This window comes from Podarcis pityusensis (genome assembly GCF_964106645.2).
Source record: "Podarcis pityusensis genome assembly, chromosome: 7".
NCBI classification, from domain to species: domain Eukaryota; kingdom Metazoa; phylum Chordata; class Lepidosauria; order Squamata; family Lacertidae; genus Podarcis; species Podarcis pityusensis.
The window spans coordinates 68223977-68345872 of NC_138031.1; the positions used below are offsets into that span (position 1 = coordinate 68223977).

Consider the following 121896-nt stretch of genomic DNA (forward strand, 5'->3'; position numbering starts at 1 on the left):
TATTTCTGGGTTAACGGAGTCTGTAACCTGAAGCATCTGTAACCTGAGGTACCACTTCATGCTGAAGCAAAGTTCTTAACCTGAGGTATTATTTCTGGGTTACCTGAGGTATTATTTCTGGGTTAGCGTATATAACCTGAAGCGTATGTAAGCCGAGGTACCACTGTATCAGGAATGGGACACCCCCATTTTCACTGGAGAAATGTTGGAGGGTATGCACCGCAAAGAGGAGGCAAACCTTTCTGGGTATTGAATTCAGTGCCTCGTGTCGTTTTCCTTAATTCATGTGAGGGCAGTTTAATGCAACGACAGGAACAGGTAGGATCAATGAGACTAGAAGGCCTGCACAATATTTCAACACTTTGCCAACACTGTCAAAAGAGCTTCAAGCAACCACAGCCCCTTATCTAACAAAGCTGAGAAGAGGGTGAAGACTTCCCGAGGGAAAGCCGGGAGGGGAAGCTGAATCGAGTTGAATGAATTATTGTTCTTAGGTGAGTCAACGGCAGTTTCATCAGAGGCTTAATTCCTCCCAGATATTAGCAATCCGGAGTTAAACCGATCTGAGTAATAACAAAAGAATTTGGTTCAGATCCAAATGCCTTTCCCCTCTGAGTCGCTCAAGTTTCCTTTAATATTAATTCTGTAACTGCGGGAAGGGAAATTGTTGGAATTCAATATGGTCCCCTTCTTAGTTGACCACTGGCTCTCCTGCACAGAGGTGGGTGGCAACCTTGGAAAATAGTGAACAGGCTTGAACCAGAAGCATCCTTCCTCCTCCCCCAGCAGTGTCAGCACAGCAGCAAACTTATGAAGAGCCTGGGAAGATCTCAGAGCGGCAAAACTAGTGGACTCTCTAGGATATTCCAGCTGTTTCACGATCCTTTGCTGCAACAATTAACACCTTTTCCTAAGAGAGTGTGTGACTTCCAGAAGGAAGAGTGGTAATCCCACCTTGTTTTTCCTCCTTGCAGAACTTCCTGCAGCTGTTCTTTGCTCTTGCAGATTGCACCCATTATATTTTGTTTAATGCTGTGTGTTATGATTGGTAGGTTTCTTCGTGTAGTGGTATTATTTATTTATATTTATACCCCGCCCATCTGGCTGAGTTTCCCCAGCCACTCTGGGCGGCTTCCAATCGAGTGTTAAGAACAATACAGCATTAAATATTAAAAACTTCCCTAAACAGTGCTGCCTTCAGATGTCTTTTAAAGATACGATAGCTGCTTATTTCCTTGACATCCGATGGGAGGGCGTTCCACAGGGTGGACGCCACTACTCAGAAGGCCCTCTGCCTGGTTCCCTGTAACCTCACTTCTCACAATGAGGGAACCACCAGAAGGCCCTCGGCGCTGGATCTCAGTGTCCGGGCTGAACGATGGGGGTGGAGACGCTCCTTCAGGTATACAGAATGATACCAAATTGTATGGAAAACAGCCCTACCAGAAAAATTAGCCAATAAACTGAAACTGACACGGGGACAAATAGAAGAAGACACCTTCACCCCGTTGCGGCCCCCCTTTATCACATACACAGCCCAACAAGACAACGACAAAAATCCACCAACAGCATACAAATCAGTATGGCTAACCTGACCCAAAACGCACACACACCCCACTCACACATGAAAACAAAGACCACCACAGCCAACCACAAATGAATTACCACACCCTAGGCCAACCCCAACCTCTCTCACCACCAAAGGAACACAAGTGAACAGCAAAGAACCTGCACAAGTAACGCTGACAACAAACCCTACATGAAGTAAGTAAAATAGAAACATTGCCACCCAACTCCCCATCTCCCCCCCACCTCTTTCCCCCTTTTCTGCCTAATGTCTCAACAAAATAAACTGATTTGTAAAAATGTTACATGGGGGGGAAAATATGAAAGAGAGACATTGCACAAACTTTTGTAAATCAAGAAAATCTTTAATTAAAAAAATAATAATCATAGAGTTCGAAGGGACCCCCAAGGGTATTCTAGGCCAACCCCCTGCAATGCAGGAATCTTAGCAATAGCGTCCATGACAGATGGCTGTGTTAATAGTTGTGAAACAATTTGTTAGACCCCGCCCCATAGTTCCAGTGATGTTGTTCTTTTTGGTGTCCCCACCAAAGATCTCTCACCTGTGGTTCCTAGAAGCTGTCAGCATGCGACAGCAGCCACACCCAGGAAATGGCTGGCTAAATTAGGTGAGAGTAGCTGTGGCGTTTGCCTGTTTGTTTGAAAATGTCTGTACAGAGGGAGAGAAAGAGTTAATAGGTAGACCAATAGAAAAGCCAGAGGCGGAGCCTACCTGTTTATATATATATATATATTTTAATGATATTTATTAAAATTTCAAAAGAAAAAGATCACATTAATAAGAAATTTAACAATAAAAAGGAAAAATAGAAAATACAAAGTGCAAAAAAGAAAAAACAGTTAAAAACAATTCCATCTTTTCATCACTTCTTTTACATTTACTTGTTTCCCGGACCTCCTCATACCTCCCTCTTTTGTATTCTAATTCAATTTGTTAGTCCAGCGATTCCATTCCCTCCTTTTTAATCCTGATCTTTAATCTTAATATATTATAACATTAAATTTTTAGATATGAAAAACCAATTTTTCCGTATTCTTTTATACCATTACCACTAGAAACCGCTTAACTTCAATCCGTCATCATTCTAACATTCATTAATTTTGCAATATTTCTGTAAGTAGTCTTTAAATTTCTTCCAATCTTCTTCCACCGACTCTTCTCCCTGGTCTCGGATTCTGCCAGTCATTTCCGCCAATTCCATATAGTCCATCATTTTCATCTGCCATTCCTCCAGTGTGGGTAGATCTTGTGTCTTCCAATGTTTTGCAATAAGTATTCTTGCTGCTGTTGTAGCATACATAAAGAAAGTTCTGTCCTTCTTTAACACTGATTGGCCGACTATGCCAATAAACAGGTAGGCGTCGGCCAGTTAGTCGGAGCCTACCTGTTTATAAAAGGGCTTAGCCTGAGGTTTGGGTTGGTTGCTTGGTTGGGAAAGGCAGTTGGGAAAGCAGTTGGCAGACAGATGGAAATAGAGAGACAGTTAGTGCAGTTGGTTCTTGTGTGAGGGGAGGTAGAAGAGTTAGAGACAGGATAAAACAAGACTAAGAAGGTAAAGAGTAACATCATTTTGAATGCAGTTAAAGTTTATTTGTGTCTGCAATAAACTACACTCTTCGTTGTTAACTTAAGAACCTGACTGAGACTAAGTGATTTACCAGGGAGGAGCTGGTTGGTGGCAGCGGATTAGTGGTGTACGGTCAATAGTCCGTAAGACGACCGGGGGCTCCGTACGAACGCCACAGTAGCTGACAGGTCTCAAACACTGAGTTTGGGACTTTGTCTACATGCAAAGACAGACCCCAGCAGACTGAGCAGACAAGACCAGCAGTGGATCCAATGATCAAGAAGGCTATTTCTGCACATGCTGTAGAGGAAAGTGTGGGGCAGATGGGACTCATCAGTCTGGGAGGGTAGCTTATCTAGGATAAGGAAAACTCTGATCCTCAACTTCTGCTGCCTTGTGGAATATCTTTGGGAGAAGAAAAGGCTAAGAAGTAAACCCTGTACAAATCTGGAGTGGAATCCCTAAGAAGGTTGGATGGCGCCTTATATGCCTCCTTCGGGCATCTCCTTCAGCAAAGCTGGTACCAAATGTACTGCTCTCATGAGCGTAGCCAAGGGGGGTAGGGGGGTAGCTGTCCCTCCTCCTAGATCAAGTAAAACAATAGAAATACTAAACTAATTGACCAATCACACCCGTGTTTTGTTAGCCCCAAAACGGAAAACGAGCGAGGTCCCAACTAAAGAAGAATGGCAACTTAAGTTGATGGAATATGCACAACTCGCAGACTTAACATATAGAATAAGAGAACAAGAAGAACATACGTTCAGAGAAGATTGGAAAACGTTTATTGAATATATGGGAAATAATTGTGTACAGTGGTACCTCGGGTTAAGTACTTAATTTGTTCTGGAGGTCCGTTCTTAACCTGAAACTGTTCTTAACCTGAAGCACCACTTTAGCTAATGGGGCCTCCCGCCACCGCTGCACGATTTCTGTTCTCATCCTGAAGCAAAGTTCTTAACCCGAGGTACTATTTCTGGGTTAGCGGAGTCTGTAACCTGAAGCGTATGTAACCTGAAGCGTATGTAACCCGAGGTACCACTGTACAGCTGAAAATGCTGGCAGCATTAAGATGAATTCAACAGTGTAAGCAAGTTTTGATGGATGCAATAATGGAATACTGAAGGGTATAGTTTTTGTAAAATATGCAGGGATTTATGATATGCAAAATGAACCATGGAAAGAGAAGAAGGAAAGGCATTGATATCTTAAGGATGTAAAATGAGTATTGTTCTGCTTTCTTTGGACCACATCAGCGAGTCTGGGCAGTCCAGGACCTCCATACGCATCAGTCTTAACGCCCCAGGGAGGTAACTTTGGTGCAGCTGTTTGGCTTCACCCCCCAGAAGCACACCCCATTGTCTCTTGAGACAGACGGATAGCAGCAACAATAACAGCAATTCTCATTGGGGGTCTTCTTTTACGTACAATAATTTGTTAGTAGGAAGATATTTGTTAGTAGGAAGTGAGAGCTGGACCATAAAGAAGGCTGATCGCGAAGAATTGATGCTTTTGAATTATGGTGCTGGAGGAGACTCTTGAGAGTCCCATGGACTGCAAGAAGATCAAACCTCTCCATTCTGAAGGAAATCAGCCCTGAGTGCTCACTGGAAGGACAGATCCTGAAGCTGAGGCTCCAATACTTTGGCCACCTCATGAGAAGAGAAGACTCCCTGGAAAAGACCCTGATGTTGGGAAAGATGGAGGGCACAAGGAGAAGGGGACGACAGAGAATGAGATGGTTGGATGGTGTTCTTGAAGCTACCAGCATGAGTTTGATCAAACTGCGGGAGGCAGTGGAGGACAGAAGTGCCTGGCGTGCTCTGGTCCATGGGGTCACGAAGAGTCGGACACGACTAAACGACTAAACAACAGGAAGATATTGATTTTAGGATCAAACTCCTAATTACATATGACTCCGAATTTTCATCCGGTAGCCCAAGGGTAGCCAATGTGGTACCCTAGAGATATTTTGGACTCCAACTCCCATCAACCCCAGACAGCATGGTCAATATGGCAGTGTGATGGGAGTCGTAGTCCCGGACACCAGGAGAGCACCGCTTTGACTATACCTGCAATAAACCACTCAGCTCCGCCCACCTTTATGGCGCAAACACAAAGGCACAGCACAATTTCGGTTGGATGTAAATGTGCACTCGATAAAGGCCATAGTGCTTATAGGCGTGAGTCCACAGGGACCGATGCAAAGGGTTGAGTTATTAATCATTCTTGTGAAAGTGAAATTAAACACAGGGACTATGTGGCAGAAAATTCGGCGCACGTTTCATTTTTTTGCTTTGCAAATATGTAACTAGGAAATAACAAGCCTGTCACAGTTATGTTGACAAAGAGCTTTCCATTACAGAATAACCCGAGGACTGGCTCATTTCTGTTTGAAATAGATTATATAATGCTTCTCATTAGATACTGAAAATGTTAGGGCTCTGAGTATAATTACAGTACATAGCTCAGGTCAGCAATAGAAGATATGGCATTGTACAACCTATATGCCATGGGAAATAGCGATGCAATGTCACACAGAGGTCTTTCATTTACCTGGTGACACTATCGTAGGTGAAAGTCAAAGCATGCCTTTATATAGTACCCATATTTCCATCTCAATTATGTGATTGAAAACACGGCTGCTAGGCAGATGAAGGTGATTGACTATATGGAACTGGCGGAAATGACTGGCAGAATCCGAGACCAGGGAGAAGAGTCGGTGGAAGAAGATTGGAAGAAATTTAAAGACTACAGAAATATTGTAAAATTAATGAATGTTAGAATGATGTTGGCTAGAAATTAAGTGGTTTTTAGCTGAAATACTATAAGGGAACATGAAAAATGGATTACTAACAGGTAAAAATTTAATGTTACAATACTTTAAGATTAAAGATTAGGATAAACAAAGAGGGGAAGGATTTGCTGAACCAACAAACTGAACTGGAATACAAAAAAGGGAGGCGTGAGGAGGTCCGGGAAACAAGCTAATGAAAAATAAGTAATGGAAAGATTGAGCTGTTTTTACCTATTTTTATTTTGTATTTTTCTTTTTTCTATTTTTATTTTGTAATATTTTGAAAACCTTAATAAATATCTTATAAAAAAAAGAAAACACGGCTGCTAAATTATATTTAATATATAATCTGCAATGTGTTAATTTGGTTACTAACAGCTTACTGCCTCCACTGTTAGAAGAAGTATATTTCTGGGAACCACAGGACTGAAAAATGGGACTCTGTTTTCCCATACGTATGAATAAAATAAAATAAACTGTAGCAGTCCCGAAGAGGTCTGGGCAGTTGCAGTACAGTGGTACCTCAGGTTAGATACGCTTCAGGTTACAGACTCTGCTAACCCAGAAATAGTACCTCAGGTTAAGAACTTTGCTTCAGGATGAGAACAGAAATCGTGCCCTGGCGGCGTGGCGGCAGCAGAAGGCCCCATTAGCTAAAGTGATGCTTCAGGTTAAGAACAGTTTCAGGTTAAGAACGGACCTCCGGAACGAATTAAGTACTTAACCCGAGGTACCACTGTACCTTCTAATGTTGAAGCGCGAACAACTGTAGCATGAAATCAGATTCCTAAACCCCAAATTATTTTATTTCTAATTTCAATATTGATATACCTCTGAACACTGAGAAGTGCTGCTTATAGGTAAGATTTAAAAACCACAAAACAGAAACCAGAATAAAACAAGCTCCAGGAGTCTAGGCCAAGGTCTTTATTACTTCTGCTGCAGCTAAAGCCATTACCAAGAATATAGCGGCTGTGGCAAAATCTGAAAATGCTCCTGGAAGATGAATTTCATGCAGTAAAATCTGTGCAACTACCACCAGTTGGCAGGGTTAGAAATCGTGTCGATCCCAAAGGCCTAATAATTTAAAAATATATTAAGTGGAGGGGGAGGGGAGGGAGGTTAGCGCGAAAAAGCAAGAGAGTTAAACACCCACACACCCAAAACTAAAAAAAGGAAAGAATCTCAGTGGGTGTTAAGATCACCCAGGGCGGAGGAAGGGGGGTTCAGTGGAGGTGGGTCGCCCCGGGCGTCACCACTGAGGAGGGTGACAAAATGCCAGGCGGCACTCATCGCGGGGCCTGCAGTGGGCCCGAGCCATGCATCTCTCCTGGGTGGCTTGGGCGGTCAAAGGCTCTGTGCTGCCCAGACGGTCTGCCCGCTGCCTCCCCTCCCAGCTGAAGGGCAGCTGAGTGGGAGGAGGCAGGCAGACTCCAGAGGCCCCGCGGCGCGCCCCGAGATCCTCTGCCGCTGAGATCACCTCTTGTATTTTTTTGATCAGTATAGGAGGGCAGTAAAAGAAGCAAATGAGGAAATTTGTCCCTGAAGGAGCCCATGAAACCAAAGCTGCAAAAATGTTGCATTGATTTAAATAAGCTTTACCCCAGAGCTTTGCAAACTGTGTGTCATGACATGTTAGCGTGTTGGCTGCAGTGTGTAGCTGCATCGTACAAATGCTCTCCATGCTCCTCCCAGGGCTGGGAAGGGGTTCTTTTAACCTCTGGTTTGCTACTAAAACTGAATTACTGTGTTGCAAAATGATGCATGTCCAAAAAGTTTGCCACCAACATGAAAGGTCTGGAAAATTCTGCTTTACCTTATTCTCTTTTCAGATTCCCTCTTCTTCCTCGCCCCAAATTATATTTGGACAGGTCTACCTTCCTTTCACTTTTTAACCCCGTTTGTTTCCTGTTGCTCCCAATGCTTTGCCTTAAATGCCACTCATTTCACCCCTAAAAAGGTGGAATTCCTTTTAAAAAAATGCGTCATTATGATACTTTGTTTTAAAATGTTACGCAATAGTTCTGATAATTCAGTGCTGGAGCAGTGTTCAAATCCGAAAATAAAGATAGTGCTTACATAGATCACGGGGCAAGAATCTGAAAAGCCCAAGGGTTGCAATGACCCAGTTCGTACATTTAGTGCAAAGTGAGCAAAAATGCCAGGTTCCTGGAGCAAAAATTGCAATCCAAAGTGTTATTTTGGCTCCATGTTGCATCCAAACCAGGCTCATGGTTTGTCTTGCTCCGTGCAAACCACAAGCTGTAACCCAGGTTTGTTGTTGGCAAGACAAACCATGAGCCCACGTTTGGACGCAATGCTAAGCAAACAACTTGGTTTGCTTGGTTAGTCTTGGTTAGTGCTGCAGCAACAGGACTAGGAGAAGACAGCTGTGATCTTCGCTACAGGAGCCATTCACACATGGCTTGGCTTAGCAGTACATGCAAACTGCGACATTGCTCCATGGACCACCTAGTGAAGGACACCTGTCAATGGTGGGCGGGGCCAGAGGCAAGAGTGGGTGGAGCAACAGGTATGACTCTTCCCTTTGTACTATAGGCTATATTCCAGCCACACAAGAGTTAGAGTTTTTTACATATACAAAACATACACCTCTATGTATCATGGTAGACACGTTCCAGTCAACCAAAAGCACTCCAGGGACCTAGCGGGTTGTATAATGGTACCTTGGTTTTCAAACTTAATCCGTTCCAGAAGTCTGTTGCAAAATCAAGGCACGTTTTCCCATAGAAAGTAATGCAAAATGGATTAATCTGTTCCAGACTTTTAAAAACAACCCCTAAAACAGCATTTTAACATGAATTTTGCTATCTAACGAGACCATTGATCCATAAAATGAAAGCAATAAACAATGTACTGCAGTCACACAATCAATCAATTAATCAGTAGCTGAACTAGGTTCCACCCAACTACAAAAACAAAAACACAAAATACGGTAAATAGCAAAAACAGACAGGCCTCATTGTAACACTCAAAACGGAAGTGTGGCACTCAAAACAGAGCATATTTGGCTTCCGAAAAAAGTTTGCAAACCGGAACACTTACTTCCAGGTTTGCAGTGTTAGGGTTCCAAGTTGTTTGAGTACCAAGGCATTTGAGAACCAAGGTACCACTGTATTTGGTCCCCTTCAGCCTGGGGTTCCCCAGCCCTGTTATAAAGCATCTTACTGATGCTTCCAGTAGTGCAGGTATTGGCCTAACTATGAACTGTGTGGCTTGCTATACAGCAGCAAAGAGCTGTGGCAAAAAACCAGGAACAGGTTAATGCAAGAGTAAGGAAGTAAGCTTTGGGGGTGGTGGCAAAATCATCCTGAGATGTTTTCAGCTGTTCAGTGTAAGGATATTGTCACAGTCGCAGCTCTAACAGCTGCAATGCTTGTCTATTCCATGGCTCCCAAGAGCTCCAAAATCCTGAGACTAAAGCCAAACTGGCTGCAGAGAAGCGAAGGGAGTATTATTGTTCCAAGTCCGTCCTGAAGGTGGTCTTCATGGCAGCAGGCTGCCGTTTAAAATGTGTAAGCACTGGCTCCAGTGGGGGAAATAAAGAAAAAAGCACAAAGGGGACTAAAACATCTGTTTGCGGCCTTCTCTTGGGAATTTCTGGTTGCCTAAATTGACTGGACCTGCATAGCATGATGGAGATGAACAAACACCTTCTGAAATTAATGTGCGTAAGAGTGTTGGGCTTGGACCTTATTTTATTTGTTTATTAAATTTATATACCGCCCTTCATCCAAATATCTCAGGGTGGTTCACAAGATTAAGAATACAGGATAAATGCACAAAATAGATAGTTAAGACAAAAACAACAAAACAAAACAATAGCCCCCACTCCCACAAAACATTTAAAAGGCTATAGAATATTAATCAGCCCAAGGCCTGTTTGAAGAGGAACACTTTTGCCTGGTGCCTAAAGGTGTATAATGAAGGCATCAGGCAAGCCTCCCCGGGGAGAGAATTCCACAAACAGGGAGCCACTGCAGAAAAGGCCCATTCTTGTGTTGTCACCCTCTGGACCTCCCATAGAAGAGGCACACGAAGAAGGGCCTCAGAAGATGATGTCAGGGTCGGGGTAGGTTCATAATGGAGATTTGGATATGGATGATCTGCTTCAAATCATCATGTAACCATGAAGAGTAATGCTACTTATTTTATTTGCTTACTATAATCATACCCCCACACCTTCACCTTCACCGAGACCACATAACACCGGTCTTGAAAGACCTACATTGGCTCCCAGTACGTTTCCGAGCACAATTCAAAGTGCTGGTGCTGACCTTTAAAGCCCTAAACGGCCTCGGCCCAGTATACCTGAAGGAGCGTCTCCACCTCCATCGTTCTGCCTGGACGCTGAGGTCCAGCGCCGAGGGCCTTCTGGCGGTTCCCTCATTGCGAGAAGCAAAGCTACAGGGAACCAGGCAGAGGGCCTACTCGGTAGTGGCGCCCACCCTGTGGAACGCCCTCCCATCAGATGTCAAAGCGATAAATAACTACCTGACATTTAGAAGACATCTTAAGGCAGCCCTGTTCAGGGAAGTTTTTAATCTGTGATATTTTACTGTATTTTTGGTTTCTATGGAAGCCGCCCAGAGTGGCTGGGGAAACCCAGCCAGATGGGCGGGGTACAAATAATAAATTATTATTATTATTATTATTCACTACAGTCTTCCCAAGGCACCTTACAATTAAAATGAGGCTCCCTCAGGCTCCCTCAGGCTCCTAAACCATGACCAATTACGGTAGCTGTCTTATCTCAAATGGCTATTTGTTCACCAGAGCTGTAAATGTAAAAACATAAAAAGTATTTTACAAAGGGAAAATAGGGACAAGCATGGGACTGATTACCTGCCATAGGTATTTACCAAATGCCATAACAAGCAGAAATTCTGATAAAGTGTTTGGTGCAGAAAAGGCCCATTTTGCCATTAATGATATGATTTGCCCTTGAAATGCTAGGGAAAGCATTCTAGTTAAAAATCCAATGTTCTTTTCCTTCATCAGTGGCGTGTAATGCTACCACCTGGGCGGGAAGCGTCTTCCAATTTCCCCACCAACGATTCCCTTTCGGCTCTAATCACAGGCTGCAATCAGTTTCCTCACACGCAGCTCCTGCCATTTTGATTGCTTCTTTAGCTATGGTGGACCACATTATCATCCTTTCCCAACTTTATTAGGGTCAAAACAGAGCTGGCGTTCTGTGAAGTTATCTTTCTGTGGCGAAGTGATGTTTTTAGCCTAAGGGCCACATTCCCTAACGGGCAACCTCATGGAGGCCACATGCTAGGGGTGGGGTGGCCAGAGGCAGAAATAGGCCAAGGAATGGATGTGAATCTTGCCTTGTTACAAGTAAGCTACATTGACAAGTGCCAACTGATAACCACAGAGCAAGATTATGAAGTTTAATCTTCATCATATGCAAGATGTACCACCATTTTACTTTTAATTTGTATACCTCCTTTCTAGTAATATGCAAGATGAAGAAACAAAATAGGCAGCAAAGATGGCTCACATGTAATGACAATCTGACTGACTACAAAAAGTCGCGAGAGCTTTAAAATAAACAGCTTATATCAAATGAAGCAATATTCGAGAATCCATCCGAATGTAATAGTAAATGGAAAAATTAAATATCACCAAATAATTAAACAGTTTACACTTATCAGTTACAATAAAGAATTACTAAACTATAATCAATAAAAATTTCGAATCCCCGCAATGGGGTGAGCTCTCGTTGCTCGGTCCCTGCTCCTGCCCACCTAGCAGTTCGAAAGCACGTCAAAGTGCAAGTAGATAAATAGGTACCACTCCGGCGGGAAGGTAAACGGCGTTTCCGTGCGCTGCTCTGGTTCGCCAGAAGCGGCTTAGTCAAGGGGTGAAGGGAGCTTTGGACAGCAATATTTGGCATGCTACGAGCTAACCCCATTTGCTGTAGATGACATAGCTATCACAACCACCATGAAAATATTAATATGTAAAAGGGGGCAGGAGGTAGGAGAGAAGCAAAATCACATTTCGCAGCAATAAAAATTATTGTATTGGAGCACTGGGAAACTACTGTTCTCTCACAAGAGAAGCATTTGTGAAAAACACTCTGGATTTCCCACAATAACCGTATTAAAAAGAGAAACATATGGGAAGGCCTCTCTCTCTCTCTCTCTCTCTCTCTCTCTCTCTCTCTTACCGAAAGAGAGGGTGAGAGTTTCCTTCTTTGGCTGTCAAGGAACACATTTTGTTAATAATTCAGAGAAGAAAAATGGCTGTTTACTCAGGGAACCTTAGCTCCTAACTTAAGCAGGCATTTGTTCAATTGTGCTAAAGCGTGACTTTTAAAACACACACACATACAGAGACGCCATTGGGTCCGTTGTTTCATCTTAATAGGAGCGGCAGGTTATTGTTGTTAGAGCAAACGCTTTGGCCCCAATTCTGATAAGACCAAAACAATAGCATGACGCCGGCCGATCTGCATCATTTTTCATCCGCGAGACGGGAGAAAGGAACACTTGGCTGACCTTATGGAAGACAAAGCAACTCAAAATTCTGACCACCTGCAACGCTTCCTGCCCTTTTACCCCCAAGAGAAGAATTATGAATTATGGATAATGAAGTAAGTTCTGGATTATTTATTGTTGGGGGAGGGAAGCTTAGTAGACAGCCAAGCTTTCTTTTCCTGTTTTTATTTCAGCTGTGCATTCAGTTGCTGTCCAACACACCACGTGGGGTTAAAAGAATAGGCAAACTACTCCATTAAATTCACCTTAAGAGGATTTGACCCATTAAACCCTCCCAAGCTCTCAGAATGGCGGGTCCGCAGCTGCTCATGGCTTTAGAGCATGGATGGGGAACCTGCTGCTATCCAGATGTACAGGATTCCCAGCTCCCATCATCCCTGGCCATTGGCCATTGGCCATGCTGGCTCAGGCCAACGGGAACCGGATCCCAACAACATCTGGTGGGTGATGAGTTGTCCCCAACCCCCCTTTGTGAGAGACACTGTTGACCAGAGGATGAGAGATTTCAGCTAGAATCTGAGCTGGGAAGACTGATGTGACATGTTAAGTGTTGGTAGAGATGGATTCAAAATATCTCTGCTCCATTAAAAAGCACAAAAGGTTCCATTCTCTCAATGTTATGCTTGAAAATCTAGGCAGGTTCCCAGCTTACGGATACTCCCATAACAATCCTGAAGGCCAGAGTTTCTTCCAAATAACATCTCTGACAACTGAAAGAGAGGCTGATGGCTAAAGAGCTTGTCCAATCTGCTCCCAGGAGGCAGAAGCTGGTTTCATACTCTAAGAGTTCATCCAGACTTCCTTTTGTGCTCCATTTTTAGGCAAAGTTCTGGATCTTTCAAGTTTGTGTCCAAGTGGGTTCCCCCCTCCTTAGGATTTGCCATATTTCAAAAAGTGAAAATCTGGACACAAAAATTGTTGAGCTTTTTTGGCAAAGTTGTTGGGCTGCCATATGTCTTGGTTTTCCTGGACATTTTAGCCACTTGTAGAAAATTCCACCCAGACGCCATTTTCACTGGGCGAATCGCAGCTATGTCTGGGTAATTCTGCACATTTGGCAGCCCTACCACTCCTAGCACTTTCTCAGGAGCAAATGGCCATCAGGTTTTTTGCAGATTACTATTTGCTCCATTTCAGCAGTAAAAAGCAGGTTTTTCCAGGAAAGGTGTCAGGACAAAAAAACAACAGCCTGTTGGAAATGGAGCTTTGAAGTGCCGACCTGTGCCTGGAAAGCACAGCACAAAATGAATTCTGGGTGAGCCATTATTTTTTTAAAATAATAATAATAATAATATGCTGCCCATCTGACTGGGTTGCTCCAGCCACTCTGGACGGCTTCCAACAAATTAAAACACAGTAAGACACCAAACATTAAAACAAAAGAGTTTACTACTATGCGCCACTGCTGCAGCTAGAACCTTATTGGCACAAAGGTGGAGAACAAGTATAGTACCCACTAAGGAAGAATGGCCTGGAAAATGTTCGAATATGCTGAACTGGCTGGTCTGACGAACAGGATAAGACAAAATGAAGATAAGGAATATGAGGAGGAAATGATAATATTCATTGACTATTTCAAGAACCAGTATAGGCAAATACATAGCTTAGAAGGTCTCGTGTAAATCCAGCAGAGTTGAAATAGAGTATTTAATAGATAACAAACTGGATGATTAAAAAGATGTGGATTATGCGGAGTAGTAGAAAAGCAAAAGGAACCAGTAAAAGTGTGGAAAGGAAGTCATATGGTATATGTATACATGCTGTATTTGGTATGAAGTTGTAAGGAGGACAGGGGGAGGGAATGGGAAAGAGAAGGGGTGGTTAAATATGCTCTCTGTTCTTGTTTTTGAAATTGCAACTCTCTCTCTCTCTCTCTCTCTCTCTCTCTCTCTATATATATATATATGGCACCGAACATTTTAAACTTCTCTATACAGGGCTGCCTTCAGATGTCTTCTAAAAACCAGATAGTTTATTTCCTTGACATCAGATGGGAGGGTGTTCCACTGAGAAGGACCTCTGCCAAGTCAGAAGGACCATTATGAGAGAGTTGCCCCCACCCCATGCTCAGGCAATAGAAGCAGGAGCCAACTTTGGTCCTGGCGTAAAACTAGGATATTCTAGTACAGTGCTTTGGAGACGCAGGTGTGTCTGACAGATGCAGCTGACAGAGCGAAAGGGAGAAAGTAGAGATAAAGCTTCGCTATTGTTCGACAAGCAGGAAACGGCAGCTACCCATGTCAGACAGGATCCTGGCTGCCTTGCTTAGTTAACCAGCAACATTGCACATAGTGAGCGTGTGAGGGGAGTTAGGACTCAGAAAGCCACTTTGCAGGTGAAGAAGCCAGCTAATGAATCAAAATGTTGATTGGATATAACATTTTATCAGGGGTCAGCAAACTTTTTCAGCAGGGGGCCGGTCCACTGTCCCTCAGACATTGCAGGGGGCCGGACTATATTTTGAAACAAAAAATGAACAAATTCCTATGCCCCACAAATAACCCAGAGATGCACTTCAAATAAAAGGACACATTCTACTCTTGTAAAAACATGCTAATTCCTGGACTGGCCACGGGCCGGATTTAGAAGGTGATTGGGCCGGATCCGGCCCCCGGGCCTTAGTTTGCCTACCCATGTTTTATATCAAAGAAGACGTTTTTCACCACACAGCTTAGAAGTCTGTTTGACTTCCAGATATATATATTTTTTTTAAAAAGGAAATTTTTTTTTTTACAGATGCATGAGAAAGTAACAGGAAATTAAGATTCTGTGGCCATAGGTGAGCATCAGCTATTCTGCACCCCTGCTTTCAGCGCAACTGTGCATGGTGTGAAGTGCAGGACCACCAAGACCCCTGCTACTGCCATCTTAATTAGCCCCGTTATTTTCCAGAAAATCTTTTACATCTAATAACTTCCCCAAGTTACCTGATCTGCACAGAGCATTCTCCTGCTTTCCACACTCGTAGCACAGGCTTCGTTGAGCTGTGGTTGGCGGACATCGTGTGTGGATGGTATTGACTTTGCTAGATGGGCCAATAGACTGATTCAGTATAAGGAAGTGCTCTTTGCATTGCACAGTTTAGTAAAGTCCCTTCCTTGCACTCTCCAGTTTCCTGCATGCTTGTAAAGGGTGCCTACAAAAGCAGCCCATCACATAACCCCCAGGAAGCATGAAAGAAAAACCCTGAGACAAACAACTTGGCAATTTACTAAATGGAATGTGTTTTCAACGAAGGCTTTGGAACTACCCACCCTCTCGATAAACTCCCAAAAGGAGATTCAGCAAAAGAATATTCAGAATTTTCTTCCCCCTTCCATTCATGAAACCCAACAAGCATTTACGTATTTATTATGGAGCTAGTGCCTCTAGCAAGGGACGTGGGTGGCACTGTGGGTTAAACCACAGAGCCTAGGACTTGCCGATCAGAATGTCAGTGGTTCGAATCCCCGCAACGGGATAAGCTCCCTTTGCTCGGTCCCAGTTCCTGCCTACCTAGCAGTTCGAAAGCACGTCAAAGTGCAAGTAGATAAATAGGTACCACTCCAGCGGGAAGGTATACGGCATTTCCGTGCGCTGCTCTGGTTAGCCAGAAGCAGCTTAGTCATGCTGGCTACATGACCCGGAAGCTGTACGCCGGCTCCCTCAGCCAATAAAGCGAGATGAGCGCCACAACCCCAGAGTCGGCCATGACTGGACCTCACGGTCAGGGGTCCCTGTACCCTTTACCTTTACTAGTGCCTCTAGCAGCAGCAACCTTTTGAGAAGAACGGTTGTGTGCAAAATAAGAAGAGTAAATTTCAGTGTTCTTGTTTGCTAAGTGATTTCTTGAGATCTTGAAGCATTTCATTTCGTCCATCATTTGCTTTTTCATTCGTCAGTTGCTTACAAAACTCATGATGACGTTGGTGCATCCAAGGCAGCAGACAAGTGTGTGTAGACGGCAAGTACACACACACTCCAGCCTGCCTTGTTCCTGTGCCTTGACTTGGCAGGATTCAGGAGATGAAACTCTTCAATGACATAGAGATCACCTTTATCCTTTGCTAAAGTCTGCGGATCAAGGTGCTGTTAGCAGGGACAAGATGAAGGGCCAATTTAAAAAAACAAAAAAGCAGAACCCTGACTGTATTAGTTACATGACTCACAGTTAAGTAAAAGTCATTTAATATGATAGCCAATATCCTGGTGACATTGTACACATTAACAAAGAACACTGCCCAAATTACAAGATGGCGGAGCTGGCCATTGTTGTTGTTGTTTAGTCATTTAGTCGTGTCCGACTCTTCGTGACCCCATGGACCAGAGCATGCCAGGCACTCCTGTCTTCCACTGCCTCCCACAGTTTGGTCAAACTCATGCTGGTAGCTTCGAGAACACTATCCAACCATCTCGTCCTCTGTCGTCCCCTTCTCCTTATGCCCTCCATCTTTCCCAACATCAGGGTCTTTTCCAGGGAGTCTTCTCTTCTCATGAGGTGGCCGAAGTATTGGAGCCTTTACCTGCTGCTTTTGATGGGGGGGGGCAGGACATAATCTGGCTAAAATTGGTGGGTTTTCTTAAGGGCTTCCTACCTTCCCCTGACCTCAAGGCCTGAAACAAAGAAACATGATAATGAAGCAGGAAGTCATCTCCCCCCTGCTGTCATGCTATGCCTAAGAGAAGGAATTTGCAGTGATCTGCACCATCATGCAAAAAAGGGATATTTGCACTCAAACCGCATTATTGATTGCTCCTAAAGAGTTGTCTACTCCGCACAATATGGGGCGGGGGGGGGGGGGAATTGGCAAAAAGCTGCCACAGTTTCCTCCTGATCAGAGCTGCCAGCTTTGGAAGAAGCAGCCTCTGGCTGTCCCTGTAAAGGCAGCTTGATTTGCAGCAATTAACAGGTGATAAACATCTCCGTTGGGTAAAAAAAGACCTTTCATTCCTGCATGTCTAGCTACTGCTCAATAGGCACAGCCATAAAGGTCAGTTACACTCTTTGCAATCTTGCGTCACTGGGTCTACGGATAAGTTTTGACCATAACATCATCTCTTCACTTAATGCCTCTTTTCAGAACACATTTTCTGCACCAAGATCAATTAACATAGACCACATTTTTGCATGATCTTCATAGCACACCTTTCCCATTTCACCTTCAGGCCAAGTCCTGGAAACATTTTGTGATATTTTGGTTGACCTAATAATTGCGTTCCTTAATATGGATTTGGGGAGTTTTCTTCCAGGCTAGTACTTTCCTTTCAGCTTCATCCTATAACTAAAACATATTTAAGATCAACAAGCAAATGGAGTGAGCTCCCGTTGCTGGGTCCCTGCTCCTGCCAACCTAGCAGTTTGAAAGCACGTCAAGTGCAAGTAGATAAATAGGTACCGCTCCAGCGGGAAGGTAAACTGCATTTCTCTGCACTGCTCTGGTTCGCCAGAAGCGGCTTAGTCACGCTGGCCACATGACTGTACGCCGGCTCCCTTGGCCAATAAAGCGAGATGAGCACCGCAACCCCAGAGTCAGCCACCACTGGACCTAATGGTCAGGGGTCCCTTTACCTTTATCTAATGCTAGTCCTATTCAGAGTAGACCCATTGAAGTTATTGGACATGAGTAACTTGGGCTCGTTGATTTCTATGGGTCTGCTGTGCGTAGGACTAGTGTGAGACACAACCCAGTGCCTTTTTTCCCGAATGGTGAAAAAGTTATCCTGAAAGAAGTTCACAACTAAGGCATAGTGCAAATAGCCATTTACTGTTGGCTTTCCACTGACTCTGATGCACAGCCTCAGAATGTTGAGGCTCTGTTTTTCTAAAAAATAAAATTTATTTTTCATTTTCATGTTTTACAAATCTGTTTGAAACAAAAACCAAAGACGAAATCTTTACAATTCCAATTTACATTTCCTTCGACTCCCCTCCCCTCCTTTCTACGGTTACTTAATTTATATCTTTTTATTACTGCATATACAATTCAAATCTATTTATTATTTTCCCCTTAGCTTCCTACTTAAATTATTTCTTCCTGCGCATGTTTATATCAATCCTGCTAATGTGTGGAGGCTCTATTTTAAATTATTTCTACTTTTAATTCAGTTAGAATTGTTTGCTCTGATGGCTTACATTATGTTTCCTTCATACATATGTGTGTGTGTATTCAGTCCCAAGTGTGGTTTGTGGATACATAATCAAGTGTAACAGTTCAGGGATTCACCCTGCAATGGCAATGTGGGTTTGATTTTGAGGTATGTTGCATGCATAGAGGTTTGCTACATGCCCCCATTTGATGCCACTAGCATCCTCACTGTACTCTAAATACCTGTCCCCTTTTTCTCCTGGCAAATGACCCTCTGCACCTCTAATTGCAATGCGGCCAAATTCCTCATCCCTGTTATCTCTGTTGCATGAAAATGTTTACCTGCTGGGGAGAAAGTGATTGCCCTAGAATATTTTGCGATACACGTGTGTCTTGTCAGGTGCCCATTCCTGGTAATTCTCCCTGTTCCTCTAACCCACTGCTTCAATTTTAAAGTGAAGCACTCCAAAAATCTGCCCCTCTTGCAGAGTTCCAAATTCTTGAAACTGAAACTCTCCAAGGGCTACAAGAGAGCAAAGCTGTTCCCAATTAGGACAGAAGTGCCTGCCAACTCACTAATCTTCTAATGGAATTACAGAAAGAAAGAAAGAAATCTTATAAAAGAAAATATTTGCCCTTGGCTTAGCAGGTATTGAACCCTCAGCTTAAGAAATGTGTTTATGGTGTTGTTCTTACACATTCATTGGCCTTAACATGAAGCAGCCAGTCTTGCAGATTCCAGCAAAGGTGCCATTTTCCTGCTTTCCGACTTTTTCTTATGTGTGCCATTAAAATAAGAATGAGCTCCAGTCCAAACTGAAGCACTCTTCCCCTGGCAGAAGCCCCGTGCCTTTAAAAACCGAACAGCAGGCAGAAATTTAACAAGCATTGTTGCTTTCTTCCATTACTGTATCTTCATACTGGGATGAATTTCTGCCTGTGTTGACTCTGTTAAAGGCACAGAATCTCTCCGGCAAAGAGAAATAGTCATGTTTATTTCACCAGCTCTGAAAATATCTCAAGCAAGTACCTTTTGTGCCATAAATTGCAATAAATCAGACAGGTTGGAGGGGGATGGAATTCAGCAGCAATTGAAAACAACTGAGGCCTATGTGTGGTAGTATACAAGGCTGCATAAAAAGGTAAAGGACCCCTGACAGTTAAGTCCAGTCGCAGATGACTCTGGGGTTGTGGTGCTCATCTCGCTTTACAGGCCGAGGGAGCCAGCGTTTGTCTGCAGACAGTTTTTCTGGGTCATGTGGCCAGCATGACTAAGCCACTTCTAGTGAAACCAGAGCAGCGCACAGAAACGCCGTATACCTTCCCACCGGAGCGGTACCTATTTATCTACTTGCACTTTTTGGCATGCTTTTGAACTGCTAGGTTGGCAGGAGCAGGGACAGAGCATCGGGAGCTCACCCTGTTGCAGGGATTTGAATCGCCAACCTTCTGATTGGCAAGCCCAAGAGGCTCAGTGGTTTAGACCACAGTGCCACCCGCATCCCTTACAAGGCTGCATACACATGTTTACAGTGGTACCTCAGCTTACATACACTTCAGGTTACATACGCTTCAGGTTACACACTTCGCTAACCCAGAATTAGTGCTTCAGGTTAAGAACTTTGCTTCAGGATAAGAACAGAAATCGGACTTCGGCGGCGCAGCGGCAGCAGGTGGCCCCATTAGCTAAAGTGGTGCTTCAGGTTAAGAACGGACCTCCGGAACGAATTAAGTACTTAACCTGAGGTACCACTGTATTTGCATCAGACTAACATGGCGATCCCTTCCTCATTTCAATATGAACGCCTTAGCTTTAGTGCTAGCTTCTGACGTGGCAGTGATTACACTCATGTTTAATTGATTATTAGATTTTAAAAATCTAAGCATGTATGTTCCAGACCCTCCAGGTGTTCAGGGGAGCTTTTAATGTGTGGTGTTTCATGGTGTTTTTAATAGTCTGTTGGGAGCCGCCCAGGGTGGCTGGGGCTACCCAGTCAGATGGGTGGCATAAAAATAATAAAATAACAATTTATTATCATCATCATCAATGTCCCTGTTTTCCAGGGAAAGTCCTGGATTTACAGAAGTTGTCCCAGTTTCTGATTTGATCCCAGAATGTCCCGCTTTTCCTTAGGATGTCCCTATTTTCATCAGAGGAATATTGGAGTTATGCGACCCCTGAGCCTTCTGAGGGCAGCCCTATATAGAGAAATTTTAAGTTGTTTTTCTATATGTGGGACAACCCAGTCATATGGGTGGGATATAAATAAAATTATTATTATTATTATTATTATTATTATTATTATTATTATTGAATAGGACGTCCCTATTTTCATTGAAGAAATGTTGGAGGGTATGATGTTCAGGGTTTGCTACTAAAAATGAAGAAATAATATTACATAACAGTAAGCAGCTTCCTGTACTTCAGGTTCTGACATATGGGGTTGTGCTTCATAATGCTGGTGGTCAACAAAAGAGGTTTAAAAACTGTCTCAGGGCAATTTTTAAAAAATGTAGTATAAACACCGACAACTGGGAAACACTGGCCTGCGAGCGCTCCAATTGGAGAACAGCCTTTACCAAAGGTGTCATGGGCTTTGAAGACACTCAAACTCAAGACGCAAGGGAGAAATGTGCTAAGAGAAAGGCACGCTTGGCAAATCCACACCGTGATCAACTCCCGTCCAGAAACCAATGTCCCCACTGTGGCAGGATGTGTGGATCCAGAATTGGCCTCCACAGTCACTTACGGACTCATTGTTAAAACTGTGCTTATGGAAGACAATCTTACTCGGCTACGAGTGATCGCCAAAGAAGAAGATGATGAACAACAAGCATCTCATTCTCCAAGCAGTGGCGAAGCTGCATGCTCCGCTACCGGGGGTGGAGAGCAGGTGGGGGCATGGCTGGCGCCCCCGGGGCCGTGACACACTGTCCGGGGGGATGTGGCGAGCATCTGGGGGGCGTGCTATGTCGCCTGCAAGGGCGTGGTGTGCTGCCTGTGGGGGTGTGGTGCCAGGGGTGCGTGGGGCATGTCTGGGGGGGCCGTTGCGATGGCACCCTACCAGAATAGTGGTGCCGGTGGCAGTCCGCTCCCTCCGCACACCCGTTCCTCTGCCAGTGTCTCCAAGACATCCTCCCTGTGCTGCAGTGTGCATACAAAAACATTCAGCAGCTCTCAAGGACGTCTGGGCGTCCTTTCAGGAGTGCAATTTTTATAGCCCCAATTCAGCAAAGGAAAGCAGACATCAACATGTACCCTGCGTGTGGCTGCTACTCCTTATCTTCATTGCAAAGAACTTGAACTCGCGAGATCAGTCCTCAGATATGGATGGAGAGGTGCGTGCCTGCGTGCGTGAGTGCGTGTGTGCGCGCACACACACCCCTTGACCAAGACCTATGCGACGATATCAGAAAAACCCAGGGAAAATAGATTGCAGCAACACAATTGACACTTGATGAGGAAAGTAGCCCTGGGATTTGCTGGAGAAAACTCTTGCAGCTAAGACCTTCGCCCTGAACTCAACAAAGGGAGAAGGAGGGAAAAGGCCTGCTCAAATCATCTTGTGGATTTTTTCCCCGGGTAGCGCCTCCTCTTTCCAAGAACACGAAGTGGAGTCCTGAGGTAGTGGTCTAAAAAAAAAAAAAGGAAAGGAGTAAAGAGACCAAACTAGGCAACTTATGAGACTGCTTAATGTGTTAATTTGACACAGGCTTTCCTCTGAGGGTTAATAAACAACCCACCGAAATGGCAAACATGTATTTAGCATGACCTCACACAGTATTTAACACTAAGCCCTTTATCCCAACGACTTAGGTTATCAAGCTTGTTGCATCTTTATGGCTGGGCTGTTCCTGTGTAAACTTTGTTCTTTTCGCTTTTCAAATTAGTCGGATTGTTTTTTAACCAGATAAGGTCTCTATCCAATTGACTGACGTGAGTTCTAAAGGTCCCTTTCCCCATGATGTAGCAAAAAAAAAAAAGCGGGGGGGGGGAGGATGTATATGGCAAAAAAAGGCAAGGTACCCATCTGTTTCAACACCACATTACACAAAAAATGCTTGTAACAAAGTCCCAACTTCTTTTCTCAATGAACACCAAACTCCACACAGACACACACACACACTGTAGACCCTCCAAGTGTCCCTGTTTTCCAGGGACAGTCCTGGTTTCTGATTTGATCCCAGAATGTCCCTTTTTTCATCGGAGAAAAGTTGGAGGATAGGGAGTTATCCGACCCCTGAGCCAAGGAGAAAAGTAACTATACAATCTGTAGAAGACATATGAAGGCAGCCCTGTATAGGGAAGGTGGTTTTTTTAAAAATGTTTTCTGTTTTTATATATGTTGGAAGCTGCCCAGAGTGGCTGGGGCATCCCAGTCAGATGGGTGAGGTATAAATACAGTCATACCTCGGGCTACAGACACTTCGGGTTGCACGATTTCGGGGTGTGCACCGCGCCGAACCCGGAAGCACTGGAACGGGTTACTTTTGGGTTTTGGCGCATGCGCAGAAGCACTAAATCATGCTTTGCGCATGCACCGAATTGTGACCCGCATGTGCACAGGTTGCGGACGCTGCAGGTTGCGAACGTGCTTTCTGCATGGATCACGTTCACAACCCAAGCATCCACTGCAATAGCATTATTGTGTATCTGAAGAAGTGTGCATGCACACGAAAGCTTATACCCAGAACAAACTTAGTTGGTCTCTAAGGTGCTACTGGACAATTTTTTAATTTATTTCAACTGTGAAGGACCAACACGGCTATCTACCTGAACATTATTATGCTGATGGAAAAGGACATCCCTATTTTCACCCGAGAAATGTTGGAGGGTCTGACACTGAAAGTTTATAAATGGGAAGGAGAAAAGCCTAGGGAGGGACGATATTGAGCAGAAAAATTGGATTTGACAGGAGGCTGCCAAGGCAACCAAGAGGATTTTCTGAGTCAATGATGTACTCTCTTAAAGTATGGCGCAAATATGACCTCCGTGTCTTCTAAGTCTGCCTTTAGTATGTGAGTGTGTGTTCACACACACATCTGGATTTCCCTCCCCTCTAGCCAGAAGGTTGGGCAAAGGGGACTGATCTGATCTGATCCTCAGCCAGTCATTTTAACTCCCATGGAAACCAATCACCAGAACAGAGAAGGTGGCCAAGAGGAAATATTGCTAATTGTGCTTACCTCGGGACTTCTTATTTTTCATTAAAAGCTATCGCACATAGTGGTAGGAATTCAGGCTGGATCCATGCAGGCGATAGCTTCCATTAGGAAGTGGTGTGGTGTTGGGGGTGGGAAAATGGAATGTAGCACATCAAACTGCAGGTAGGGGGATATCCCACCACATTCCCAAATACTCTGCCACATCTTCTGTCTATATGTCTGTCTGTCTGTTCACTGTGGGTTTGGCCACCACTTGAGATAGGGTGGCCATTTTTCAAAAAGTGAAAATCCGGACACAAAACCTGAGCTTTTATTGGCCAAAGTTGTTCAGATTTTTTTTTTTTTTTTGCAAAATCTGAAAACAAAATGAAGTTTTTGAGCTATTTTTAAGGAGATTTGCCAAAATCTACACTTCCGACATGGGTTGTCATACGTCTGAATTTCCCCAGACATTTCAGTGATTTCTGCCTGGACACTGTTTCCGATGGCCGAATCCCACCTATGTCCAGGAAATTCCGGACATATGGCAGCCTTACTTGAGATAACTTCTCTAAACTCAGCACAAACGTTCCCAAGGTGGTGTGGTGGATATTGTCAATATTTGGACCCCGGGTGCCATTTTGAACCAAGAGGGCAGACCAAAACATCACTTTAGTGTGCCTTCACCTGTTTTTGGAATCAGTTGGTCCGCTGCTCAAGATATGATCACCAAACTCAGCACAGGGGTCCTGCATGCCAGGTACCATTTTGAATCAAGATGGTGCACCAAAATCTGACTTAGGCATGACTTTGTGGCCCCCTTCCCCGCCCAATTGATTCAGGACCAGGTCAGGTTGAAGCCCTTGTTTGTGTGTCCACAACCCTCAAAGCCACACAAATGACACCATCCATTTAAATATCATAAAATATTTTGTTTTCTCCAAATTGCTGGGCAGCGCTGGGTACTTCCTCCTAACTAAGAAAATACTTCCCTGGAAGTAAGAACACATGGAAGAATGTGCATGGGTATAGAAGAAGAAGAAGAGTTTGGACTTGATATCCCACCTTTCACTCCCCTTAAGGAGTCTCAAAGCAGCTAACAATCTCTTTCCCTTCCTCCCCCACAACAAACACTCTGTGAGGTGAGTGAGGCTGAGAGACTTCAAAGAAGTGTGACTAGCCCAAGTTCACCCAGCAGCTGCATGTGGAGGAGCGGAGACACGAACCCGGTTCACCAGATTACGAGTCCGCCACTGTTAACCATTACACCACGCTGGCTCTCTAGCTCAGTTGGTAGTGTGTGGTGCTGATAACGCCAAGGTTGCAGGTTTGATCCACGTATGGGACAGCTGCATATTCCTGCATTGCAGGGGGTTGGACTAAGATGATCCTCAGAGTCCCTTCCAACTCTACAATTCTATTATTCGAATGCCCCGGACACTGCTGTTCTCGGTTGCTGGAGTCCCCCCGCAAAGCTGTGGAATTATATTTAACACGAGGGAGCATTTTCTTTTTTAAAATGTGATTCTACATCTGAAGTGTCACTTCCAGCTTTTACCCACTTATTTTATTTTGCATGTGAACATTCGGCTTCAGGACTAAGCTGGACATTATTACCCTGAGAAGCAGGACATCTTATCAGCCCTTCTTTTAACAGGGAAAAATGCTGCCCAGGGGGCAATCGGAAAAATGGTGGGAAGAAGCATTTGCTGCCACCTGAAGGTCCAAACTAGACACTACACAGAGATGCGTGCAACACTGTCCTTACAGACTTTCCTTCTTCCTAACGTTTTCTGGAGTGGCAAATGGCGCTGGACCAGTGCCGGATTTACGTATAAGCTAAACAAGCTACAGCTTAGGGCCCCACTCTCTTGGGGGCCCCCCAAAAAACTGAAAGGAAAAAACCCACTCGATGTACATTTTCAAAATATAAGATAAAAAACAAATAAAACCAAACCTACATACAGCAACAGTGTTTTGTGTTGTGTAGGCTCCTATGATGTAAGTAATGGGCCCCGCCTGCTAGCCTGCTCCATAAAATATCACTGGTTTGCTCATTTCTATATCAATTACTTTGATAAAATACATACAGTGGTACCTCGGGTTACAGACGCTTCAGGTTACAGACTCTGCTAACCCAGAAAAAGTACCTCAGGTTAAGAACTTTGCTTCAGGATGAGAACAGAAATCGCACAGTGGCAGCACGGTGGCAGCGGGAGGCGCCATTAGCTAAAGTGGTGTCTCAGGTTAAGAACAGTTTCAGGTTAAGAACAGACCTCCGGAATGAATTAAGTTCTTAACCCGAGGTACCGCTGTGTTTTGTTATATGCAAATGGCTTTAGATACCTATTAGGTCCATAAATTACCATATAGCATATATTCAACACAAAAAACAGTGACAATTTGTTGTTGACAAAGGACAGCTGGACATATAAATGGCCCCGTTACCTTCAGTAGCTTACGGCCTCATCAAACCTAAATCTGGCCCTGGCGTTGGACAAGGGAAAACTAAAAGATGCTTCATTCTTTTGCCCAGCTACCATTTCCTAGCTCTAAATCATCCATCCCTAAGTATTTCCCTCTTTCAGAGTTTTCAAATTCAACACTCATTCGGGGAAAAATATCACCAGGGCATGGCAGGGAGCCACGGATGAGGTTTTAAGTGAGGAAATGGGAAATCAGGAAAAGATAGAGGGTTAGGGTTAGGAGGGTTAAGCTCCTCCAAACAACATGTTTAGTGAACATTCGTCCTGATTTGCTTACATGAAACTCTCGGCCGAGCATTTGTTCTGATTTATGGGGCGGTTGTATGACAAATGCTATTCATTCCGATTCGCTTGGTGTTTACATGTCTTCCCATTCAACACTCATCATCTCACACTTTTCAATGCATTTAATCTGACATTTTCCATACTGCAAAAAAATAAAAAACAAATCCCTTTTACGTGGATCTGTTGCACTACGGTGACAGTGTCCTTCAATCCACTTAATTGCACAAACCTAAAGTTATTGAGGGGATGCAGGTGGCGCTGTGGTGTAAACCACTGAGCCTTCGGCTTGCCAATCGGGAGGTCGGTAGTTTGAATCCCCACGACGGTGTGAGCTCCTGTTGCGCAGTCCCTGCTCCTGCCAACCTAGCAGTCTGAAAGCATGCAGTGCAAGTAGATAAATAGGTACCGCTCTGGCGGGAAGGTAAACGGCATTTCCGTGCGCTGCTCTGGTTTGCCAGAAGTGGCTTAGTCATGCTGGCCACATGATGCGGAAAAACTGTCCGCAGACAAACACCGGCTCTCTTGGCCTGTAAAGCGAGATGAACGCCGCAGCCCCAGGGTTGTTTGCGACTGGACTTAACTGTCAGGGGTCCTTTACCTTTAAAGTTATTGAATCCCTCTCCCAAAATACTGACAAATCCAGAGGCAGCCTAAGCACTGCCCCCATTGCCACTTCTAGGTACTCAGTAGCCCAGGGGTAGTCAAACTTTTTATACCTACTGCCCACTAATGCATCTTTCTTGATGGTAAAATTTCCTTACCGCCAACCAGTGCTCGATGGAAGGAGGATTCAGCTTGAGCCATAGAACCCCCTACCGCCCACTGAGAATCCTGAAATGCCCACCAGTGGGAGGTAGGGACCAGGTTGACAACTCCTGGAGTAGCCACTTCAGAATAACATCTCCCCATTTTACAAGGATGGCTGGGGAATACAGTGGTACCTCGGGTTACAGACGCTTCAGGTTACAGACTCAACTAACCCAGAAATAGTACCTCGGGTGAAGAACTTTGCTTCAGGATGAGAACAGAAATCGCGCGGCGGCCACGCGGCAGCAGCGGGAGGTCCCATTATCTAAAGTACCTCAGGTTAAGAACAGTTTCAGGTTAAGAACGGACCTCCAGAACGAATAAAGTTCTTAACCCGAGGTACCACTGTACTAAATGCATTTGTGCAGAACGTCCAGTTTGGCCCTCCGATCACAGAAAAGTCAAGGTACACATTTTTTAAAAAATAAACTCACAGAAAACCGTAACAGACCCCCTCATGTAGAAGATGGACACAAATAATGTTTATTATGTAGATAAGTCTCTCTGATCTGAGCACATCTCTGTTTTCAGACACAGAGGACTTGAGTCCTGTATGTGAAGGGCTGTGCAGTCCAAGTCTAGTAAGTTTAAAGGTAAGAAACCATATCCTGCTGTTTGAATTTGGTTAGAAAAATGGTGTCGATATCTGGATGAGCTTATTCATGAGGTTCGCTGGTTTCCATTCCACACAGCTAAATTTAGTGCCTTCCATTGTACTAATTTCCAGAGGGGTAGCCAGGGAGGTCTCTCAAAACTGCTTTCACACATTTTACAAGCCTCTTTAAATGTTCACGATTTATTATGATGATGTAGAACATTTTAGTACAAAAATGGGAGTTCCGGCATTAAAAAAAAGTCAAATCATTAGAATTCCCAAGCCTCATACTGACGGATGAGTCACTCTGATTGATACCTGGAAGAAAAAGTCAGGCTTTTAGCAAAACTGGGCTTCTTTCCTTTTTTGTACATAAGGCTGCTGACAGCTTTTAAACGGCGTTCTTATAATTGCACTACTTCTACACGTCAGAAGCCATGACATTTAGATCGACAAAGCTCTTCAAATGTGACATAGTATTACGCTTGCCGTGTTCGTATTAACACGGGGAACAGAACAAAGGCTAAGCCCAAACTGACGTCCTTGGAAAACAATTGTTTCTTTGATCCAGTAGAGCAGGTCGAGAGCCTGTGTATGTTGCCAGATTTAAAGAAGATGAAACCCTACCTATCAGCTGCTTGGCAAGGAAAGCAGAGTTGCGTCTCTCAGTCCTGCTCCCTGAACTATGGCTGGGCACATTCAAAACACATTATTTCCCTCAAAGAATTATGGGCACTGTAGTTGACCCATCACAGACTTACAATTCCCAGCAACGCTGAACAAACTCCAGTTCCCAGAATCCTTTGAGGGAAAGAATGAGCTTTGATATCCTTGAAGGTCTAGTGCATATGAAGCCTAAATTAGGGGGATTCCAGCTTTGCATACAAATAGGGTGGCCATATTTTGAAGAGCAAAAAAACAGGACACTATGACAACTCTCATTTTAAATATGCCTACTATATGTAGAAGGGACACGGGTGGCACTGTGGGTTAAACCACAGAGCCTAGGACTTGCTCATCAGAAGGTCGGCGGTTCGAATCCCTGTGACGGGGTGAGCTCCCGTTGCTCAGTCCCTGCTCCTGCCCACCTAGCAGTTCGAAAGAACGTCAAAGTGCAAGTAGATAAATAGGTACCACTCTGGCGGGAAGGTAAACGGTGTTTCCGTGTGCTGCTCTGGTTCGCCAGAAGCAGCTTAGTCATGCTGGCCACATGACCCGGAAGCTGTACGCTGGCTCCCTCGGCCAATAAAGCGAGATGAGCGCCGCAATCCCAGAGTCAGCCACGACTGGACCTAATGGTCAGGGGTCCCTTTACCTTTACTATATGTAAGCTACAGAAGCTGTGATATATTGCTGAGGGGGGCAGAAGAAGGGAAGAGGAAAGCAAGTCTTCAACCGCCAGTCATTCAGAAAGTATAACCAGAGACATTTCGGCAAATTTAAAAAAAAATCCAACCGGACATAAATTTTACCCCTGAAAAAGAGGACATGTCCTGGAAAAAGAGGACACATGGCAACCCTAATACAAATGTATGGATCCAGTGGGGGGGGGGCAGCAGGGGCACCCACCCGCATTTGGGATTCCCCAGCCATTCAGGGATATAACTGCTGGCTAGATCGAGGTAGTAAAGTCTAAATCACTGCTACCATGTGAAGAGTCTTCTGCACCACTAACACACATTCCTGATGAGAATCTTCTCCCCAGGCCAGAGGTGGAGAACCTGAGGCCCTGATGTTCTGATGTTGGTCGTGAACTCACAACAGCCTCAGTCAACGGTCAGGGATTATGGGAACTGAGTGTTAGGGGAGGGGTAGTACCCCTTGTGGGGGACACACTGGGCTCCTTCCAGGGCAGTTTGTCCACCTTTGGTCTCCACCCTCCACTCAGCTCTCACCTGTGGCTCCTAGAATCTGTCATCCTGCCACAATGGCCACACCCCAGAAAACAGCTTCAACTGGCCGGCTAAACCATGTAAGGAAAGCCAATGGGTATCAATGTGTTTTACAAGTTTAATCTGCCCATGTTACTTAAGTAAGCAGCACCAAGTGAGTGAGGAACAGAGCTTTGGAATATAAATTTTGTAACTGGGAACAGTTGGAAATTAGGCAGCGTTTTATCCTTCAAAAACAATAGAATCCTCCTACCCTTTTTTTCACTCAATTTATTTTTGGAATAAAACTTTACGTGATTATGGAACTGCGAAGAGACTCCAACAGTCCATGTAAATATGTTTTGTATTGTTTTGATTTTTTTGCACAAGGCATTTAGAAGAGCATTGTATGCGATTGCAAGTAGCCAGGGCTGTGGCCAGTGGGGTACAGATGTCCTGGGCCCTGAGACAGTTGGGAGCCCAGACTCTTAGATTTCTTTCCTTTTTTAAAGAAAACTGACCAGACATTTCTGAAGGAAAAGCATAGAACCCAAAGGCAACTCTAAGGCTTCAGCACTCGGCCAATGGCACCATTGCTCCCAGGTCCCGGTCCAACACTCTAACCACTCCACCTAGCTGACTATGTATAATACAAATTAAATGACTTCATCAGACAATATTTGTGTTGATAAATTCCTATAGCATTGTTGCTGTGTTGTAGTGGGACTGGACTTCACAGCTGGCTAGTAAAAACTAACTCTTGGCTTCCAAAGCCCACCCTATAATTCAGACCCCGTGTGTGTGTGTGTGTGTGTGTGTGTGTATAGTATTGATTTCAAAATATTTAAAAATAAGCATCAAAGGCAGAAGACAATGTCTCATACTTGTTGGTGAACAGCTAAAGCTGATATCTGAAGCAATTTTATACATACGTTTATTTTCAAGTGTAAGTGAAAAAGCTGGGATCAGATTGTGGGTGATGAGCACATTCTGTCCTCTAACATTTTATTATTTCGGTCTTCACTCCATGAGAAACACACTGGTGCCTCTTAGCAGGAAGAGAAATCGATTCATTTACATTCTAAGTGGTCTCATTAGGTTTTAAAGTGCTCAGAGGTGAACAAGAGAAATCTATACATCATCTTTTAGCAACATCTGTTTCAAGTGGCCCGCAGACAGCAGCCATAATTATATTATTGCGTTTATTGATTTCTTAGGCTATTTAAGATGAGAGCCGCTTGTTTTGCTGCGTAGCTGCGATCGTGTTACAAATTGCAGAATTTCGTTCCGCTGCAGCGTATGTTCATCAATCAGCTATCTAACTCCCCTTTGAAAAGACAGAGCATCCATTTGTCAAGCGATAGTGGACCATGATGTTCCTATAACCGTGTCATCAGCCAGTCATCTGTAGTGCCTTGCCAAATGGTGGAGAGAATCTTTGCTGGACTTCTGACTGACAATCTCACCACATTTCTGCAACTTGTTGACCCAACGAGCCCTTTAAGTGTTCCTGAGGCCCTGCTTTTCTGCAGTCAGTTTGAACCAGAATTAAAACTGTAATAATAATAATAATAATAATAATAATAATAATTGTACCCCGCCCATCTGGCTGGGTTTTCCCAGCCACTCTGGGAGGCTTCCAACAAAGATGAAAAATACATTAAAACGTCACACATTAAAAACTTCCCTGAACAGGGCTGCCTTCAGATGTCTTCTAAATGTTAGGTACTTGTTTATCTCTTTGACATCTGATGGGAGGGCGTTCCACAGGGTGGGCGCCACTACCGAGAAGGCCTGGTTCCCTGTAGCTTTGCTTCTCGCAATGAGGGAACCGCCAGAAGGCCGTCAGCCCTGGACCTCAGCGTCCGGGCAGAACAATGGGGGTGGAGATGCTCCTTCAGGTATACTGGACTGAGGCCATTTAGGGCTTTAAAGGTCAACACCAACACTTTGAATTGTGCTCGGAAACGTATTGGGAGCTAATGTAGGTCTTTCAAGACTGATGTTATGTGGTCTCAGCGGCCGCCCCCAGTCACCAGTCTAGCTGCCGCATTCTGGATTAGTTGTAGTTTCCGGGTCACCTTCATAGGTAGCCCCACGTAGAGCACATTGCAGTAGTCCAAGCGGGAGATAACTGTAGTTCTGAATGACGACGTGCTATCTAATATAGCACTCTATTCCCAACAAGAGTTGGTGCTACCTGGCTCAGAGGTAAGTCCTTCTTCCTGTCAGCCCCTTTAATTAGTAGCTTCCTGCCTGACCCTCTTTTCAAGCTGCTTTTGCACTTGCAATTCATTCCTTACTATTCATTTAGTATGATCACGGACTCCCCAAACTGACTTACCTAGTTCACTTGGGAAATTGGAGATGGGGGTTAATGACTGGTTTACTCCTTGCAGCCAGATAATTGCTCTTTATTTCCCTTTTGTCTTGCAGTTGCAAAATACAGGAGCATTAGTCCCTTGAAGAGAAAGGGGGCAAGGAGGGAGCTACTTGTTAAACTTCTGTGCGCCCTGAAAGGCTGCAGAGAACACCCAGGCAAGGCTAGGGCTACAGTTACACTTTAAGATTCAGTAACAACAACAAAAGCCCCACCACAAACCAGGTCTGTCTGAAAAATAATGGGAGAATAACAAAGAGAGCAGGGAAGGCAATTATTTGGCACCCATGTCATCGAGATTGTCATTGGAAAGGGTGAACGAATGATGTCCTCTTGCTTGAGGCTTAATATGTAAGACCTTTACTTTTAATAGCTCTCTGGTGAATAGACAAAGCAGCATTGCAGTATAATTGCCACTGCAATGCACAGCTGAAGAATTATTTGCCATAAAAGCGCACCTATAAAACTCCATGCCCTTTTCTGGAAACACACAAGGGGACAGAATTGGCACAGGAGGAACTGCAGAACAGTCCGGTAGTGCTTTTGCAAAACTACAGTATCCAAGGAGCAATCTGAAAGTAGTTTTCCTGGAATTAGTAGTTTTCACACCAGTTTTCCTGGTGTGAGCAGAGAACAGGCCCAGATTCTTGCACTGAACCAGTGGTCCAAACCAGAGACCCACCTCTGACTCCCAAGCTGCAGCACGGGAGCCAGTGTGGTGTAGTGGTTAAGAGCGGTAGACTCGTAATCTGGGGAACCAGGTTCGCTTCCCCGCTCCTCCACCTGCAGCTGCTGGGTGACCTTGGGCTAGTCACACTTCTCTGAAATCTCTCAGCCTCACTCACCTCACAGAGTGTTTGTTGTGGGGGAGGAAGGGAAAGGAAATTGTTAGCTGCTTTGAGACTCCTTCGGGTAGTGATAAAGTGGGATATCAAATCCAAACTCCTCTTCTTCTTCAATTTTTCTGTTTTGACTTATACTTAATAGCACTAATAAGGTACATTAATTCCCTCATTTTCCCCCCATTCGCAAGATGTCTATGACAAAAGTGTCTCTCACTACATGTAAACAAATTGTGGGAAAGACTCTATGTGGTTGGCCAGAAATATGTATTGTTATAGGTTTTGTGGGGAGATGCTCCTAAACCCTGCAAATTAATAAATGGTAGAATTTTGATTATTTGGCGTATTGAAGGGAAGATTGCAAGCCGGTGGAAAAATATGGGCTAAGCTCTCTTTCCAAGCCAGCACCTCACCTGGGATAGAGGCGTTAACATGACCAAAGGTGTTGATGGTCTGCCTAAGACAGGCATAGGCAAACTCCGCCCTTCAGATGTTTTGGGACTACAACTCCCATCACCCCTGACCACGGGTCCTGTTAGCTAGGGATGATGGGAGTTGTAGTCCCAAAACATCTGGAGGGCCGAGTTTGCCGATGCCTGATCTAAGAGGAATCTTGGGCCTGGGCAGACAGAGGTTGCCAAGGTGATGATGGGGATTGTGAGAAGAAGTGGCCTCCGCCACATCTTAAATTCTCCAGAGCAGCACAGACCCTGGTTAAGGGCCAAGATCCCTGGAACCCTGTGCATAATCTTGGCAGGGATTGGGGTGGCCGGGGAAGTTCATCCACAGGAAGCAGTTGTTTGTTGTCGTTGGCATCTGTCGAGTTGTGCCTTGCATTTTCTATAAATTCCTTATTTTTTCATTCTAAGTACCAAGCACCTTGTTGCATCCTTTTGCTGGGGGAGCTTTGCTAAGATCTCACACCTTCTCCTGCTCTCCTGCTCAAAAAGAGTTGCCAGCTATCACGCAGCTGCTGATCTCTCCCCCATCCCTTTGTCCCTCTGAACTCCCAACCAAATCCTGATATCAAAGGCGCAGCCCAGCTGTAAAAATAACATTTCGGCAGAGATGAAACAATTTCTGGGCAATATGCAAATGTTCAAACAAACACCACCAGGTTTGTGTGGAGCATAAAAGAAGCACATTTCTGAGCAGAATCAATTTTGCAGGAATCAAGGGGCTTTCCTCGCCTTCAGAGCAGCAACACACTCAGCGTGTTAAGAGATAACCAGCTATCAAAGAGAAGCAAGACAAGCAAAATAAAGGAAAATGCACAGCTAATATTGCAGTATGTTTTCTTTGAGACAATGGAATCAAAACAGTGTGAGTTCAAAGGGAAAGCTAGATTGAAGAATGGGCAATAAAGAGGACTTTCTTTTCTTTCCTTTCTTTCTTTTTTTAATGTTTAAATGCATTTATTAAATCACAGATAATTGTGCCCTCTACAGGCATAGTATTAGTATATTCCAATAAAAGCTCCAGCGAACCCATGGCTGCTCCCAACTTTTCAGCAGACGGTTTAACCCAGCATCTCTACTCCTCTCTCCATTCTTTTGGGGTAATTCGACCAACCGGAGACAAATTCCATTCTATCCCTGTTTGTGTCACAACATAGCTCCAAATGGAGACACAAAACAGAGCCCCACCAAGCAAAATCAAGTTGCCATATTTGCCATGAAAATCAGGCCCATGTTTGCTGTGAACTTGTCTTGCCGCAGTACGCTGCACGCCACGAGCCGCCAAGCCCAGAGCTCCCCTCGCCAAAGGAAAAAACATCTCTTCGCTTCAGGATCGGACTCAGCCCCTCCGACTTTGTTTTCTATTGAGAGAATAACAATTGGGCTTCAGTGTGGCTTCTAAACGAGGTAAAGTACAAGATTCAAGTTCTCGAGATATGAGAAAGGAGGTGCAAACAACACATTTGGAAAATCAGGTGCCACAAAAGCTGAGAGCTTCCTCTGAGGGCCAAAGCTGAACACCAGAGGAGCACCATCTGAATTCACAGATCTAGCAGTACCATTTCTCTAGGACTGCTGTAACTTTGTGTTTCCCTTACATCCACCTCTCCCCTCATCTGAACGCCTCTGTTCAAGTCATTTCCTCCACTTCTTCAGTCAATTAGTTCTCCATCTCTGCTAACTTTCTCCCACAGTTTCTGTGTCCTATCCGCCGCACCACTACCAAAGACTGATTCACCCCATGCATGCATTTCTTGGTACAGAATGATTCTCTTAAATGAAGGTAGCTTGCATGCTCAAGTCCACAACTGCATTTGTAGCAAAAGGCTGCTTTGCCTGCGGTTTGGTCTGGGATAGCAACTTACAGGAGTAAAATTGTGTGCCATGGAACAACTCCCACTCGCCAACCTTTTTTTTTTTGGGGGGGGAATGTTACAAGCTATCCTGGAAAGGGTGAAAATGTAGTACAGACCTTTCTAGTTTAAGTTGTATTTGGGTCCCTGCCCAAATAATAGTTATCTGCATGATGGTTGCTGCTAACACAGCACTTTGACTTCACCCCCAGAGGCTCATGCCATTGTCTCTCCAGACAGATGGATGCCAACCAAACACACAAACACACAGAATGAATCTACAAAGGGGTGGGGGCAGGAGAACCATAGGAAATTAAATTGTTATAACAAAAGAAAAAAAACGCTATGTAAAAATTGCATAGAAATTTCTTTTGCTCTCTGGCGCCATCTGGTGTTGCATGTTTATAATGCACTCAAAACGTTTTTGGGTTTTTTTACTGATGTAGCTGAGTCCACACACACATATATTTGCATATAAACACACACAAGATACTTAGTGAGTGGGATGAACTGGCTAGTGATTCTGGCTATCAAAACAAGAATGGAACTGTAAGGAACACTGGCACAGGATATTTCAAGCCTGCTAGCTTTTTAACTGCGCTTTTGCTTCCAAGTAAAATGCACTGTTAATTAACCCTGCATCCATTTAAACAACTGGACGTGTTTCAGTACCTACCTTGCTTTCCGAAGGTTGTGTCCGGCTAAGTTCTTCTTACAGCTGACCCCTAAAAATAGGAGCCAAGTTGGTAATTTCCATCCATTTCCATGGGTCTACTAACACTGAATACAACTCTGAGAAAGCTACAGTGATGCAGAGAGTACACTTTGGGGTAGAGGGGGGTAAAGGGACTTCATATAATGATTTTAAAGCAGATTTACTTTACAGAATTCATACATTGCTTATGAAGCATAAAAAACCTCTAAAACTGACATAAACCCCTCTTTCAGCTAATGAATGTGGCATTATTCTAAGAAAGGTAACTGGCCTTCAAGAGCGATTTGATTTCTGTGCCCTGCACTAGAGGAATGAAACCATGCTATCTATAGCACCATGGCAAAACGAAGACAGTAGAATGGCACAACTAGGAAAGGAGGAAGAGATCTTTCATAGCTTCTCCTTCTCTGCCATACTGAGATTAGAGCACCGCACTTCCATTCCCACCCTACCGCTCTGGAAGACCCTGCACTCAAACCCCCTGATTCTACAGTTCCCAGCACACTTGTGTACACATAGAAAACAGCAATAAAGAACTGCTATATATTTCAAAAAACAACCACCATGTGCACGCATTTACTTACCACAAACCACTACTGGCCTTCTGTTCCAAAGTTGTGCTCCCCCACCATTTTAAAACCAGGGTCAAGCCTTTGTACTTGCACCTGAAACCTCATTAGCTATCACTTCAGGTTTTTCCAATCACTAGATTAAACCTGTTTTGCAGGAGTGCAGCTGAGCGTTACTAACATTGAGTTTGCTTCCTTCCAGAGCAAGCATATTAGCTCTTGTGCAGCCCAGTCATATATACATTCAGTGTTTTTTTTCTGGGGGGATGCATACCCCTAAACATTTTGTGAATCTAACAGAAGAAACTTTTTTTTTTACTTTTTAATTTATTCTCTAGCACAGTGAATCGTCAGTTCTGTTGTAGAAGACTTTACAGTCGTTCATTCACCTAGATTTTAAGATCAGAAGTCATTCAGCTACACCACTCACGTTAAGCAGTCCTGACCCACATTTGGGATAATGTCATCAAGAGCGTGTAAAATCTTGGCTTGTAGACTTTGCTCTCTTCTCCAGGTGCCAAACTGTCTTGCAACAGACCACCTTAGAGCATATTTAGCTTAGCAAACCACTGCCATCATAAGGAAGTATATAACAAAAGCTGCAGTAAGGAGTCTTAGTACCTTCTTCTTATAGACCTCAAGCTTGCAGTAAAACATCAGGGTACTTCTGATATACCTACAAATGTCCAGTGTGAGAACGTGAGTGGGGAAACTCATAGCTTCATCCAGAGAGGATGGTCAGGTGAAAAGGAGTGAACTCCTGCAACCACGCATGCTTACCTGGAAACACCTGTCACAGGTGGAAATCACAAGCGAAGCCCAGATGAGTCTCCTAATTCTTTTCAGACTTACAGGTGCTTCAAGGTAGCTTCTCTTTTATAATCCTCTTGCCCAATCCTCCAGCGTCTAAATCGCTGACAACAAGGGACAAACCAAGTTGCATGGGGTCTCTTCTCCAATTGCAGAGTTAGACTGTACCTCCAATCCAGTCTGAATGGCAGTAGCTGTTTGATACGTCTGCAGGATCATTTTTCACCATAAACTGAGCAACCCTGGGCATGCACAAGGCTAAGCAGAGCATACTCCATTGATATTGCCCATCTACAGATGACTGAGTGTAGCCTTATTGGAGTTCACCGATTGGGTCTGCGTTGCTCCAGGACAGGAGGAAGGAAGTCAAAATGACACCGAGTTGGTTCAAAGAAAGAGTTTATTCTGCTCTCCGGATAGCAGAAGGCATTTGCATGATGAGTCCACAGCAAGTCCAAAGAAATGACAAGTTTCATGCAGTATATATATCCTCTAGGCATCCTCTCCCCCTTCCCTAGCTACGTCAGCTTGTATATGCAGGTTGACATCACATATGTTCCTGCTCTGGTACTCTCAACCATAAAAGGATCTTCCTTCCTGTACTTCTGACCATAAAAGGATCTTCCTCTTCCTACTCTTATCTGGGAAGGGGTCATGATCTCCGGGAACACGCTTTTGGCGTTTTCCCCGGACATTGGTGTTGCGCGTATTTTGTGGTCAGCACATAAGATAAAGTTCTGACGTGTCTTCTCTCTGTTCTGTTCTACTACTGGTACAGTGAAGGCCATAGTTGCCGTCACAACTGATAAAGGAGAGGGCTCTGAGCACTTGTCTATACAGCCGGGCTTTTGTTTATGCATTGAGCTCAGAGCTCAAGTTAATGGATTTTAGCTAAGGAAAAATAGGGATTTTGGTGCAGTTTCAAACTGCCTGCACAGTCAGTTTTGGGTTTTGGAAACCCATTCCTTCATGAGCAGGAATAAATAGGGTAGTGTGGTTAGCTGCCTTTGGGCTGATAGCGGAACACTTGAATTTATATAATGCTTTTCCTAAGGGTCTGGATGATTTCAGCATATACCGGTAACCCCCCAAAACTTACCACAAATGTGTTTGCTGGCTAGTATCCTCACCATAAAAAGGTAAAGGGACTCCTGACCGTTAGGTCCAGTCGCAGACTCCTCTGGGGCTGCGGCGCTCATCTTGCTTTATTGGCCGAGGGAGCCGGCGTACAGCTTTTGGGTCATGTGGCCAGCATGACTAAGCCGCTTTCTGGCGAACCAGAGCAGCACACGGAAACGCCATTTACCTTCCCGCCGGAGAGGTGCCTATTTATCTACTTGCACTTTGACATGCTTTCAAACTGCTGGGTTGGCAGGAGCAGGGACCGAGCAACGGGAGCTCACCCTGTTGCGGGGATTCGAACCGCCGACCTTCTGATCAGCAAACCCTAGGCTCTGTGGTTTAACCCACAGCGCCACCCATGTCCCATATTGACCTCACCATATTGACTATATTTCTGCACGTGCTGTAGAGGGAAGTGAGGGGCAGATGGGGCTCGTCAACCTGGGAAGGGAGCTTATCCAGAAGGAAAACACTCATTCTAAACTTCTGCTGCCTTGTGGGATATCTTCGGGAGAAGGAAAAGCTAAGGAATTAACCTCACACAAATCTGAAGTGGAGTCCTGACGATGGCTGGATGGTGCCTCCTTCTGGCAACTCCTGCAGCCAAGCTGGTGTCAAACATATTGCTCTGCTTTGGATTACATCAGCAAGGCTAAGAGGGGAGGGGGTCTAGTTGTCTGGCTAGCCCAGTGCCTCCATACACACTGCCCAGGATTGCACCCTGAGATCACTTCGGTGCAGCTAATGCAGTGGTTTGATTTCACCCCTGGAGGCACACTTGTCTCTCGAGACAGACAGATGTTAACAACAACAATTACATATGAGTGTTTCAAGTTGCAAGATCAGGGCTTGGCTTAAACCACCTAGTGATTTTACCACCAATGTAAACCATGGAATTCCAAGCCACAGCTCATGCTCTTAACCAGTTTGCTGCACCAGATCACTTATTCATGAAGCTGCAGGACAGTGAAGTCATCATTAACTACCTCACTTATTGATTCGCGTGGGAGCAATTTTTGCACTCAAACATGAAATGAGGCATTTATTCCCTGTCTAGGACATGCAACAACTATTCATTGATTTGGGCCCAATTCATACAGCCAGCCACATGGTAGGTTACTCAAGTTACTGTTTAGTGGTGGTCCCACAATGTTAATCATCTGAGTAGATTGGTTAGACCAAAAGGTTTTCACTATGCAAAATTTTCAGTAGTTTAGCAATGTGATAAGTGCGAGCAGAATGACATGAAGAGCTATTGCACTCAGTAACTTTCCAGCAGGGCCAGCTTTGTAGCTGAAATCATGCCTTTGGGCCTTTTTGGCAGCTCAGATACTTTCCACTTACTCTAGATTGTAAGGTACAGTAGCTATTGCTGTTTGGATGCTCCTAAGCTGCTTTAATATCATCATCATCATTATTTATACCCCACCCATCTGGCTGGGGAAACCCAGCCACTCTGTGTGGCTTACACAGTATCTAAAAACATAACAATATCAAACATTTATTTAAAAAAATGCAACTCCCAGCCACCTGTGGTTAAGGTATACTGTATGATTGTAGTGATTAAATTATCAATTAATGAGTAACTGGAGTGGATAATAAGAAAATGTGAGAAAAACTGCATAACTATTACTAGGAATAGTGTGGAAGTAAGTCCTAAGTAACTAACGCATCAATAATTGTAACCTGTAAGTGTGACTTAGCCCTTTGAACAGTGAGCCACAATATATTTTTCCAGCATCTCAGTCTGATTTGAACCAGCTTTGAGTTGAGTTATGCAGTGATTTGTACCCAGCCTCTATCAGTTAAGTGTGTAACTTCTATTCAAGCTTAAGATCTTTGGAGCCTGCTAAAACAATCAACTCTCTAAACTTCAATGTAGGATATGGGTATGACAATTCATTGCCTTGAATAAAAGTACATTATTTTCAAACATGATTTTTTTCTCTTTTTATTGCTGTTAATTCAAGGAAAGATGCTGCATAAAATCCAATTTGTTCTAGAAATATAAGTGAGCTTTCCCATACATAACATTTCAAATATCAAAGTATATGGTAAACATACAAATAAAGAGAAGGCAACATACCTCCCATTTACAGTACAGTATCTGAAATCATAAAGTTCCATAAAGTAAACTGGCAGATAATTGAGAATGAAGTCCACTGGTGCTTTCAACACCCTCACTAAACTCGAAAGCAATTATTTCATTTTAATATGGTCCAACATACCCAGAACAAATAAAAGTACTTTTTATAACGGAGATAATTTCCTATGCTAATTTTCTTTTTTAAATTAAAGCTCTCATCTACCCCTTTACTCCCTCACTTTCAAAATATATTGGTGCTATAAATATAAATGCTATCTATGAAGAAATGTAGTAAATCAAGCTTCTTCAAGTTTCTTGTTTAGCAATTAGAAATGAAATGAAAACTGTTTTGACTGCTTCCCACCTGCTGCATATCATCTTCTTTTTTTAAAGCAAAATCTACATTTCTTCTATGAATTGTGATACCTATGGGTACACAAAGGATGGTAGTTCAGTGTTGATTTCAACAGTCAAAAGCTTTCTTCCAGATAAAACTCAGTGCACTTAAGAAATCAAATATTATCTGGAAGCAATTTAGTACATCTTGGCTTTTAGAAATAAAATACAGCAGTGTTAAACTTTGTGATATAACATGATCAATCTTTACACTCATCAGAGCCTTTCACATTATATCGTGATCACACAGTGGTAAAATTGTCATAAGAAAGTGACATTGCTATTTGGTAGACTGGTTCTAGTATACAAATACCCGACGGTTCTGTAGAATACATAGATTTTTGACCAGATTGAAATAAACCAGTTACATTCTAACACAACACTGTAACAGTCTAAAGGGGAAGATGTTAAAAATCAAGTCATTTTTGTATCAACAATGTAGTGTATATGTTTAATAAAGGTATTTGCTGCCAACTGTCATTACAAATGCAGACACACAAACTAAGGCATTCATACCAGTTACACAATTTGAACCAACAGGCTTAAAAAAAAAATACTACAACAGAAGTAAAATTGTTCAATGTATTTCTATTTCAGAAATCAGTTAAAGGTCCACACACAGCTTTAAGCCTTCCCCATCCTATGTTTTATTTGTGTCTTTTAGGCACATATAAGCTCTTTATTTTTGTCCGTTTTTGCACATGTACTATTGTGAATTTCCAAACTCTCAAAAAAAGCAAGCAATGCCCCCATCAGATCAAAAGAATAGGAATTTACTAGTGTTACGGGCCAGAAATAAACGGCTGAACATCAATCCAGTCCCATGGAGAGATAATGACCCAGCAAAAGGTGGGATAGAACAATAGCAGCACAAGAAAATGAGGGCAAGGGGAAGGTGGCTTGTGAGAGCATGCGCCAATTACCCCTTTCAACCTTATGGCTGTTCAACCAGTGTAGTCAGAGGTTAAATGACCTTTTCTTTTAAAAAAAAAAATGCAGTAAACATTGCATATCTTCAGTGCAAAAGTCTATTCATTCAAATACTCTTTTGATTGATTGGCCGAGATAGCAACATGCTTTATGCAAGTCGGACCAGGAGCAAAACCGCTTTCTTCCTTTGTATTACAACAGACATTCACGAGCAATGAAAAAATGCAAAAGGAAAAAAAAAATAAACACACACAAGGAATCTCTCAAATCCAAAGAACTCCCCAGACTTCCCAACCTTCATTTTGGTATGTAGGCAATGTTTACTTGGTTTCAGTCAGCAGAATCCAACGTATCATTAGAAGGGGGTGGGGGAGGTGCATATCTCAATCTGTAAGTGCCTAGAACAGGAAAAAGAACTTACTAAGTCACTGCTTACACTTAATAATAAAGTTATAAGAAAACCTACAAAACCCCCAAATGAACATACCCTTCCTCAAATCCTATTCTTCCATCCAAATGGAAGCTACATCTATATAACCTGCCTAGAAGACAGATTTTAGATAAAAGGAAAGTCTTAAGACAGTTTCTTCCAAACAAACAAGCAAGCATACAGTATACTGGACTTAACAACTGTAGAGCAATTCCACCTATTTCAATGGGACTACTCTAGAACACATAGCTTCAGCCTACCAAACTGATCTTCTCTGTTCAAGTTTTACCAGATATAAACACACACACACAAAAAAAACAACAACACAAAAAACCCCAAGGGGTGGAAATGGATAAATTACAGTTACAAATATTAAAAAGAATACTGCTATAAAACAGATGGCACCCTACATTTTAATGGTTTATCCACACATTTTGAAATGTCTAATCAGTCACATTAACAGGGAGAGGGAGATTTGTTTTTTTTAGTTATGCATAGGGGTAAGTGAGTGGTTGGTTTTAAGTTCATAACATGTAAAGCATGTGTAAATTACCAACTTTAAAAACCATGTTTTGTTTTGTAACTGCTTTGGGACGTGCTACTAAAGAGATACAGAGTCACATTTTAGCAGTGCAAAAATCTAATAAACCAGGGAAGTGCACTGCGAGTTTCATTTGCTATTCCCTTACTGGTGCCGTGTGACCCATTTTTTTGCTTGGTTATCTGTGAATGCCATTATGACGAAGTAACTTATTTGGGCCCAATTACAAGCTCTTAGATGACATTACTGACAATCATGCATGCACACGCACACACACGCACACAAAGTGTCATACAACCCACAGATAGCAGGATGGGAGCAGCAGGGTCAAGAATAGAAGCTAAGTGAATTCAGAAGCAACCGTGTTGGGAGTTAGGATTACCTTGTTGACTGGCCTCCAAAGATGACTGCTTACAGTCCTGTGCATAGTGCCCACTAACACCACAATTATAACAGGACACATTCCCATTCTTCTTGGGCCCTGATCCATTAGTATTGGCAACTACATTTGAAGCTTGGTACACAGGGAACAACCTCCCATAGCCTGCCATTTGCTGCATACCGTAGTTGGTTTGGCTCCCCATTACGGGGTCATGCATCAGATGCCCGTTTGCATATGAGGCCCGAGGCACGAAAAAAGGAATTTGTGCTCCATTGGTTTGATGCGGTTGGTTGAGGTAGCTACCACTGCAAAGTGATGGCAGAGGGATGAAAGATGGAACTCGGTAGAACTGTCCGTGAAGAGGATTGGTATAAATGTAACTGTTAATCTGAAGACTTCCGTTGGTCCCACAGCTGCATCTGCGACCACAAGACCCACACGGCCCGCAAGGCCCAGACCCCAACTGCGGTGGAGACAAGAGAGTCCCACTGGCGTTAGTGTTTCCAACAGCGCTAATGTAGGATGTGCTGTCACTCTGGGCGGTGCTGTGGGTTAAAGCAGGGCTCGGACTGGGTGCAGGACCTGGTGTGTGGGTAGGAATTGCAGGAGGAACAGTAGGCTGGACCTGACTAGCGCACAGACCAGATGAGGGAGGTGGTGGTGGTGTTGATGCCACAGTGTTCAGCACAGTCGTACTCTGATTGGGCAACACACTGGTAGCATGAAGAGTCACTGGAACAGGAAACGGAGCTGGTGGAAGTGCTGTGGAGAGGCCAGCTGCAGGAACAACTACTTTTAGACTGGGAGGTTGAGGGATCACTCCTGCGTTCCCCTCAACGTGAGGCACCATTTGATTTAAGCCCATCACATGGGGTGAAGGTTTTGAGATTGGGTCTGTAGTAGGAACTGTGGGTCCGTGGAAGTTACCTGGGTTGTGGACTGGGATAAAGGCAGTGTTTGGTGATCCAATACTTAAGTTTCCAGTTTGTTGCTGTGGTCCACTAACTGCACAATTTTCAGACGGCGCCTGCGGCGAAGGTATCTTCATTCTGTGTATTGCTAGATGCAATGCAGGGCTACCAGACTGGACTGCGGGCGGGAGGAAAGTGGTAGACAAAGGTGAAGACAGAAATTCAACATGTTTCTCAGATTCACCAGCGGAGCCCATTCCAACAGGAGCTGCATTTGTGACCACCATTCCCAAAGTTTTCCCATCAGCAGATATGGGTGGTGGGACTACAGTCTCAGGCTTCTGTGCACCATTGTGCACCACATAGTGCAGGGCAGGTATAAAGGAAATGTGCTGAAACTGTGGATTCAAAGGATCCTCTACGATATTTCCATTGTCTGATCTCACCGAAATCTGTGCAGGTGACTTATTGAGGTCCGTAGCACCATAACCAGCAAATCTCATCACATTTTGGTTCCCAGAATCTTCAGAATTGCTATCTGTGTCTGCGGGGAAACAGGGTATAATTAAGCACTTAAACATTAAGGGTTCTATAAGAAATATTTTCCAGACCTAGTCACTTCAAATAGCTTTAAAAGGACTAATAATACAATATTTTTTTTTTTGGGGGGGGAGACAGACAGGTAGATTAAAGTTGCCATTTATAGTGATGATTGCACCTTGCCATTTTTCAGTTTCCCATTTCTTGCTCACAGGAAGCATCCAACTTTGTACCACAATTGAAAGCTACAAAAATCACCGTATGGCATATTATGTCATCATTTGAGCACCTTTAAAAATACGCTTGCCCTGGAAAGGTACTTATGCTCACAATTATTCAACTGCACTGTGAAAGCAGTATCTCTTATTTAGTTTATGTTAATGAGAAGTGGGTAGTCCTTTTATCTGTGAAACAGTCATGGCATTTGTTAATAAAATTTGAGTATCTTGAATAGACACATCAAGTGGTATTAAGCTAAATAACTGTATGAGCAGAATGACTTCCTCTTGTTTACTGGTTTATTCCTATCCTCCATCACACCACTCCAAAATCTGTCCAGAACAGATTTAGGGGGCACATGGAGGAGGAAGAAGTCCTGTTGTACAAGGGAAGTTGTTCCGCTCACACAATGAGGTACTTAGCACTATACTGAATACAACCCAAGAAATACATGTTGGTTAGAGCATGGTGCTGATAATGCCAAGGTTGCAGGTTTGATCCCTATATGGGACAGCTGTGTATTCCTGAATAGCAGGGTATTGGACTAAATGATCTGCAGGGTCCATTCCAATTCTACAATTCTATTAAATACATTATTTTCTCAGTTACATTACTAAAGTGGGAAAGTAGTTATGTAAAAACATTTTAAATGACTGAAAATAAAGTCAGTGAGTTTAAGTGATTTTGAAAAGCAAATTATATATTTAAGGTTGTAATACATAATGTGCAAGTTTGGAAAATTACATCAATTCAAGAACAGATAAGGCAATTCAGATGTTGTGGGGCTTGAGTAAAGCTTGAAGCCCAGCTCTGACTAAGCCTATATTTCTTTTCAAGCCTTTTCTCTTAGGAACCCACAATACATACAGGCAAAGATTACTGCATTGCAGGGGGTTGGACTAGATGGCCCTTGGGGCCACTTCCAACTCTACGATTCTGCTTAAATTAAGTCTATTTTTAATGACCAATATAAAGCAAGAGTTGTCGATGACACTAATAGAGTAGAGATTTGTTAGTATATGAGGCAGATAGAATGGATGTGCAGAATAGTCACCCCTTCATCCATGGGTTCAGAAGAGGCATTTAAAGCCACTCTGAACATAGTCACAGAGGTATGAAAAAGAAGTTATTTCACAAGATTAGGTGCAGGTTACATTGTGGTATGATGTTCTGAACCTTTGCAAAGATGTCCTGCAGTTTTCACAAATACATTTATGGTTTAGTTAGACAAGTGCTCCCAAACAGGGAGGGGGAAAAGATCTAAGAGGAAGGCTGTCCCCCTCTGTGCAGAGGAATCCAGATTTTAAAACTCCAGTTAGAATGTAGAATATACCGTATTTTTCTCTCTATAACACGCAGATTTTTTCTCCTAAAAAGGAAGGGGAAATGTCTGTGCGTGTTATTGAGCGAATGTGTGGTCCCTGGAGCCAACTGGCGCGAGTGGGGGCAAAAATCAGGCAAAAATCAAATCGCGAGGGAAAGCCCCTCCCCTCCAGGCAAGCAGAGGGGAAAGCAGAGCGTCCTTCCTTCTAATTCCTCTCCGTGCTCCAGGCAGCCGGAAAACATGCAGGTGGGAGAGTGGGAGAGAGAGAGAGAGAGAGCGAGAGAGAGAGAGAGCGAGCGCTGGCTGGCTTGGGTGGGTGGGGGGAAACTTTTGCCTTCCTTTCCTCCCTAACCCGTTAAACCCCTCTCCTGCATTCTTAGCCAGCTGCTTCTCTGCACACCCCTCTAGTGCTCCTTGTCCCTTCTGTGTTTTTCCTTCCCTCCCCACTTAAAATATGGTTACAAAGCATGGATCCACATGGATCCTCAGGATCTTTGCATTGGGTCACCCCAAATTCACCATCAGATCACATAGCATGTCCATGGCTACAGCCTGCCCCCAAAAAATCATGCACCCACTGTTGCCTGGGGCTGCAATGGTGCAAAAACATGGTTACAAAGCATGGATCCACATGGATCCTCAGGATCTTTGCATTGCGTCACCCCAAATTCACCATCAGATCACATAGCATGTCCATGGCTACAGCCTGCACCAAATAAATCACGCACCCACTGTTGCCTGGGGCTGCAATGGCGCAAAAACGTGGTTACAAAGCATGGATCCACAGGGATTCTCAGGATTTTTGCATTGGGTCACCCCAAATTCACCATCAGATCACATGTCTGTGGCCACAGCTTGAAGCACAAAAATGATACATCCACTGTTTCATTCAGAATTCCCCCCCCCCTTGTTTTCCTCCTCTAAAAACGATGTGCGTGTTATTGTCAGGTGCGTGTTATAGAGCGAAAAATACGGTAATACCTAGTTATCAGTGGAATTGATAAGGCTATTTCTGGTGTCCTTGACCTAGGCACACCAATCCAAATGAAAGGAGAAGCACACTAAAGGAATTATATATATACTCTTATTATTTTAAAAGTACAGATATACAACCTCTGTCTTTCTCGTCTTCACTTTCAAAGCTTTCCCTTCCATCATGCCGTGGACTAGAAGGAGAACTGTAACTCTCTGAAGAGGTTTCTCCACATGTGTCATGTCCCATTGTAATGTCTAAATTTGAATCTAGAAGAGATTTCATTTCAGCAAAGGTTACCACTAGACATGGTCAATTAATTAATATGCATATTAACTTGCCATTTTCTGCAACGTTCACCTGCTACCTAGTCAATAGCTCCCTGAAGTCAAGTCCATAGTAAGGATCTTTTGTTTGTTATCCAATAGTAAAAGACAAGAACCTTTACACAACCGCACAGTGCCACTGCCATGATATACCAGAATCTACGGCTGAATTTCAAAGAGCTACTTTAGACACAGTGGCCATGGGCATGAACAGTGGGAGCTTTTTACTTCCTCTATTTGAACAGTTAATCTTCCCACCATGTAAGAGTGCTGCTCAAAGTCCTCTGATTCAAAAGTAAGCAACAGAGGGCTGGTGTTCAATTATTTGAATTCTAGCTCATGTAATTTTGGAAGAAATACATGACCAATTCAACTCTGCAAAATAAATAATAATAATAATCCTGAGCATTCCCACGATACATCCTGTCCTATCTATACATGGGATTGCCATTGTTTTAGTAATTATCTGGGCAGTTCCAAGCAGGGTTCTGCACCAATGCAGGGCCAACTCTGGGAATATTCTAGAACTTTAGGCCAGGTTGCTAACACTTACGTTTCCTCCTCTTTAGAGGACCTTATCATATGCATGTGTCTTAAGCTGTACCTATGGCAACCTGAAGAACACAACTGGCTTGCTGACCCCTGTAAGAGGATGCAGGTGGCTTTAGGTCCAAAAACAGGCTATGAAAAACATGCTCTGCCAAATGCTACATCAGCTTTTGCAAGTATGCAGCGGCATTAAAGAGGTATTTCTATCCAACACACACACACACACACACACACACACACACACACACTATAGCCATTCTCCAGATACTATAATGCCCAAGTCTAGGCAGAATCTATTACTTGGTAGCTAGCCATCAAGAGAATTGGAGGTTGATTGGAATCACAGACATCTTAAGAGTGACGTAACAAATAAAACAGATATCCTTCCAGAACTATGACTCTTACAAAGGGGGGAAGACCAGAGTGATTCACAGATATGCAAGACTTTCCTGCAAACAGAAAAGTTAACCAATCAAAACCTGTGACAAATTTAAGTTGGAGATCTTTTTTGAAAGGCAAGGGCTAAGTCAGATTGCGTACAGATACAGAGGATGCAGAGTTTACTGGGCAGACTAGCAGATATAAAATTGTCACTAGGGAAAAAATACGCGCCCTGCTCCATCCAGAGGTTTTGGCATTGGAGAAGAATGAATTAGTGCCAAATATGGTAAGAATGTTGTCACTGAAAATCTGGAGATGTTGGGACCAAGGAAGTGGTCACTATGGCTGAACCTATTCCATTGAACAGAATCAGAGAGGAAGATGATGGGACTGCTGTATCAAGTATCCAAACTACAAGAAAGAAGATTCCACCTAAACATTAGGAAGAACTTCCTGACAGTAAGAGCTGTTCGACAGTGGAATTTGCTGCCAAGGAGTGTGGTGGAGTCTCCTTCTTTGGAGGTCTTTAAGCAGAGGCTTGACAAGCATATGTCAGGAGTGCTCTGATGGTGTTTCTTGCTTGGCAGGGGGTTGGACTCGATGGCCCTTGTGGTCTCTTCCAACTCTATGATTCTATGATTCTAAGTGGAGTTTTATTGCTTGTTTTCTGAGTGCATATCAAGACTGATCTTCCTTTTGCTCCAGGATGCCACAGAGGCAACTGTTCCAACTGGCTCAGCAGAATTTCAGATTTCTGAATGTCAGTAAGATCAATAATTTCATGTAGATACTCAATAAAGAGAAAACATAGAAGTGCTTTCCCCATACCTATCTAGTCACTTGAGAAGAAAAGGGGTATCGAGACCCCAAATCATTAATGAACGTTCAAACTAGATCCATACTCTTAGTTTCGGAAAAATTAAAAAGAATATTCCATAGGTCCTCTGCTACAGATATTTCTTAGTGATTTAAGTGTGAAAGGAAGGAAATGGTTAATTGTAACAAGTGCATGCTTGTAACAAGTGAATCTCACAGAGTATGCTGGCTCCACATTAGAAAGGCTTGTGGTACCAAATATTTAATTCTCAGTGCAGAGCTGGAAGCAGCATGCATAAGTACTGGTTCCAGTTGTAGATCGCGCTATGGTACCAATATATGGCTACCATTTAGGGTTTTGAAGCATCAACAGTTTTATATGTGGGAAAGTAAGATGGTTGGCTTCTCAAGCAAGTGTGATTTCAATTTTTTCTGTGCTCTTCGGATTTATGGTCTCAATGGTAGGACAAAATACGAAAGTGAAGGCAATCTTCAAGAACATCTGTCTGAACAGAAACACTATGCACAAGGAGGACTGCATGACCTGAACATTTGATCCAACACTGCATCCAGGAGTGTGTGTTCTAAGGAGATGCAGCAGATTTTATCAAGGATCAGTTCTGGAAGGCTGGGCTTTGATGAAACAATTACTGGGGCAGAAATCAATTTCTGCCCAGAGGACACTAAGACTACAGACTAGGAACCAAGTCTTGTCAGTGAATCTACTCAATTAGATTGGAGGAAGAGAAAGCTGGTAGAGGAGGATCAATGCAGTAACTTGACATGGCCATATTATCCTTTTGGGCAGGCACCCCCAAACTCGGCCTGCCAGATGTTTTGGGACAATTCCCATCATCCCTGACCATTGGTCCTGTTAGCTAGGGATGATGGGAGTTGTAGTCTCAAAACGTCTGGAGGGCCGAGTTTGGGGATGCCTGCTTTCGGGACTCATTAAGAGGATCAAAAGAAGCAGTTTGCCATTTCAGATCTTCATCTAGACCTTACACAGGTGCCATGTATTCAAGTATCACCTTGGAGTCAGGTGACTCGAGTTGGGGATGGGGGAGAGATGAAACACAGTCCCTTTACAGTACTTGCAGCCATTTCCCCACGGCAGTATCTCAAGTGGAAAAGTGACCATGTCAGGATCATTTTTATCTGTTAGCATAGGGAACAGCCTACCACATGCCATTCACTGACACAAACCAAAGCACTGGTGGTTCCCATCCAGAATGGGTACTCTCTACTAACACCTTGATAGCCACAGCACCTTTTGAACATCACACTCCCAACTGTGCCATAGACACGCAGGACAACTAGATTAAACCACAGATTGAAAGAAAAATGAGTTCTATCTCTTTGCTAGAAAAATTAGAGAAGCTTTTTCCCTTTAAATAAAAGTGAAGAACAGTCGAAAAGAGCATTCACAGTGATCAGAGAAATGGGAGGACTCATTTTACCCTTCAAGTTCCACAGACAGTATAAGATGTTCTCTCAAGTAGCGGGGCACAAGCCTAGTTAAAGTTCTAGAATGATTCCAGAATTGACTCTGTGTAAGTGCAGTATCCATACACAGAACTAACAATGGGAAAGACCATGAAGAAGACTTCTGGCAATTTTAAGAGAATCTTAATATTTTCCTGCCCTATCAGCTCATCTTGCCATACAATCATCCGTATGCAGTATGCATAAAAGGATTAATGTATAAATCAAACAATTTAAGACTTGAGTGGGGAGCCTCAGGCCCAGTAGCAAATCATGACCCTCAAGGCCTGTGTCTAGCACTTGAGACTCTCCTCTCCAAGGTCACAACCCTCAATGTCCATGCTATGCACTCTTCCGAGTGTACTCCTTTACTGTGATGCTGTTGCTTGATTTCCTGGATCGAGAGATATGCGTGTATAGAAACCTCTGGAATGTAGACTACTGTACAAAGGTAAGAGCCACATCCACTGCTCCACCAGCTTTTGTCCCTGGCCCTGCCCATAGCTGACAGAGAAGCTTCTCCAAAGAACTTGAAAAGTCTCCAATCACATTTCCTACCTTTTACTGTTCCTGGGTGGAGGTGAGCATCGGCGACTCTCATACAGCTAGTTCTGATGGTAAACCTGGTGTCAGTTCTCTTTATTTTATCTCTGTGTGAGAATACAAACATAGTTCATTTTTCAAAATAAGTGGTCATAAAGTCTCTCATAGGACCTCGAGGTTAGTATTTTCAATTCAACTTCAAAATTATTCAAGGATATGGATTGCGCTATACAAAACTCAAAAGTTTTTAAACTTTTGGTTTAACATGACCGTAGTTACTGGTACACATGCATATATTAATATATGTTAATACATTGCATTATATTAACAAATTGTATTTTGTATGTCTAGGCAAATCTCTGATTAGGCTATTAGATAGTAAGTCAACATCCGCATGAAAGACCTTGTGTGCATATCATGATAAGCCACCGTAAGGTCACATACACACCATACACAAAGAACCTTAGGCACTGCAGTTTGTTGAAGAAGCGAGAAGCAGTTGAGAGGGGTGTATTACAATCCCCAGGATTCTTTGGGGTAAACCATGACTGTTGAAGTGGTATAAATGTGCTTTAAATATATGGTGTGGATGTGACCTAAGAAACAATCAATGACGTACTGTGAATGAGCATCGTGCTATTGCATGCTGCTCAATTGCTGCTAATTTATTCTACCTTGCCTGGAGTTGGAAGAAACACACCATAAACTTGGCTAAATGTGTGTGAACACCAGTGATCGTGATCTGTTTCTCTCCCAACAAACCTGCAAGCGGAAGCCACGGTTTGTACTCTGTTTACCACTCACAGTAAACAACAACAAAAAAACTCATAGCAAATTCTGAAAAAGATCAGCTTTCCTCTAACAGAAGCCAATAAATTTGAATGCTATACTTAATGGCTATATTTTGATAAATGCATAAGCAATATTCTGTTTCTTTTTAATGTGTAGTACTTACTTTTCCGGTTGAAGCTTTCCTTTCTTCTTGCTCATTACAGGCAAAATTCTCTTCTCCCCTGTATACTGAAGAACGAAATAGCAGATCAAAAGCCTCCCACTTCAGAGACCGACAAATGCTACAACTGCACTTAGACCAAAGGAACAATGTTGACACAAAGTTATTTTCCTCCCACGTAACAGCTCATCATTTGGAATGAGATGTACAAGTTCTCACAATTTTCTATGCTTATGCTCTGCTGGTGTTCCAGCACACTCAAGGAACCTCTCTGTCTTAACTGAGTCAAATAAATATTTGCGTATGATTTCCTCTTTGAAAGTCCTATCTAAGCTTAAACATGCAGCATTTCCATTGCTTAGAAATGGGAATGACATACAAGGCTTTCACTGCTTAAAATTGTGGCGAGTCAACTGGTGGCTTCTGGGCAGTACCTTGCCTGGAAGATGGGATGCAGATCATCTAACTGTCTAACACTCATCTTAAAGTGACCCAGGGAGTGGCACAATTCAATTCAAAAGCAGAAGACTATAGATAGTGGTTTCAGCTCTTTTTGCTTTTCACCCACATTCAGATGAGGAAGAGCATTACCTAAGTTGTTTTTTTTAAAATGCACACATGGTATTTATGAACTGGCACGTTCCCTTCCATGAACCTTGCAAATTATGCAAAAGCCTCTGGGTCATGTTTCTGCTCTCTGTAGCTTGCCCCACCCTGCCCACTGCTCTACTCCTTCCATCCCTTTGAAATGCTACTGCTGGCACCTGTCACTCAGCCTATGGGGAGTAAGAGGTTTGTGAAAAGTGGTGTAATTCATCACCAGTACTAACTGTCACTCCAGAGAGGTTTCATTAAAAATAAAACATGTGAATTCAATGGGGTTCTGCTGCCACTTAAGAAATATGTGCTTTTAAGAAACATCAAATAAATACCTGATCAAGTAATGTGCAATGCTCTGGATGCTGCTGAACAGCACAGCCTTTTCTTCTCCAGTCTGCCACACCGTTATGCTCAGAATTTATGTTGAAGCCATCCAGTGAAGAACATTTAGTATTAACTGTGCTGTTATAAGAAATACATGAGTTTATGTCACTGAAAGTACCTCTAACATTTCAATTCATCCAGGAAAATGTCCACCCATGCACAACCCACAAGGCTAGTTCTTTTTACTAAATTTCAGAGACCAGATTTCTGTAGATAAACACTAATCTGCACACTTGGGACAAAGTAGCAACTGCACTTGTTAATTCACTGATTTCACCTCCCTTAAAATTGTGGCGAGTCAACTGGTGGCTTCTGGGCAGTACCTTGCCTGGAAGATGGGATACAGATCATCTAACTGTCTAACACGCATCTTAAAGTGACCCAGCCTTAGATCCATTTCAGTCCGGTTTCCGTCCTGGTTTTGGGACCGAGACAGCTCTGGTTGCCCTAACAGATGATCTCTGTAGACAACTGGATCGAGGCGGGTCAGGACTGCTGATCCTTTTAGATTTGTCAGCAGCCTTTGACATGGTCGATCATGATCTTCTGGACCACCGCCTCGCAGACGTGGGGATACAGGGCATAGCCCGTAACTGGCTATGCTCTTTTATCTCTGGTCGGGGACAGAGGGTGGCACTAGGGAGGGAAATGTCGTCGCGCCATCCCTTGGTGTGTGGAGTGCTGCAGGGCGCAATTCTCTCCCCGGTGCTTTTTAACATCTTTATGCGTCCCCTTGCCCAGATTATCCGGAGCTTTGGGCTGGGCTGTCACCAGTATGCTGATGACACTCAGTTCTATCTGCTGATGGATGGCCACACCGACTCGGCCCCGAACACACTGATCAGATGCTTGGAAGCTGTGGCTGGATGGTTTCATGGGAGCCGATTGAAACTAAATCCTTCGAAGACAGAGGTCCTATGGCTGGGTCGGGATAGCATGGGGATGAGAGACCAACTCCCTTCTGTTGCGGGGGCCCAATTAGTGCCATTGCCTTCCGTTAAGAGTTTGGGTGTAATCCTTGACGCCTCCCTTTCCATGGAGGCGCAAGTTACAGCAACAGCCAAGGCAACATTTTTCCACCTTTGCCGCATCAAGCAGTTGGTCCCTTACATTTCCCGCCCCGACCTGGCCACAGTGATCCATGTGACGGTCATCTCCAGGCTTGACTACTCTAATTCACTCTACGCGGGGCTGCCCTTGAAGCTGACCCAGAAACTCCAGAGGGTGCAGAATGCTACAGCGAGGCTCCTCACGGGGTCTCTGCCATGGGAGCATATTCACCCAGTGCTTTTCAAACTGCACTGGCTCCCGGTAGAGTACAGGGTCAGATTTAAGGTGCTGCTTTTGACCTTTAAAGCCCTTCACGGCCTAGGACCCTTGTACCTACGGGACCGCCTCTCCCGGTATGTCCCACGGAGAGCCTCAAGGTCCATAAATAGCAACACCCTAGTGGTCCCGGGCCCTAAGGAAGTTAGATTGGCTTCAACCAGAGCCAGGGCCTTTTCAACTCTGGCTCCGGCCTGGTGGAACGCTCTGCCTCATGAGACCAGAGCCCTGCAGGATCTGATTTCTTTCTGCAGGGCCTGTAAGACAGAGTTGTTCCGCCTGGCCTTTGGCTTGGAGCCAATTTGATTCCCTCCCTCTCTTTCTTTTTTCCTTTCCTTCTCCTCCTGCGATGAGGCTACATTTTAATATTTTAATGTTTCAATATTTTAATTTTGTTTATAAGTTGTAATCATTCAACTTGTTTTTATTATTGCTTGTAAGCCGCTCTGAGCCCGGCCTTGGCTGGGGAGGGCGGGGTATAAATAAAAAATTATTATTATTATTAGCACTGGTATGTCTGAGCCTTTTAAAACTGAGATACTTAATCCTCTGCCTGCTATTTGTTGTCTTATTTTATATGTTTTTCTTTTTATATTGTATTGCACCACTGAAAACCTTAATACAAATTATTAGAGGGGATTTCTAGGAAGCCAGAGAAATTATTATCTTCTGAAAGCTGCAAGGATGTGTATTAGGTATAACAAGGAAAAGAAGGAAGGGTCAACAACTTTCAACAGTTATTGAAAGTTTTGGACGTCAAAATAAGGTAAGGAAGACAGGATGGTAGCATATTTATGGAAAAGTGGAACCGGTTATGTTATAGAATTTGAAAGTATGGAGTAATTTACAACCCTGTAAATATGATTACTTTCACAACACTATTCATGTTGACACAAACATTTCTCATTTTTATAATAATAATATGCACAAACTATTTTATTGTAATTATTGTAAATATTAATTTATTGTAATATTGTAAATATTTAAAAAGTGTGTTGCTCATTAACCTGTGCACAGGAAGATCAAATACCTACCCTAGGAACTTGGCAATTAATGGGAAATAGAAATTTAATCAAGACTCTATTCTCCAGATGGTCTAGAGCAGGCCCATCCAACTCCCAAGAGACTGCAGTCTACTTCCAGTATAAAAAAACTGGCGGTGATCTACCCATTGTCATTGAGGATTGCCGAGCTTTTTGGGAGGAGGACAGAGTTGTTGAGCTTTTTTGGGGAATTGACCACAGTTGCTGAGCTTCTTAAAAGGGGAAATAACATCAATAACTCAACTCAAACGCCACAGCTGACAAGAGCAGGCAGTGCTAAAGGCAATCATAGTATCCACCATGGCAAATAGAAACTGATAGAAACTGCAAAAATACGCCTGCTTGACGCGACGGAGGGACAGAGCAAGGGGAAAGAAACATTCATTCCGGAGTTTTTTTAATCCCGCGATCGACAGGGATTACCAGGGGATCTGCCTGTTGATCGCGGTTGACTGGTTGGACATGTCTGGTCTAGAGAGATGGTCTATAGAGTCATGCTAGAAAATAGGGCAGTTAGTGACTGACTGAATGAAAGCTGGAATTGTGTAAAGTTGAGCACTGCAGCAAAAAAGAATATGAAGAAGAGAACAATACGGCCCAGAACTGAATTAAAGGATTCAAACTATTAAAGTATTGGCTTAGTTAGGAAAACAACCCAGAGCAGGTATAAGCTGGATGCATTTATTTCTGTTACTTACTCAAACTGTAAATATATGGTTTTTTGTCCATGGCTTACAAAAATCTTAAGTGAAAGTATAGTTTGTTTTTGAAAAACTTCATCTAAAACCTTGTTATTCACCCCACAACCAAATGGTTTGCCACTCTATCCATTGTTGGGAGTAGGCTGGTTGAATTAAAGTCCAAAACTTTAAAGGATTTCTCTGTGGAAGGCAGTAAGGGAAAATAAAGATATCCACTTGGTGGCAGCAGTGAATAATAAAAAAGGGGGTGGGTGGGTTGGCTTAACTGGTTTGTCTCCCTTCCCATGGTACATGATTTAGCCTTTGTCTTCACAGATGCTATTTCCTTGAATTATATGTAGAAAGAAAACTGTGCCGTAGCAAAGTTTTCCTAATACTAAACATAAGATTTACAGTTTGCCACAAGAGGTTCCCTAGCAATTTCTTAGCAACAATATGACAGATATTTCTCCCCTCAAAAAAACCAAGCATCAAATGGATTAGTTTAAGTGAGAAAATAACAAGGACCTACTTCGTAATAGGACATTTCCCATTATGTTTCTTGTGAATCACTGTGTGCTGTATCATTTCTGGATAGGAAAGAATAGTAAAAACATTATTGATCAAGTTCATTTTAATTAACCAGAGTGGCTGGGGCAACCCAGTCAAATGGGTGGGGTATAAATAATAAAATTTCATCCTTGGCCCTCTGCATTTTCACAAGAGCAAAAATACTACTATAGTAGGGGTAAGGGGGGGGCAGGATAATGAACTGCAAGTTCATTTTGAACTGCATGCTTACCTTCCTCCTGACTTGAAGCTTCTGAGCTGTCCTCCTTGAAATGTTCCGGTAGCTTAGATGTCTTCAGAGAAGATTGGAGATTATCTGGAAGGTAAGCATCATTGAACAACTTCAAAAGGTATTACTCAAAAGGTTAATTTTAACAGCTACCTAGTTTTACAAAGGGCTGTAGAAAATTTGCAGTTATGGGGAGTATACCTTGCAGCTACTTGCATTAATTTTCTTCAAGACTCCATGGCAGCTTAACCAGTCTAACATTAGGAACATTTAGAGAACTCCTGTACTGGTTTGGTGTGAGGGATAAAATTATGTATTTAAAAGCAGAACTATATACATTCCAAAGCCTCTCACACATACACTCTCCTCCTCTTGGTTTAGAAGTCCTTGTCTGCCAATACTGCAGTAAGTTAATTTTATTGTAAAACAGTAAGTTGATAATTTTAGCTGGTTATCTGTTCTTAATATGCTAATCTCTAAAACTGCTAAGGACCTGACAGGATGGCTCTGCTTATGGCATCTGTTTTCAGTCTTCATTAAATTTCATATCTTCTTTTTTACTGGCCAGCTTTCAAGATACAGTATATCATTAGATAGCTTATGCCAACCATCCATTCATTTTTTGGGGAGAAATGGATCTATACTCCAAAGAGCATGCTAAATAACATACAAAGGCCCTTCTCCATGAGCTCCCTCCACAAGTGGTCAAGAGGATGGCAACCTGAGAATGGCCTTTTCAGGAGTGGCTCCCCTGGGAAGTTTGCCTGGTGCCATCATTATATATTGTGAGGTACCACGCAAAAACAGTTCTTTTCTACCAACCCTTTGGCTTTTAACTATCTGCAGCTTCCTTTATTGAGTGGGATGTTTTAATTCTGCCCCTTAAATACACAAAATGTCTTTTAGATTTTTCTGTGGTGGTTATAACGTGTGTTATTTGTTTTAAGTCGCTTTGGGTTGCACTGGCAAAAAAGCTACTTCATCATCATCATCATCATCATCATCATAATAATAATAATACCAAATTCTTGTAAATGCATCACCCAGCAGCAGTACATCTACTTAAGATTTTAAATTAAAAATGCAACAATGAACCTGTTTAAAGGCTAGCATTATTTTGTTCTGAACCCTTACAGCTGGCTGCCTTAAATGAGAAGTCCACTGTACAAAAGTTATACAATTTTCAGCATACTTGGAAATAGTGTTTTCCAGGGGTTATTATCTGAAAGCCAGAACTTTAGTACGAGATTCTAAGAACGCAATAGATAGGATCAGTCGACGATGTTGATAAAGTACGTGATGGCATTTCTGGAGCCTGGAATCAGATGACATCAGTTTTACAATGTTTAAAGGCTTAGGAGAGTTTATAGCTTTCTACTGAGTGTATGTCTGGACCTCAAAAGTTAAAAGGGGCAGGGGGCGGACAGACTGTAGCATTCAAAATTTAGTGGCTATTATCAAATCTTGATACACCAGTCTGAGACTGCACACTGCCTCAGTTGCATCTATTAATCCTACTGAAGTCAATGTAAGTGTATCTTAAATATAAGTGTGTAAGCTTATCTGATACAAACACTTTGTATTAATCTGTAAATCAATCAGAAGTGTGTTTAGAAATTTCTTACTGTGCACGTGCAAAGACTCCGAGGACAGAGATTGAAAGAAGCTGTTTACTCTTTGATTCTGCAGAAAAGCTTGAGATGTTGTTGAAAACAGCTGCCTAAAAATAAATAGAAAGTAAACAATCCAATCAAGGTTAACTTAACCTATATATTACTTTTTCATTCATTCAACTTAGCTTTTATTTAAACCCAAACCAAATACCCAGAATTGGAATGTGAACTAGCCCCCCCAGGAAAAATGAGGGGCTGAGAGGACATATATTATTCTGATTGCTCCCTTGCTTTTATCTGTTAACATTTGTGATTTAAAAACCGAACTTAAGAATACGATTCTACCCATTTCTAACAGTTTATTTCAGGTGTCTGGTACAAGACAGATGATGTACCTATGCAACTTGGCCAGTTTGCGTTGCTAAGGTCTTATGTGATAGGAAGAAAGGCTCATACCCAGTTACTAACCATGCTTCTCCTGCCCAACAGGATAAAATGATAAAGCAAGAAGGTAAGAACTACTTAAAAAGTCAGAAACAGGAGTGGTGGCTCAGTAGAATGCATAGTAATTCTCATGTCCATATCTTATGTGTTGGATGCAACACTTGCATAGGTCCTGTACTCTTATGGTCAGCAATGCACATAAGAACGAATAGCACTGGATTTCATTCATATTGGTACTCTACAAATTTATTGTTCTGTTCTGCCTTTAAGAGCCAGATCTCCCAGGGCAGCTTAAAATTACAATCAATGAAGTAAAAAATGCAATTCAGAACCCTAAAAACCAGTATTTAGAATAGGTCAAAGGCCTAACAGGATATAAACATTTTTAGCGCTCTCTCAAAAAAGTCAAAAGAGGCGAAACAAAATTATTTGCAGAGGATATTCCAAAGATGCAGGAACACAAATGTTCTCTCCAAGTGAGGAATGGAAGTTATGCTCTCCTTCCTTCCTCCTTCTACAAAAGTAACGAACTCGGCATTCTTAGGATTCTGGGGACACCAGTTTGAATATGCAGTTTAACTACAGCTATGCAGACTCAGCAATGCCTTGTTTTTCGGATTCTGAAGTTGCAGAACTATAGTTCCATAGGTGCAGATTAAGGGAAAGGAGTGAAGATCAGTGATACAGCACATGTTTTGCATGCAAAGTGGCCCAGATTCAATTCCTAGCACCTCCATTCCTCCATTTCCTGGCATGGAAAAGATTCTCGTCTAAAAACCTGAAGAGCCACTGCCAGTCAGTGTAAACAATACTGAGCTAGATATAACAATGCTCTGATTTGGTATAAGGTGTCTTCCTATGTGAATCTCTAGTTTAAAAAGATTAACCACATGCATAATATGGAAGGTGAGAGCACCACATCCAAATTAATATAGTAAACACCATATTAATTTCCTCAAACGATTACCTTATCATGGGTTCAAAGTCTAGGTGTCGCCTTTCTTCTTGCTTCTGGAACCCTTGATTTAATGCTCCTAAAATAGTATTGTCAAATGCTTCAGAAGAAAGTTCCTTTGGAAGCTGGTGAGAGGGATAATGTTAATTATTGGCAGATAACAGCAATTTGTATCAAAGTAGTCATGCAAATCATCATAAGGCGGCAACAGCTCCTTTTACACTCCATCAGCAGTGGCTTATATCCAATGCAGCACTAAGCAAGCATCCCATCAGCACAAGGATTCCTACTTATACAATGTGCCCCCCAATCTCTACACAGCCGTACACCCTCCTCAAATCTGCTCCGAAGAGCTGAACCCCCAAACTAGAACAGCAAGGGGGGGTACTGTGCAAGCAGGAAATATTGTGCTGATAGGATGTTTACTTAGCACTACATTTGAACTTCTCCCTCCCAATAATAGACAGACCATTAATTTTGGGGTGTTTTTTTTAAACACAACCAGTCCCTTCAGACTAGAAATAAAAGCAGGTTAATGTTAATTAAGGCTTAATCCCTTCTCTAATTAGAACTACAACTTCTTCCAGGCATGAAAAAAGATATTACATTGTGCCTATTTTGCAGTAGTCAATTTTACTTTGGTATCCACAGGTTTCATGGCAAATGGGATAAATAATTTGGAAGCCAACTTGTAAAATCTTTCAGTATCTAGTATTTAGAAGTTCCTAAGCAGTTGAGGACAAATAAACTCCTTTCAGTGTCTGGGCTAAAATTCTATGTATTTTACAATAGAATAACCATAAACAGCTTTAACATGTTGAAGATGCTGGAAAACATTTTGCTATTTTTTCTTCTTAACAGCCACCATTATACTTCCCCCAACTATAAACTGACCATCAACAACATATTAATTTTTAAATTACACTTGACTTAATACAATATTTCAAATGATAGTATAGACATGACAGGTTCTTTTAAGAGAACATCAGAGCTCGTGTCTTAATACAAGTCAGCCATACTGCAGTGATGATTGTAAGTCAATAGACATTTTGTAGCAATCACAATCTTGCTGTCCCTAGTTCAGACATGAAAAAGAGCTCTCACAAGGATTGTGATCCCTGCATCATAGGAAGATCCACTTCCACCCTGCATGCCCAATACTGAGATCCTCTCTTCTATTACATTCCTATGCCCTCCGATTCCCAATGCTACAATCCCTTCCTGCAAATCCTAAAGCACTGTTATATAGATATGTCCTCCTGGAGACAAACTCTCTAAAGCTCTAGAGGTTTAGGACATGGGAGCAACCTGCCTGGAAATGTTCCTCACTCGGCCGTGGAAGTGGCAGTTTAGCTAATCTGATATCTGCCTCTTTAGATGTAGAAATTACAGAGAGAGAGGACCTCAAATGGTCCCACCAAATTAACTCTAATATTAGACAGTATTGATATAGATATGTATGTATGTAGTTACTGCTGAAACAAGCAGTCCCTACTTGTTAAGTTACTTGCAGCTAACAACTTGAAATTGTTGCTTCCTGCGACTGGACCTAACGGTCAGGGGTCCCTTTATCTTTAACCAATGTAAACTGTCAACATTCTGTAATAAGCACAAACTCCAATTGCATATAACATCTGAACATGTTCACCGTGTGTGTGTGTGTGTGTGTGTGTGTGTTTTAAAGTCACTGGTAAAATAGTAGCTTTTCAGTTCCACCTTGAAGATCAAATACATAAATCTCAAGCTAGTTTTTTACCTTTGAATATAATACAATCCCTTTCAAATACGTACTTTTAGTAGAAATTCCTGTAAATCTTGATGTGTTTTTGTTACACAGGATATAGAATGATCAGACCAGATTACCTGATGAAAAAGAAAATGTAATAAATAACCACACATTGCTTTTACAGGGTACCATGACAGATTTGATACCAATGTTCCATGTAATCAAGGTAGCCTTTCCCATCCTGGTGCCTTCCAGACTAAGTTCAATCAGCCTGTTGGGGAAGCCACTTTTAGAAACAGAAGGTATTAATGATAATAAGACAGATACAAGTATGATTTCATTTAGTGTAATATCCAACCTCTAAACCATTGCCCTGACATATTACAGTAAGTTCACTGAACATGTATCAAGTACTCTTTATATATAGTACTTGATTCATGATTTCTCCATCCTCCAAATTAATAGAGGAGAGATAAATCTTTTTATCCAAATTAGCATTTTAGTTGGGAAATATCAACTTCACATATACTAAAATATATTACGGTGCCCCAATTAGCCCATTTCAAACTACACATTCAATTTGACGGTAACCATTTCTGTTTTAATATAACACGGCAACAGTGTTTTCATAACGAATTACAATACTCATACAACAAACTGCCATAAAAAACTCTGTGAATCTGTGAATAGGTAAGTGTTGCTTGATTAAGCAAGAACATCCATCTGACATTTTAACCCTTTTCTAATGTATTCTTATATTTTTAGACCACCCTTCAATCAAGCTTCTTAAGGCAGTGCACAAACATTGTAATGAAATACAATAGCAAAATCTCATTATTTTAACTCTGAACTGCAATCAATGCAAGTATTTGTAGCCCACAGATTGATCACTTACTTTGAAAGTATACTCCAGATGTTTGTCAGCTCTTTTCCTTGGTACTCCTTTCAGCATTATTTTTTCAATATGAACAGCTGAAAAACACAAACTGGAAATGTAAAAATGTTCAACAGTACACAAGTACTTTTCATGATTTAACCTCTCTGTATTAGGTACTTGCCTATGTTGCTAAAACACTAGAAGGCTGGACCTGGAATTAGATATTTGGAAACAGCACATCACTGCTTCCTTCTAACTATATGGTTTTTCAAAGTCTTCAATTTACTACCCATCAGTACCACTGTGCAATGGGGGCTAGTCCTCTGTTGCCCAGTGTATGCTGATCCAACTATACCTGCATAGGCTACACAGCAATACCTGCCAAAATGAATTGTTAAAGGCCTATTTGCACTAATTCACTGTTTGACTTCAAACTGTACTACAGCTCAGCAACCCAAGAAATCAGCAAGCTAGAATTAATTAAATCATGAGTTATCTCTCAATAACCTTGAAGAAGTTCCAGGTATTTCTGGAGAATTAGTGTAAAAAGAACAATTCCACAATTTTAGACAACTACGTCTGTTCTCCTACACAATGAAGACATTGACTGGGACATCTTTTATCAAATGTAACAGCTCTCAATTCCCCTTACTCATTATGAAATGAAGAACAGCAAGGAGAAGAGAAGACAGAACAGAAGCAAGGTAGTTACCACAACGTGGGAACACTATTTATTTATTTATAAACAGCTATAAACCACCTAATATTTTAATACCTCTAAGCAGTGTAAAACATAAAACACAGTTTGAAACATAAATACAACTTAAAAAAGTAAAATTGCAATATACCTGGCTGGACTGCACTGCAAAAAGGGCAATGAACCTTTAAAACCAAATCCAGCCATTCCGCTTTTAAATAGTGTTTTAAGTTATTTGTAGCATTACAATCCTCCTACTTAATGAAGCACCACAGGCTTAGTCCCAAGACAAGAAAAAGTCAGACTTCATTAATTTTTGAACCATAGTTCCTTTTAACTTAAACAGATGCAAACACAACTACATTTATTTATTTTTTAAATACGTGCACACTTATCCCACTTTGTCTTTAAACACTAGTCTAGCAGCAACAGGAAACAAGGAATTACACACAGGCAAGACTTAAGGCCAGTAGAAAAGGGCCTGAGTTCTTTTTCCATCCTCTGCATGCAGCACATACATAAACTGGACTACCAGGAGGAAAGCCCTCTTTTCTACACCCTGTACAGAAATGTAGTGGGATGCCGCCGAAGGGTTCTGTCCCTCCTCTGTTAGTTCCCAGAAATTTCTAATCCATTAGCTGTACTTAAGAACTATCTTAATTAGCTCCTATTAAAAAGCTTTGCAATAGCAAAAATGGATATTCCTAGTTTGTGAATTTCATCAACTCGAATTACCAATGAAAGTTGGGGGGCGGGGGCGGGCGGGAGATGATTCTTTTTATTTTCCACTGCCAGAGACGTGATGTAGCATATCTGTTTGATTTATATAACATAAGCAAATATACAAAAGCAGTCAAAGTAAAGTATTATCAGAAAAAAATGAATCAATGGAGGCATACTCAGTGTACCTTAAATGTTATAATCAAACAAATTCAAAGCTTTAGGTGGAAATTATGTTATTGGTTTATAAATATTCAAATACATGGCAACTTATTAACACACATTGCCCATAGTAGCAATTTAAGAAAAAATGGAAGACACGGAAAATACACACATTTGAGCATACCTGAGGAGCTGTGCATGTAAATTTGTTTCTAAGGAATAGTCTTTTGAAAGTTAATTGTAACTTGGTTTTTACATTTGATTGATACTCTATTACAATTGCCCAATTTGACTTTGATTCATTTTTTATTACAGTGGTGCCTCGCAAGACGAAAATAATCCGTTCCGCGAGTCTCTTCGTCTAGCTGTTTTTTCGTCTTGCGAAGCAACCCTATTAGCGGCTTAGCGCTATTAGCGGTTTAGCGGCTATTAAAGGCTTAGCGGCTAAAAGGCTATTAGCGGCTTAGCGGCTTAGAAAAAGGGGGGGGAGCGAAAAAAATCGCAAGACTCGCAAGACTTTTTCATTTTGCGAAGCAAGCCCATAGGGAAATTCGTCTTGCGAAGCGCATCGAAAAACAGAAAACCCTTTCGTCTAGCGGGTTTTTCGTCTTGCGAGGCATTCGTCTTGCGGGGCACCACTGTATACCAATTGATATTACAAAAGCTACATATTTCCAAAAATGGGATGTTTTTAACCAAACAACGTAACAGTGGAAACATTTCCACTTCACCACTAACTGAGAGCAAAAGACATAAAATGGGGATAAAACTTTGCTAATCTGTTAGCTACTCAAAATATGAGATTTTCATCTACATACCTTCTTGTTGTGGTCTGTGGGAGGCTACCATATGTTTATCATGAAGTGCTGCCCTTTGTTCAAGTAAACCGCTCTCATTCCTTGCCATGCAGTTATGAGAAAAGTTCTAAATTGAGGAAAAGAAATAAAAATATTAAATATAAACCTGATTACATTTAGTGATATAAAAGTATGACAGTAGAAAGACAACAGGAAACAACATGCATGTGAAAAATAATGCAAAATGCATTATATATGCAACTTAGGGTCTCTAATTAAAAATCTGTTCCTTTTCTAAATGTATGTAGCATTATCAAATAAGTTATTTTAAATTGGAGCAGTCATTTCAAAATTTTAAACCAAGTCCTATAGTTGGAGCGAGAAACCTCTAGCTAGGGGTCCAATTGGGCCTTTTAGGCTATTTCTCCAAACCACATTCACCAACTGACATAACAAAGCAAAGCAAGAGTCCACCTCTCACCAAGTTTAAAAGGCCATAGATTGTTTAATTAGCCAAAGGCCTGGGAGAAGAGGAATATATTTGCTTGGCTCCTAAAAATATGTAACGAAGGTGCTAGGTGAGTCTACCTGATGAAAGCATTCCACAAGCAGGAAGCCAACGCAGAAATGTTGCTACCCTCTGGACCTCTCAAGATGATGATTGCAGAGTCTAGGTTGGTTCATATGAGAGGTAGTCCTTGAGATATTGCAGTCCTGCGCCATTTAAGGCTTTATAGGTCAAAACCAGCACTCTGAATTGGGCTCAGAAACTAACTGGCGGCCAGTGCAGCTGGGCCAGGATTGGAATTGTATGCTCAGTCTTACTCTGGTGAGCAAATTGGCCACTTAATTCTGCAACAGATGAAGTTTCCAAACCGCCTACAGAGGCAGCCCCACATACAATGCATTGCATTAATCTAATCTAGAGGTTACTAGAGCATAGACAACAGAAGTGAGGCTATCCCTGTCCAGACAGGGACACAGCTGGACCACCAGTCAAAGCTGATGGAAGGAACTCCACGGGACTGAGACTACCTAAGCCTAACAGATCCTGTGTACTCGCTCCTTTGGTGGGACTGTAACCCAATGAAAAGCAGGCAACCTCCCATCCATCTGGTCTAGGGAACCACTAACAGTGCCTCAGTCTTATCTGGATTAAGATTCAGTAATGGCTCTCATCCAGTCCATTACTGAGGCAAGACACCAGTCCATCATATCCACTATAAAGAAGATGTAAAGGTGCAGTAGAGCTGTGTGTCATCAGTAGATTGCTGATAACGCACTCCAAAACTCTGGATGACCCAACCCAACTCTGCAGTTTCATGTAGATGTTGAACAGTATGGGAGATAAAACTGAACCTTGAGGAACCCCACAATTTAACCTCTGGTTCTGCCTGAGAAGTCCATTTCAAACATGAGGGTACCTCCCCAATTCCACTTCCCCTCTGTTTTCTCTGGAATTGTCACTCCCCTCATCCACCATTGCAACCTTCCCCAACCTAGAGCTACTCAAGATGTTCAATTCCAAAATCAACAGCACCATGTACTTTTGTGTATATAAGCCAAAGTACGTGTAATGGAACCATATTCTTCCTCTGTCTAACCTGCCTCAATTTCCCTCCCCTTCTAAGTGCCTGTAAGCCCCTGGGCTAGGAACCTGTCACATCTGTTCTTTGGAAAACAGACAGATGATGCTATATCAATGAAATAATTATTTAAAAAAAATTAAAAATGCATGGAGTGAAGACAAATATTTTATTTTCTCTCAAAATACTAAAATGTAGGTTCCTTTGTGCAGAAACTGCATAGTGAACTAATAGTTTTACGGGGCCACACACTTCAGTTGTGAAGAACACACTTAACATTTATCTTCCTCCTCCTCACTTATTCCATGGATTATAACTATTCTGACATTCATAATGTATAACAGAAAACAACAATAGCAAAAATATACCCCGAGCAGATGCAGTTTCACATCTGAAACTTGCTTAAACTGTAACACAATTAAGAGGAAAGAAATGGTGTTCGCTTTTGCTGCCCTGATGCTAAACATACTTGGGAATAGAAAAGGATAATTTATATATAAAGTAAATGCACATCTGTAACCATGTATGTGTAATCACCCCAGTGTGTGTGTGGATATTGTTTCTATGGCAACTAGCATCAAACTTGGTGAGCCCCAGCATGCCCAACACCAGTCCAGGTACTGACAGCAGCCTTGTTTACCATTAAACTTCATCCCAAGCCACTCTCTGCATGGGTTTTTTTTGCCTCCTTCCTCTTAGTGTGGTGTCCTTGACTTTGGCCCTGAGGCCCAGACCTAGATGTAGCACTGTATCATATGCTCAGAACAAATGTGGGAAAATATATTGCCATCATCATTTGCTGAGGCATTTTGGCTCTTTCACCACTGGCAACAGGAAATCCCATTTCAACTGCGCAAGGGCTTTTAAGTTACACCTGCAAATCCTTTTGCTTGTATGTTGATGCAAACTTAAAAAAGGCACCATCGTTGTGGCCTTTCTATGCCCTCATGAAAATAGCAGGCTTGCTTTAGAAATAGAAAATGAAGTTCTAAATGGGAGTTAGTACCTCAAGCCTCCTGCAAATATGCCTCAACTTCCGATTTTCATGCTCTTCTAATTCTGTGCCACCAGGTCTATCTAAACCACAGCCGCTACCAGTTGCACAGTCACATAACCAGCAACGTTTATTTAAACTAATCCCCCCCATATCCTGCCTTTCTGTGCAATGCACATCCGCGGCAGCTTGTACCAGAATATTTTGTGGAAAAGCAGCGGTGAGGCAATGGGAAACTCCCTTACTTCCAGGAGCAGAGGGATAAACTGGGTCAGCTCATCCTGCTAAGGACAAGAGGACCTATTGCAGCAGACACATACACTGCAGCTCACCCCCAAGGACTGAGCTCTCCCCCCGCCCACCAGATTCCTCCTCCGCCACTAAAGGGCCACTTTGAGGAAGGGATGGAGCGCGGAGGGCCTCTAACAGCTCATCCTCTAACTCGAGACACTGTTATGTCACAAGGAGAAGTTCTTCCGGGCGCCTGTGCAGCAGGCGAGAGCATCGGGGGGGGGAGGCTCGGGAAGACTCCATTCATGACGCGTGGGAGGGGGGATTAGCAAAAGGCGGGGGCGGGCTATGCGAGAGACGTGTGTTTCTCCCTCTCTCTTTTTCGCTCCGCGCGTTCAAAGCGGCGCCCTTACCCGACCCCCGCGGCAGGTGAGCCCGCCCGCGTCCTCCGCGCCGTCGCGGCAAAGGGCCCTCCGCAGCCGCTCCAGGTGCTCCCGGAGGGTGACCCTCTGGTGGAAGGAGAAAGCGGGGTGCAGGGATGCCATGGTGAAGAGCAGCAGCAGCTCCTCCTGGGCCACCGAACCCAGGCCCTCTTCCGACGACGCCTTTTCCTCGCCTCTCCCCGCCGCCGCTTCCTCCTCTTCCTCGCCGCCGCCGGGCCGGCAGCTCTGCAGGATGGCGTCCACGCGAGGCAGCAGCCGGTGCAGCCGGCTGGCCGCCTCTCGGTTCTCGGAGCCCAGCAGCGCCAAGTACACGATGAGCTTGGAGCGCACGGCCGGGTCGCGGAAGTCGCTGCCCCCCGGCGGCGGGGCAGGCGCGGCCGGAGGCGGGGAAGCAGCAGCGGCTGCAGCGGCGCCCGGGGGTGAAGGCGGCGTCGGCGTGAGGGGTTGCGGCGGCTGTTGCGCCTGGGCGGCGGGGTTGCCGGTGGCCGCCGGGGCGGCGTCTCCTCCGTTGGCCTTGGCCTCGGAGTCCCTCAGGCAGTGGTAGTCCTTTCGGGCCAGCTCCTCCAGGCAAGAGCCCAGGAAGCGCAGCTCGAGCGGGTTGAGCAGGTCCAGCAGCCCCACGGCGAACTCCAGCCGCTGAGAGGAGCCCAGCGCCAGGCCGAACCACTCGTAGACCGCCTCGCGGGCGCCGCCGGCCGAGCAGCCGCAGAGGCACCGCAGAGGCGGGCCTCCGGGGCCAGGGGAAGCCGCCGCCGCCCCTGAGGAGCCGCTTCGGCGCGGGTGGCAGGCCAGGCCGCCAACCGCCGCTCCCTCGCCGCCGCCGTCGTCCGCCTCCTGGTGGCTCATCGCCTGCCGTTGCTGCTGCTGCTGCTGCTTCACCGGCAGCTTCATCTTCAGCATCCTCGGCGCGAAGGGAGGAGGAGGAGCGAGCGAGCGAGGCGGGCTCAGCGGCGCCGCCGTCAGGAGCCGCCGCTGCCGCTCATGGCCCTCCGTCACCGAGCAGGAAACCTGAGGCGCTCGCTGAGGCGCCTGCGATGGCGGCGGCCTGAGGGAGTGCGTGAGGGCCTGCGTGCCCGCGGAGGGCGGGGGGAGGGAGGGAGAGAAAGTCTCTACTGCGCAGGTCAAGACACGACGCTCCTCCCCCTCTGACTGGCGCGAACGGAAAGGAGAAGAGACGAGGGAGGGGAGGAGCGTGTGTCAGTGGGAGGAGCAAGAGGAGCAGGGCGGGCTGGCGGGCTCCCGAATAGAAGCAGAACCTTCCACCCCCCCCCGCGGCCAATCGGAGGGCCGCCTTGCGAATCGCGTCCCCTCGCGCCGTGACGATTCCGTCTGACCCCGCCCCGTCTGCTGGGTCCTAAGAGGAGACCTCGCGAGAGAGGATTGCAGCGCTATCGAACCAGCGCTTGCATGGCTTCCGTAGGGGCGGACAGAGATGGCAGGGTGTTGTTGCACAAAAATGTCGAACCTGGTATGTGTCTAAGTGGGTGGGTAATCCGGGCCGGCCCACCCATGAGACAAAGTGAGGCAACTGCCTCAGGCAGCAGGAGTCACAGGGGCAGCAGATTCAGCCTTTAATATTACTAATAATAACTTTTATTTATACCCTGCCCTCACCCGCCAGAGCCGGGCTCAGGGCGACTAACACCAATAACATTTCAATAAAAGCATAAGGGGGAAAAATAAAAAAATTAAAAGGCAGGTTAAAATGCAATTTAAAATGCAGCCTCATTTTAAAAGTCAAAACCATTGTAGCCTTATGAGGCTTTGCCCTCGGGTGGGAAAAATATTGCGCCGGGGAAAGGGAAGTGGGAGTCAACAGACACTCAAGGAATAGTTTCGGAGAAAAAGGTTTTTATTTGTGGACTGTCGGCAGGAAAGGGGGGGTGAGAGCCTTGCGTTCAGCATGTTCAGATGTGTTGCAACTAGAATGAGATAAGATTCATTTCCCAGGCCTGCTATGAACAGAGCCTATTCATTAGCCTTTAAAAGTAAGATTTTGCCTGTGCACAGCATCTTGTGAGAATAAGCAGAGACAAGCAGAGAAAAGCTGCTTTGGATTTTTAGAAGACAAAAGGAGTTTTGGACAGTTTTGAGGCCTGGTTGATTATTGAAGCCTGGGGTGATTTCAGACAGGATTTGGGTATATTGTCCCTTCATTCCCCCCTGTTTGTTTTTGGACAGCCGCCAGGGGAGGGAAACATAAGGGTCAGACTGAGTCCAAACCAAAGGCCAGGTGGAACAGCTCTGTCTTGCAGGCCCCGCGGAAAGATGTCAAGTCCCGCAGGGCCCTAGTCTCTTGTGACAAAGCGTTCCACCAAGTTGGGGCCAGTACTGAACAGGCCCTGGCAAGGGATGCTGCTGCTGCTACTGTCATGGTGGTGGTGACAGCTGTGACTTGCTCCTTAGAGCCAGATCTGCTGTCCCCTCAGCATCCTCTCCTTTTAATTTACTTATTTGTTTATTTGATTTATATGCCACTGTTCATCACAGAATAATACTGCCTCTCAATGAATATGAGGTGCTGCTGGTCTTCTCACACCCTTAGGCAGATCTTTATCTCCTCACCCCCCACTTGTTCCTGATGTAGAACTTCACTTGCCCCTTCTTCCCAGGTGGGATGGGGGGGGACCCCATTTGTGGTTTGCATTGGGTGCCAAAATGTATTGGGCGTGTACAGGAGTTCGCTGCAAGGGTGTTTATTCCACATCATTTTAAGAAACACAAAGAGAATGGATCAGGTCACGCCTAATAATTGCAGCAATCAGCGCCTGTCTTTTATGAAAACTGTTATCAGATTTCAGCACTAAACTCTGTGCATTGGATCTCGACAAAAAAAAACTTCCACTTAAAAGCCTGATCCTGTTTATGCTTCCTCAGATGTTTGTTAGCTTCCCATGTCCAATCCTGCTTCCTGTTTCCCTTCCTGCCCTCTGCTGGTTTCCTGTGTCTTATATTTAGATTGTAAGCCTCTTTTGGAAGGGACTTGTTGAACCTGTTCTTTGTGGGGAAAACAAGGGCAATATGGATGGTGCTTATAAGGATATTAACAAATTCCATCAGGCTTTTCCCTATCTAAATCCACAGGATTACACACCCCAAGAAGTGTATCTTCGGTTTCTAACAACCAAGGTGGTCCTATCTCGTTAAGCAAATGGCTCATGATGACAAACAATAAATGCACGACCTCATAAGGGGATGTTGTGTTTTCTTGTGGAAATGTTCTCTCAGTGGTGCAGTCCTATATCGGCCTGTCTACCCAGAAATAAGATCCGGTGAGTTTAATAGGGCTTATTCCCCATGTAGGAAAAGAATAGACTGCCAATATTATAATGCCATTTGGAATACTGTGTCCAGTTCTGGTGACCTCAACTGAAGAGGAAAGGGTGGAGATTGATAGGTAATCAATAAGGGAAAGACTGGAGGAGCCTACACAGTGAAAGAGAAATGAAACTTAAAACTAAACAGCTGTGGTAAATGTGAAATGAAAGTGAAACTCAGAGCTCAGTGCTTAGTTTGAAGTCCACAGCCAAAATCTCAGCCAACAAAAGCAAGGGAGGGGGGAGTGGATCTTTGTGACTGCAGTCCTGAATATCTTCCCTTGGAAATAACTTCCATATGGGTCAACAGGACTTGTATGTTCAGTTATGTATATTCCTTTACAGTGCAAGCCTGTGTATGTTTGCTGAGTAGTTGAAGTCTCATTGTGTTTAGTAGCACTTGCTACTAAGTAAGTAAGTGTGCTTAGAATTGCACTCCAATGATCATGGTGCAAATAGAAGCCAAAATGCACCCACCCACCCATCACTACTCCCAAGTAAATGTGATGCGATTTTATCCAAATAGTCTGCATATTTTCTCGGAAAACAAGCCTTACTAACAGGAAAAAGGGGTTTGCATCTGAGTAAGTGGGTACCTGACACGTGTGTGACTTCATGTGTGTTGTGCGCATGATGTCACATGGTGTGGTGGGCCGTTTTTGGAGGGCGTGATGGGCCCCGTCAGACTCTCCTGTGGCTGTGATGAGCCCAGTCAGGCTTTGGCACGCCATATGACATTTTGCGTGCACCATATTGGGTCGTCCAGCTGGGCACTCACAGTAAAATATTTGTGGGTACCTTGCCCCCCAGGGCCCCCCAGAGATGATGCCTATGGCTCTGAGAAGTGTGAAAAGTCAGTTTAGTTTCTTCATGGTATTGGAAAGTGTGGATTAGGTAGTTTTTCATTAAAATTTGAACCAGATTTCTCCCTCATGCCTAGCAGGGGAATGCCAAGAGTGCAATTGTATTTTATTTACTAGGGGAAAGCAGTGGAAGGGGAAAGAGCGTCCACCTTTTGCATGATCCAATGATGGTTTGCAACTCTCCGCATTATCAGCGGTGCTGCCCTGAGAAAGGTCTCTTCCCACCGCCACAGAGATGTTGATTGTTTACTCCTGGTGGTGGTCATGGGATTATTTGCGCAACACTGAATTGCAGTTATGTGTGACTGAAGGAAAGACACTCTGTACATACTTAGAGGCACTCACAGAGGCTTAAAGGTAACTTCAAGTACACAACAAATAAAAGGTATAATTCAATAACAGCGAGGTGCTCGATGTGACGGGACTCTTTCTCACAGTTGTTTGAGTTCTTGAAACTATTTGCAAAAGCACACACCTTTTGCTCCCATGGGTGTAATTTTGTTCCAAATTCATTTGTGAAATTCATACTTGGTTTTTGAAGAGAATCGGGCGTAGGTGCTAGAAACCAGGCAGATAAGCTCTGCTAGGAAAAAGTTGAGGCAGTTCAGGCCAGTTGCAGTATCCAGCCGAAGGTTGTGGAGTGCCGAAAAGGCGTCTCCTGAGCTCTGCAGCAGATGAAAGATACAGCAGATGTTCCACTAACATACATGGTTTTAAATGGTGCATGCCGCGGCCGCATTCCTGAGGTAACTGGGACACAGATGTAATCCCAGTGAGGTACCAAACTCCAGCTCATCGTTATAGCTTTTGGCATGTTAGTCATTTGCATTCATCCAGATGTCCGTGGAAATTGTATAAGTGCTTTTCATTTCTTCTCCCCAACTTAAAGAACGCTTCGAAAGATTCATGAAGTCATCTGCTTTATTAAAATGCATTTGCTCGTGAGTGATTTATTTGCTCACTGTACAGCAAACATGAGAGAAGTGTATAAAATTATGAATAGTGTAGAAAAGTGTGTAGAGAGAAGTTTTTCCTCCTCCAAATAGTAGAACCTAGGGTCGGGGCTTTTTTTCCAGCTAGAACTCACAGGAACTCAGTTCCGTCACACCTCAGGTGGGTGCCATTGCCATTAAAAGAGAACAAGGGAGACTTTCATGGTGAGTTCAGGCACCCCTTTTTCTAGAAAAATAGCACTGCGTAGGGTCATCCAATGCAGCTGGATGTTGAAAGAACCAAGGCAGACAAAAGAAAGTGCTTATTTGCACAGTGCATCACTAAAAAAAAAAAGTGCCGTATTTTTTGCTCTATAAGACTTACTTTTTCCCTCCTAAAAAGTGAGGGGAAATGTGTGTGTGTCTTATGGAGCGAATGCAGGCTGCGCAGCTATCCCAGAAGCCAGAACAGCAAGAGGGGTTGCTGCTTTCACTGTGCAGCGATCCCTCTTGCTGTTCTGGCTTCTGAGATTCAGAATATTTTTTTTCTTGTTTTCCTCCTCCAAAAACTAGGTGCATCTTGTGGTCTGGTGCGTCTTATAAAGCAAAAAATACGGTAATTCTCTCCCACAAGGTGTAGTTGTTATTGTTGGCATCTGTCTGTCTTGGGAGACAATGGAGGATTGTGCTCAGTGCATAGCACCCGCTAATCTGGATGGCTTTAAAACGGGGTTAGGCAAAGAGGATTATAGTGGCTAATGCCTATATGTTCCCTCCGGGATCTTAGGCAGTGTGCTGGGAATCACAAGAGTGGAAAGTGCTGTTGTGCTTGCATTCTTATTTGTATATTTCCCATAGGCATCTGGTTGGCTGTGTTAGAACAGGATTCTGGACTAGGCAGGGGGAGGACAATGCTTGCACGTTTTGCTTATTACAACCAAGCAATATATAATACAAATTTTGTGAAATAAAATTTAAAAACAGATGGGTCTTTGGTTCAATCTAGCAGGGCTCTTCTTATGTTTACAGGGATTGGATGAGAAATAAAGGTGATCCACTACTGTGCACCGTTCCTGCATCAAGTGATAATTAAAACAACAACAACAGCGTTTGCTTTTCTTCTGCTGCTGAGGAGTAGATGAGCTCATACCATCTGGTGTTAAAGACAGATGAGCGCTTAGGGCTGCCTTTCTGTTTTTACAGCCTTTTTCACAGAGATTCTTTTCAGAGAGAGGTCTTAAGGTGTTTTTGTGCGTGCAGTAAATGTGGACCAGGAACTTCTAAAAGAAAACCCGTGCCAGCCTGTCTCAGCAAAGCAAATCAAAGCACTGCTTTGCATAACCACTGAGTTCGATGCTAAACAAATCTAGCCCCCCCATCCAGTTCTAAGCGACTTCCATTTGTTAAAGCAAAAGGTTGTAAACTGAGCAGGCAGAGACACTGTTTTCTGCACTGTGCTTTGTCCCAACCTTTCCCATAATGTTCAGATAGAGATCCCAATCTGAGCATCAACTGAGCCCAACTTCTTTGACGATGATAGTTTTTAAAAAAGGGTGGGGTCTGTTTTTGGACACTTTTTAATTCCATTTTTTAACACAAAGTTTCAAAGATGCAAATTGAGAAAATTTATCAGCATCTTAGTGTGAATTTCTCCTCATATACACATTTTTGTACGCAATCTTCCCCAATATATGCATTTTTACAAAGTATGCAGTTTGCGTGTTCTTTCCTGTAATATATGCAACTATACACAGACTTTAGCCCTAGTATATGTATTCTTGTGGCCGGAGCGTTGCATTGCAAAATTTGGATAAGCCTGAATTTCAAAGGATGGCTGTGTCTTGATTCACAGATTCTTTTAGAAAGTGAAAAGTAGGGAAGTAGGCTTTTAAATTCAAACTGAATTTAATTCCACCCCGCCCCACCCCCCCCATCCATGGCAGTTTACATCTGCTAAATTTAAACATGGAGCATGAAAGGAGCTGACATTCAAAGGCAGCACTCCCATATGCTTGGAAGTTTCATGTGGCACAAGTTTCCTGAGACAGAAAAAAACATAGCGGTTGAGGCCCCATCTCTGCAGGTATCACTAGCTATTACTCGTTTCTGCCTCCATGCTTGTGAGTAAGATGAAGAACAGGGAAAGAAGCTAGGTGGTGCTTACTTTTTCCCATTTTTAATGAAGAAGAAGAAGAACAAGAAGAGACAATGTTTTTGGCCGTGTCATTGTTGTTGTTTAGTCATTTAGTCGTGTCCAACTCTTCGTGACCCCATGGACCAGAGCACACCAGGCACTCCTGTCTTCCACTGCCTCCCGCAGCTTGGTCAAACTCATGCTGGTAGCTTCGAGAACACTGTCCAACCATCTCATCCTCCGTCGTCCCCTTCTCCTTGTGCCCTCAATCTTTCCCAACATCAGGGTCTTTTCCAGGGAGTCTTCTCTTCTCATAAGTTGGCCAAAGTATTGGAGCCTGAGCTTCACGATCTGTCCTTCCAGTGAGCACTCAGGGCTGATTTCCTTAAGAATGGATGCATTTGATCTTCTTGCAGTCCATGGGACTCTCAAGAGTCTCCTCCAGCACCATAATTCAAAAGCATCAATTCTTAGAAAACTGAAAATCCTTAGAATTTCACCTTCTCCCCCCCACCAGAAGTCCCCAAATACACCATCTCCATCTTTTGCAGGGAAAAAGTAGGTCAACACATGGGCGATTCAGCATGCTTTTTGCATGGCACAATGGGTCAGTGCCTCTGGCTGTTAACCAGAAGGTTGGTGATTCAAGCCCCCCCAGGGAGGATTCCTGCATTTCAGAGGGTTGTTCTAGATGACCCTTGGTGTCCCTGCCAGCTCTATGATTCTAAGAAAACAGTATTATAAACTCCTCTTCTTGAAATGTTGTGAAGCAAGGCATAGTTTCCTCTCTAAAAATTATTGATAGACTAACTATTTCCCTTTACCCATCACCTCTCTTCTACGAAATGCTTCTTGCATTGAGATCCATAAGGGTATCATCATATATAACCTAGGTTTTATATCTATTCCAGACTCTCAAAACTCCAAATATAACCTTGTCATACCACTGATACCCATGCCCTCAGCAAGGCATATTTTCCTTCTTCAGTACCTAATGCCGCTGCCTCATATTCACATGAATAGGAGGGAGGGATGGAGAGAGGCCAATGTCCTCCCTTTTTTTAGGGCATTAAAGTGCATGGTGATGAGTCATCTGCATCAGCTGAGAAGAAGAAGGCCAGCAGAGGGCAATGTGAGTAGTCTTGTGAGCATTTTTGCTCCTGACTGATGAGAGTCTGCAACGGAAGGGTTTACTTTACACAGCCAGTGGAAGGCGACCCAGTCTTGGCAGAAAACTCTTCCTTCTCCCTGTTAAGGTCAGGGCAATTTGAGTCCTGTAATATGGGTAGTTTCTTTAGGCCTGTAGGTTGAAGTTCTTGCACAGGGACTTAAGAGTCTCCTCTGAATAATAGACCTTCCAAGTTTCCCTATTTCCCAGGGACAGTCCTGGATTTTAATAATAATAATAATAATAATAATAATAATAATAATAATAATAATAAATTTTATTTATATCCCGCCCTCCCCAGCCAAAGCCGGGCTCAGGGCGGCTAACAACACTAAAATAGTGCAACATTATAAAAACATTATAAAAATTAATTAAAAATAAGCCGTTGCGGTTTCTGATTTGATCCCGTAATCTCCTGCTTAGGACATCCCTGTTTTCATCGGTGAAATGTTGGAGGGTATGGAGTTATGTGACCCACAAGCCAAGGAGACAAGTAACTATACAACTTTTAGAATACATCTGAAGGCAGCCCTGTATAGGGAGGTTTTTAAATGTTTAATGTTTCATTATGTTTTTATATATGTTGGAAGCCACCTGGTCTAACAGGATAGTGGTGGGGATTTGATGAGCGTTGGGTGGTTTGCTAGCAGGCGAGGCTGTACGTAAGGCTGCTGAGCACCATGGAACAGCCGTGTGTGTGTGTGTGTCTGAAAGGAAGCAGGGATAATACCTGAAGAAGCATTTCCACACTCAACATTTAGCCTAGACACTGAGATCTAACTCCAAGGGCCTTCTGGTAGCTACCTCACTGCGAGAAGTGAAGCTACAGGGAGCCAGGCACAGAGCCTTCTCAGTAGTGGCACCCGCCCTGTGGAACACCCTCCCATCAGATGTCAAGGAGATGACATCTTTAGGAGACATTTGAAGGCAGCTCTGTATACGGAAGCCTTTTAATGGGCAATGTTTTATTATCATAGCTGTCAACCTTCCCTTTTCTTGCGGGAAATTCCCTTATTCCAGCGCCGTTTCCTGCTGCTTCCCGCTGCTATCCCGGATTGTTAGATATCCCGTAGACTGTCCCCGCGACAGGTGAGGCTGCTGATCCCTTATTTTCGAGGCTCCCCGGGACAGGTGAGGCTGCTGATCCCTTATTTTCAAATCTGAAAGTTGACAGCTATGTTTATTATGTTTTTATATATGTTGGAAGCCACCCAGAGTGGCTGGGGCAACCCAGTCAGATGAGCAGAATATTAACAACAACAACAATAACAACAGTTATTATTATTATTATTATTATTATTATTATTATTATTATTATTACTATTATTATGGAACAGGACATCCCTATCTTGGAGGGTATGGAATAAATCTCTTTTTATAAAATGTTTCCTCATTCTTGTTGATTGTTACTGGACCCAGCAACATGACACCCACAGGCATTCAGAAAAGAACTGGGGCAAGGAAAAGGCTAGTGGGAATTTAAAAATAACCAAGGCTTAGGAAGAGGAGGAGTCAGAGTCAAATGCAGCTGGTAGCCCCCTTCCTTGGTTATTTGGCACCCCACCCATCAAACTTGATGGAAAGATATTAGCTACAAATAAACTATGGCTGACAGTCTGTGCTAAAACGATGTTTAAAATATTAAAATTCAGAATCCGAGGCTATGCAGCATATGAAATATTGAGCAGTGGAGCTGTTTTTTTGGGGGGGAAACCCATTATGTTCTGCTCAAACAAACCAGTCTTCTCCAAGGCTGAGCTCATGGTTTTGTAAGTTTGCACCAGAAACCAGCTGAACAGAGCAGTGATTGGCAGGAGCCTGCAATAGCCCAAAGCCAACCAAGCCTAGACCCAGAGTATCTCTTGCAAACCCCTTTAAAAACTGGATTTGCTTTTAAAGGACAAGGTGGTGAATGGACATTTAAATAAGAAAACCTGTCTGAAGCATGGGGACAACTAAACCAGTGGCGTCTTTTCCATAGCTAAGGTTAACCTCAAGCCTTAGCAAATGGGAAAAAAACATGACTCCTGTTTAAGAGACGGAAGGATCTGTCAGTTGCGGTTCTCTGAGGTCATCATTTCTCCAGTCTTAAATTCAGTTCTCCACATTTATGCAGCAATTCGTGATTTTACAAAAAAAAAACCCTATAAAGATTCTTCAGCATTTTAGTGCAATCTTCTCCTAATAAACACATTTTTCTCTGCCGTTTTGACTAATCTGCCCATTTTTGCAAGCTGTTTCTCCTGATATTGTGCATTTTTATATGTTTCCGCACAAACCTATTTATTTCTATACACATTCTCTGCTAAGATATGCATTTTTGTAAACATTTGGTTGGAGAAATGAAGTGCACCATTTAGGTAAGAGCAGGTTTTGAAAGACAGCTGTGTTTTGGTTCTCCTATTGTTCCGGAAAGTGCAAATTTGATTAATTCAACTTTAAAAGCAAACTGAACCGAGTTTCTCCCTAACAGCCGGTCTACCATTCTAACAAAATGCAAGACTAGAAACGTTTGGCAATATGTACAAGATGCTCGGGAGCTTATTTCCCAAGGCATTTGGGACATTTGGAACAGCAGCAATGCCTCTTGCGCCTGAATCCTGAAATATTCAGCTTGTTGTGAGAGACGTACCCTATAGCACCAAAGCGTACTGAAGTTTCCTGCTTCCTTTTATAGCAGAGGGATCGTCTTCCAGAAAAAACCCTGCTTCTCATCTGTCAGCCGCAGCGTTCTGACGACGACAACGAATAGAAGATTGCTACCCAGGTGCTGTTTGCTAGAACACATTCAGTCACCGTGTCCTTTTGACCAAACGCCAGAAACCAGCAATTCAGACCTTGGTTCCATCAGTGCAATGGTTGCTTTAGAAACTGCCCTGGCTTTCCCTCCTCTTGCACGGGCGGCGAGGCCTCACTATAGAAAAGTTTCGTGTTCTGACTCTCATGCATCTCTTCTTGAGCTATAGGCCCAGCAGTTCTCTTGTACTCTCCCACCATGCTTGGCGGTTCATCACCCACACTGTGATATGAATTCATCTCAGCACATTTTTCCTTATATTGGCGAGCGTTGCCCGCAAAGGTCTCGCAGCGGTCCAGATTTTCCTCTTGCACTGGGCTGCCCAGGCTGTCGTCACTCGATCCGGGAGACATAGACCCTTCTTGGGAATTCTGACTCACGTAGACGACGATGATTTCACCTTTGAAATTCATCACTTGCCCGCTTGAAATGAATGTAGAGTTGCCATTTCCAGTCACATTTCCTAGAGAGGGTGTTGGAACAGGAGGAGGAGGAGAGAGAGACACACACGTTTTCCCATTAATATATGGGCACTGTAAGGAATTTACAGTGCAAGAGTTTACAATCGCAGGCAATCAATGAAGATCCCTTTACCTTTAAAGCCTTATACATACCTACGGGACTGCCTCTCCTGGTATGTCCCACAGAGGAACTTACGGTCTTCAAACAAAAACATCTTGAAGATCCCAGGCCACAGAGAGGTTAGGCTGGCCTCAACTAGAGCCAGGGCTTTTTCGGCTGTGACTCCGATCTGGTGGAACGCTCTGTCACAAGAGACTAAGGCCCTGCGGGACTTGACATCTTTCCGCAGGGCCTGCAAGACAGAGCTGTTCCACCAGGCCTTTGGCTAGGGCACAGCCTGACTCCCTCCTTTGGCAATCTTCACAGAACTCTAGCCCAATGGTTGCCATCAATTTGATTTGAATTAATTTTATAATGAAATGATTTTAGAATGTTGTATTATTTTATTGTTGTTAGCCACCCTGAGCCCGGCTTCGGCTGGGGAGGGCGGGATATAAATTATTATTATTATTATTATTATTATTATTATTATTGTCCAAAGTAACAGATGCAGAAGGAGAATGCTATGGACAGGCCAATGCAGCTTGAGCTAAAATGCTGTTTTCATAAGGGAATACTCAAGTTTCTGGAAAACCTCTAATTCAGATGCAACTGTACAGCTCCCACAGATCAATGATAGCAGCCTTTGCAACTGATACTGACAAAGTGGTTTACGCTGCACCAGAACAAGCAGCGACCTGTACTATTGAAACCAAAAGTTTCCATTTAGTGTTGATCCATTAGACCAGATGTTTATATGGCAAGTGATAAGTTTAAAGGTCAGTGATAAATGTCTGATACAGAAAAAAAATCAAGAGGGAGGGGGAAGCTTTGGGCACCCCACTCCTGGTCTAGAGGCTTCAGACTTCTGCAGTCTTCACTTTGTTTACTTAAGGCAGGGGTGGAAAAGCTGTGGCTTTTTCCAGATGTTATTAGACTACAACTCCCATCATCCTCAGCCAGTGTAATCTATGGTCGGCAATGATAAGAGCTATAGTCTAGTGACATCTGGTGCGCCACAGGGTTCCCACCCCTGATTTAGAGGAACAGAGGGGGCAGAGAGGCTACAGGTTCCTATGAGCCATGCTCCTGTACAGAGCATCTTTCAGATGCTAAGGATCATGGGAGATGTCAGTCAAGTTTACCAGATGCATCACACATGTGTAGAGGGATCCCAGGTCAGGTCCCCAGAAGCCTGGATGCTTCATGCCACAAATGAGGTCCTTCCAGCTGTTCCTTTCTAGCCTTTGATAAACAACACAAAGTGGTAGGAGAACTAACTAAAACGAATCTTGCACCAGACGTGAGCTATAGATTGCGGTACCTGATCAGAAATGAATCCATGGATAATTTCTGTCTCTAATAGTTAGGGTCAGAGTTTATGAAGAGATTTGTACTAAAGGTACAGGACCCCTGGATGGTTAAGTCCAGTCAAAGGCGACTATGGGGTTGTGGTGTTCATTTCGCTTTCAGGCCAAAGGAGCTGGTGTTTGTCCACAGACAGCTTTCTGGGTCAGGTGGCCAGCATGACTAAACCGCTTCTGGCGCAACGGGACACAGTGACGGAAACCAGAGTGCATACATTTACCTTCCTGTTGCAGTGGTACCTATTTATCTACTTGCACTGGCATGCTTTCGAACTGCTAGGTTGGCAGGAGCTGGAACAGAGCAATGGGAACTCACCCCGTCGTGGGGATTTGAACCACCAGCAGGGCAAAATTTTTAAAGCTACAGCCTCTGAAAGCAGTGAGACTTACTTCCAGGTAAATGTGTGTAAACTGTTTTGGATCCTAGAACTCATTTTTAATCCATTGCATCATAGGATAACTGTCAAGACATATAATGTACCAAACGATGTTATGGTTGTTTTTCAAGAGTTCACATACAGAACAAAAAAAAACAACAACTGTGACTAATGCTTTCATCTGGTGAGCTGAAAATCTCAGTTTGTAATTGGTAAAAGGATTTTCTTTTTATTCCTTCTCCACCACCACCACCACCATAACATTTGGCCTGCCAGCTAGCTAGCCAGGGCTGCAGAGTGCCAGAAAATGGGTGGAGAGAAACCACTGGAACCAGCATGTGACCGTGCTGGGTCTAGACCATTTCCAGAATCTCAGGAAAAAACAAAAGTTCCTGGCTCATTCATATCATCCTTAAATTAACTGCAAGAGTAATAAGCAGGGCAAGCCTTACTCTAGGCCCCTCCAGACTGTCAATGTTTTTGTAGGAGGGATTCAAGTGTGTATCGGAACTTTAGATTTGCACCATTAAAGTGGATTAAAGGGCTCTGTCACCCTAGGGCAACAAATCAAACAAAACAAAAGCCGGATGCTTTTCATCTTGGAAAGCGATAGGGAAACACACTGAAAAGTGTGGAACAAATGAATGATGAACAGGAAGCCCTGTAAACACCCTGCAAGCAAATCAGAACAAATTCTCATTGTCATATAACCACCCTGTAAACAAACTGGAACAAATGCTCAATAAAGGCCTGGCATGATCTAACTATTGCATAAGCTTTGTGTAAGCAAATCAAGATGAATAAATGAACAGCCCCTCTGTAGGAGCCTTGTGAAGCATCAATAAAGGTATTTGCATTGGATGACATATCCCAGGTGGGGTTCCATTTTGTTGCTTCCATTTCTGTACGGCATTTAAACAAAAAAATAGAGCCAAGGACAAGCGCCATTTTGAAACTTCAGAGTTGATCATATCTAAGGCTCCTACTGCACAGCCTTCATGTGATTTGTCTCCCTCCTGTTATGCAATGAATTTCACATTTATCAACAAACTAAGTTAGGAGTAGGAGTGAGAGAAAATGTATGTGAGCATAGCATCTGGGTAAAAGTCAGATCCCATAGAATTAAAATGGATCCCCCTGATTTTGTATGTAATAGCCTGAGTCTCAGAAAGTGGGGTCTCAGAAAACAACACAATAATATAATCAGTTAAAATCTTACATTGGTAAACTGCATAAAATCACAGATCTGGTGCTTGCTAGAACCACAAAATCATCAACCTGTACTATCGATACTCATGGGATCTTATGAGATTTACATAGGAATGGCAATTAAACCCACCAGCAATTCACAGATCTGGGCACTCAGAGAGGAAACCTATCATTTGATGGTGGCTTTGAATGGTTCTCTTGTAAAAATCATCAGAATCCCTAAGAATCTGTATCAGATCCATGTTTTTCCCCCCACTATGGCAACACTGAAAGACACCAGAGCTTTGATTTTTACAGTTCAGTCAGTAAAGAAAAATACGATCTCTGATCTGATGAGAGTTGGGCAGAAACCTGCCCTGTGAAATAAAACTGCCGTTTCAATAGGATCCATTTTACTGGATCTGATGTGTGTTTGTGTGCATACGTGCATATATTCTCTCTCTCTGGCACTCCATTCTTGCGCTCTCTTGACCTTTATGGCATCCCAGATTGCTCTGCTTTCCCTCTCACCCTCCCCATTCCTCTTCCCTTTCTGTTTGGTTGTTCAGGTGCTGATCTCAGTCTTGAAAAGCACATTGCGCTGAAAAAAGGAAGTGAGGCACTCTTCCCATTTCCTCTTTCCTCTTTATGTGCCTTTCAAAGCTCAGATCAGTAGCCTCGAAAAGCACATAATGGTGAAAGAGGAAGTGAGAAACATGTTGCTCTTTCCAACTTCCTCCTTTGCTCTACGTACTTTTTCAAGAGGAAAAATGGTAACGCACATATCTAAAGGGGCAGTGAGGTTGGCACAAAGGCTCTGGGGGTGCCAGGGGAAGTTCCCAAGGATGCCAATATGTTCATGGGCACAATGCTGGCCACTCCTGTTTGCAATTTTCTTTACACCAGAAAAAGAGGAAGATTTTACCCTTCAGTCAAGGGACTGCTGGGGGGCAGGAATTCTAATAATAATGGTATGCAGGACTTTTATGGACAGGATCACTCCATACATTAATTCCCATTGCTCATCTGGAGTCTGCTTTCAAATGAATACCGTATTTTTCGCTCTATAACACGCACCCAACCATAACACGCACATAGTTTTTAGAGGAGGAAAATCTGTAGGCATGCCACCCGTAGGCATTTCTTCCATAACACGCACAGACATTTCCCCTTACTTTTTAGGAGGAAAAAAGTGAGTGTTATGGTGCAAAAAATACGGTATTTTTTTAAAAAAGAGTGTCTGTCTTAAATGGTCCCCCCAATTCATGATTCTTGTTTAGTTGCCATAAATATGATCTGTGCAGAAAATTTTGAGAAACATTTGGGAGGAAAAACCAAGAGCAGATTAGCTGCCTGGGGCCTAAGGGGATTTACTAATATTTGGATGTTACTTTCCAGTAGCCTACACATATTTCAAAGCTGCCCCTGTGTCCGTCATGAGTAAGAACACAATGATGTCTTTGCCTGGTCACATTAAACATCTGTCTAGCCTGCCACATGTCTCCTACAGAGCTTTGAAAGTTGATGACCCAGGTAGGTACATGACAGAGATGGCTACTGTGATGGCCTGGGATTCGGACTCAGATGCTGAACCTGAGGGATCCCAGCCTGCACAGAATTCCCCGCCTCCAGAACCAGCTGAGCCGGGGCTGGGGCATGAGCCTGAAGGGTCCTCACCTGTGCTGGATCCTCAGGTGCAGGCAATCAGCTGAGTCTGCTCTGGCTCCTGAGGTGATGGAGCACCCATTGCCTGCAGGTGCTCCACTCTCAGCCCCGTCAGAGGAAGCTGAGGTTGCCTCTGGGTCCGGTAACCCTCCAGCCTCTCCTGAGCTACAGAGGCTCAGGGCAGAGAGGTGGAGGGAACTAAGTTCCCGCAGGAGGAGTGCTTGACTTCAGGCCAGGAGAGGCAAGTCACCAGAGGATCGGGGCCGCCCTATGCCTCGGGGCAGATAAAAGCCGGCCAGCCCCAGTCCCAAGTTGCGGGAGCAACATTGTTGGTTGGTAGTTCCTGTCTGAACACTGTCCTGCTTTTCTGCCAGATCTCCTGACCCGCCCTGGCTCCCAGCTTGCACGCCTGTTCCTGATTACACCTGACTCCCTGCCCTGCACCCAGCTCCAGCTACTATGGACTGCCTCCACGTTGCACCTTGACCACGGACCGGACTTGGACCTCGCCTCTTGGGTAACCCACAGGACCAGCACAGCCACTTTCCTTTGTACACCTGATTTCACAGATGAGATTGAAATGCTGATGCTACATGATGCACACCCAGCCTAAAGATTGCCATGCAAGCAACATGCATGTTGTTGTAGGCTTACCGGATGCTGCTGGGGGATCTGAAGTGCTGCCGTTTGACGACTCAGGAGCTCGTTTTGCATTATGGTCCTTTGTGCCGTTTCCGTCAGATGGATCACTTCTGACACCATTGTTGCTTGCCGAACCACACTGATCCACAGAGGGAGAGTCCAAGCAACAGGTGCACAGTGGAGAAGGCCCACTTTCTTTTAAAGAATGCATGGTGTTGCCAGCTTTGCTGGAAGATTCTCTGCAGGACACACAACAGGCAGCACACCTGACTATGCCTCGGTTATCGGCATCTCCCATGCTACTGCAGGCGGATTGATGAAAAGAGTTCTGCAGGCATTGGTGTGAGGGGGCAGGAACAGGGTCCATTCCACATGAAGTGTCTGAGCAGCAGCAGTTTGCCGAGTCTATCAAACTCTCGGTCCCCGTGAAGCACTGACTCAAGCTGTCGTTCTCTCCTACTTCCAGTGGCTCTGAGAACGGCGACACAGGCTTGCTTTCAGGTCTACTCAGTAAAGGAAAATAGCAAGGCCCCTGGGTCGTTCTGTCCGTATACTCATCTTCTGTGGGTATCTGCCTAAACTGGTCATCTTCAGGCACAGCTGCGGGAGGCAGCGTTGGGAAATCGTCTCCCAATTCACAGCGGATTGCATCAGGGCTTGCTTTCCTGTTCAGGATGTCTCCATGTGGGTAACATGCATCCTCCGAAAAAGAATATTCGTCAAGGTCCAGCAAATATGTGCCCCCCAATAGCCGAAGTCCAGCCGGGCTTGCCACGCTTCTGTTCACAAATGTACCATGAGGAGAGTCCTGTGTAGAATCCAAAGGGAAAAAGCACTTAAAAAATAGGAAGTTTTACAATGCAACCATAACTATTCTGGCCTCTCCTCCAACAGCTGAGGAGCCTTAACACGCGTCCTCAACAAGGGAGGGGGACAGGTTCTCTCGCCCAACACCGGGTAGGTGAATTCAGAGCAGTACAAAAGGACCTTCTCTGAATCTAAAGATATCTGTGCTTCCATAAACACTGAGGTCCCCAGCCAGCCTGCTGTTTTGGCCACATAAGCAGCAGCACGAGAACATTGGAAATGAACAGCAAAGCAGTACAAGATAACTACATTTGAACAAAGAAATACAACTTAAAGGTAAAGGTAAAGGGACCCCTGACCATTAGGTCCGGTCGTGACCGACTCTGGGGTTGCGGCGCTCATCTCGCTTTATTGGCCGAGGGAGCCGGCGTACAGCTTCCAGGTCATGTGGCCAGCATGACTAAGCCACTTCTGGCGAACCAGAGCAGCGCATGGAAACGCCGTTTACCTTCCCACCGGAGTGGTACCTATTTATCTACTTGCACTTTGACGTGCTTTCGAACTGCTAGGAGCAGGGACTGAGTAACGGGAGCTCACCCCGTTGCAGGGTTTCGAACCGCTGACCTTCTGATCAGCAAAGTCCTAGGCTCTGTGGTTTAACCCACAGCACCACCCGCGTCCCTGCAACTTAAAATAGATAGCATGTAATAATCACTGGGTCACAGAAGTTTTGGACTGTGTATGGACTGTGAGCCCAAGGAACCCATTGAGAAATCCACAGTAATAAGACCGTTAGTAATAGTGGTCTTTTGCTTGTGTGGAAGCCTCAGAGCCGTTGCCCAGGGCTAATCTCTGACTATCCGCGACTAAATGCCAGGCGACCCTCTTTGTGGTTCTTTGTTCCTTGCAATCTCGCCACCCTCCTCTTGCCCTTCCTTATGCGGCCTGGCAGCTGCCAAATAGCTGCTGACAAACCTATGTCCTTAATTCACCACTTGGGTTCCCCAGCCGCCAAGGAAAGCAAGGAGGCGGCGGCGAAGCGTAACACAGTATGTACAGCCTTAAGACTTCACCTTTGTCCCTTTCATTTGCTTGCACATGTCATTAGCCCAGTACTGTAGATTTGCTGGAGGGGGAAACAAAGAACAGAATGAATTAGATTTTTGCACGCTATAAGTGAGTCACAGATAGAACCACATACCCAAAAGCCAGCAATTCAAGCTGGTTTTGCTGAGATGCTTAACCCTTTAGCATGCCGGACTCCTACCAAGTTGAGGGGGACGGTTGTATCTGTGTCATTGACTCCAACCGTTTATTGATTAAACTATCACTTCAATGGTGTGGGAAGAGTCCAGGACCTCTCACACTCAGAGTTGCAGAAATGGAGGTACAGAGGGTACACATGTAGCAGAACCCATGCTAGCAGGGGCCACAGACTCTGAGCTTTCATTTAAAAAAAAAAGTTAAGTCAATCGTACATTTCTACAAAAAAAAAAAGGTTGTAAACCAAAACACAGAGACAGCACTAAGGCTTTGGAGCTCAGCAGGTTACAGTACCATTGCTAAAGACACTTAATCACAGTTGCTGAGCCGTCAGAGGAAGAAATGTTGACTTGTGGCATATATCTGCATTTTGCTTTTTCAGCCAGGAGCTCAGGTTTGTGTACATTATCTTCCCCTTCCCCATTTTATATCTTCAACAGCCCTGTGAGGTAGGCTAGGCTAAGTTAATATATGTACATACTGTAAGCAGAAGTTCTTGTCAATAGATAGGTGGTGGTGGTGGTGTAGGGGCCCCAATCCACATACAATGTACATGGGGAAATTCTGTTGGTATCCCTGCCCATGCTATCACCAGTTATCTATCTATCTATCTATCTATCTATCTATCTATCTATCCTAACTAATCTCAAGTTCAAGTACTTTAGTCCAAATTGATTGATTTTTAGACTGTCTAGTCAATATCTATCGCAAGACTTGGGTGCACACCAGGCAGCTGATTTCAGTAGACTGGTGCATTTAATACTGGTCAGTGTCCTTAATAGGTTAAACATTAAAAAAAATACAAGGCAGCAAGTATAGGGCTGGATCTAGACCCAGTTTAAGTTTTTAAAATTAATGGGACTTAATAGTCCTGACTAACTCAAATCTCATTGGATTTCAGTGGGTCTACTACGAGACTGACAATGTCTGGTTACACGCCACAATATTCAATTCACTAAACTAAAGTGGGATGAAGTTGTTTAATTTTAAACCAACTTTTCTCAAAAACTGAAAAAAAAGTGTGTTAAAACAATCATTGCATGCTCTCTCTCTCTCTCTCCAAATGGAATGTGTGTCTATTTGGACCATCTGTGCCAAAAATAGAACATTCTACATCCACTGTGTCTTTGTTCCATTTCATGTGCCATCCGCCTATGACTGACTTGTTAATGATCTAACTGGGTGCAAATGATTGGTTGGATCGTCTGTTGCAAGATATATCACATGAAATGACAAAGGAACAATTATATATAGCTCTGGGGAGACTTGAAAGACACACACACACAAAATCCATTAAAATAGTCTCGTTGGCTCCATTGAAAGAAATGGTGTTTCCATGAGTTATGTGCATTGCTTGGGGTCTGAGGATCAAGGATGACAGTGAAATAAACCTCCTAGAGTAGTAGCAACTTCTTGCTTCTTATGAAGAACAGACTATCTGTTCACAACAGTCCCTTAAGGTCTGCTATGTATATGTTTAATTATTGTCTAAATATTCTGCACCTTGAGTCTCAGATAGCAAAAAATTGCAAGAAAACAAGGTAAAATATCTGTAAAATGGGTCTCAAATGCTAACTGGCAGGTATAGAGAGGTTGAATCCAGACCATGACCTGACCGACGTTTTAAAGAGTTCGTTATGCAGCAGGGGTCATTGTTATTTTCCAATCCATCCGAAGGATTCTTCCTGGAGCGTAGTACAAATTTACAGGGCTGGCCACAAAACCACTTTAACCAGTCTGACATGCTTTTAAGTTGACTCAGCAGCCGCACCCTCAAGTCACAACCCAGTAAAGTTGAAGCGCTTGGATTTAGGCCCATTTAGACCGAAGTTCATGGAATCAAACCAGCTCAGATTTCAGCTCATGAATTATACACCAATACGCAAGTTCCATGGAAGCTAATAGTCCTGATCCAGCAACTGCTATCAAATGCACAAGCTATGATGCACAAAGGGAGTTCAAATATATATTTAAAAAAAAAGTCCAGTAGAACCTTAGAGGCCTGCTAAGTTTGTTTTTGGTATAAGCTTTCGTGTGCATGGACACTTCTTCAGATACCCTTGGTATAAGAAGAAGAAGAAGAGTTTGGATTTGATATCCCGCTTTATCACTACCCAAGGGAGTCTCAAAGCAGCTAACATTCTCCTTTCCCTTCCTCCCCCACAACAAACACTCTGTGAGGTGAGTGGGGCTGAGAGACTTCAGAGAAGTGTGACTAGCCCAGGGTCACTCAGCAGCTGCATGTGGAGGAGCGGGGACGCGAACCCGGTTCACCAGATTACGAGACTGCCGCTCTTAACCACTACACCACACTGGCTCCCATAAGCTTTCGTGTGCATGCACACTTCTTCAGTTAAGGTCATCTCATTCTTTTCAGTGGAGGAAGCAGACCTAGGTATACAAAGGAACGTACAGGCCAGTGTGCTCCCTCCTTAGAAATAGGCAGAGATGCTCGTGTGCATGGCAATTTCTTGTGTACAATTGAGTGCTCAGGATCTAGGATGAAAATTGTATGAGTAGCAGCTCTTACATGAAAGTGCCGTTCCACAACTCCAGGTAATTTCATTGGGTTTACACAGGGTAACTTCCAGAGGGATTGTGCCCATGGTGTATGAGCACATTTTGCATTCTGAGTATGTCTAAATAAATAGGTGGTATTTCATGTATGAGAGTTCTGTGTTTCAGATCCAAAATGTATTATTTGCAAAAGTTGCAACGTATTCGCTAAAACAAAAAGCACACTAAAGGTCAGTTTAAAAGATTAATGTGGGGTATATACTAGCTTTTACAAAGGCAAATTAGGAGGCTGAAATAGGAAGTGCACAGAGAACTCATGGCTTTCGCAACGGATCGAGAAAGACATAATTAAATGCTACGTACCTGTCAGTGCTTTCCCTTTATTGCGATAGAGTATCGCAAAGACCGCAATGCCAACCAAGGCAATGAGGAGTGGAATAATCAGTATATAAAATAATGTGTTGGTTTCTGGAAAATAAAAGGACAGATAGGTGTCAGAGCATTTTGTATATTCAGGTAGGAATATATTCCTGGAAGTTGCCATTTTTGTTATTCAAAATATCCCTTTAAAGCACCGATTGTGTTATGACAGAAATCCAGCAACACGGAAGAATAACTGGAACATTTATTCCAATTATTCCTGTTAATTTCCACGGTCTTTCAGTGACCTGGTTCACATGGCAAAGTGTGAACACATGAGCATGCAGGTACAGTGGTACCTCGGGTTACATACGCTTCAGGTTACAGACTCCACTAACCCAGAAATAGTACCTCGGGTTAAGACCTTTGCTTCAGGATGAGAACAGAAATCGTGCTCCGGCGGCGCGGCGGCAGCGGCAGGCCCCATTAGCTAAAGTGGTGCTTCAGGTTAAGAACAGTTTCAGGTTAAGAACGGACCTCGGGAACGAATTAAGTACTTAACCCGAGGTACCACTGTACTTGGAATTGCAGTTGCTTTCATCCCCCCATTCTTGCTGCTGATGTGCTGCCCACAGCTAAACCATGGTTTGGCTTTGTCTTACGTTTGACCCCAGATTCATGGTTTGTCTCCCAGAGAGAAAGCATGAGTGGTAAACCAAGAAATAGCATTGGCTATGGCTTGTGGTTTGTCTGGAGCCTTGATTAAGATGCAATGCTAAACCAAACCATAGCTGAGCTCTGGGTAGCACAGCAGCAGCAGCACCAAGGCGAGAGCAACAGTCATGATTTCCACGGCAGCCGTAATCCATGTTTTTAATGGTTGATGTCATCTTATGTTTTCATATGTGCTGGAAGCTGGCCAGAGGGGCTGGAGCAACCCAACCAAATGGGTGGGGTATAAATAGTGCGATGATGATGATGATGAATTTCCATCCTTTAAAAGTGTCTTACTAGAAGAATGATGGGAAACTAGTTGGGATTTGGAGATGGCACTCTCCCCGAAGAGCCCTTTTGGGCCTACGGAATGACTGTGAGCTCTGGAAGACCTGATCCCTGTCCTGCATGCCTTTTCCTATCTGGCCTGGGAGGGTAGAGCCCTCACTATAATAATAATAATACTTTATTATTTATACCCTGCCCAGCTTTCACAGCCACTCTGGGCAGCTTCCAACAAAATATTAAAATACAGTAATGCATCAAACATTAAAAGCTTCCCTAAACAAGGGATTAGGGACGCGGATGGCGCTGTGGGTTAAACCACAGAGCCTAGGACTTGCCGATCAGAAGGTCGGTGGTTTGAATCCCCACGATGGGGTGAGCGCCCGTTGTTCGGTCCCTCCTCCTGCCCACCCAGCCATAGCTGTCAACTTACAGCCTTGAAAATAAGGGACCAGCAGCCAAAGTAAGGGACCTGAAGCCTCACATGTTCCAGGCACTCCAGTCTTCCTGTCCTCCTGCAGTCTGGTCAAACTCATGCTGGTAGCTTCGAGAAAACTATCCAACCAACTTTGTAACCAGAGGTTCAACTGACTAGAATCTGAATCACATGCACCACAAGGCCTATGCAGCCTCAACTTAAGATGGCTCCCCGGCCTGGCTTTGCACTGCAAAATTTGCAGCAGCACGTGCAACAAAATGGCGTCCAGCATTCAACCCCCCCCCCCTCAGCTTGCATTAACTAGCCACACACAAGGCATGCAAGCTCCACCCCCCAGTCGTTCTTAGACTTCTTATTGGGTGAGCAACACAGCCAAGCAACACAGTTGGAGCCTCCCTCCTCCCTGGCCGGCAGGGAGGGAGGGAGAGGAGCTGCTTCCTTTGAAATTTAAGGGACATCCTTTAAGGGACATTTAAGGGACATCCATCAATAAGGGACAGCCGCGGGACATGGCGCTGGAATAAGGGACTGTCCCTTCTATTAAGGGACACTTGACAGCAGTTCGAAAGCATGTCAAAGTGAAAGTAGATAAATAGGTACCTCTCCAGCGGGAAGGTAAATGGCATTTCTGTGCGCTGCTCTGGTTCACCAGAAGCGGTTTAGTCATGTTAGCCACATGACCCGGAAGCTGTACGCTGACTTCCTTGGCCAATAAAGCGAGATGAGCGCTGCAACCCCAGAGTCGGTCACGACTGCACCAAATGGTCAGGGGTCCCTTTAACTTTACCTTTAAACAAGGGAACTGACTCCAGCTACAAAAGCTGAGGTTGCTAAAGAGCCAAATGCCTTGGCTGTTTCTTACTGCAGATCCAGGACATTGAGCCTGAGCTTCCACAGCAACTGCCCTCCATGAACCACCATTGACAGCAACAGCAGTAGCAATGTTCTATGCTTATGATAACATTTTATTCTCTTGCTTACAATGCTGTTAAAAATGCACATTTTATATCTGACTTCCTTTAGTAATGTTTTCTTTTGAAATGTTTTAGATCATTTTTTGGGGTAACTTTGCAGTGTTAAATGTGCATTCTGTAGCTGACCTCCTTTGCAGTGTTTTATCCTGAAATCTTAAAGATAATATTTTAGTTTCCTGCTAATTATGTTGCTTTGAATGTATACTATATATTAGACTTTCTTTGGTAATGTTTTATTCTGAATTGTTTTCTTTGATGTCTTAATGTGTTGTAAACTGCTTTGAGGTTTTTTCTTAAAAATATAAAGTGGTATAGAAATGAAAATAATAATAATAATAATAATAATAATAATAATAATGCATTTTTACATTTAGCTATTATTTGGCATGGCATTACAAGTGAAGAAGGACACTGGTTGTCATATTGGAAACTTCACTGGAAAGTGCACAGAGCACAGTTGAAAATTGCAGTTACTGTTTAGGGTCTGTGCAAAGCAAATTTTAGGTAAAGGTAAAGGGACCCCTGACCGTTAGGTCCAGTCACAGATGACTCTGGGGTTGTGGCGCTCATCTTGCTTTATTGGCCGAGGGAGCTGGTGTACAGCTTCCGGGTCATGTGGCCAGCATGACTAAGCTACTTCTGGTGAACCAGAGCAGCGCACAGAAACGCCGTTTACCTTCCCGCCGGAGCGGTACCTATTTATCTACTTGCACTGTGTGCTTTCGAACTGCTAGGTTGGCAGGAGCAGGGACCAAGCAATGGGAGCTCACCCCATTGCGGGGATTCGAACTGCCGACCTTCCGATCGGCAAGCCCTAGGCTCTATGGTTTAACCCACAGTGCCACCCGCGTCCCTTAAACAAATTTTAATTCTGGATAAATCCACTCTTGCACGAATCTTGTTTAATTATATTTGGAAAATAAAATATTAATCAATGAGATTAGCCTTTGGCCCATCAATTTTCATGTTGTGAAAATCTTCTTGAGGATAACATTTAATAAAGCCCTCAGGATCTGAGGAACTTAAGCCTGCCTCCACTTAAGCCAAAATGAATGTCAACTTAAGTCCTACAAATAATACACAACTTTTCTTTAAACAATTGCAACCCTTTGTGGTCCCATCATTGTTTGTCATGTTATGAGCTTTTTTGTATGCCTGAGCCCCCTTCTAATTCCTTGATCCAACACAGATTCAATTCCTGGAATAGCCAGGCTAGCTTGCTGGTGAGGTAATGGCCCTCTAAATTTGGGCCATTAAGGTAACAAAGGAAGTGGTTCATCGTAAAGACACCACAGTCTCCCTGGCCCTTATTCTGAAGAAACACGAAACCTGGTTAAGTGCCTGAAGCCCCCCAGCATCTTACAACTTCTTGGAGTTTGGGGTGGCAAGCAACCGTATATTTTTGCATTTACCATCTTGCGGCTGCTTCAGTTGCTTCTTACAAACGACATCAGCCAATCTGTTCCCAGGAATTTTTTCCTCAGTTCCTAGAGCTGTGCAGCTAAGGAAAGGAAGGAAGGAATATATTAACCTCTGTAATATACATCTAGGGTAAACAGAAACAGAGAATCATAGAACTGCAGACTTGGAAGAGACCGAGGGGGTAATCTATTCCAACCCTCTGCAATGCAGGAATCTTTTGGCCAATGTAAGGCTTGAAACCACGACCCTGAAATTATGATTGGAGAGGATGTCAGGAAACAGGGAATTATGTTCACATGTGGTGGGGCGGGGGTGTAAATATGTACTTTTTTGGGGGGGCAAAGGGTGTTTAAGGAGATAACAGAAATCACTGGGTTAAAGCTGACCAAAAGTCCAGAGGTAGAATTATTACCAATTTATGATAGTATGGAAGGTTTGCAGGCTACGAAGGGCTTGCTCACAAATTTATTGACAGCTGCACAAATTATTATCGCTAGGAAGTGGAAGGGCCAAGCAGTATATAAAATGGAAGAATGGTATAAAGAGGTGTGGGATATAGCTATTAATGATAAATTAACATGTGCCACTAAGGTAAGATGGGGAATATGCAGGAGGAATGGTTTTGAGGTGATATGGAGTGTGCTTTTAGAATTTATACTGTTAAAATGGAAAGGGGTCAAACCATCGCAAGAGGTGTTGAAATTTTGGGAGCTTGGATAGTTACAATGGAATGATCTCGGTGGTGGGGTGCACATTTTCATTCTTATTCATTTATTTTTATTACTTTGCCAAAACAAAATAAATAAATAAAAAAGAATGTATAAAATGTAAATATATGTATAAAATATAAATAAAAGAATGGAAAAGAATAAATTGTGAGTCTCATGCTCATTTCATGAGATATTTGATATTTTTTAATTGATTTTTTTTACTATTATTTTACTGCTATAGATTCGTGGCACTTACTTGGTCCACGTTTTGCATGCATCAGTTGCGGAAGAGACGTTAGAGAAGGATCCTCTTGGGCACGGCATGCACACTGTGTCCTTATTTTGTTGTACTGTGGGAAACATAACCAGTAAAAGCACCGAGAATAGAGCATCACTTCATACATGAAGACTTGTTGCTAACAATCCTATTTTGCAAATCTTAGGAGCAGGCATTTGGTGCAAGCCAACGATGAAAACCATTGACGAAAAGTCTGAGGGACGGTGGGCTGCTTCCCACATGTTGCAGAATCAAACCAACTTCTAGAAAAAATAAATAAAAGCCAAGCTGTGCCCTTCCGTGGTAGCAGGACCCGAAACAGGAGCTGCAGCGAAACCTCTGGTTCTGCACAACGGGATTTGCTGTGCTTGCATGCTTCAACATGGGATTACAGCTATGATAGACAAACACAGTGGATTTTGAAGGCTTTGAAGCATCCACATATGTGTGTATGGAAACACACAAACCCTATCCACCATACACATAGCAGAGGGACAGAGGGATGTTTTTGCCTGGTGGCCCAGATCGTTAAATCCCGCACCAAATTTGATGGGTGGGCAGGACTACCCACCTGTTGTTTATCTCATGCCAAAGGTAAAGGTAAAGGGACCCCTGACCATTAGGTCCGGTTGCGGACAACTCTGGGGTTGCAGCGCTCATCTCACTTTATTGGCCGAGGGAGCCGGCGTACAGCTTCCGGGTCATGTGGCCAGCATGACTAAGCTGCTTCTGACAAAACAGAGCAGTGCACGGAAACGCCATTTACCTTCCTACCAGAGCGGTACCTATTTATCTACTTGCACTTTGTGCTTTCGAACTGCTAGGTTGGCAGGAGCTGGGACCCAGCAACGGGAGCTCACCCTGTTGCAGGGATTCGAACCGCTGATCTTCTGATCAGCAGGCCCTAGGCTCACAGCACCACCCGCATCCCATCTCATGCCAAACACACACCCAAATCAAACAGGATTTACTTCCTCACACACCAGCTGATAGGCAGGGGTGGTGCTGCCCGTTCCTGCTTTCTGTAGAGTTTGGGTGTGTGAGGCAGCTTCCCTGTGGGAAATTCTCTAGTGCTGCCCCTGAACCAAGCAGGACTGAACTCCCCACGCATCCGCTGATGGACAGGAGGAGGTTCAATATTTATCTCTGCAAGGATTCATGCTCTGTAGGGAAAGCAGACCTCTATCTGCCCCACACATTAAATCACATGTGGTGTCACTGGAAAGGCAGGCAAGTGTGGTTTGGTGGAAACAGGCCGGTAGGCCAAATCTGGCTCTCGAGCTAGAGGTGCCACACTAAGGTTACCAGACATCCCTGTTTCCTGGGGACAGTCCCCGGATTTACAAATCAGTCCCCATACAAAATCCATTGAAGATGAAAAGTGTCCCCGGATTCATTGAAAAAAATCTGGTAACCTTATGTCACACTCTTGACATGGCGTAAAGTATGAGACAGGTGCCTCCCCATACAGTGGTACCTCGGGTTACATACGCTTCAGGTTACATACGCTTCAGGTTACAGAAATATTACCTCGGGTTAAGAACTTTGCTTCAGGATGAGAACAGAAATCGTGCTCCAGCGGTGCAGCAGGAGGCCCCATTAGCTAAAGTGGTGCTTCAGGTTAAGAACAGTTTCAGGTTAAGAACGGACCTCTGGAACGAATTAAGTTCTTAACCCAAGATCCCACTGTATAGCGAATTGATTTATACTTTTTAAAAAATGAGGAGGAGAGATGATGTGAGCAATTCAGGCCTCCTCTTGGAGTGCTTTCCCACGTGTCACCTGAAGCTGGGAGGGGATCAAGTGGATCACTAGCCCAGTGAGCATCTAAAACAGGCCACTGGCATTTGCAAAAGGCTCCGTGCACAAACTGGACCAAAAGTTCCCAGGGTGGCTCAGCGAAATAAGAAATCTTACTGGGATGCTTGACTCCAGAGCCAGGGGGACATTTCTTGTTCCGCCGGCAGCAGTCGCAGTCTTCATTCCAGTGGTAGCCTGCTATGCAGGCACATTGCCGCTGGTTCGTACTGTTTCCCGGGTTCACTTCTATCAAAGCTCTTCCTTCGAACAGAACAAAGTGGGGAAGCAGATGGAGGTTAAAGTCGTGCCTTCACAGCTTCCTTCGGAGCCCTTAGCCTGACCTCGACCCCGAGTACCCCTTCCTGGTTGGCAAGAGTGGCTTACGCCGGACTGCAAATCACACTCCCTTGTGACTCCTGGTGGGACGCAGAAAGGTTACAACTGCCTGTTGTGCCCGTGAGTAAGGAACAGGGGAAACCCCAAGCTCTGAATCAGCAGAAGAGGAAAATTCAGGGAAAGAAGTACAAATGTCAGGGGAGGGGAGTTAGTGCGGGGTGGGGTGTGTGGATAATCAGAAGGATGGTTGTGGGAGTTTAGCAGAACGCAGTTTGTTCATGGTCGGTTGCATAAGGGAAGTCCCCCCAGAGTCCAAGTCCCAGTTTGGCACGCCATCTCTCAGCCTGCTGTGGGAGACTGTGGTGGTTGCCAATTAGGTTTCACAAGCAGGTTTAAAGGGGTGTTTGCATCCCTTCTCCACACACACACACACACACACAGATTATCTTGCTTTCTCTCTCTCTCTCTCTCTCTCTCTCTCTCTCTCTCTCTCTCTCTCTCTCTCTCGTCTCCCTCTCCCTTCCAAAAGTCAGTTCCCTCACAGATTTTAAAGGGCCTACATGGTTAAGCACCACATATACCATATTGGCCTGAATATAAGCCTCACTCCCCCCCCCCCGCAATTTCGACCGTGAAAAGTTAAAGTGCGGCTTAAATTCGCAACCTTACAAAAATGGGCTTTTACGATATCGCTGCTGAATCAGACATACAGTAAAACGGAATGGGTGTGAGTGCCTGCTGAATTTTAAAGGTGTGGCTTATATTCAGGTGCAGATTATATTCAGGCCAATACGGTAAGTAAACAAGGTGAGTCGTCTCTACAAGCTTTGGGTCTCTTTTCAGGACATGCTCAGAACCAACTGAGTTGGTGGTCCTTGGGGAAAGGTGCCCTCACCAGGGCCCCTTCCTGGCTGGGCTCCCTTCCTTCTTCTCAGTATCACTGGTGCCCATTAATCTTAGGGAAGTAGGAAGTTGCCTTATGCTAAGTCAGACCATAGCACCAACCAGTTCAGTATTGAAAACACGGATTGGCAGCAACTCTCCTGGGTTTCAGGTTGGGGACATTCCCAGTCCTACTTAGAGATTGCAGAGATCGGACCTAGAACCTTATGCATGCAAATTACATGCTCTACCACTGAACTATGGGCCTTTCAGTTTACAATCTAGTACGGTACAGTATGCTTAACTGTACGGCAAGGTAAGTAGCACCTACAGTTAACAATCTAGTATTCTTCTCCTACTAATATGATAACGCAAGTCAAGGACTCAGATCAGAGGCACAGCAATGCCTTAGCTACTTTCCCTTACCTTGGTCACATATTTTATGAAGCGAGCACTTTTCTTCTTCATTCCAGATGTCCATATACTCATTTGGGCCACAGGGCTGGCATATGGTCTCTGAAGTGCGAGTGCATTTGGCAGACATGTACTTTCCTTAACAGGGCAGGAGAAAAGGCTGGTTACACCTCAGGTTCTGCAATGCTGACAGGCTAGCACTAACAAAGGCTTTTAACTCTGGTGTGAGAATTATTTTCCTCTTCCAGGTTAAGGTATTGCTCATCAAAATACTGGAATGAGGGTTGTCAAAATCTATTTCGAAAGGACAGCTAAGTTCTACAGCCACGGTGACCCAGGTAGAACCTGCTGAATCAGGATCGGCAATTGACAGTATGGGGTCAATCATGAGTGGTCAACACGCACAAGTGGATTCTGCATGATCCACAGGGAGCCGTTTCCACAGAAGCAAATTTTTGCCGGTCACTTCTGAAGCTTACTGGCTTTGCGGATTCTATTATTATACAAATTCATAGACCGCTTCCCAGTGATAAGTCATCCAAGCTGTGTTTGATTTAAAAAACCAAAAACAAAGTAAAAACAGAAACACAAGCTCTAAAAACAACAGAATCAATTCAACAATCTCTTTAAAAAATCCATACTCATCAGAATGTCATTTAAAAATAGCACTTGATAATGTAAACTGATATATATTGTTGACTCTTGGGCTCTGTTTTGATGTCCTGGCTACTGGGCCAGCCCTGCCGTTAGGTAGACAGCAGCAGCTAGCTCAGGCAACAGATGCTGGGGGAACGAGAGTCCTGGCATGGTGCCAGAGAACAAAACTGCATGTGCCTGTCCTATGCTCTCTAATCTAGCCTGCTGTCCTCAGTGGTGGCAGAGAATGCTAGCTAAAGCGTTGCCAGTGTTGAAGTATGATTCGATTGCCAGTCCAATAATGGACCAATCTCCACTGTTCAACCAGTTAATTTCAACTCCCAGATATCAAGTTGCAACTTGTGGCTGAATTTTTTTGGTCCTGGTCTCTGATGTTCAAGAAGAACTTGCCACTAAGTTTAGCGCAAATCAAGATGATGGTTTTACAAAACGGAAAGACCTGGTTAGCTGTGGGGACTTAGGCCTGTCATTTCCTGTGAACCACCCTGCGAGTATAGGGCAGTATAAAAACAAACAAACAACGAACCAATAAACAACAACAACAACAACAACAAAGAAACTAGCACCTTCCAAAGTTTTCTTGCATGCCACATAAACCTCAAAACTAAAAGCACTGGGAGGGACATTTTGTGTGAACAGGTGGCCATCTTGGTGGGACTGTGGGGAACTCGGCTCCATCTCTTCACCTCTTCCTTTCTCCATCCCTCCATTCCTTTCTCATCACAACCCACCTCCCTCCTCTCCTATTGCTCAGCTTTCAACATCACCCTTTCCCACCACCCTTTCTGTATATTACAAACCCCTCTGTTTCCTTTCTCTCCCCAATCTCTATTTTGGCAAGGGAGGGAGTCTCTCAGTGCTATCATTCCTCTGAGAGATTTCTGGGCAGTTATGGGCACCTAAGGGGAAAATCCTGACACACGTATGTGAGCCCAGCTTCATTCCACCCAAACAAAATTTCCGGGACAGGCATCAAAATGTAGTCTGTATTCTGTATCAAATGGGAGCACCCCTCAACAGAAACTAAAAAGGAGCATCTGACATGTTTTTCTTACACGAGTACTCAATTTTTTTCATATTTTTTTTTTGGGGGGGGAACAGCCACCTTAATACTAGGTCGGATCATCAGTCAATGCAGCTCATATTCTACACTGACTAGCAGTGCCACACAAACACACACTGGGGTTTCAGACAGGACAGGAGTCTTCCTCAGCTTCACCAGATTGAATCTGGGATCTTTTGCATGCAGAGCATGTGCTGAGAGATGGGCCGCTCCCCATTTCCTGGAAGAAGCATGTCCTAGCTATGCTTACCTGGCTCACATTTGGTGCAGCACCGTCCAAAATATTCATAATGCTGCTCGCTGCTACAGGGAGGGGTGATTTGTAAGGAGAGCTGGAGAACGGGGAAAGAGAGAAATTAGGACACCGTCAGTTAAAGCCCTCATAGTTATGAAATATTTCAAGGCAATCCCAAAGTTTCGCATCTGAATGTGGATTCAGTTGGCTGTGACTACGGTTGTGATGTCTCACAGTGATACCATCAGGCAGTAAGATTTAACCTGCCTGAAAAGTTAAGGGGAGGAAATAACAGCTCAAAACAAGCAAATAAATGAATAAAACTTCATTAACATAGACAATATATCTACAATGTATTAATTATTATTATTATTATTATTATTATTAGTATGCCACCAGTCCTCCGTAGATCTCAGGGCAGTTCACAAGACCCATTGCTCATCTTCAGTCACTAAAACTGAGACATAATTAAGATCTTCTACCGCTATGCAAGGGTGCTAACTTGAATAAAAGGGCTGGCACAGTGCAGCCACAGTGGCAGAGCCAAGTGTGTGGTGTTGGGAAGCCAGGAGAGCAGCCCTACCCAGGCAGCCCTGCTGGCCACAACTGGTGAATTGTCAGGAGTCCAGGTTCCCAGCTTGATAACACAGTAAGCGTAGCTAATTAAAAAGGTGGATTTATTGCAAAAACAAACAGATAGCTCTGGACAGCTCTAACAAAGCCTCTGGCACCATTGCTTAAGATGACCCTTCTGAAGACTCCTTCCGGCGTCAACAGAAGATGTTGAACTTACAAACCTTATGTCTCTTGTTTTGCTTCCTATCTAGCAGCCCTCCCATTTGCCGACTCTTCGGACTTAGTTGATCAGCTCCCATCTCTTCCTTTTCTGAGAGGCTCTCTCTGAGTTCATTCGCGCCTGTTTGTGCTTCCGGTGAGCTTTGGCTGTATTCTAGCCTGCTCTCAGCTACAGCCTTATCAGCCTGCCTGTCAAGGTCAGGAAGAGCCGAAGTCTGCACCTGCCGGCTCTCCCCTGCCTGACTAACATCAAGCTTCTCTGTTCCTGGCTGCTTTCTGCAGTTGGCTGCAAACCTTCGCTTGGAGCTGGCTCATTCCTGACACCAATTTATTAAATTTGATAGCCGCTTTATTTTAGTCATACTGTAGCCCAATATTATGAAGTGTCAGTGGAATGTATTGTCATACTTTTTTTGGAGGGGGGCAGAACCCCATAATATCTACATTCAGTTAAGGGTCAGAATTTGAGCAAACTCATAAATGCATGGAATGTGTATACCATCAATGTTCCCAGCTTAAAACGTTCTCCCCTTCCCCAGCTCATCAGGCTGAGTGGGAAGTCTGGGGCTGTGTGTTAAAGGATGAAGAGGTGGCTTGGCCAACGGTATTCGACATGGTTGATCACGAACTCCTGGACCACCGCCTTGCCGACGTGGGGATCCAGGGCACAGTCCTTCAATGGCTGCGCTCGTTTCTCTCTGGTCGGGGACAGAGGGTGGCGCTTGGGGGGGAATTGTCATCCCGCCACTCCTTGGTGTGTGGAGTGCCTCAGGGTGCGATACTCTCCCCGATGCTTTTTAACATCTTTATGCGCCCCCTCGCCCAGCTTGTCCGGAGTTTTGGGCTGGGTTGCCATCAGTATGCCGATGACACCCAACTCTATCTGTTGATGGATGGCCATCCTGACTCGGCCCCAGACACACTGACCAGATGTTTGGAAGCTGTGGCTGGATGGTTACGCGGAAGCCGATTGAAGTTAAATCCTTCGAAGACAGAGGTCCTCTGGCAGGGACGGGACGATATGGGATTGGGGGGGCAACTCCCATCTCTTGCGGGGGTGCAATTAGTGCCAGCACCGTCCGTTAAGAGTCTGGGTGTAATCTTCGATACCTCCCTCTCTATGGAGGCGCAGATTACAGCTATAACAAAGGCGGCATTTTTTCATCTCCGCCAAGCTAAGCAGTTGGCCCCTTATCTCTCTCGCCCTGACCTAGCCACTGTGATCCACGCGACGGTCACCTCCAGACTGGATTATTGTAACTCGCTCTACGTGGGGCTGCCCTTGAGACTGACCCAGAAACTCCAGCGGGTGCAGAATGCCGCGGCAAGACTCCTTATGGGGTCTTCGCTGCGAGATCACATTCATCCGGTACTATACCAGCTGCACTGGCTCCCGGTGGAGTACAGGATCAGGTTTAAGGTGCTGGTTTTAACCTTTAAAGCCCTATACGGCCTAGGACCCTCGTACCTACGGGACCGCCTCTCCTGGTATGCCCCACAGAGGAACCTACGGTCTGCAAATAAAAACATCCTGAAGGTCCCAGGCCTCAGAGAGGTTAGGCTGGCCTCAACTAGAGCCAGGGCTTTCTCAGCTGCGGCTCCAATCTGGTGGAACGCTCTGTCACAAGAGACTAGGGCCCTGCGGGACCTGACATCTTTCCGCAGGGCCTGCAAGACAGAGTTGTTCCGCCAGGCCTTTGGTCAGGGCCCAGCCTGACTCCCACCTCCGGCAACCTGCACAGAACTTTGCTTAACGGTTGCCATTAATTTGATTTTAATTAATTTTTATAATGAAATGTTTTAGAATGTTGGATTATTTGATTGTTTGATTATTTGTTTGTTGTTAGCCGCCCTGAGCCTGGCTTTGGCTGGGGAGGGCGGGATATAAATAAAATTTATTATTATTATTATTATTGCAAGACCTTGAGCAGCACTAGTTGGGAAAGGAGGGGAAACCCTTCTGCTGGGCAACAAGCCTAGCAGCTAGGGAGTTAACACTCCCACCCACCCATTGCTGCCTTCAGTTTTACAAACACACCCTGGTTGGCAGTGGTGGAGCCTGAGAGAATCGCAGCCAGTCTGCCTTTGCTTGCAGAAGGGTCTTCGCTTGCAAGCAAGGGAGGAGAAGTTTCAGAGACATCCCATTTCACTCCAGGGACTTTTGATGCCACATCTGCTTTGTTTTGAGCTTCCTAAACAACTCAACTGCTAGATATGAAACTAAATTATATATATAATTTTAAAAACTCTGGGACATGCACATCAACAAAAAAAAAGAAATCCAGGTTCAGCTTTCTGATGGTGTGCAAGTTCCACACAGAAAGAAAGAAAGAAAGAAAGAAAGAAAGAAAGAAAGAAAGAAAGAAAGAAAGATTGAAATTCCAGGCACTGCAAGATTGCCATTTCCTTTCTCTCACCACCAAAGCAAAAGCAGTTACGGTACCTTCGCAAGGGTTGTTCCTGGAAGTAAAATAGCACAGATGTTCCCAGCTGTGCCAAACCAGAACTTAGGAGGCAGGGCGGTAGAGTACCCCACACAGCCACCACGAAAGGTTTCATTATAAGATGCCAGAAACAAACTGCCTTCAAAAAATGGAGTAGCTCTGCTTTGAAACAGCCACTGGTGTGGGACTGGTGGGAACCTTAGCAGTCCTACTTGGTTTCCACCCCCTGGTATGGGAAAATCAGCATTAACAAGCGGCAACAGGGAGATTGGGATGCATACAAGACAAGCACACCATGTGGCTGCCCCCCTTCAAATAATGTCTAGGGACACTGCAAATTATGTCGTAAATTACTGGCGCAGAACTGCCCTTAATCCCACTGAATAAAACGGGGCTCACTTTTGAGTAGACATGTGTAAGCTTGTCCTGTTGATCATGTGAGTTACTGTTAAATCAGGTTACATTTGAGATAATGCTATCTGTCATATCTAGAGATAACATTAGAGATAAATTTGGTTCCAAGTCCTATTCTCCTGGGTCCCTTGCAACTAAGTATTCATGTTTACCTATAGATATCACACCTATTTCCCTTTAATATTCTGAGAAGGAAGCCATTGCAACAAAACCTGCTCCTTGAAGATTGACAAATACCTTACGGTAAAACTTTCTGCGGACAAAGTCCATTTCATCAGATGCATCTGATGATGTGGACCCAACCCCATAAAAACTTCTACTGTATTAAAGTTTGTTAGCAAGTTTAAGGTGCCGCAAGTTTTTCCTTGAAATTATAACCTCAGTGCAGGAGTCCAGCAGTGAAAAGGGCACAGAGAGTGAGTTGTTGCCCATGCATAACTCAATGGAAATCTTATCATGTACTCAGGACATTGATCAATGACCCCATTTACCAAGTGGTGACTTATCACTCTATGCATCTTTAAGCTGTTCATCTCTAGTTCCCGGACAGTACCAGATTTATGTATAAGTCAAACAAGCTATAGCTTAGGGCCCCACTCTCTTGGGCCCCCCAAAAAAAATTTAAAGGAAAAAACACCTGGATGTACATTTCCAATATATAAGATAAAAACCAAATAAAATAAAGCCTACATACAGCAACAGTGTTTTGTGTTGTGTAGGCTCCTATGATGTAATTAATGGGCCCTGCCTGCTAGCCTGCTTCCTAAAATTTGCTCATTTCTATATATAGCTTGCCTACATTCTGCATGGACTGGTTGCATGGCAGCATGTAGCATGCAGCTGAAGACTGCAGTGCAGCACAGTTGAATGTAGGTCAAGCTGTTGTACCTGTTATCTAATATTAAAGAGTGCTTGTAGACTGATGATCAGGCAGCATAGACTAAGGGTATGAGTCTTATGCCTACTGATTGATTTCATGTACAGTGGTACCTCGGGTTACATACGCTTCATTTTGCATACGCTTCAGGTTACAGACTCCACTAACCCAGAAATAGTACCTCGGGTTAAGAACTTTGCTTCAGGATGAGAACAGAAATTGTGCTCCGGCGGTGCGGCAGCAGCAGGAGGCCCCATTAGCTAAAGTGGTGCTTCAGGTTAAGAACAGTTTCAGGTTAAGAACGGACCTCCAGAACGAATTAAGTACTTAACCCGAGGTACCACTGTAATACATAATTTGTTTATTTTGATCCCATTACAGCATGGGTAGGCAAACTAAGGCCTGGGGGCCAGATCCGGCCCAATTGCCTTCTAAATCTGGCCTGTGGACGGTCCAAGAATCAGCATGTTTTTACATAAGTAGAATGTGTGCTTTTATTTAAAATGCATCTCTGGGTTATTTGTGGGGCATAGGAATTCGTTCATTTTTTCCCTTCAAAATATAGTCCGGCCCCCCACAAGGTCTGAGGGACAGTGGACCGGCCCCCTGCTGAAAAAGTTTGCTGATCCCTGCATTACGACTTTAGATACTTATTAGGTCCATAAATTACCATATAGCATATATTCAACACAGAAAATAGTGACAATTTGTTGTCGACAGAGGACAGCTGGACATATAAAGGGCCCCATTACCTTTAGTAGCTTAGGGCCTCCTCAAACCTAAATCCGGCCCTGATCCCGGACATGTAATGAGAGGAGAATCGTTCCACATTTGCATCCCTGGATTTAGTGGCGCTGTGGGTTAAACCACAGAGCCTAGGACTTGCCGATCAGAAGGTCGGCGGTTCGAATCCCTGCGACGGGGTGAGCTCCCGTTGCTCGGTCCCTGCTCCTGCCAACCTAGCAGTTTGAAAGCACGTCAAAGTGCAAGTAGATAAATGGGTACCGCTCAGGCGGGAAGGTAAACAGTATTTCCGTGCGCTGCTCTGGTTCGCCAGAAGTGGCTTAGTCATGCTGGCCACATGACCCGGAAGCTGTACACCGGCTCCCTTGGCCGATAAAGCGAGATAAGTGCCGCAACCCCAGAGTCGGTCACGACTGGATCTAATGGCCAGGGGTCCCTTTACCTTTACAAATTGTGTTATGGCAATACAGATGAGCCACTTATCAAGTAACCACTTCATAAATTATATGGACCCAAAGACTCGTCAGAAAGTGCATACACAACATGATCATAAAAAGATTTAGTTTCTTCCTTTTCAGCCTCCGCTTGCAGGTTCCTCTTTATGTGAGGCACTTTAACGGTGACTTAGATGGAGTTTGACAGGGGCAAAGTCCCCAGCTTTAAGGAACAGCATGCAAATCTACAAAAGCACACAGAGCCAAACTTGTAGAGAATAGCAGGAAACCTCTGCATTGTATCCGAAGGTACTTCCTCTTTTTTGAAAAAAAAGAGAAAGTAATAGTAACTCACAATACTCTAACCTTTATAACAGAAGGTTGTTTGTGGCCCTGTTTCAGTCACCCCTGCACTTTGAAGCACAGAGGTTGAGGACAATGGGAGTGCTTTGTTTAGTCCTATCATTCACCTCACTGATAAGGAGCCAACAGTAAAGAAATAAAAAGCCAATTCCTTCTTTGTACAGTTATGCACAGAAAAGAAAAGTAAACATTCAGCACTTTCTTATATTGGCATGGTTCCCATCTAGACTCAGTGCTTTACAGTGCAATTCTGAGGTGCCTCCTGAGTAAGCCTCGCTGAGTTCAGTGCAATTTACAGCACAATCTTCTATGGGTGGTATTCAGGGCTTTTTTCAGCTGGAACTCAGTTCCAATGGCACCTCTGAGATGGGCGCCATTGTCATTACAGTGGTATCTCGGGTTACAGATGCTTCAGGTTACAGACACTTCAGGTTACAGACTCCGCTAACCCAGAAATAGTACCTCGGGTTAAGAACTTTGCTTCAGGATGAGAACAGAAATCGTGTGGCGGCAGCGGAAGGCCCCATTAGCTAAAGTGGTACCTCAGGTTAAGAACAGTTTCAGGTTAAGAACGGACCTCCAGAACGAATTAAGTTCTTAACCCGAAGTACCACTGTATAAGAGAAGAAGAAGAAGAGTTTGGACTTGATATCCCACCTTTCACTCCCCTTAAGGAGTCTCAAAGCGGCTAACAATCTCCTTTCCCTTCCTCCCCCACAACAAACACTCTGTGAGGTGAGTGAGTCTGAGAGACTTCAGAGAAGTGTGACTGGCCCAAGGTCACCCAGCAGCTGCATGTGGAGGAGCAGGGAAGCGAACCCGGTTCACCAGATTACAAGACTACCGCTCTTAACCACTACACCATGCTGGCAGAACAAGGAAGGTGTTCATGGTGAGTTCTGGCACCTCTTTTTCTAGAAAAAATAGCACTGGTGGTATTCAATTAGATTTTACTCAGGGCAGACCTGCAGAAATGAAAGAACATGACTCAGTTCATCTTAGTCAATTTTTGCTTGCCTCAGTTTCTATCCCCCACATCTTAAATGTAGTTCTTCACATCTCCACATCGGGGAGGGTGATGGTTGGGGATGGTTGTTTAGCCCCACGTATCCTTCAATGAGAGCTTCCCCAGGGTCTGATTCTATCCCCCATGCTGTTCAACATCTACAGGAAAACACTGAGTGGCGTCATCTGGAGTACGTTGCTGTTAATATGCTGATGACACCTGGCTCTACTTCTCCTTTTCATCTGCCGGTGAGGCGGTGGATGTGCTGGCCAGATGTCTTGCCTTGGTAACAGACTGGATGAGAGCCAACCAACTGAAGCTAAATCCAGATAAGATTGAGGCCCTGTCTTGGTCTGAAGAAGCAGGTCTATAGCTTGAGGATACTTCTGGATCCATTACTAATGTTGAGGCTGAGGTGGTCTTTGTGGCTCGGAGTGCCTTCCCTCAGCTTTGGCTGGTGGCCCAGCTGTGCTCCTATCTCTACAGGGATAGTCTCACTTTGGTTGTCTATGCTTTGGTAAACTCTAGCTTAGGTTACTGCAACACACTATTCATGGGGCTGCCTTTGAAGACAGTTCAGAAACTTCAGTTGGCGCAAAATTCAATGGCCAGGTTGCTCAGTGGGGCAAGACAGCTTAAGCATATCGCAACAATCTGGCCTGACTGCACTGGCTACCAATTTGTTTCTGGGCCCAGTCCAAAGTGCTGGTTTTGACCACAATACCTCAAGGACTGCCTCTCTCCATATGAACCTACCCGGACCCTGAGATCATAATCTGAGGCCCTTCTTTGTGTGCCTCCTCCACGAGAAATCCGGAGGGTGGCAACATGAGAACGGGTCTTTTCTGTGGTTGCTCTGTTTGTGGAATACTTTCCCAAGGGAGGCTCACTTGGCACCTTCATTACATATCTTTAGGTGGCAGGCAAAAACTTTCCCCTTTAAACCAGGCCTTTTGCCTTTAACTATCTGTAACTTTTGGAAGTAGGTGGGATGTTTTTAATATATCCCCTCACTGTGGTTTTAATGTGGGGTTTTGTTTTTGTTTGTTGTAAGTTGCTTTGAGTTTCCTTGGGCAAGGTGAAGCGACTAACATGTTTAATAAATAATAATATATATTTTGTACGACTTCATGAACATTCGCCAGCATTTCAGTGCAAATTTCTCCTAATAAGTACATTTTTGCTGAATATGCACATTTTTGCAGAGGAAATTCCCTGAACATATGCTATTTTCACTCATCTATGCATTTATTTTTGCCCATTTTATCCCAGTGCACACATTTTTATACATTACTTGGCTTGAGAGCTGCATTACGAAATTTGAAGAAGTGCAAATTTCAAAGGATAGCGTTGTTTCAATTCCTGTACAGTGGTACCTCAGGTTACATATTCTTCAGGTTACAGACTCTTCTAACCCAGAAATATTACCTCGGGTTAAGAACTTTGCTTCAGGATGAGAACAGAAATCGTGCCCCGGCAGCGCAGCGGCAGTAGGAGGCCCCATTAGCTAAAGTGGTACCTCAGGTTAAGAACAGTTTCAGGTTAAGAACAGACCTCCAGAACAAATTAAGTTCTTAACCCGAGGTACCACTGCGCTGTTTAACAATGTGTGTGGGTAGGTTCGCCTTTAAATGTGAACTGAATTGAATTCCCCCCCCATACCTAGTTCCATATGAGTCACAGTCACACGTGCACATGAATAAAACATGCAGGAGACCCAAAAGGCACATGAATGTGCAACATTATCCCAAGCAGTTTGTGCATATCTTTGCCCTTTGCACAATTGCAAAGAATACTGCCATCGTCTTCAATGAGATCGCTCATGTGCCTTAATTCACACACTGCCTATGTGTTTGCAACAGGTTGAGCTAAGAATCCTTGCAAGTCTCAGTCACAGCAAGACAAAGAACAACACTGGCCACATTACATCCCTGTCCCCTCCTCTTTATGCACACTCTCTACACACTCTCCATATGTAGTAGAGAAACACATATCCACTCCAAACAAATAGAAATAGAAGAAATGGACAGAATCGGCAAAAGTCATTTAGCTACCCTTAGAACGGCTTATTTATAATGTTATTGAGCAATCTGATTACAGAAGAAATTGTGTGTCATGGCTTGCTAAAATTGCTTTTCACTCAAATGACTGTTCGGAGAGAAAGACACATCCCTGGCAGAGGATATAATTGCAAGGGGCCCTTTCTTCTTTTTAGAGACAATGAAACCTGGAAGAGCAACCTAGGGGGTTTCCATGGGCCTTATGACACACAAATTCTGGCCAGTAACACGAGATTATTCTATAGCGATAATCTCATTGTTTTGAAAGCTAACGTTTATTTAAAGTGCGCCCACTGTGTGAAGCTAACCAAAACCATCTGGGATTAGGGGTCATGGCCTGCGCTCAACAGGTGTAACTTAGCTCAAAAACCTGGAACTTTCCCCCCTTTTTTTGCAATTAATCATTCAACAGGACAAATGAGAACCAAAGTTTTCAGTTTAGCACTCTAGATGCAAAGTCCTTACAGCGACCCTCACTATTTTATTTTATTTTAAATTATATTGAAAACTGGTTATTGCAAGGGCACTTTGACGAAGTCATACTGGGGTGTGTAGAGATCAGTTGTCATTCAAGATACTGAGCCAAATAATTAGTTCAGAGCACAAGAAAGGGTAGTGTTACTGGTCATTTGTCTTCTGAAAGATTACTATGCAAGTGTATTCGTGCCTGTGCCCATATACCTTTTAAAAATGTCCCCCACCCCTGCCAGGTGTCAGGAGTGCGTGCAGGAGCCAGGCCCTGTGACCAGTAGGGCTTCGCAGGACTGGGGCCTTCCTAAGTTTGTTCTGGAGAGGCAAGGTGCGGCCGCACAGGTGAGGCTGCTTGGTAACTCACTGTACCGGGCGGCAAGAGCCAAGAAGGGATATAAGGTCAGCATTTCCTTTCTGCTCTTTGCCACAGCAACACGTTCCCTGCCCTGTTGTGTTTGGTTCCTTGCTTCTTGATCCTCGGACCCCTGACTTTGTGACTCCTTGCTTCTTGATCCTCGGACCCCTGACTTTGTGACTCCTTGCTTCTTGATCCTCGGACCCCTGACTTTGTGACTCCTTGCTTCTTGATCCTCGGACCCCTGACTTTGTGACTCCTTGCTTCTTGATCCTCGGACCCCTGACTTTGTGACTCCTTGCTTCTTGATCCTCGAACCCTTGATTTCATGACTCTTTGCTTCCTGACCCTCAGACCCCTGGCTTCTGGACTCTCGTTCCTGCTCCCCCCCCCCGCCATCTTGCCCCCGATCCTGATGTCCTCAGCCGGGACTTCAATCACCCATAGACCAGACCGTGACACCAGGAAGGGTACAACAGCAAATGTTACCAGCCTTGGTTCTCATAATCAACCAATGGAGGTTGTGTTTTTGGGTGAGGGGAGAGCCATCTCCATTTGTTTGTTTGTTTGGATTTTTAATACAGTACTGAGATCTTGCACAAGAATGCTATTTACCTGATTAATGCTTGCACAAGTGATAGAAGCCTTGCACAATACCCCCCTCTCTTTTAAGTCTGATTTATGTGCCACAATTACAGTCTCCAAGGTGGGATAGACCTTGAATGACCAACTCTTCCAAACCAGATTGTTGGATTTGAACATGGCTTCAGCATGCAACAATCTGTGGAAACAGACACGCTCATATAATTTGGACCACCAGAAACCAAATGGCTAGACTGTGCTAAGATAAGGAGTGAGTGGAAGTAGGGGTGTAACATTAGATGAAATGTCACCATATATCTAGCCTATTAGATTAAATCCCCATGTTCAGGTGTTATGTGTTCAGGGGTCTGTGTTTGCCTGAGCTTGAGTCTGGATTATGAGCCCCTGTGTTCTGATTCGATACATGATATCCAATCACATAGTATTTCAGGATTTGGGCCACTGCCATTGGCCCTTAAACTCTGAGCTATGATTCGCAGCTTGGGAGTTTAGACAGCCAATCACGTTGAGACTGAGAGTGGCCCAGGTCTTCAGAAATGTGTATAAGCAGTTGCTTTGCCCCTGTTGTCCAGTTCTGTTAGTTCGATAAAGGTTCTTGTTGTTATCACTGTGTCTTGCTTCGTGGGAACCCACATACACTGCAAGGGGATTTTTTTTAAAAAGTATGAGCTGGCATTTTGATGACAACAGTATTGTGTGGATACTACCAAAAAAGAAAAGAAAAAACTTAACATGCATAAGGTGCTCAGATTCCATAATCAATCCTGATCTGGAAGTATCCTAAGACTGCAAATAGGGCTGTCATCTATGCAAAGTCAGAGAAAGACCACTTAAAAAGATTAGGAGCCAGTTTGTTGTAAACAGTATCTTGAGCATGGGTAGGCAAACTAAGGCCCGTGGGCAGGATCCGGCCCAATTGCCTTCTAAATCTGGCCCACGGACGGTCCGGGAATCAGCATGTTTTTACATGAGTAGAATGTGTCCTTTTATTTAAAATGCATCTCTGGATTATTTGTGGGGCATAGGAATTCGTTCATATTTCCCCCCCAAAATATAGTCTGGTCCCCCACAAGGTCTGAGGGACAGTGGACCGGCCCCCTGCTGGAAAAGTTTGCTGCCCCCTGATCTTAAGTGTTCTCAAACAGGGCACAGCAGAGCCTCTGTAGCTCCAGAAGTTCACTTCCAGGTCTTTAATTCAAAACAACTCCTAAACCGTGAAGGAAATGGTTTTCGTGATGTCGACTTTCCAATGAGACTTGTAAAAACCACATCACAAAGTTTCCATCCCATAAAGCAAATATACGGTCAGGAAATGCAAAGAGCTGAAGCAAAATGAAGGGAAAACAATATTTCTGTCTGAAAAAAACACAAATCTTAACATTGAAGAGCTTTCTGTATGCTGAAGACTGAAATACAAAATGGGATAAAAATAAAAGGTGCTCAGATCCTGTGAATAGTTCCTGGAAAAGGAGAGAGTGGTGTGAGAAAAGACATTCTATTTCTCTGACTGCTGTGCTTCACAATAATACTTGGCTGACTTTTAAAAAGGAAGAGGTGGCCAAACTACTGGTTGGAGAATTTGCCTGATATCAGCAAACATACGAACAAGAAACATAAATCCACAGAGTCCTTCCTGTTGGACTGGAGATTTGAAGTAGTTAAGATGGCGTCATGCTACTGGCCAATCACTGCCCATAGAGGCAGTTGTTTTACATCTAGAGAAAGGGCCATAGCTCAGTGGTAGAGACAGTACATGTACAAAGTCTGCAACATCTCCAGTTAAAAAGGATATTGGTAGGAGGGCTAGGAATGCAGCTACCTGAAGCCTTTGAGGATCACTTGCAAATTTGCAGAAACTGAACCAGACAAAGAAGATCAGGAGTCTGACTCAGTATAAGGGAGTGCCATGTATTCATGCAAAGAGTGGCACAGTTAACTAATTTTAGACTCTGGATGTAGTGGTTTTATGGGAAATTTTTTCACATAAAGGCACATTATGCAGTTAAGCCTGCTGCATTTGGGGGATCCATCTGCTCATTCCTCTGAGTGGGGCCCTGGACTTGCGCCCCCAAAGACCTACCCTGATGATGCTACTGAATCCAAAGCCAATGGAAAAGAACACATGAGAAAGCCAACTTAAAACTTCTGCCTTAAGTGGAAATAAAATGGCTGGTCATAATGGAGTCCTTCCAATTTCCATTGATTTAGCAAGAGTTAAGCATATCCCTCTTGGAAGTTCAGTAAGATGCATTTATTACCACAGAAGTTACTGGGACTTAAGGCATACTACACACTCGAGTAAGCTCCACTGAAGACAGTGGGGCTTACTTACAAGTAAAAAAATGCATGGGGTTGCTCAGCTTTGCTTGCATTGTGCCTGTTATGATGAAGATTTTCGTAGTATCTGTAGCTTCTTCCAACAGCGGAGGATAACAACCTCAGGTATGCAGATGACACAACCTTGATGGCAGAAAGTGAGGAGGAATTAAAGAACCTTTTAATGAGGGTGAAAGAGGAGAGCGCAAAATATGGTCTGAAGCTCAACATCAAAAAAACAAAGATCATGGCCACTGGGCCCATCACCTCCTGGCAAATAGAAGGGGAAGAAATGGAGGCAGTGAGAGATTTTACTTTCTTGGGCTCCATGATCACTGCAGATGGTGACAGCAGCCACAAAATTAAAAGACGCCTGCTTCTTGGGAGAAAAGCAATGACAAACCTAGACAGCATCTTAAAAAGCAGAGACATCACCTTGCCAACAAAGGTCCGTATGGTTAAAGCTATGGTTTTCCCGGTAGTGATGTATGAAAGTGAAAGCTGGACCATAAAGAAGGCTGATCGCCGAAAAATTTATGCTTTTGAATTATGGTGCTGGAGGAGACTCTTGAGAGTCCCATGGACTGCAAGAAGATCAAACCTATCCATTCTGAAGGAGATCAGCCCTGAGTGCTCACTGGAAGGACAGATCCTGAAGCTGAGGGGCTCCAGTACTTTGGCCACCTCATGAGAAGAGAAGACTCCCTGGAAAAGACCCTGATGTTGGGAAAAATGGAGGGTACAAGGAGAAGAGGACGAGATGGTTGGACAGTGTTCTCGAAGCTACCAGCATGAGTTTGACCAAACTGCGGGAGGCAGTGGAAGACAGGAGTGCCTGGCGTGCTCTGGTCCATGGGGTCACGAAGAGTCGGACATGACTAAACAACAACAACATAGCATAAGTTTGTTGCCAGTTCATCATGGAATTAAAACTGTGCCCACAGAGAACAGGAATATGCATCCAGTCCATATTTGAGGAACCACTACCATCATGTAAAGGACAATGGTTCTAGATGGCACTTGTTATTTCAACAGATTTCCTTCTCTCCCGTTGCATTATGAAGTAGATTTAACTGTAGATTCTTTTGTAAAAAAAAGTGACATTGTTTAAAACCAATAGGACTTGCGTACGGATTCCCCGCCACCCCCACACGAACCATTTTAGGGCACGGGATGGAAGATAATATTCTTCATATTCTTCGCAAAATTAGAATGAGGAACTTGTTGCCAGGATGTGGTTGAGGCTAAGGATTTTGCAAGATTCAGAGAGGAAGCAGTGATTTATAGAGCTGATAGAATTATATGCAACTTTAAATGACTAATCCTAATTTGGGGACGGGATGGATTTTTGGCCTTTCATACATACCGTACCAAAAAATAAAAAATTAAATTAAACTAGCTCACCTGGAAACCCCGGTTCTGTATGCAGCACGAGCCAATTCAATATGCAAAATAAATTCTACAGTGCAGCTTTCGCGTATGCCTATCACACATTTATTCTGAACCAGCTACAGGCCTGTTTGGCAGGAAGGGGAGAAAGATGGTTGCATACCACAACCACTTCCCAATGGAAGAATAAAAGCAGATCTGCTCCTTGCTCCATCTTCTACCACAAACTCCATGATTCTTTTGAAGAGGTGGTTCCAAAGAGCTCTTCAACCCATCCCCTCTTCTGCCAACCAACGTTGAGGCCACTGACTTGGGCAAGCCCCAGGAAAAAGGAAGGCAGGAGCCTTCCAGAGGCACAAGAGAACATTCCGCTGGACGATGAAAAGTTGTACTGTGCATTGAAGATCTCCTTATTTGCTTTCCCCTCCCACATTTATTTTCACAGGCAAAGCCAGGCCAGCTTTAGCACAACTGCCCCCTGCCACTCCAACACAACCATGGCCTCTAGTCCTGAGAAGCAAGGAGTAGTCCCCAAGGCCCAGAAACCATTCAACATGGATTCCCTCCTCCATTTGGCTTCTGCATTTTGTGGGGTGGAGAACCTTCAGGAACATACAGCCTTATCTTCACAAGCCTAAAGGAGAAAGGATATGGCCTGCCTCAATGATGTCCTGGTCCAGGAGTACCAGCTTGAATTTAAAAAATGGAGGGGGGGGGGGAGGTAAGCTCTGTCTCACAAGACGCAGTGCACGCACACTATTTGAATGACAATGCCCATCAACGTGCCCCCCCTCAAATATTGTATTGGGGGGCCCAAAGGACCACAGCCCCTAGAAGTTCTTCGTCTTGCAGCAAGACAATATAAATCTCTTAATTTTCATGGTGTTTCAGAATGGCCTTTAACCCTTAATCTCACATTAAGGCTCAACCACACTTCCTTTTGTCATGCTGCTTTCCCCTAGGGAAAAACTGCTCTTTAGTGTTCAGTCAGAGCAAATGGCAATATGGGTTTTCTCTGCAATGATGTTTGCTCCGATTTAGCAGTAAAGAATGGGTTTTCCCTGGGAAAGGAGCAGCGCAAGAGGGAAACCGCTCAGACCCATGCCTAGAAAGTATGGGTCAAGCAGAAAACTGCTCAGACCTGTAGTTTCTAAGCACGGTACAAGCAGAAGTGTGGACAAGGTATCAGTTTCATGCAACAAACAGGCTGCTAAGAACTCGCACTAGGTCCAGGCAGCATTCAACCCATGTGTAATTTATAACAGAACAGTCTGCATTAAACTGTTATACTATATTAGATATTATGTTACCTTTATTACCTTTTTTTTTGTATTCACTTGTTTTATGTACTCTAGCTGGCTTCCAATAAAAATATATTATTGGATTGTAAACAAGGAAACAGCCACACTAAATGGCTGTGTTCAGACACAATGCTCAACCATGATATAGCTGCATTATGAAGGCCAGTAAAAATAGGGTTGCCATATTACCAAAAGTGAAAAATCCAGACAAAGTTGTTGAGCTTTTTTGGGGAACATCTCCCCCCAAAACCAATTCACCCGCCTTGCCATATGTCTGGGTTTTCCGGGACCACCTCTCCTGGTATGCCCCACAGAGGAACCTACGGTCTACAAATAAAAACATCCTGAAGGTCCCAGGCCTCAGAGAGGTTAGGCTGGCCTCAGCTAGAGCCAGGGCTTTCTCGGCTGCGGCTCCAATCTGGTGGAACGCTCTGTCACAAGAGACTAGGGCCCTGCGGGACCTGACATCTTTCCGCAGGGCCTGAAAGACAGAGTTGTTCCACCAGGCCTTTGGTCAGGGCGCAGCCTGACTCCCTCCTCTGGCAACCTGCACAGAATTTGCTTAACGGTTGCCATTAATTTGATTTTAATTAGTTTTTAGAATGTTGGATTATTTGATTGTTTGATTATTTGATTGCTGTTAGCCGCCCTGAGCCCGGCTTCGGCTGGGGAGGGCGGGATATAAATAAAATTTATTATTATTATTATTATTATTATTATTATTATTATTATTATTTTGCCGATCTGGCGAAAATCCGCCTGGATGCCTTCTGCTGCCCGATTCTAGAATAGAATAGCAGCCCTAGAAATGAATCTCAGGCTCACATTCTTTCCCACTATCCCTCTGGCTGATGAAAACAGGAAGGTTGCACTTTTGTTTTAGATTATAGTTTAGCGTGCTTTCCGAACCCTAAACTACAATCAATCTTTAGCCAGGTTTATCGAAATTGCACATAACAGTGAAACAAAACCAAAATATTGTGCAAAATCTTAATGTAAATATTGCATAGTTTAGTGTTTTCACACTTCTGAACCAGTTTGGAGAGAGTTGGCTAAGCGCTCTTATCTGCCTCAGTCTCCATTACTGAGCCTGGTGACACCAAGAAGTGCCGGCCCACCTATGAGGCAAGCAGATGTACACAGGTCATTGTTTTATATTTGAATTCTTTTGTAGTTGTGCTGAAGAAGATTCCAGCGAAAGAATCAGATTATCTGGGATCACTGTCCTACGTTGTTCTTCACTTACTACTTTGGCACCATGAATGCCTAAAAAAAGTTTTACCGCTTAGCCCACAGGATAGCATCTATTACTTTGTTTCAACCATAGACTTATTATACTTCTACGGACTTTCAAAGATTGACAGACGTGTGTTCATTCGCTTTCAAATATATTAGAGAATTCACAAGTGTACACATTTTGTTTTTGTTGTACTAAATCATGTATATTATGCAATAAGAATTGCAGTGCTATCTAGTAAACTGGTCTTCATGTTGCCTGTATTGTTTGTTGTGCTAAGTTTGCAATACAGGGGTTTGTTGTTCTGTATTGCTGCAGCTGCAATGGCAACAACAGCTCCTTGGAGGCTAGATCTGCTGTCCCTTCAGCAGCCCCCTCGTATTGCCACCTCTATAACAGCCTCTTGGTGAATAGGAAGCGCTCCTGGCTAATAGGAGGTGCTGCTGGTCACCTCACATCCTTGCTCCCGATGTAGGTCTTTATTCCACCCCCATCCCCTTGTGCCTGATACAGAACCTCACTCAGCCCTTCTTCCCTGGTGGAGAGCAGCCATTTTGTGGGTTACCTCAGGTGCCAAAATGGCTTGTGCCAGCCCTGGTTTCAGGCAGAAATTTCTCCCACCTGGAGATGTCAGGGGTTGAACCCGGCACCTTCTGCATGCAAAGGCCCTTCCTCAATGTAAACAAACGAATAAAGTAGACATGAGGCCTGGCAGTGCTATTTTCCTTTTTTAAAAAACAGAGGTGGCAGAATTCACCATGAGCGCCTTCCTCGTTCTCTTAGAATGGCAATGGTGCCCACCTGAGAGGTGCCGGAACTGAATTCCAGCGAGTTCTGGCTGAAAAAAAGCCCTGTGCATTTATGATGGAGGTGAGATTTAGCCTGGCTACTTCCTGACTCAAAGCCAGTATGCAAGACTAGCTATATATTGGTATGAACTAGTTTCCCTTAAGAGCTAGGCAGTACCACCTGGCAACAAATGGAGCTGTACTTAATAGGAGAGCTGAATTAATCCTTTGGTTTCCTTCTGATTTTTTTGTTTCTGTTTTGGATTTTGTGTGCATTTTGCACCCAGGGCTGCTCAATATTCACTGGCTAAATATTGAAAATGGAAAAAAACACACACACACAAACCAACCAACCAACCAACCAAGAAAGATACCCAAGAAAGTATATAATTTGAAGAAGTCAAACATTAGGGAGATTTTTTTTTTTTTAACAACACCAACCCTGTTTATAAAAAGCATTTTAATGTTTAAGCACGGAGTATAGCTTACAGAATAGTTTCTCAAGGGAAGTGGTGAAAGCCACATCACTGGAGACGTTTCCAGTTTGGAAGAACACGAGCGAAGGCAGACTTCGATGGAAAACCACCATTGGGTGAAACTCAATGGGTCAGTTCCAAAATGATTGGAAAACACAAAATATGAGAAATCAGATAGCCACCCTTTGCTTGAATTCTGCTGCCGGGGTTTGTTTTTTCAGCATATGCAAATTACATCCCTCGATAGCTTTCCTTGCTGGGCTTGCCTATCTCGACAGGGCTGAGGTGGCTTGTTTGCCTCTCTTACCTTTGGAACTCATTGGAATGGGGAAACTGCACTAGGATGACATTTATTTTAGATAAGGAGCTGTAAGAAATGGAAAGTATTAAAAACAAGAACTGCAAGCTGTGCTTTGCTGCTGTATCTTAGAAGAGGGCTGCATCCAAACCACACATTTAAAGCAGCACCCCCCTCCCTGAAAGAATACTGAGAACTATAGCTTGCTAAGGGCGCTGGGAATTATAGTTCTATAAGGGGTAAAGTACAGTTCCAAGGATTTTTTTGAGGGCGGAAATGTGTTTAAATGTATGGTGTGTATGCAGATGGAGTCTGCTGCCATGTTTTCTTACATAACTTACGATCACCTGAGGAGGCCCACTTAGGGTCTCCCAGTTCATGAGGATGCAAACTGCGGAGGCAGGATCCTGGGTCATATCTGTAGGGGCACCTTCTTCTTAGAAACCCCCTCCCCTTTGAAGGAATCATACTTTTGGGAGCTTCTGTCGATGAGCTGAAGCTTTCCTCTTTTTAAAATTAAATCAGGGTTTATTTTGTGTACACTCCACTTTCAATTTTGCTGCTTCCCTGTAAATGCACTGTAAATTGTGTATTTGTTATTTTTTCCTGATGGTTCCAGAAGAGCAAGATTCTCCTGCTGCATAGACAAGTAGCACCCCCACACCGCAATCGCTGTGGCTACCTGTGGCAACTGGAAAACTCAGTCTGCTTACTCAAATGTTAACACTGTCAAAAATCAATCGGATTTGAACGTATTCCAGACGGCAGCACTGTTTTGCAGTAACGAGTGTTCTGCTTTCTCTTCCAGAAATCCAACAACGTATGCAGCAAAGCTCACCCTGCCCCTTCCAAAAATGGACTTTGCCCCTTCTGTGCCCCCTTCAATATTTTTTAATTGAATAGGGTCTTATGTTTGTGAAATTGCATTGATTTTTTTTTTTTTTTTACAGAGTGGGGGAGCTATTGCAGGAGCTTTCGAACAGAACAGCAGAACAAATTAAATTCAAACATACCTTGGGGCTCCAGGGACTGAAGGACCCATGTTATAGCCTTGCATCCCTCCTGCTACCCCACCTTGCAGCCTTACCTGTTGTAGTTCAGTGATGAAAACGGTGAAAACAACAAGCCAGAAGCTTCCTGAGATAGCCATATCCAGGAGTGTTTTGCTTGCTGCTGCTGAGCAGGAATAAAGTCCTCCAAACTAAGCCTCAGACAGAGGCACATTTAAGTGGCTGATTCCTCTCCTTCTGCCTTTCAGCCACAAGGGAAGAGAGCTGGCGAGAGAGAAAGAGACAGCACACAAGTGAGGGAAACAGAAAGTCCCTCCCCTTCTGGCTACAGTTCCCACAGCATTTCCTCAGGACTCAACTTGCAGAGTTGCCACTTTCTCAGGGGTGTTTGTGTGTGTGTATTAACTCCCTCCTGGTCCGTTCCTTTTCCTCGCTCCTCCTAATTCAAAACGTTTTGTGGCATCTCTGCTGCGAATCGAAGGGTGCCTCGTGAAAGGAAAAGGAATAAGGGGCCCGCCGGAGACATTTTGCACCCAAAAGCAAAGCAGCTTAAGGCCTCCTCAACTCACAGAAATGCCACATGTCATAGCACTCAAGTCCAGTCCAGGCCTTTTGGTGTTGGTGCAAAGCAGTAATCTTTCGCCCCAGCATCTCGAACCCATGACTCTGAGATTAAAAGTCTCAGAGGTATACCTCAGGGCTCAGTCCATGGCGGGAAATGAGTAGGCTTCCTTTCAGAACACTTTAGCTCCAGTGCTGTCAAGCGTAATTTAGCCATCCTTTCCTCTAAAATCAAATCAAAACTGGTAACCTTGCGTTCCCATGCTCTGCTTACAATCTTAATACACTTTGCCTTTTCTAGCTATTGCTACTCCTATTGTCCTGTTCAGGACCATCCCTGAATGTGCTAGATATTGGGATGTTGTTGTTGTTTAGTCGTTTAGTCATGTCCGACTCTTCGTGACCCCATGGACCAGAGCACGCCAGGCACTTCTGTCTTCCGCAGCTTCCTGCAGTTTGGTCAAACTCATGCTGGTAGCTTCGAGAACACTATCCAACCATCTTGTCCTCTGTTGCCCCCTTCTCCTTGTGCCCTCAATCTTTCCCATCATTAGGGTCTTTTCCAGGGAGTCTTCTCTTCTCATGAGGTGGGCCCAAGTATTGGAGCCTCAGCTTCTTTTATTAATAAAGGACTGTGTGTTGCCAATTAATTTATTATATTTTTACTACCACAGGGGAGCCATTTGGATTCTCTGCCTCAAGTACACATGTGTACACACAAATATAGCCTACTTCTGGTCCTAATTAATCTTTACTTGGTGGTTGCCATAAAGGATTTTCTTAATTCGTCTGCGGCCTCTGAAATACTGCCTGTTGGGTTCAGCTGGCATTTTCCGCAGATGGAGACTGAAGAAGACCCCACCTTGCACATGTAAACATTGCATCCTCTTCACTTGCAACAAGCACTTGGATGCTGATATTCAGGTAAAGGCCTTATGCTTGCTTTGCTTGTATTTCTGGGGTCAACCAGTCTGTTTTGTGCATGGATCTTGAAGGAGGCAAGATCTCTTCCTCCAGTGCTGTTATCGGCACCGCTTACTGCATAGCTGGAACAATGCTAAGTCTCCTCTTCCCCTTTTTAGTAGTGCAGACAATTCTGTAACAGCAAGGACGTTATTTACTCATGCCTGACTCAGACTATAAATTTGTAATTCCGTCTTCAGCATAACCGTGCAGATCCATTCCAGTCGGGTTCCAGGCCCAGTTTGGGCAATGCAACAGCATTAGTCACTCTTGATTGATAAACTCTGTTGGGTGCAAGACACGGGAGAGTGCAGTCCTGCAGGATCGCAACTTCTCAGTGGCTTTTGGCACTATTGACTATGGTGTTCTTCTGGAGTGACTTGGGGAGATAGGAGTTGGAGGTACCGTGGTACTATTCCTATCTGCAGGTTTGCTACCAGAAAGTAGCACCATTGTTGTTTGGTTCCAGTCTGGTG

At 44.0% G+C, this 121896-nt stretch overlaps 2 protein-coding genes and 1 long non-coding RNA gene across 4 annotated transcripts; 1 reads left to right on the forward strand and 2 right to left on the reverse strand.

Annotated features, from left to right (window-relative positions):
* Positions 1–40423: 40423 nt before the first annotated feature.
* ZCCHC2 (zinc finger CCHC-type containing 2) lies at positions 40424–69529 on the reverse strand. 2 transcript variants are annotated; one of them, XM_081014675.1, is made up of 14 exons: positions 68320–69424; positions 65117–65222; positions 62738–62814; positions 61908–61979; positions 60129–60241; positions 58730–58824; positions 57108–57191; positions 56838–56895; positions 53205–53334; positions 52276–52340; positions 51336–51427; positions 47361–47489; positions 43254–44708; positions 40424–42298 (listed from the first exon to the last, which is right to left on the reverse strand). In XM_081014675.1, exons 1-14 carry the CDS (start codon positions 69247–69249, stop codon positions 42231–42233), a joined length of 3474 nt encoding a protein of 1157 aa, XP_080870801.1. In that variant the 5' UTR covers positions 69250–69424; the 3' UTR covers positions 40424–42230. The 2 variants fall into 2 exon arrangements, with proteins under 2 accessions (XP_080870801.1, XP_080870802.1); XM_081014676.1 differs by lacking the exon at positions 47361–47489 and having other exon boundaries at positions 68320–69529.
* A 98-nt stretch (positions 69530–69627) lies between these two features.
* Positions 69628–71540, forward strand: LOC308482096. Its single transcript, XR_013988993.1, has 2 exons — positions 69628–69817; positions 71434–71540. It is a non-coding gene; the product is annotated as an uncharacterized lncRNA (long non-coding RNA).
* Positions 71541–78856: 7316 nt separating this feature from the next.
* TNFRSF11A (TNF receptor superfamily member 11a) lies at positions 78857–120460 on the reverse strand. Its single transcript, XM_081014814.1, has 10 exons — positions 119974–120460; positions 100531–100612; positions 98573–98698; positions 97046–97189; positions 95108–95201; positions 94132–94220; positions 90311–90415; positions 87241–87293; positions 85373–86168; positions 78857–80023 (listed from the first exon to the last, which is right to left on the reverse strand). The coding sequence occupies exons 1-10, from the start codon at positions 120034–120036 to the stop codon at positions 79611–79613; spliced, it is 1965 nt and encodes a 654-aa protein (XP_080870940.1). The 5' UTR covers positions 120037–120460; the 3' UTR covers positions 78857–79610.
* Positions 120461–121896: the final 1436 nt, after the last annotated feature.

What these genes read in the sequence shown, in the direction of transcription:
- ZCCHC2 (XM_081014675.1), bottom strand. Translation starts at nt 69,249, where the DNA reads ATGCTGAAGATGAAGCTGCCGGTGAAGCAGCAGCAGCAGCAGCAACGG. An exon ending in TACAGGAATTTCTACTAAAA is followed by an intron (nt 60,242 to 61,907) that starts GTACGTATTTGA and finishes CCCTCTCACCAG; the next exon opens with CTTCCAAAGGAACTTTCTTC. An exon ending in TGAAGACGAGAAAGACAGAG is followed by an intron (nt 44,709 to 47,360) that starts GTTGTATATCTG and finishes GTTTCCCCGCAG; the next exon opens with ACACAGATAGCAATTCTGAA.
- TNFRSF11A (XM_081014814.1), bottom strand. Translation starts at nt 120,036, where the DNA reads ATGGCTATCTCAGGAAGCTTCTGGCTTGTTGTTTTCACCGTTTTCATC. An exon ending in TCATAAAATATGTGACCAAG is followed by an intron (nt 97,190 to 98,572) that starts GTAAGGGAAAGT and finishes TTCTGTTCGAAG; the next exon opens with GAAGAGCTTTGATAGAAGTG. An exon ending in AGCAAATGAAAGGGACAAAG is followed by an intron (nt 86,169 to 87,240) that starts GTGAAGTCTTAA and finishes GATTCTACACAG; the next exon opens with GACTCTCCTCATGGTACATT.